The 144179-nt window shown below is 36.1% G+C and overlaps 5 protein-coding genes and 1 non-coding gene across 14 annotated transcripts in view; 5 read left to right on the top strand and 1 right to left on the bottom strand.

The window, feature by feature from the left end:
• LOC115432905 (flotillin-2a) overlaps positions 1–7128 on the top strand; it is a 32590-nt gene extending 25462 nt beyond the window's left edge. For both annotated transcript variants that reach the window (XM_030154000.1, XM_030153999.1), the window contains exons 8-11: positions 670–884; positions 1818–2001; positions 2410–2559; positions 3249–7128. In XM_030154000.1, the coding sequence (XP_030009860.1) occupies positions 670–884; positions 1818–2001; positions 2410–2559; positions 3249–3299 (600 nt within the window). In that variant the 3' untranslated portion in view covers positions 3300–7128. The remainder of the gene's footprint in view (positions 1–669; positions 885–1817; positions 2002–2409; positions 2560–3248) is intronic.
• A 9939-nt stretch (positions 7129–17067) lies between these two features.
• trnal-cag (transfer RNA leucine (anticodon CAG)) lies at positions 17068–17150 on the top strand. The gene has a single exon. It is a non-coding gene; the product is annotated as a tRNA-Leu (tRNA).
• A 14714-nt stretch (positions 17151–31864) lies between these two features.
• Positions 31865–53221, bottom strand: slc25a14 (solute carrier family 25 member 14). Of its 4 annotated transcripts, none has more exons than XM_030154752.1 (9): positions 52944–53221; positions 52376–52642; positions 49842–49980; positions 45519–45613; positions 38477–38562; positions 37312–37407; positions 35840–35964; positions 35526–35739; positions 31865–32581 (listed from the first exon to the last, which is right to left on the bottom strand). In XM_030154752.1, exons 2-9 carry the CDS (start codon positions 52560–52562, stop codon positions 32540–32542), a joined length of 984 nt encoding a protein of 327 aa, XP_030010612.1. In that variant the 5' UTR covers positions 52563–52642; positions 52944–53221; the 3' UTR covers positions 31865–32539. The 4 variants fall into 4 exon arrangements, with proteins under 4 accessions (XP_030010612.1, XP_030010613.1, XP_030010614.1 ...); XM_030154753.1 differs by having other exon boundaries at positions 53083–53221; XM_030154754.1 differs by having other exon boundaries at positions 52376–52483; positions 53083–53221.
• Positions 53222–70519: 17298 nt separating this feature from the next.
• On the top strand, positions 70520–72701 carry gpr119 (G protein-coupled receptor 119). The gene is made up of 2 exons (XM_030154684.1): positions 70520–71135; positions 71831–72701. The coding sequence occupies exons 1-2, from the start codon at positions 70586–70588 to the stop codon at positions 72523–72525; spliced, it is 1245 nt and encodes a 414-aa protein (XP_030010544.1). The 5' UTR covers positions 70520–70585; the 3' UTR covers positions 72526–72701.
• Positions 72702–78585: 5884 nt separating this feature from the next.
• LOC115433143 (vasodilator-stimulated phosphoprotein-like) lies at positions 78586–115891 on the top strand. Of its 2 annotated transcripts, none has more exons than XM_030154409.1 (13): positions 78586–78712; positions 94968–95139; positions 97683–97863; positions 99718–99766; positions 103740–104049; positions 104795–104904; positions 107454–107502; positions 107602–107638; positions 109785–109827; positions 109934–110002; positions 111580–111649; positions 113736–113793; positions 115327–115891. In XM_030154409.1, the coding sequence occupies exons 1-13, from the start codon at positions 78708–78710 to the stop codon at positions 115374–115376; spliced, it is 1203 nt and encodes a 400-aa protein (XP_030010269.1). In that variant the 5' UTR covers positions 78586–78707; the 3' UTR covers positions 115377–115891. The 2 variants fall into 2 exon arrangements, with proteins under 2 accessions (XP_030010269.1, XP_030010268.1); XM_030154408.1 differs by lacking the exon at positions 78586–78712 and adding an exon at positions 89312–89511.
• A 3222-nt stretch (positions 115892–119113) lies between these two features.
• Positions 119114–141642, top strand: LOC115433142 (RAC-beta serine/threonine-protein kinase-like). Of its 4 annotated transcripts, none has more exons than XM_030154405.1 (14): positions 119114–119214; positions 121577–121735; positions 121819–121947; positions 122066–122177; positions 123576–123726; positions 124823–124954; positions 125153–125218; positions 126807–126875; positions 126992–127114; positions 129659–129787; positions 134613–134827; positions 136447–136534; positions 139009–139111; positions 139205–141642. In XM_030154405.1, the coding sequence occupies exons 2-14, from the start codon at positions 121690–121692 to the stop codon at positions 139282–139284; spliced, it is 1443 nt and encodes a 480-aa protein (XP_030010265.1). In that variant the 5' UTR covers positions 119114–119214; positions 121577–121689; the 3' UTR covers positions 139285–141642. The 4 variants fall into 4 exon arrangements, with proteins under 4 accessions (XP_030010265.1, XP_030010264.1, XP_030010267.1 ...); XM_030154404.1 differs by having other exon boundaries at positions 121574–121735; XM_030154407.1 differs by lacking the exon at positions 119114–119214 and adding an exon at positions 119224–119369.
• Positions 141643–144179: the final 2537 nt, after the last annotated feature.

Below are 144179 nucleotides of genomic sequence, written 5' to 3'. Positions count from 1 at the left end.
CCAACCGGTGTGCTGTGGAAGATGATCCAATATCAGTTGATGGTTCTGGAAGAGCAGTGTCACATAGATACTATAGATACAACAGGACCAGTGACCCACTACAACAGTCTACTGTTAGCCTCTGAAAAATAAAAGTGAAAGTGAACCGGCCCCGATGATGATGAATGGTGTTGATGAACCCCTCCTCACTAGTCATATGTGGATTAGTGAGTTACCTGCAAACCCCGGGTATCAGGTTGGGGGGTGTGGGGGGGTGTCCCATACTATTATACAGTGGACCTAAATACAGGGGTCAGTCCGAGGGGTCACTGACACACCCCTCTCAGTTGTCTTGTTCCAAACACCCACAACAATGTCGCCAGTGCACCCCCGATGTGCTTGTGCACCCCCCCCCCCCCCCCCCAAAAAAAAAAAAAAAAAAAGAGAGGTTCAGCTGTTGAGGAAGATTCATGTGTGTCTTTCTTCAATTCATGCATGAATATCCTGTTTGTGTTTGACTAAACAGGCCCAGGGTTCACACAGTGAACTGACACTAGATCTGGATTAGATTTACAATAATGTACTTTAGTCACATATCTGTTCGGTGCTCTGCCTTTTTCTAATGTCAAATATGTACTGTGGCTCTAAAACGTTGCTAACACTGCGTTAAACACACCATGGTTCTTCCAGAAAGCAGAGGCCCAGCTGGCGTACGAGCTGCAGGCAGCCAAAGAGCAGCAGAAGATCCGTCTGGAGGAGATCGAGATCGAAGTGGTTCAGAGGAAGAAGCAGATCACCATCGAAGAGAAGGAAATCGACCGCACAGACAAAGAGCTCATCGCCACCGTGAAGAGGCCAGCCGAGGCTGAGGCCTACAAGATGCAACAGCTGGCAGAGGGACAGAAGTAAGTCTACATCAGGTCCAAGACCAGGTCCAGGGCCAGGTCACATATGCTGTGTTTTCACTACGTGCTATCGGCTCGACTCGACTCAACTCGGCTCGGCCTTTTTTGCGTTTCCATTATGAAAAAGGACCTGGAATCTGGTACCTAGTACTAGTTTTTTGGTATCACCTCCACTGAGGTTCCAGGACTTGGGACCAGATATTAAAACGTGACGTGTACACACTGCAGACCACTGATTGGTCAAAGTTGTCTCTGTGACCCGCCATTTTACAAAAAACAGATGCGGAAGTTTACAGTAAAAATAGCGGTAGGTTAATCCATATGATGACAGCCTGTAAAACTACACCGTGGTTTGTTGAGGAGGTTCAGATGTAAAAATTCAGCATGAGCCTGATGAGACAACAGGCAATGAGTGAGTTTATCAGCGACTCTCTAAGCAGACGACACGGAAGTAACGCGCCGCATCGCTATGACGACCAGGTACTGTAAAGTGGGTAGTATCCTGTAATGGAAATAGTCTCCAGGAATAGGACCTGGTACCCGAGTCGAGTCGAGCCAAGCCGAGTCAAGCCGGTTCCATGTAGGGGAAACATGGCAATAGACCTGGTCCAGACCATCACATGGACCAGGTACAGACAGATATGTAGAGACCAGCCAAGGCTTACAAGGTGCAACAGCTGGGACAGAGGGACAGAAGTAAGTCCACACCAGGTCCAGGACCAGGTCACATAGACCAGGTCCAGACCGTCATGTAGACCAGGTCAACAGGTCACATAGAGGCCACACGCATTGTCATTTTAATGAAACCCAGATTTGTGATCAATAATAATCTGATTCCTCCACAGATCAGATCCTGATCAGAGTATGAGTGTGGACGTGTTCTTAAAGTGGTCCTCTTCTAAATCACTGGTTTCTTGTGTCGCTTTCCTCCAGGATGAAGAAGGTTCTGACAGCTCAGGCCGAGGCCGAGAAGATCCGCTGTGTTGGAGAAGCCGAAGCCGCCTCCATTGAAGCAGTGGGAAAAGCTGAAGCTGAGAAGATGAGGCTTAAGGCTGAAGCCTATCAACAGTATGGAGAGGCCGCTAAGACCGCCCTGGTCCTGGAGGCCCTGCCCAAGGTCTGAGGCCCCGCCCACAGCACAGCATGCCACAGTCAGACCAACAAATATAATGGACAATATATAAGATCAAATAACAAAGATATGAATATAGAACAGCATAGAATAGAATAGAATAGAATAGAACAGAACAGAATAGAATAGAACAGGTCTTTAGTGTCACTGTCACAATAACAGTGTAAATCAGTTTATCTGTAGATTAAAGTGAAAAAAAAAAAATTAACAAATTGAAAAAAAAACCCAAACAAAATAATCCACAAAATCAACATGAAATCTGGTTGTATTGTCATCCGTTCGTCATCCGTCCATATGTGCAAAAACTTTGGCGTGGACTGAAGGTCAAGGGTTTTCAAGTGTGGACACGTTATGTTTGTGAAATAATGTTCTGTCTCTCTTGTGTTTTTTCAGATCGCTGGTAAAGTTGCCGCCCCTCTGGCAAAGACCAATGAGATCGTCATCCTGAGCGGCGATGGCAGCCGTGTGACTGGCGAGGTGAACCGTCTGTTAGCTGAGCTCCCGGTGTCGGTCAACGCTCTGACCGGGGTCGACCTGACCAAGGTAAGAGGGGGGGGTTTGGCTGTGGGCAGAGCTTGTGATGTAAGTTTATGTGCGAGTTTGAGCTTTGACGACACAGAGACTGAAGAACAGACGTTAAATTCAGATTAGTGCCATAATTATCAGAATCAACTGAATTAAACGTGTTTATTGTGGCTTAACACTAAACTCATTAGATGTTTTATTATGTTTCCTGTTTTCATAGTTACAGGTCAAATCTAAAATGTTTAAGTATTAAAGTATTAAATCTAAAATGTTAAAGTATTAAACCTAAAATGTTAAAGTATTAAATCTAAAATGTTAAAGTATTAAATGTAAAATGTTTAAGTATTCTTTTATGTGTTCATCGTCTTCTACATCAGGTCCACTTTGACATATGCAGTTACAGCCTCTGTCCACCAGGGGGCATGGCTATGCTTTATTTTTTAAACCAACTGTGATTAATCCTGTTGGTTCTGTTGTAAAACCAGACCCAGACCAGGTCCGGGGTTCGGTTCTGTTCTGGTTTTACTGTCTCTGCCCTGATATGGTCTCTAACAGTCTGTCCTGGTCTGTCTTTGTCCATCCTGGTCTGTTCCCGGTCCCCCCTGGTCTATTCCTGGTCCCTCCTGGTCTGTTCCTGGTCCCTCCTGGTCTATTCCGGACCCCTCCTGGTCTATTCCTGGTTCCTCCTGGTCCATCCTGGTCCTCAGATCCCGCTGCTCCAGAAGATGACGACCCCCCAGTGCCAAACCTTCATCTGATGACCCGCTGACGTCGTCCAACATGAACCTGCCTCAGCATGAACCTGACCTCTGACCCCTTATGCAACCACCTCCACCACAGAAACACCAAACAGGACCCAGTTTTTATATTTTGAAGAGGTTTTTAGTTTTGTACAGGATCAACACTTGGGCCTTTCCTCCTAAAGGACCAGAGCTTAGTCTGACCCACATGTATGCAGAACGCATTAGAACCCACTTTCAACCACACAAGAACCACAGTGACGTGTCCTGGGATACAACGCTCACCTGAGACAACAGAACCAGAATCATAAACCAGACCCAGACCCATAAACCAGAACCATAAACCAGATAGATTATTTTCTAGACTGGATCATAAATGTCTAACCCTCACATCCACAGATTTAGAACCAGAACCATACAGTGAAAACACAGAATCAATGCAACCGTTTATGATGGTTTTACCATCGTCAGATGAACTGGATCAGGGGTGTGACACGTGTGGCCCGCGGGCCAAATCCCCCCAAATGGTCCAACCCGGGTCACAAGATGAATCTGTGCAAAACAGTGACAGAGGTCATTAAACCTGAAGGTATTGGACTCATTGGAGTTCAAACCTGATGTGATCTACAGTCAAACAAGAACCTATAAACACACATGTTCTATGGTTTCATGTGGAAAAAGTCAAATTACATTATGAAAATATTTATGTTTTTCACAATCACGTGAATAACATGAACAAATATGAACAAACAGAAATTTCCAAAGAAAAATCCATGTGATTTCACCAACATAAAAACTGTTACTGTGGTTTTGTTTTTGTAGACTGGGTTCAGAATAAGACGAGATGTAATATTGTTGAAATTGCACTTAGTTTTCTGAAGAAATATGTTATATATTATAATATATAAATGTACATGTTAGTTTAGGTTATTCATGTTTGACTTGTTTTTGACTCTAAAACAGTTCTTATTAGTGGTTAATTGGCTCTTATTTGACTTTAGATCATATTGGTTTGAATGTTGAACTTAAATGAGTTGGACGTCCCTGAATTTGACGTTTGGAAAGAAACATTTTTAAAGAATCAGGGTTTGATTTTATCTGCACGTCAGTAAAAATTAAATGATAATACACAGATTCATTTAGACAAACAGGCTCATTTATATTAAAACATTGTATATATTTGAATACTTTAGAAATAACTCTTTTTATTTCTTCTGCTTTTTTAAATGTTTAAATCAGAATCATTTAGTGACTCCAATAGATGTTTAGATTTTATCTGAAGATGATGGCAAATGTATGTTCTCTGTTGCGATAACAGCTGGTTGGAAACCGACAGCACACACTGAGCTGGAAACAAACTTTCTTCTGATGTAGATACTTAGGTATTGGGAGGAATAACACAGACTAGCGCCCCCCATTTAGGCCTCAGCACCCCCATGCTCAGCTTTCTCCTTCCAAATGCCCCCCGATGTTGTCCCAACGCCCCCTGGGGGGCGTTTAGAAACACTAGTTTAGACAATTGAAAAATAAAAGTGTAAAAAATGTTGCATCAGATAAATGAACCCGTTCAGACATATTTAATTTACCTACGACAACAACAGCACTTGAACACAACACAAACCCAACAGCACCTGAAAGCAGCATTTATCTGAGTCTAATCTGGTGTCGTCGCAGGTGAGCGTTGTGTCCCAGAACCGTCCCACGTCCACACTTTAAGCTCCCTGTCTTCGTCCTGACGTCCTCCACCTCTGTGTGAACCTGCCGCCTGTTTCATGTCATGTACGTACTTTATCATCATCTCAGAGAAATCACTCATCCTCCCTTGCTGCGGCGCCACCTTCCGGTGCTCGACTGAGACCCATTTCCTTCCGTTTCTGTTGTCTGTTTCTCCTTCTGATGTGCAGTGCCTGGTCACCACTCAAGTGCCCAAACCTTGGGACGGCGGTTTGGTTTGACGTCAGGTCCGTTGATGCCGGTGCTCCGTTTTTCCGGTGCTCCAGTGTCTTGTTGTTGCGGACAGTGCCGTTCTCTTCTTATTCCACTAGTGTAAGACTCAGCCTTAACAGACATGTTTGTCTTTTACCTCAAACTGCGACGGTAGAAACCCAGGGTCGAAGCTTTAAGCCCCTCACTTGTCCTCTGCTTCAGTTTCCTCTTTGTACATATTTTTTTACCTGTAAAAACGTCACTCACACTAAAGGTTTTGCGTCTGGATGCACGCGGAGGTGGACAGGAAGGAAGCCACTGAAACGAGGCAGGTTTATTTGTATTTTAGGGTCAGTTCAGCTTCAACACCTCTAGACTGAAGCAGGTGAAACCCTGAAGCGCTGCCTCCATGGAACCAGGTCCAGAGCCATAGAGGGAGAGAGTTGCGACACGCTTTGATGCGGCCGCTACAGTGATCAAATGGTCTATGTAAGCCGCAATAGTTCCACACAAACAGTGTGTTGTCCTGTTCTTCTATGGGACAGACAGCAGTGAGTGGGTTAATGCAGGAAAATACACAAATAAAACACACACTAATCTGTTTACAACTGTTGTGTTTCTACTGTAAGTGTGTTAGTGTCAGTTGTGTTTTTGAGTCGTGGGGTTGAAACCTCTGAAAGGACTGAGTTTAGTTCTGCCATAGGTTTATATTTGACACAGACTGATCCATCTGACTTCATAACTACAGCAGTAGGTTTTAAGAAACAAAAAAAGGACAAATCAAACTAGTGACAGGCATCACATGAAACCCTTAGGAATTTGTAATAAATGACAAATGGAATCAAATCAGTGTCAAAGTGGACCCGTATTTGGACCACAGTAAATGACACTAATGATCACATGACCTCAGCTGACAAACTGAACCCAACACCAGCAGGTTCAATAGAACAACTCCAATCCAACTCACAGAATCACATTTGGACTAACGGTACCTTCCCTTAGAACCTCCATCATTCTAGTTCTAGTGGTTCCATGTGAACAGCTTGACCAGTCCAACTATCGAACTATAGGGCTACAGCTGAAAATCCAACAGAACAGTTGGATCAGATAGAAATAGATCTAAACACTAACACAGACTAAAGAAAACAGAATTTACAACAGAAATGTCACTAATACAGGAAATACACTGGATCAGTGGAAAGATGACCATATCTGATCAACTTAGAGCTGGAGTTGGTAGATCAGCACAAATACTAATGAATGTGTTCAGTCGGTACCATACTCAATGTTTGGAACTATTGGCCCCGCCTCCAGAACCAGGAAGTAGGTCCATATTTCATCTGTCATTTGTTACAATGGGAGTCTATGGAAGTGTCGTAACTCTGTTTTCTCTACCGCTCTGGTCCAGAGGCGTGTGCTGACCTTTGACCTCCAGTGTGTGTGTATGTGTGTTGTCCATTCGGTCCCCGTTTGTGTGTTAAACTAACCCGACTGTTACGATTCCCTCCACGGTCCAGCCGTAGATGTTGAAATGCTGTTACCAGCTGATGGAAAAGTTCTGACCCACCTCTGCACCGAGGCCAGTGTTCTCCCTGAGCTCCAGTTCGGAACCGTTCAGTTGAAGGTTTTCTTCGCTGTCGTCGGCAGGTTTCGGTTCTGACTAAATAAATGCACTAACTAATGTCCACACATTCAGCTGGTTTAGTTTAGGAGAAACGCTGCAGAGCCGTCGATGTTAAATGTTCACGCTTTGTATTAAATCAGGGGAGTCAAACATGCGGCCCGTGGACCAAAACCAGCCGCTAAAGGGTCCAATCCTTCCCACAGGATGAAAAATGATACTGAGCATATTAACAATCATTAGTCTCTTTTCCATCGATCCTTAAACTGTGTGAATTTAACTTGTTCATATAAATTTGACAGTTTCACTAAAACTATTTTTTTATTAATAGTTGTTGTTAGAGGTGGTGGAAATCCATAACCAGTTTCCATTTATTGTAGAATTTGTTGAAGTTTGTCCTTTTTAAATCTAATTTTCTGTCCTTTTAAATGGATGTCACCTCGTTAACCCATCGTGTGCTGTTTTCAATGAGTCCTGTCAAGGTTTTCATCAGGTTCCTGTCATTAGTCTCTTTAACATTTTCCCTCAAATTACGTAAATTTAACTTGCTCATATAAATTTGTCTAATGGAAAAACAACAGTTTCACCCAAACTCTAGTTTTGTTTTGTTTTTTTTAATAGTTGCTGTTCGAGGTGTTTTTTCGTAGGTAAATTGGTATATGACACAAAACTGTAATGGAAAGACCTTTGAGTCCAACTAGAGTCACATGACCAAAAACAAACAGATGTTGATGGATGTTAGAACAAGAGAAGAAGAAGAGTTGAACCCAAACGTGTGTGTGTATGTGTGGACACACCAGGAAACCACATCAGTTTAGAATTTAGTTGGAGATAGCGGGGGAACGAGCATTCTAGATTCAAACCAACACAGATTTCTGTTCCTCTTTATGTAATGACTTCTACTGACATCTACCAGAAGAAAGAAACTGAACAGCACATTTGGGATTGAATGGAAAAACCAACATTACACACTTGTGTTTGGAACACATTTATATAAATATGGGGACAGTTTAACACAGATGGACCATGGAAAAGAGACTAATGATGTTGAAATCAGTTTAGTTCAAGTTCCACATTCAGACCAATATGATCTAAAGTGGATCAGAACCAGGACAATAAGAACATAATAAACTATAAATAATGACAAATACAAATGTCTGTCTTTGTTTTAGTTTAAAAAGTCAAATTACATGAAAATCTTTACATTTATAAACGATCCTTTAACATAAATGTGAACCTGAACTGTCTTATATATAAACCAGTTTAATAGTTCTAATTTTCAGTCTGTTATTAAATGTGTATGTTCTAGATCCACTGTATCTGTACGATAATGAACATTTGACTTCAGACATTTCAGGTTCATGTTTTTTTAATGAAGTGAACATTTTCCTTCATGTTATTTGATGTTTTTTTTTTGTCTAAACCAGTTTGTCATTATTTCTAGTTTATTGTGTTCTTATTGTTCTGGTCTGACCCAGTTCAGATCATATTACCCCTTATGTGGATCCTGAACTGACTGGACTTTGACCCGTCTGTGGTTCTGATCCATGAGCCGGTGTGTGTTGGACAGACTCTAACAGCTGATGTAGTTTTGTACTGACCCGTTTATGAAGCAGCTGCTGATGTTTTTGTAGAAGTGCCTTTGTTCAACACAGGTTCTGTGGACACGCTCTGTTGAACCCGGAATGTAGACCAGACCGTGGTCTGTACTGGACCAGTTCGTGGTCTGTGGTCTGGACTGGACCGTTCTGTGGTCTGGACTGGCCCCTGGTCTGGACTGGACTGGTCCGAGGTCCTTGGTCTGTATTGGACCGTTCTGTGGTCTGGACTGAACCGGCCCCTGGTCTGAACTGGACCGGTTCTTGTACTGGACCGGTCCTTTCACCAGCCCAGTCCCTGGTCCTTGTACTGCCCCGGTCCCTGGTCCTTGTACTGGCCCGGTCCTTGTACTGGTCCAGTCCGTGTTGGTCCTCCTGAACAGAGTGGACTCCACAGTTGTAGTTTTTCCTACTAACAGCCTTATTGGAGCCTTTTACTCGCTTTTGGCCGTTTGTATTTCGTGCCAACGTGTCTGTGATCATAATAATCAGCCACCTGAGAGGGAGGGGGCGTGGCTTAACCGACCAAATGTTAGCGCCCTCGTCTGCCTTCTGCTCACCCACATGTGCGTATGTCTGTCCGTCTGTCCAGCATGTCCATGCATGTGCTCATGTTAACCTGTGGTGTTCTAATAAATGTGATTCCACCTTAAATCGGCCTCTGTTCGTCTGTTCACGGGTTCCCGACGACGTCAGCCTGAACATCAGAAGGTTCTGCAGAACATCAGCACAGAACCCAGGTGTCATCCAGAACCAGGTCCAGTCTGGAACCACCTGACCCAAGGCCAGGAGAACCACTTAAACCATGATCCACTGGCACAGAACCAGCCTTTGAGTCTATTTTATATTTATACAAATAATAATGATTATAATAATAATAGTAATTATAATAATTGTATCCAGTGTGAAATGTTTGTTCTTGTTAATTTCATTTCATTATTATTATTACTTACAAACTTATTTATATATTGTTTTGACTATTATTACTGTATTATAATTGTTCTGTTATTAGAAAATTTTCTGTTTATATGTATATATATATATATATATATATATATATATATATATATATATATATATATATATATATATATACACACTGTGCATATTATATTATTATAACAATAATAATTATTACGACTTTATTATTAAAGTTAAAAACGTATTAATCCCACTGTGGGGAAATTTACAGTTAACAGCAAATCTATAAATAAATTCAGGAAAACAGAAAATATACATGAAAATATTAAGAGAAAAAGCTATTTATAGAAATATTTACATAAATTTAGATTTAAATAATACATACACATTTACACTTATTTCCAACTGTATTTTATAATGTGTAATTGCCTGTTTTTTTCACTGCTGTTTTTATAGTTAGTATTTTCTTATATTTCTCATATATATATATATATATATATATATATATATATATGTGTGTGTGTGTGTGTACACACACTCTGTGTTTGTGCTGATATTGGAACCTTAGTTTCCTGACGGATCAATAAATTTCTGTCTAATTAATCTAATGACATCGGGGGTTTGTAATGAAACAGTGAAATTCATCAAACTGTGGATAATTAAAAAACTCAGAACCATGTGGAACCAGAACCATCTGAAACCAGAACCGTGTGGAACCACAACCATCCACTAATGATGAAGTGCCTTCTCCTCGGTCATCAATCTGTGAATCACAAGGGGGCACCAGAGTTGAACCTGAACGTCTGACCCTGAATCCCAGGTCCACCTGCAGGTCTGAGCCTTTATCCTCCAGGTTCAGGGTCAGTGAACGTCTCATCTCCTCAAAACCTTCACTGCTGAACTAAAAAAAAAAAACACGTGTTCTGTTTCTTCAACTCCTGCTCAGACTTTTATCTCCAAATGCAACTGGACGTGGACGCCGTAGATAAGGACAAACCACCCAGATAGTCACAGCTCGGCCTTTATCAGGCTCCCTAGGACAGGTCCTCACGCCCAGACCCAGAACCCACGCCCAGACCGAGGCCCACGTTACCACGGCAACCACCACATCCCACCAAGACGGACCCAGCGTCCCTGACTTCGAGGAGAAACAGAACTGACAAACAGGCTGATGAAGGGAACACAGGAAGAACCAGAATCAAGTCCGGTCTGGACCAGAACCAGGTCCAGTTTGGACCAAACAGACGCACAATCACCAGCGTCCGCCCACTCCAACAGAGACCAGTTTAAACAGAACAGATGATGGATGGAAATGGACTGAGAGGAGTCAGAGACATGAGTCTGTTTAACCCATAAAGACCCAAACATCCAGAACCATCTGATGGAACAGGTTAATACCTGCTGATCCACTAATCTGATCAATCCATGTCAATAATTGGTGTCAAATACAGTTTTACCTCAATTATTCAAAGGAGAAAATATACAGAAACTTGTAAAATGAGACTAAAATCAGTTCATCACTTGAAAAATAAAGAAAAAAATTACCAAAAAAAACCTTGAAATTTGGCATAAAAGTGAACAAATCCTTCTAAAGTGAAAAAAATGAGCAAAATACTTGAAAAATAAGCAGAGTTCATCATTTCATACCATCCAGAACCCTGTATTTTTTCTGTTAACCCTCAAAAACCAGAACCATCTACTGATCTAAACTGTTTAATACCTGTTGATCCAATAATTCTATCAATCCATGGAAATAATGGGTGTAAAATACAGTTCTACATCTTTTCATGGTCATCAGACATGACCATATTTGGACATTCAGAGGCTCTGTAGTTACCATGGAAACACTGTCATCTTCTCCAACATTGATTCACCAGTAAAACCCATAGAGTTGGATCAATGACAGTGGATGGACACACTGGGATTATATATGTTAAATAAAATGAACAAAAATTAAGAAAAACCCTAAAAAAAAATAATGAATACTCTGGAAAAACATGAACCAGAAACGCACTAAATAAAGTAAAAAAAATGGATAAAATATGCAACAAAATGAAAAAAACAGCCAAAATGATCAATAAAATGAACAAAAGTGAATAAGAAAATATACAAAATAATAATAATTAAAAAAAGGAAAAAATAGAAAATAAAGAACAAAATGAATAACAAATTAAAACCCATGGAGTTGGATCAGTGACAGTGGATGGACACACTGGGTTTATGTTCAGTTAATGACAGATTGGACTGAAAAAGACATTGTTTATTCAATTTGATCTGTTTCTGATATAATAACCTTTGAATTTAATCTGATCTTTAAAGAACATCTTCATGATTTGTGAATTAAATATAAGAAAATACAGGATTTACACTGAAAAAACACAAACTACAGAAGATAATAATAGAATAAATGGTAATAAATGAACATAGGTTAAATGGAGCAGAATGAACTTTGGGAAATGCCATAAAAGTATGTGTTTAAGGGTTTAACCAAACCCATGTACAGTCCACTGGCTCTGTGGTTTGACTTAGAATGACCATATCTTGACACTTCTCAACCACCTCAACTGGATAAACCATAAACAGGAAACATTCAAACAGTATTAAAATCTGAAATGACAGAAACAGTCTGAATATTCTACACACAGAGTTGTCAAAACCACAGAGCTCAGGGTCCACATCCAGATGCATGTGGTCTCAAGTGGACCAGACCAGGAAAAGAAAACAGAACTAGAAGAAGAAGAAGAAGAAGAAGAAGAAGAAGAAGAAGAAGAAGAAGAAGAAGAAGAAGAAGAAGAAGAAGAAGAAGAAGAAGAAGAAGAAGAAGAAGAAGAAGAAGAAGAAGAAGAAGAAGAAGAAGAAGAGGAAGAAGAACAAGAACAAGAAGAAAAACAGGACCAGTGGTCCTGTAGCTTACTGGCCAAATTAAAAGCTTTGGGAAATGTATCCAGATGCCATTTATTCTCACCCAGTTCTGTGTATTTATTCTGTTACAGAAACAGCCCAAGCTGAAAGCATGGACGTTCGGGATTTATTCTTTGATAGACCTGGCTTTGTTAAAACAAGTGTTTCACACATATTATTCTGGAAACAATGTCCATACAATAATGGCTTGACTGACTGACCATAGGTCAACTTTGGTCATAAATTGTTGTGAAAAGTGTTGGCAATATATATCTCAAAGTATGTAACCATCAAATAACAATGGAAGGACTTTAAGGATCTATATGCAGCAAAGGGTGCCTGAATGCCTTTGGAATGAAAATATGGTATTTCAAGACGGGTCATCTATCATGGTATTTGGGGGGGCCGTGTGGTCCAGAGGGTTAGGTGATGGACAGACATACCAGAGGCTGTTATTGCATCGATCCACTTCCTATCTCTTATAATGGGGACATTTTTCAAAGTCGCACCAAATCCAGAATCAGATCCGGATCCAAATAATTTCACTAACTTTTGTTGACATCATCCTAAAGAAGCTGTATACCAAGTTTGAAGTCAATTGGAATTTTGAGTTTTGGAGTTTGGAGTTTTGGAGAAGAAGACGATTGAAAGTTTTGTAACGGATGACAGACGACAACAGACGACAACAGACGACAACAGACGACAACAGACGACAACAGACGACAACGACGCCGGACACCGAATGATGACAATAGCTTTCAGCTTATCGGCCGGTAAGATAACGAAAAACTAGAGTTTGGGTGAAACTGTTGTTTTTCCATGAGAGAAATTTATATAAACAGGTCATATTGATGTAATTTGAGGGAAAATGTTAAACAGACTAATGACAGGAACCTGATGAAAACATTGACAGGATTCACTGAAAACAGTACATGATGGGTTAATGAGATGAGGTCTGTTTAAAAGGACGGAAAATTAGATTCAAAAAGGACAAACTTCAACAAATTCTACAATAAATGGAAACTGGTTATAGATTTCTTTGCAACAATGAAACCCTGCCCCCTTTCCTTTTACTACTACTACTACTATTATTATTATTATTATTATTATTATTATTATTATTATTATTATTATTATTATTATTATTATTATTATTATTATTATTTAAATGTACCATGTTTATTGTTTATTTACAATATTATACAATTATTAATTGTATGATTCAATAAACATTTACCATGTAAATGTTTATTGATTCTTTTGTTTATGGGACCAGTTTAATTATTTAACACAGGCTATGTTTAATATTCTTTTCATTGTGTTGCTTATCTGGTTTTTACCCCCTGAGGAGTAAAAACAGTCAGTCCGTGCGTCCGTCTGTCTGTCTATCTGAACAGGTGACCTTTGACCTCCTGTTTCCAGGTCACATGTCCTTGTTCCTTGTGCAGTTCTAATATCTACATAGAAATATGTCTGGAATAAGTCTGACACAAAGACAATCTAATGTAAATAATAAAACAGGAACTTCAACCCAATCTGACACTAGATTTAACTGAAGGAGGATTAAAGTCAACAGACGTTTATGTTTATGTTTGTTGTTAAAAATATCGAACTCTACTGATGTAAACAAACATGTTTAATGCTGATGGTTTATGGAAGTGTCATATGTTTCTGTTCTACACAGAACAGAACCAAAGACACTAAAACAGTCAATGGGACGTGTGTGTGATTGAGCTTTTACAAAAACACTGACAATAAAGAGGACCAAACCCAAGACCAGGTCCAACTGGACCGGGACTGAACCCAAGGCCAGGTCCAACTGGACCAGGACTCAACCCAAGACCAGGTCCAGCTGGTCAGAAATCACCCTCGGACAGTGAAGAGAGTCCGTTTAGAACCACAGCTTAAATAAAAGTTGACTTTATTTTAGAAAAATGATCATATTTCAGGTCAAACATGTGATTCATGGAACTGAAGTTTAATTCAACATGTAAAAGGGTCAAACATCAGATAGTGGGACGTCCTGTACTGTATTCTGGTCCTTGAACGCACCGTGGTGACTCCATCTGTCTGACGGTTGGATTCTTCTGTGGTTCTTCAGTTCATTCGATCACAGACAGATTCAACACCTGGTTTTTATTCAAGTGACTCCGATTATTTTCAAATAGGTTTTATTTCAAACTTTTATTCAAACTCTGAATAAAAACATCAGTCTGTTTGTGAAGGTTCACACTGTCTTTGGTCCAGGTTCAGGTTCTTCTGTTCTGATGTTCTGAGGATCTGGTTCTGGTTCTGGTGTCAAACCCACACGTCTCCTTTTTATTATATAAGGAGCTTCTTCTGGTCTTGGTTCTGGAGCGGGACCTGTATCTGTCCTGGGGGGTTGTCCACAGTCCAGTATCAGGACCCGCCTCCAGTCCAGGTCCTGGCGGTCCTCCTCAGCTGCAGGGTGTGGTCTGTATGCAGGTCAGACCTGATAAGACCCGGGTCCAGCCCAGATGTCGTCACAGTATGCAAATGAGCTGCAGGTCTTTAAGAGCTGGGACCCAGACCTGGACCCAGACCCAGACCTGGACCTGGGCTCAGACATGGACCTGAACCCGCATCAGCAGTAAAACCTGAACTGCCACAGCACATCCTGAAGTGGACTGGACCCTTGTGGACCCCTGTGGACCCCTGTGGACCCTTGTGGACCCCTATGGACCCCTGTGGACCCCTGTGGACCCTTGTATCCTGGACAGGATATCATCTTATACTGTAAGTTTATCATAGAGACACTACAGTATAGATGATGTACTATCCAGGACACATCCAACCCCCTAACCCCCTCAGACCGGGACACATCTACCCCCTCTAACCCCCCTCAGACCAGGACACATCCACCACCACCCCCCAGACTGGGGGAGGCCGTTAAACCGTTACCATTACTGAGTTTAGTAATGGTAAGGGTTCCATGGCCCCTACCCACTGTCATCTGGACCAGGACCAGGACCAGTGGGGCCTCTATCGTTCAGGTTTCATACTTTAGCTTCAGGTTCTAGTTTTTATTTCATTTCTTTCTTGTTGGAGTTTTTCTGCTTTTGTCGTGTGTTTATTCCGGAATCTAAAACCATTTTACTGAATTTATTCATTTAAGTGATGAGAAAAAAATGGTCTTAAAGGTATAATATTGATCATATTTGTAGAACAGTTGTGTGTATTTCTGACTCTTATATTTGTGATCATCAAACTGAATGAATATTTGACAGATTGGATTATTTCTACTCTATTTTCACTCTGCTGTTTTTTTCACTGATGATGCTGGGTTTTTTTTTAACGTGTGCTCGTTTTAATATTAATGAGGAAAATTAAACTCACTACATCTGATTCTTTGTTTTTCATTCGTTTCCATGGTTCTTCTTTTCTTTCTGTTTTTATGCTTCTTGTCTTCTTCATAGATGCTGTTTTTTCTTCTTTTTGTCCCATTTGTCGATCACTCTAATGTGAATAAAGTGCTTTTTCAGACGCTCATGTGTCCGTTGGTTCATATCTGTGTTTAGTGTTGGCTGTTGGTTTGTTTGTCTGTTTGTCTTTCTGTTGATCTGTGCAGTCCAACGGGTTCATTTAATCACCTCCAAACACATGCTCACCAGAGCCATATGAAGACGGTTACGACACACTTTGATGTGTCCGCTCTGGTTATCACATGGTTCATGTCAGTCTGAATAGTTCCAAACAAACTGAGCACTCCTGTTATATTCAATGGGACAAACAGCAATCAGTAAATGAATGAATGAATGAATGAATGAATAAGAGTCTGGTTTCGAACAACTCCATATGAGAAGTGTCATGAGAAAACTTTTGTTATGACTTGGCACTATATAAACAAAATTTGATTGATTTGATTGATAAATCAATTAATGAAAGAATGAATGAATAAATAGATCAATGAATGAATAAATGAATGAATAAATGAACAAATGAATAAATGAACAAATAAATGAATGAATCAATCAATCAATCAATCAATAAATGAATAAATAAATAAATAAATGAAAGAATCAATAAATGAATAAATGAATTAATGAACAAATAAATAAATAAATAAATAAATAAATAAATAAATAAGGAATGAATGAATGAATTTGATCAATATTGCAAATCAACACTCAGACTCCAGATTCCTTTTATATGTTTGTATGTTATATATATTTTCCGGCTCCACATAAACATTAAATACACATATTTCACCTAAAAACATCAGACGTGGTTCAGCTGAACTGGTTTTGTTCTTGTTTAATTTTTCATCCAAGATGCTTGATCAGTTCTATTTGTGTGAGGAGGAAAGCAGACGTATAAACCTGTAAACCAGTTTGTTCCATGTGTTCAGGGTCAAGTGTGTGGACTCACCTGAGAGCAGCTGTCGTTTCCTACAGTCTACAGGTCTTTGAACACAACACTCTGGACTCTGAATCCAGTGATCCCAGTTCAAATGTCAGTGGAACCTGAATTTAATTTCTTGCACTGGATTATAATGAGTGTATTTGGGGGGGAGGGGGGGGGGCTCGGTTGCTCTCAGGTGAGTCCAGGTGTGAAAGGTTGTCTGTATAGGGGGGGCTGTTTAAAATGGTGTTGTAGGTTTTTGATCAGTAGTGTCTCAGACACACTAGCCCCCCGCCCCCCCCCTCACCCACACCTCTGTTCAGAAAGGGGTCTTCCACTTTGTCCACTTTGACTCCTCTCTCACTTGTCTTCTGTGGACATTATTCTAATAATAGTGTTTTCAAAGGTTTCTGATTTTCTAATTTCATTATTTGGTCCCTGAATACAGTATTTAAGTGTCAGGATGGCCGAGCGGTCTAAGGCGCTGCGTTCAGGTCGCAGTCTCCCCTGGAGGCGTGGGTTCGAATCCCACTTCTGACAAGACTTTTTCACAGAACTCCAATCCGTTCTTCAGCTGCTGGTAGAATCTGGTTCCACCTCCGTCTCTCATCTACTTCACAGCTTATATATATATGTATATATATATATATATATATATAGTTAACAAATTATACAACAAACCTATTAACCCCCCCCCCCAAAAAAAAAAAACATTAAAAAAAACAAAACAAAAAAACAAAATAAATCATGTTATCATCTCCTCTTTTGAATACTCAGGGCTGATTCAGAGTTAATATAATGTAAACTAATAACACATTTCTCCGTCAAAAGGACATTGGAGACAGCAGGACACTCTTGTTGACAGTAGAGAAAAAAGGATTCCATTGCTGATAAAACAAATTAATTTGTCCATGAACAGAAAACTGAATCTTTTCCAACTTTACAAAGAAAAGTAAATCATGCATCCATTGCACAAAAGTGGGTGGCAGAGGTTCCTTCCACTTAAAGACAATCATAGACAGGCCAACAGTGGACACAAAGCTATGGAGTCACTTTGGGTTTTGGACAATCCCAGTGCAGGAGAGGAAACTCCACAAATAGCCAGTAGGGGGCATGGTTACACTGATTTACCCAGAGCAGCGCTAATCAAAGCAAACATATGATTCCAAAGAGTATTAAGTTTTGAGCAGGACCAAAACATGTGAACATGATTAGCAGGGGCAGCACCACACCGGTTACAGTTTGGATTGACATCAGAGAAAATCTGTGCCATCTTTTGGTTGGTCCAAAAACAGCGATGTCATTTTTTTTTTTTTTCTCCAAGAATGTATTTGTTATTCATCAATAAAACATAGAATATAACAAGAATATACAAACATCAGAGGTTCCAAGCCATTATAATCATAAACTAATAATAATAATAAAAAAAAAAACTACAAGAATAAATATAATTAAACATATATATACAAAATACAAATAATAAATAGACAATAAAATAGAAAACCCAACAATAAGTAAATATACAGTTAAAAAAGGAAAGAAAAATAATATTCCAGTATGAAGTGTCACACCAGTTTACTCAAGTTAATTGTAGTCAAACTGAAGCACTTATAAACATTTTTTATTCAATTTAATATGTTTTAGAGACTCCAAATAGATTTTAAATGCTATTAAAAATAATTGAAATGATGAGGATGCTTTGGATATGTTAGCTTTATGAATATGAACTGTACTCAGAAGAATGAAGAGGTGATGCTGCGTTCAGGTGCTGCTCGTACATGTCAATGCCTAATGAAGAGACAGTTGGATTAGGTTGATTTTACCAAACATCTGATCCCAAAAACTGGACTAAGATGTTCACGTCACCTCTGAAAGGAACACACTCATTGTAGTCATGAAGTATTAAACATCTGTAGGTTCACAGTAACGTGTGGATAAAATTAATTAGTGATTTATTACATATACAGTAGAAAAAGTTGTACAAATTATGAGATTTAATTTTTTTTTTTTTTTTTTTTTATCTCATAAAGTTTTACTTATTCAGCTCAATATCACAAATCATAAATAAGACTCAACATTCTGTCTCCTCTCTTTAACCACCTGTCTTCTGTGGACGATATCAATATTCTGACATTGTCTTCATAGAATTCTAAGCCCCCCCCCCCCCCCCTCATTTTTCTGGTTTTCTGCCCTAGTACTTTTTTGTTTTTTTGTTTGTTTTTTTTTTTTTTTGTGTGTGGGGGGGGGGGGGCAATAACCCATACTGATAAAAAATAATAAGACCATTTAAAAATAATTTAAATAATCTACAAAAATACACTGAGAAATACAATAAATAAATAAAATAAGAAATTAGTAAAAGAAAAAAAATAAGCAACACTTTCATTACAGCCTATATTAAATATTTCACAGACATTCTTTCTCTGGTCCTCGAATGCATCGTGTGGTATCGGCAGGTGGATGGGCCGTCGGTTGTGTCCTCCAGACTGACAGGGGGCGCTGTAACCCAGACTGAAGCTGCTGTTTGTTTTTTGTTTTTTTTTTAATTCTTTTTTCTATTGAACTTGTGAAAATTACAAACTCTCAATGAGGATAATAATACAGTAATACAAATGAACATACGGTATGTGCCAAGTAAACTGAAAAAAAAAAAAAAAAGATGTTTTATAGACATTTGGAATTTCACCTGTTAGGATTTTTCGTGTTCGTTGATTGGAAGCTCCAAAGACGAGTTCAGGATGCACTTGGTCTCAGTTTAAGAATTTATTCTGATCACATATGAAATATAAAAGCCAGCGCTGGTCTCTTTGGACAACAGCTCCTGCAGGAACTCCAGTCAAAGAGCCCCGAATACCAGGTGTGGTTGACAGTTATCTTCTTGGATGACTCCACCCTGAACAATGGGTTGGACTTTGCAACGTCATCTGACTCAGTCTTCTGATTGGGCCTCACCAGCTGACGTGACTTTCCAACCGTCAGTTCACGTCTTGTTGCTGGGATGTGCTACGCAAAGTGTCATGACTGTTGTTTTAGATGTGGATCTGTGCACGTCTAGTGCACAGGTGTCAAACATGCGGCCCGGGGGCCAAATCTGGCCCGCCAAAGGGTTCAGTCCGGTCAGTGGGATTAATCTGTGAAATGTAAAAATTGCGCTGAAGATGTTAATCATTTTAGTTCAGGTTCCACATACAGACCAATTCAATCTCAAGTGGGTCGAATCAGTAAAATACTATCATAATAACCTATAAATACAGCTCCAAATGTTTCTCTTCTAAATGTAAACATTTTTATGTAATTTTACTGTATTTACACTATAACAATCATTTCACAAAAAAACACAAATAACCTGAACAAATATGAAAAATTTGACATATCTGAAGTGTAAGTTTACCAATATTCTGCCCCTTTATTAAATATTTTGTGTATTTGTAGATCCACTGTGATCTGTATGTTGTAATTTACATGTGTAAATGATAAACTGAGACATAATATTGTTGAAATTGCACTTAGTTTTCTTAAGAATTTCAGTTTGTTCATGTTATTCACATTGTTTTAAAGGATAGTTGGTATATGCAAACATTGTCATTGCATAATTTTACTTTCTTCGCTCTAAAACAGAAAAAAACTTGGAGTTGACATTATTTATATATTATTATGTTATTATTACACTGGTTTGGCCCACTTCAGATCAAATTTGGCTTAATGTGGCCCCTGAAGTAAAATGAGTTTGACACCCCTCATCTATTGGAATGCAAGGTCCTAGCTTCTGTAGCCACATCTTCTTCAGTGAGCAGAACTGACCCTGAATCTGATCAGTACTGGTGTCCTTGAGTTTACTGGGAGACAAGCTTCAAAAGTAGAGAAATATGACATTTTAGAGCAGTTCAGAGCAAGACTGTAATTATTCTATAATTATTCTTCACACCCATTATAAGTAAATGGGAGAAAAAAAGATTTAAAAGAGTGATATTTTGCTTTTTTTTTAATGGAATTCTTCATTTTCCCACATTTCCCTGTGGTCTCCATTGAGCAAAATACTTGATAAATTAGGAAAATGTATCATTTCATACCATCCAGAACCCTGTATTTAGTTTAACCCTCAAAAATCAAAACCATCTACTGATCTAAACTGTTTAATACCTGTTGATCCATTAATTCTATCAATCCATGTCAATAATAATACTTTTTAAGGTATTAAATGCAGATTTGTAAATTCAAGACTTTTAAGACTTTTCAAGACCTTGCAGGAACCCTGACATACAAATAATTATGTCGTACTCGGAGAAATGTTGGTCTGAAGTCTGGACCTTATATGTGCAAATGTGGAGACGGAACTAGTTATAAAACGTAACAAATTAAGAAGGAATTCAAACAGGTTGTAGAAATCCACTCAATTTTTGCCCAAATGAATATAAAGATAGTTTTGCAGCAGCTGGAGGGTTCAAATTCAAACGGTATGAACTATTAGGGTCCAAATACACAAAGAAATGAACCGCAGACTAAGAAAAGTGGGTTTGGACAAATATGAGCCCTTTAAAAAACATTCATAAAAATTTGAACTTTGACCTATGAATTATATGAATTCAACCAACAGTTTTGCTGCTGCAGACATGTGAAATTTTGTCCATTATAAGTAAATGAGAAAAAAAAGATTTAAGAAATTCATTAAAAATTTGAACTTTGACCCACTTTTCCTAAAATGTAATGACATCTATTCAGGGTCACTGGCAATCTATAAACCTAATTTGGTATGACTTCAACAGATAGTTTTGCTGCTAGAGTGTTAACGAACCAAAAATACCCCTTGCCTCTCCTTCAGGGGGTGGGGTAAAAAAATAAAACATCTATTTCTATCCTCCTGAGACCCAGGAAAAAGAAAGTTTTAGTTTTGGGTTTTTTTTTTACATTAAACAATTGTCTAGACTGGAAACTGCATAATTCAACAGTTTTTTTCAGATACATTTTTAAAATTATTTGTATTTATTTATTTATTACTGGAATGTCCTTTGCAATGGACAGCATTTTTTTTAGTAAAACTGAAACTTTTGTCCCTTACAGAAGACAAAAATGCATTGCTAGGTCTTAGGAGGATATATATTTTTTTCTATAATGTTTAAAGAACCCAGAGGTAACTGTAACACTATGATTCTTTTTAAGTGAGAAATACCAAAACTGTAAACATACAGTTCATATGTTCGTTTTTTTTTTTTTTTTACCTTTGCATGTATAAAATATAAAACACAAAAAGGGCTCCAACAGGTATCATCTGTAAGAATGGGAATGATGGAGATATTTTGTCACCTTAAAAAAGAAAAAAAAAAACCATCATCACAAAGGAGAAACATGAACAGATACACAAACAGCACCAGGGTATATTTTATTCTGAGTGTACATTTAATTTATATAAAGCCAAACGTATTGAGAAATTAAAAAGTAGTAAAGGCCGACCCTTCACTTCACATATCTACAATAGAAATTTATCCAGTGAACGAGCAAAAAAAATAAAGACAGCAACAAATAAAAGAAGTGCAAAAATTCAGTTTGAGTGAAACGTGTCTGGAGAAAATTTACAAAAATATTCATAGATTTTCCTCTTATTTCAGACAAACAGCTGCAGGGGATTTTTGTCGCTAATGTGGGTTCGTATTTAGTGAAACCTGGGAGACACTGAAAGAATATTTAGACTCAGAAACGTCCTGTAAAACGTCAAGGATGTTGATTAAACGTCCAGTGTTTCTGTGTTTAACCTTTACATTAATCATCAAAATATTGCTCATAATTGCTCATAATTATAAGATGAGTTTAAAACATGTTCTCGTCAATACACACCGCATTTTTGTGCATAATAATCGATAATCAGATATTTTTCCAGCTGATGTGATAAATACGTTCATTAAGTTTAAATCAAATAATGGATAAAAATGGATAGTAAAATAAAAATCACACTAGTATCAGTTCGATTCAGTTTCAGATTCACTTACATGTATTTAGTTGATTCATTAAATATTGATTTATTGTCTTATTTTATTACTCTTCAGTTCAGTCTCAAGATCCACTATAGGTCAACCTATAATGTGAAAACACCATTTACTGTTAATTTTCTTTTTGCGATCATTTCAATCTCTATTTAGAATGATTTCAGTCAAGTTGAACAAATATTATGATTGATCTGATTAATTACCAGTGTTTATAGCTTTAGAGAAAACAATTAAATAGAAATTAACAGGCCTCAGTGACATTAATTTAATTTAATATGTCAAAACCTGTGGCCGCTGTTCACTTCTTCGCTTTTCATGTTGATAATAATATGATGTGTTTGTCTGAAAGATCCCCTTTTAACACAAAATGTTGGAAAACAAAATGCAGTTTTAGAGAAATATATGAAAACTCCAACTTGAAGCACCCGGTAATGTCAAATAACAAGAAAAAAAAAAAATCACAAGCTTATTAAAATAACTTAAAACAAGCCAGTAGATGCATTTAATGCTTTCAAAGTGTCCAAGCAGGAATGCACAGCAGGAACACAAACACAGGTGAGTCACTGTCGGGTCAAAGACTCCATCAGATAAATACAAAAACAGCTCCAACTCCGCAGAAACACAAATCAACAGTTCCCTAAAATCACTTCTCTTGTAATAAAACACAATCAGAGCTGAAGTCCAGCGCCAGCGGAGACGAGTGGAAACAAACTGTGGACGTTTTAAAGGCTGCTGACGTCAAAACCCTGTGACGCTGTGTGACACAAACAGGAGTGAATGTGGTTCAGATCAGACTCCAACTCCAGGAGCGACTGATGAGGTCACGGTCATTAACGTTCAGTGAAAATGGATACAAACCAATTAAACCACAGGGGTCAAACATACGGCCTGTGGGCCAAAAAAGGCCCAACGAAGGGTCCAACCCGGCCCGTGGGATGAATTTTTGACATGCAAAAATTACACTTAAGATATTAACAATCAGGGGTGTTAAAATCCTCATATTCCACATTCAGACTCTGGGGCGCTGTAAGGAGGGGGGTTAAACGTGACAAATTCATGGGACCCAGCATTCCAAGTGGACATAAGTTAGAAGCTGTGAAAATTCCATTTGATTTGAAAAGCTTAGATTTTCCCTCAATTGTTCTCCTTAGGGGTCCATGGGCGGGCGTTAGATTTCTAACCATACCTTCATAATTTTTTGTCCTTTTTCAAAACGGGGAAAAACTGGCTGAATCTGCGCATTCTAATGCACAGACTGCATTAGCATTACAGGTAAGGGTGAGAATGACCCCCACCTGAACTGGATGAGGAAACCAGGAGGACCGGGGGGGTGAGAAAACCGTAGAAAACACATATGTTAAGATATGCTTTTATGTCAAATATTTGAGTATAGTTTTAATTTATTACAATTTTAATTTTATATACTTAATATTTGGAACCAATATTCACTTTTAAACTCTTTGAAAAGGTTCATTAAGCATCTTTGTGTTATTTATGCAAAAAATTACATACATTTTTCAAATTGGATTTTATTTTTTTTTGTGTGTTTTTTGTCCTTTTGTGTTGATATAGTAGGTTAAAGTGGAAAAAATAGTAGACAGATGAGATAGATAAAGTTGTGCTGAAAAAAAGACACCAAACATGGGTATAGTAAACATTTCTTTATATAGTATATAAAAGCAAAATCTAAAGTACTGAAAAACGGCCAAAATAGGCTCAGACCACTAAGGGTTAAAGTCATTTGAAAAACTTGGAGACCTCTCTTTAATTATATTAAAACCTTGACATCTCTGCCTGGTTGTGATGACTGACTTTTTTCACTGTTATTATTTTACTGGTCTGGCCCACTTCAGATCATATTGGGCTGAATGTGGCCTCTGAACTAAACTGAGTTTGACACCCCAGAGTTAAACTCATGTTCTACTTTAGACCACGAGCACATCAGTCACTCCTTTTACAAACATATCTCTGGTTCATCTCTAGTGGCTCTGATCCAGGCTGGAAGGTTGAGCTGAGTTCAGTTCAGGTCTTTAAATATGTCTGTATTGATTTCTGCCTTCAGCGAAATAGAATTCTGTTTGACACGGTAAAAGCAGATCCTGAAGCAGACACATGAGAACACAAAACGCTGCTGTTACACACACAGACCGGCCAAAGAAAGAAAAACTATCTATTTCATTTAATTAAACAAGCACAAAATAACACAAGATAATTTTCACTTGTTCCAGTGGCAGATTTTTTTGCTTGAATTAGACCAAAAATAAATAAATAAATAAATAATCTTGAATTAAGCAAAAAAAAAAAAAAAAAATCTGCCAATGGAACAAGTGAAAATTATCTTGGTAAGATTTCTTGAAATAAGATTTTCAAGTTCTATTGTCTAAAAATCAGTTCTTATATCTCACTGAAAAGTTACTCTTTAAGTGATTATGTCTTATTATAAGTGTGATGAGATATTTGGACTAGAAATGAGAAAAATACACTTGGTAAGATTTGGATTTTTTCCAGTGTTCAGCCAATTACGTTTTTTTATTTCTACCTTAAAAGAATCAAGATAAGGCAAGAAAGTCAGAGAAGAAACAGCACTAACTACATCAAGATTTAGATTTTTTCCAGTGTAGTAACTACCCATCATACCTAGTGCCTACAGGACAAGCCTGTGGGGGCAGTGTTTTGATCTGAGGTGGCTTCAATTGGTCAGGTGATGGTTCATCAACGTTATGTGTCCAAAAATGATGAAAAAAAAGCTGTGACATTGCATAAGTTTATTGAACCAGTGAGCAAAAGGTGAATAAAGACTAAATGTTTTTTTTTTTTTGGCCAGTCTGTGTAAATTTTCCCAGTGTTGACACATTTTGGTTCAGACGTTTGAGATCCTGAACAAGAACCAACATTTCCTGCATGTTTTGACATATTTCATCAAATTAAAACCAGGAATTGGATAAATATCACGACTCTGAAAGTAGCAAAGCTGCTTCTAAAATGCAAGAATAAACTCCATGTAAACTTCGACCGCTTTAATTTTATCAATTCAACAACGTAAACCCTTTTATTTTCAACATTCTGCTGCAGATCCTTATTGTGATATAGTTTATATATTATACTGTAATAATTTTCCCTGGAAATTAGCAGGTATTTAACAAGTAGCTGTGGAATAATCAGAATAAAGTCAGTGGAGGTGATCATTACAATAAAGTAAACCTCTTCAGAGTCATCAGGATCCTGCATCAGAACTCGTGTACCTCCTCTTGGGAATTATACGCAACTGATATTTAAAAAAAATAAAAATAAAAATAAAAAATACAGAAACTCAAACCCCTGCATGTTTCAAAGCCACTGGAGCAGAGTGTGACACAATATTACAGTAGTCGATACAAACGTAGTATCATACATTCAAAACAATGTGCAAACGTCTGCACAAAATGAGACGCTGTTCAGCTTTAAAGGGAGCGTCCACAGCAGGTTTGTGTTTTAATTTGTGTCTGGAGTTGTGTTGACTTTGTGTACGTCACATTCCTTCAGGCGCTGCATCTTCAAGCTCAGACTGTGTTTTTCCAAATGAAATTCATATGAGAGGCAGTTTTCGTGAGAGTAGAATGTGTTAAATCACCGTTTAAAGCCAAAAATAAAGCAAAAGCAGCACCAAAATGCATCAAAAGCTGTGTCCAATAAAGTGTGAAACAACCTCGTACAAACCGCTCCTCTGAGGCCGATACCTGACATCTGACCTTTACATCTAAACCCCCTTAGATTATCTGTGCACCAACACTGAGCATGTGTTTACACCACCAAAAAAAAATCAAAAAATTTACATGTCTATCCCCTCTGTTATCATTAAAGGAAGGGAAATGTTTCTGAGGGTTTTGGGATTTGATGTTTGATGTTGTGCGTCGATGATCCAGGAGGCGATTCAATGGCTCAGAAAAGCACGACTTCTGAGTAGGACTGGGCACTGAACTCTGATACTTACAGCTCCGAACTGCTTAGACACCAGCAGTTCTGAAATTATCTGGCCATTTGATACGACATTACAACATCTGAGGACTAAATCTCATCTGTCGGTCCATAAAACAGCTTTCATACCCAATTATAATGTATTATAATCACCTTCCAGTCAAATCAGTTCATATTTTACTACTTTGAATGGAAAAGTGCCGGAGATGCAAAAACTAAACAGTCAAAATAGACAAGTGAAATGTTAAAAAGGGTTCAATTTCAGTGTTTTTAGCTGAAAAATAAAACTAAGAATTGTACCATGATGCGTAAAATAATTTTCTTTTTATTAAAATGGAAAACTGGTACAGAAAAAGTATAATTTAGGAAATGTACTGAAGTATCAGTTTGAGCATTTCTGAACAATACCCAGCCCTACTGCTGAGGTAATAGAACTGCACTGAAATGTAGAATCTGACCTCTAATATTGAAATATATTGACTGCAAAAAAACAAAAAACAAACATAGTGATGAGGCATCAGTGAACGCAGAGGATAACAGATCAAGTTTAAGGCTGCAGCGCTGCAATTCTCCCAGAGCTCAGAATTCAACAGCCTTTACAGTGAGAAACAGATACTGAATGTATGAATCACACTTCAACAGTGTTACCACACCAACGTATGTGGTGCATTTAGTGTGTACCTAAAACAGCAAAAAATTATACTATGTTCCTCCATCTTGTATGATAGGAACTTAGCGGTTGAGAATCCAAAATGCCATATATGTAATATAATGTGACAACCCCCTACAGCAGGGAAGTCAAACTCATTTTAGTTCAGGGTCCATATTCAGCCCAATTTGAACTCAATCGGGACAAACCAATAAAACAAAAACATAAAAACCTATTAATACCAATCCAAAATGTCACTTTTCTCTTTGTTTTAGTGAGAAAAAAGTAAAATTACATTATAAAAATGTGAATCACCTGTACAGCCATGTACAACATGAAATTTCTTTGTGAAATTTCAAGAATATTATGTCTCAGCTTATTTTTAACACAATTTACAGATCTGCAAATACGCAAAACATTTAGTAACAGGCAGAATATTGGTAAAATTACACTTATTTTTCTTAAGACATTTCAGGTTCATATTTGCTCAGGTTATTCGCATTTTATTGTTAAAGGATAGTTGGGTCAATATATAATTGAGGGACTTTTGAAGTCCACGGGATATATCTTGCATACATCTTTATTTAAAGTAAAAAAAAAAAAGAATGTATTTTATGTTCATTATGTTCATGTCTTTAAAAATTCCATCATTATTTAATTATGGAAACTTATCACTTATTAATAAATGATTAATAAATAATTAATAAATTAATAGATATACTAAAATATCTACTAAATAACTGTCTGAATTTCATAACAACCACCTTTTAATTAGCTAAACAATAATAAAATTAACTTATTCAAAAATTGTTTTGTTTGTGTTCTTTTTATTAAGTTGAGATAATCATGACAGATATTTCTTTTTTGGCAACATATCAAATTTTATATGGAAAATGACAAATTGTGTCTGTGTCCGAGAAATCCCTTTCATCTAAGTTACCCATTACAAAAACACCTCTGATGGAAGTGTGTTAATTCCAAATCACATGACCTGCTCCACATGATGTCATTTCCTCCTGAAGAAAACACTGGCAAGACTCCAACATATGTTCTTTCTCCTCTTTCTTAGTTATTTAATATAAAGTAGTGTGTGAGTCAAGTGTGCATTTATTGCACTTTTATGTAAACAATGTTACTACAATATCTTTATAAATAACTTTCAATTTTACTCAATTGTATATATGATATTTAGAAGAATCTTTCTCTAAAAATGCCATGTGGTGTTATGGTTATATTGATTTTAGGCCTGAAAACAACAAAAATATCAACTATACCCATCAACTGTTACCCTGTAAAGGAAACTCAAATTACATATTGATTCAGTTTGTAAATGAAAATATTTTCATCATGTAATTTTACTTTTTTCAAATCAAACCTAGGAGAAAATTTGGAGTTGTCATTATTTATAGGCTATTATTCTATTATTTTACTTCAGATCATATTGGTCTGTATGTGACCCCTGAACTAAAAAAAGTTCATCACTGTTCACTGTTAATATCTTCAGTGTAATTTTTAAACTTTGCAAATTCATCGCGGGCCAGATCCGACCCTTTGACGGGCTGGTTTTTGCCCGTAGGCCACATGTTTGACACCTCTGCTCTACAGTGTCTCATTAAAGGTACAAAGTGTGTCCATTTATCACATGGGTGTGAACGGTAGGCTGCAGCAAAGACTCTAAACACACTGATAATCCCTTTAACATGGGCTTGTTTTGAAGGTTTAATTTACCTGTGGATGAGGCGTTTACTTGTTAATTGTAAGAACAGTGTGTGCATGTGTTAAACACCAGAATGCAAACTATGGTACATGTTCTCACTGTAAAGCTGTTTTTTTTTTAACTTGGGTATAGAAAACAGCAGGAAAGAAAGATAAAAAAAAGGCAGATTGTGAGATTTATGGAGCTGTAGTGACAGACGTCATATGTTCTAAAGAAAAAGGAAAATAAAAGCACGAACCTGATTCACAAAACTAAAAAGTGTCCCTTATTTTAGGATTGTGCAAAACTATGACTGTGATATAACTCTGGTATCTAAATAAAACGAGCTTATACGTGTGACGCTAACAGCAGGTCTGTGCACAAAACACAACCAAGACCTGGTTGTCTTTGTGTCTTCAGAATTCTGGAAAAAAAAAAACCTTCCTTACAAAAACATAAAGCTGTAAAAAAGCTGCCACTGGATGAACATCTGACTAAAACATTTCAGTGATAAAACAGCACAAAAATAAAACCTCCACTGAGTAACAAAATCTCTAAAAACACTATGAAAAATAGAATATTTGGCTCATGCAGGTGCATTAAAAGCCTGGAATCTATCCTGTGCAAGTCAAAAAAGGGGACATTTCACATCTGCAAATAAAACCTATTTTTGTCAGTATCACAAACTTATGTTCAGAGATTCACAAAAACCAATTGGGATAAAAATCCTACAAATATATTTGGTCTGTTTAGGGCATTTATGTGGTTCAAGTTGAAATATGTTGCTGTTGATTCCATAAGTGTAGCCTGCACCGCGCTGACTTTCACATAAAAGCAAACTAAGGATCTTTAAGAAGTATTTGCACATAAATTAATAGAAACATATTTGGCACCACAGCCCCGTTACGTGCCCGCATTCACTCCATGACTTGACCTCGAACAAGGGACGCCACAATAAAAGTAAGTAATAACAAGGCATCGTATGTACACCTGGAGATGTTCAAGATAAAATACATCCACCTCGGAGTGTGAATGAGTCTGTACAGACATTTACATTATGTACCGGATCATTATCTTACAGGACGATAACGACATTCACTAAAAATCTCCAAATACCCCAGCTGATGGAAAAAACATAAATCAAAACTAATAAATAAAACAAACATCTTCATGAGGATTGACTGATCTGGAGTCAAGTCATCAAAAAAAAAAAAAAAATTAATCACTAAAAATCATTGTTTTGGCTGTAAAATTAAGTCTCTTTTTTACTCAGTAGTTGCTTTGGTTCAGATTACTTCAAGTAAAACTGACTTTTTGTTGTGTCTTGTTGCTTTCGATGATTTTTCAACGTTTAATTTCTGATGTCAGTGATTTGTTGGAGATTTTCTGTAAAGTTTCAGTCACTTCGACCTGTCGCTGGGTTTTATTTCTGATATAAAGCTGCTCCTTTGTAAAATCTCAGAACTTGGAGTGTGATTTCTGTTTTTAAGCTGTATTTTACAGCTCGGTAACAGTCGGTTCTGACACATGCAAATTCATATGCTTCGCCAACCTGCACGAAAAGAACAGAAGGCACCTGCAAACTGCTCTGAAATGGTCGACCGAGGCAGAAACATTGGGAAACACTTTATTTCAAGTGTTGTATGTGTGACTTAGACATCATGTTTAATGTTTATATTAAGTCGGCTGTCATTCAGGTGGTTAAATCCTTTTTATGCAAAGTTGAGGCTCTTTTTTTTTAATGAAAACTTGACAAAAATAAATGTATAATTATACTTAGTCATCACCCAATTCTACAACTGCAGTTGAACTGGAGGAGAGATGAACGCATTAATTAAATTTTTTTAAACAAATTCCTTTAATGTGGATTTTGTTGCAGTGTTTCAGTATTTACACATATAATATTTCTAACCACTACTTTTTCTTTTGGTATGATTTGTGTCATCAACATTCCATTTTACTTTACTGATAATTCACCCTTTTACTAAAAACACTTTGGTCTGTGTAAGATTTCATTGTTTTATTTCATTGCAGAGTCTATTATTTGTGTTTTTTCCAACTGCTTGTCAAGATCTTTGCATTGCACCGATTTAACTTACAGCAGAAATGACCATTGTGTATATATATATAAAAAATACTTTATATATATTTAGCTCAACAAAAATTTATTTGCTGTATAAATTAATTATGAATTCATTTATTCATTCATTCTGCATCCATACATGGTGCTTGACAGTATTTTTCATTTTTAAACCATAATGGACACCTATGTTGACACTGTTAAATTGATATTTCACTACTGTATTAGAATTACATTTCATCTTGAGTTCATGTAGACAGAAATCCATTGAAATTTTGCACTGTCGACATAAACACAGACAAAACTGAAGCTATAGAATAAAGTTTGATTGGTTTCATCAGATCATTATAATCTAATTAAAGTCAAAACCAAATCTGATTGTGTGAGGTGACGAAAAAAAAAAAAATAATGTGAATGGTTTGTATGGATGTTTTGTGTTACTGTAAAAATATACAGAGAAAAAAAAAGTGTTAAAGCAAAGGAAGTGGAATTAGTTGAATTATTAGTTTGTAAAAAGGGGGTGGGAGTCTATAAGTTATACTTCTTCCAACTCCTTTTCGAGCACTGAAAAATTTTGTTTGACCATGTTGTGCGGTTCTTTGTTATCTGATGATTCTATGAGCTCGAAATAAAACTAAAGTCACTAAAACCAAACAGAATAGTTAAATGTTAACAGATGAAGCTATATAGTTTCTTAAAGTTTGATTATTCAGCATCCTATTAGAGCCAAGTTGTCGTGACAAAACATCTCAACTCCAACTTTGCATAAAAAAATATCAGAAAAAGAAACATAAACATTGATTACAATCAACTTCATGTTTAAGTGTCATTTTCTGTGCTTTAAGTTTTACTGAAATAGAATAAACACCCTACATGGAGAAAAGGTTGCAGTGTGCAGGTATCTTCCATTCTTTTTGTGTTTTTTTTCCCCATTTGTTTTGTATCCTACTCCTCCTAGTTCAACTTTATAAAACAGTTGCTGTCCGTTCACAGGTCATGCAGTGTCGACAGTATGTGTGAAAACATACTGTTCATGATACACAGGACTCCAACACATTCCACTTAAAATGTCTAATTCCTTCTATCGTTAAAAGTGAGCAGCCATGCATGTCTAAACTGTACAACGGCATTCCTTTTGTTTTTACACACTGTGCAAAGCGCAGACTTCATATATTACTTTACAGATGAGTGCAGGAATCCTGAGCAAATAGTCAAAGGCTCAGAGTATTGAACTCACCCTAATCCACACAGGGGACTGTCTTTGTCCTCAGCTCCGTGAAATGAACCTGCACACTGTCTGTTCTGCTACAAACATTTAGCTGCCTGAGGAGTGTCTAAGGTGACTGAATATGAGTGACCGTTAAAGCAAAACTCTTCCAAACTGTGCAAAAACAGAAGCGGTTAAAACAAAGTAGAAACTGAGAACTGGATGAAATCAGCATAAGATCAGATGAGTGTGGGACCGATGCCGTGTGTTACTGTCGGTATGATTTTGTAAAGAAGTGTGAATATACAGGTGGTGCCGTGCTCACGTCGTCACACTTGGCGGTGCAGTCCCACGCCTTTCTCCTGTTAAACCGGGAGATTCTTCAGCTGCTCGAACGTGATGAAGAACTGAGCGGTGGGTTAAGGACAGTGTTCACTCTTCAGGTGACAGAGTTTAGAAAGGTAAAACTGTCAGGTGAAACAGTTCCACAACATTAGCAGGGTTCGGACACATGTTTCAAGGTCAAATTCAAGCACTTTTAAGGCTCATTTTAAAATTTTTCCAGCAAAGCACCTTATCACTGGTGTAAAATACATATCTACAGGAATACATATACCCATGATTATTTTTTTCACAATGATGTACATTATATTATAACACCAGCAAACTCATACTTCACACTGGGAAATTATATTAATAAGGATGATGAAAAAGCAATTCACTTTATGGAAACAAAATAAAATGTTCCTGACAGGGGACAGTGGGCCCTGTCCCTGCATAACAGAGTGGATTATGGGTAGGTGTTACATAGGGTTCCTACAGGTTTCTACAGGTAAATTTAAGGCTTTTTAAGACCTTTTTAAGATGACTTCTAACAGAATTTAAAACCCATTTCACAGCCTATTTAATGACTATACTGGCAAAAATTCATGACTCCTAGAATGTATGTATTGTAATGTATTTATTTACTCCAACTCCTTGATTCTCATTGTTCCCAGATGAACTAATGGCTGCAAGTGTGTTGGGCTGAATGTTCTGCGATCATTTCTGCAAAATTGTTAACACTTAGGGGTCCACAGTCACTGAATCACATGACATTTTCAACATGTCGGAGCGTTGGAAGTCAGTCACACAGACCACTGGGGAAAACTGCATTTAAAAGTGCAGACTTGAAACTCTCTCCCACTTTTAATTTGATGTTAATAGAGCAAATACAACATCAGATGTGACGTTTTGAAACCGGAGCAAACAAACACAGATAAAAGTATGAAAATGAGGTGGGGGTGGGGGGGGGCATTATATTTCCAACCATATCTTTGTCACTTTTTGTCCTTTTTCAAAATGAAAAAAAAATGGATAAATTGCATTAGCATTAACAGGTAAGGGTGAGAATGACCCCCACCTGAGCCAGATGCAGAACCCAGGAGGATGGGGGGGGGGGGGGGGGGGGGGGGGGGGGGGGGGGTGGGGTGTCTATGTAAAGATACGCTTTTATGTCAAATATTTGAGTCTAGTTTAAATTTATTACAATTTTGATTTTATATACCTAATAAGCATCTTTGTGTTATTTATGGAATAAATTCTATACATTTTTCAAATCAGATTTTATATTTTTGAGTGTTTTTTGTCCTTTTGTGTTGCTATAGTAGTTTAAAGTGAAAAAAATAATAGGCAGATGATAAAGATGAAGTTGTGCTGAAAAAAAGGTACCAAACATGGGTATAGTAAACATTTCTTCATATAGTATATAAAGGCAAAATCAAAAGTACTGAAAAATGGCCAAAATAGGCTCAGACCCCTAAGGGTTAATAACTGGTTCCTAATTTCAGTAGAAATTGTTGATTTGGAATAGGTGGAACGGAGTCGACTAACATTACTTTCTTTACAGCTTGGACATTTAACAGACACATTTAAACACCGCACAGCCAACAAGTTTATGACAACAGAAGTTAAGACCTACCATATCAAAAGTAATACCTTTTAAAGACTTTTTTAAGGTATTAAATGCAGATTTGTAGATTCAAGACTTTTAAGACTTTTTAAGACCCCGTGGGAACCCTGGTTACAACATGATACGACTATTAGTGTCTTCGAACATAAATCCACCTTCTAGTTTAGGTGATGTGATACCGCTACAGCTTATGGCAACGCTTATTAAACCTCAACCCTGCAGACAGCGGCTATAATCAGAACCTGACGCATTCAGTGGTGGTGCTGGTACTGAATGTCCGCCTGCCTGTAACTGTACACTTGGCAGCACACGGGTATTTTTTTGGTGTTGACTTTCATATGAAATCATTTTTTATTTCCCATAAACTTGTTCTGCAAATACAGCTTATGGCTGCATATAACTTTTTTCACAGTAATACTTTCCATCTCTGTAGAGGAAATATGTTTCTTTGTGTTGTCCTTATGTGGCATTGTCCTTCCCTGTTTTCTCTTCCTATAATTTCCTGTTAATTTGCAGAGATTTACTGGTTTGTTGTTTTGTACACAGCTCTGCTACAGTTGCACAGGTTTATTGGGGACATTTCCTTTCTCTATTTGCAAATAACCTGGAACATGCATCCAATTTTAGTTCAATAGTCACCAACTAATGTGAAATAAATAACTAAATAAAAATAATCTCATTAAAATGATTATCATGATTTAACCCATAAAGACCCAGAGCTACTTTTCAGTTCCCAAATGTTTTTTTTTTTTATCTATGTAACCTTTAAGTGATTTATCACCATTTATTATAATATTATCCCATGTATTTTGCATTTTTAAGAGTATATCAGGTATTTTCCTACATTTAATTCACCGATCATGTAGATGTTCATTTAACCTCAGATTAAAGTTGAAGGTTATTATATCAGAAACAGAAAAAAACAGAAGAAAAAGTTACTTTTTCCAGCAAAAATATTAATAACTGAATGTAAAAACAAGCATCTCCATCCACTGTCATTGATCCAACTCTATGGGTTTTACTGGTGAATCCATGTTGTAGAAGATGACGGCATTTCCATGGTAACTACAGAGCCTCAGAACACCCAAATGGGTGATATCTGATGACCATAAAAAGACGACAAACTGCATTTAACAAGGATTATTTCTACGTATTGATAGGATTAATTGAACAGCAGTTACGAAACATTTCAGATCAGTAGATGGTTTCGGTCACCAGTGTCTGTTTGGGTCTTTATGGGTTAAATATTACTACATGGCTTAAACTTCTTAAGATTTTTGAGATGTAAACATTCTGACATGCCTGCGTTAAACATCTTTTATGCTATTCTGAATGAACGCTCTGAACTTTGATTTATTTTATTTGACGTGTGGTGCAACTGTGAAGATGTCAAAGGATACGATAATGTTCCATGGACCGAGTCGCAGCCAGTTTGGCCAGAAGCCTTTATAGAGAGCGAAGAAGCCCTCGTTCTTCCACGTCTGCATGACTCCATCTAGCGTTCCTTTGTACATGGGGGTTCCCGACAGGACTCGCTGGTTCATCATACGAGTCCTCACCACATCGACGGGGTTAGAGGCCAGCGCTCCCGCCAGCCCACAGGTGAAACTGGATCTGCATATAAACATAGACACAGAACGGGGTTAAACAAACAAACAAACCAAAGCTGAAGGAGGATGATCTCTGGCTCAAAGTGGAAAGTAATTAAGCTTACATGAAATGTGTCAGAATGGTGTCTCCCATGACGCCAGAGCGAAGCAGGTGCTTCTTCGTTATGTCGTACACGGGAAGTTCAACGCCAACGACGATAGCTGCCCGCTGTGCTGTGGGTATGACGCCCTGAAGTGGAGGAAGCAAACAATCTGATTTTAAAACTAGAATTAACGTGTTTTAAAACTTTTTTTAAGTCCTTCTTTGACTGGCTGCTAGTCTTTACCCTATTAGGTACATAATGTCCCTACTAATGCAACAAAATTAAAAGTGACACTAGAGTTATATGATACGGATAAAACTAAAAAAAAAACACCAGGACTTATCAGGGCATATTGATAATCATCACAGTAAATGTCAAATCATTCTCTTTTTCCAGGTTACAGGGTGATGTTACAGTTGAAGTTGAAAAAACCATAGTTATTTGGGGTTTTCAACATTTTTTTTAGAAAGTTTGTTAAACAAGTATGCAGTAAAATGTTGCTGGGGGGGGGGGTCATGTAAGAAGGTGATGGTGTCCTCCCCTCCTCAGGCTCTGTGTGCTTGGCTCCACCCCCCAAAGCCATGTTAATTTAAATTAATATAAACGCTTATTGATATGAACTGATATAAATTATTAGAAACACTGAATTATTTAACCCATTTTTGCTGTTATTGTGGCTGCCAGTAACAAATAAGACTATTAGTATTAGTACTATATATTGTGTTGTTGTTATTATCATTATTATCACTATTATATTTATTTGCCCTCTAACTTTTTCTCCCCCCCCGCTACCTTTCTCACTTTCATTCACTCTGCCCCCTTCCCTTTAACCTATTGCCCCTAATTAATCCATATTATTTAGTTGCTCTTTAGCTTTATTTTCTTTTTCATTGTAACATGATGTTGTCGTTGCTGTTAGTCATTGTTTTTTGTTTGTCTGTTTGTTTACTTGCTTGATTTGTCTTTTGTTTATTTTTCTTTCCACTATGTCTCATTCACTGTATCACTATTTTAAAAAAAAGGACGCAGTAAAATTAAACTCCTAAAGATAATTTTTTGATAATCATAGTCACTAATCCCTGTTTGTGCTTGTTGATGCTGTTCTTGTTTCTATGCATTTTTGTTTTATCGTCTGTTAAAAAATGGGAAATCTGTCAAAAAGTATAAAAAAAAATAGATCATAGTCACTAAAAGTGATCACTACGTCGTAAAAAGTAAGCTTTTTTCCCCTCTTTTTTGTATTTTCTACACAAATCCTTTCATTTATTACCACTGATCAAATTTCAAAGACTAAACATTGAGCAAATTTTTGTGGTTATTAGCAGTTCTCAACAGTCATGCTATCATCACATCCAGAAAAAACAAATATAATACGTTCCACCATCTGTCTGACTCGGTAAGTGAGCTTCTATATTTGCCGGACATGACATTTTCTTTGCTCTGGGCGAGTGGACAAGCATTAATGTTGAGCCCTGCAGTTCTCCTTCACTCACCCTCCAGAGGCCTCTAGTCCCCTCTGTCTGGTAGATGTTGATGAAGTTGGACATCATGCTGCCTTGGAGCAGACTGCCCTGAGCCTGCATCCTGATCTGGAACCAAAGCCGGCACACGAACAGAAACTGTGATCAAACACTAGAAACCTCTGATTCAATGCAAGTGGTGGCATGTGACAAGAAAACCTGATGCCAAGAATAATTTTTCAGTTTTTTCTGTATTTGTAGATCATTCTTGACAATACATTTTTTAAAATTAATTTAAGAAAAAAAAAACCACAGGAAGACAAGGGAAAACTTTGGCTCAATAAGGAACATGTGGATACAGATTTAAGTGACCAACATGTATTATTTATTAACCCTTCGGGGTCCATGGTCACAGCCCCATGGCTGAATCACAGGATATATTCAACACGTCGTAGCATCGTAAGTCGGTAACGTAGACCACTGGGGATAATTGCATTTGAAAGTGCGGACTTGAAACACTCTCCCTCTTTTTATTTGATGTTGATAGAGCAAATACAACCAGAGATATGATGTTTTGAAATCGAAGCAAATAAACGTGAACAAAAGTATGAAAATGAGGTGGGGGGGCGTTATATTTCTGACCATATTGTTGTCATTTTTTGTCCTTTTTCAAAATGGAAAAAACTGGCCGGATCTGCGGATTCTAATCCACAGACTGCATTAGCATTACAGGTAAGGGTGAGGATGACCCCCACCTGAACCGGATGCCGAATTCAGGAGGACCGGGGGGATGGGGGTGAGAAAATGCCTATGTAAAGATCTGCTTTTATGTCAAATATTTGAGTATAGTTTTAATTTATTACAATTTTAATTTCGTATACCTAATATTTGGAACCAATATTCACTTTAAAAGTCTTTGAAAAGGTTCGTTAAGCATCTTTGTGTTATTTATGCAATAAATTCTATACATTTTTCGAATCAGATTTTATATTTTTGAGTGTTTTTTGTCCTTTTGTGTTGCTATAGTAGTTTAAAGTGAAAAAAATAATAGGCAGATGATAAAGATGAAGTTGTGCTGAAAAAAAGGTACCAAACATGGGTATAGTAAACATTTCTTTATATAGTAGACAAAGACAAAACCAAAAGTACTGAAAAAACGGCCAAAATAGGCTCAGACCCCTAAGGGTTAAGGAATCACCTTCAGGACATCCGTCGGATTGGCCAGAGAAGAGGACAGAACTCCAGACACGACACCACAGAAGACATTGAGCACCATGGTCTCATCTACAGAAAAGAATTACACATTGTTGATTAGTCGCCAAAAAGCACAAACAAAAGAAAACCCATTATGACTGGCCTGGTACACTCTACATAAATCTGTCTACAAGGAGGGAGTGTCTGTCCAATAAAATACTAAATGATTATGCATAGCCTTCACATTTAGACACTGTGTCATTTTCAGGACATTAGTAGATGTCAAACATTAACCTGTGTACATGAACAGATTCAAAAGGTCTCTGGATATTAAATAGAGCAAATACAATACTTTTTTTTTTTTTAAAATCAATAATCACTTTTTCTGCAAATCTGAATATGGCTGTGCTGAAAGTGACACATTTATAAATTGGGTTGTATAGACGAAAACTTCACTGGAAAAAATCAAAATCTTACAAAGTGTACTTTTCTCATTTCTAGTCAAAATATCTCATCACACTTAAAATAAGAAACAATCACCTAAAGAGTAACTTTTCAGTGAGATAAGAGCTTATTTTTATACAATAGATATGGAAAATCTTATTTCAAAAAATCTTACCAAGATAATTTTCACTTGGTCCATTGTCAGATTTTTTTTTTTGCCTAATTCAAGATTTTTTTTTTTTTTTGCTTAATTCAAGATTTTTTTTTTTCAAGCAAAAATCTGCCAATGGAACAAGTGAAAATTATCTTGGTAAGATTTCCTGAAATAAGATTTTCCAGATCTATTGTCTAATAATCAGTTCTTATATCTCACTGAAAAGTTACTCTTTAGGTAATTATGTCTTATTTTAAGTGTGATGAGATATTTTGACTAGAAATGAGAAAAATACACTTGGTAAGATTTGGATATTTTCCACTGTTCAGCCGATTATGTTTTTTTTATTTCTACCTTAAAAGAATCAAGATAAGGCAAGAAAGTCAGAGAAGAAACAGCACTAACTACATCAGACCTCATGTTATTTCTGTGGATGGAACTGCTCACTTTTGCTGTAACCTGCTCGGAGCTCCACGTGAATGGACTCAACCCAGAGACTGTAAATAAAGACCGCTGGATGAACAGCTCTGCAAAAGCGGAGCCAAAATATGTCCATTTCCCCCTGGCAGCTGGTTGGAGCATACAGTTACAGTACATACAGCAAGTTTTCAGAGCCTGTCCAGTTTTCCACATGTTGTTTGGTTTCGGACTCATCCTACAACAGATTCATTTGTTTCCTCCTCAATCTATATAAAATACTCCACAGTTTGTTAATTTATCGAAGACAAAAGACTGAAATATCCAATTCACCCATTTATTTGTACTTTAAACTTGTAGGTAAGTATTTTGAGAGTGTTTATTTTCACTTTTTAAGGGTCTGAATAGCTCTGCCACCTCTGAATCAGAGCTTGGATCTACTACAGCAAAATGTATCACATAAAAAAACTTAACAGCTCCACTAATGTGATAATTTAGTGTAACTTTACAGCTTGTGGACGTACCACCCACCTGATGCTCCGAGCAGATTTAGAGAATGATGTTTTGAAACTGTGGATAAAGACGACTAGTTCTGCGGTGACTTCAGAGAAACAGGAGCTACTGTTAGCGAGTTAGCCTGTTAGAAAGTATCGGTTCTCATTAGTAATAACCTGTGACGGTGTCTACGGTGGAACAAGGAGGAGGAGGAAGAGGAGGAGCAGGAGGAGGGAATACAATCATAACAGACTAAGTTCAGAACAATAGTTACAGTGATCGCTGATCAATCTGACCAACAGTTAGTCAGTCCGTCCTCGCGCCGAGAACGGGCGTTCGATCCGACCACAACCACAGGGCAAACCCAAGCCTGCATCAAAACAAGCGTTGAACAAACAAGGCACCATGGTGGCAGAGGTCATGCAGAGTAGAAAGGAAGGCATACAATCAGACAGAGACAGCACTGGACACGCTCACACGTCAAGAACCTGAAGCTGCCGGCTTATACTGAAAATGAGTCCACATCATCGCAAGACTCTCTGAGTTTAAATAAGGGTTCAGTGATGTTAAGCCTGAGATAATGAGGCTTGAGCAGCGTTTTTTTTAAAAGGTGCCCTGCCACACGTACTTCACTACTTTTGTGATCATGAAGTTCTACCATGGACTCTGTAACAAATGCCTTAGTTACAAAGTTTCTGTCCATTCTACCATGTTATAGAAAGTCTGCTGGAAGACTCAGCTCCATTTGTGCCAGTTCTCAAGAATATTCAACAATCTAATCTGCTTGACTCTGATTGGCTAACAGCTAGCCAATGACAGCCTGGCTTTTCAGCATCCTTTACCCTGCGCAACTAGTAGAGGAACTGGCGGAAACTGAAAGTGAAACTTGACATGCTTTGCTTGACATGACCCCGGGGGCTGTGGCGCCTTCTCTCACTGGGTCTGCTCCTTTCTGGTGGGTGGGGGTCCCAGTTGGCCCTCTCCCACTGGTTGGGATGTGGCGCTGTGTCGCTGGTGCCTGGTTGCTGGGGTCGGCGGCTGCCCCCTGGTGCGGATGGCTCCATAAGATAGTGCCTCCTCTTTTACTTTTACATTTTTGTTCTGGTCTACCCATGCTCAGTCAGTCTTTTTAAGTCTTTTTAAGTATGTGTGAGCTTGTGGGTTTGTATATGTGTGTGTGTGTGTGTGTGTGTGTGTGTGTGTGTGTGTGTGTGTGTGTGTGCGCGGGTGTGTGGGTGGGGGGCGGTACTGATTTTTAAACTGTTATGTAAAGCACTTTGTGCTACAGTCTTAATGTATGAAAAGTGCTATATAAATAAAGATTATTATTATATTATTATTATTATGCTTTGAATGTCCGACTCACAGCATCTATGCCTCTCTTTTACGGCAGACCTTACATGGAATTTTCACAAATTCTAACCTGTACCCCCCCCACGGCGCCCCAGCTTGCTGTATTTGAAAACTATCATGAGCTAGATGAATTCTGTGGGCGTGGTCTCACTCATGAATAGTAATGAGCTCAGGCAGTAATGCGTCACACTGACCAGCTTTTCTAATTGACCTGATTTCTCTGCTTATTTCTTTTCAGTGGTAATAGCAGACAGAAGAGGTAGAGGTTTATTCTCAAATTCACCTATGGACCTAACATATTTCAAAAAATACAAGTCAAAACGGTTTTGTGTGGCAGGGCACCTTTAAAGAAGATAATGTGTCAGCCTTAAAATGTTTCTGGTAAGACTTTTTCTTTTTTATCAAAGCTGTGTTTTCCTGTTGATCTGAAAAGGAAGAAAATCAGCAAAAATGTCCAACCATAAGACTGTAATTCCTGAAGAAATCCTCTTAATGAGTTTATTGGAAACAGATCATGTTTGGGATTTATTTCTCCTTTGGGACTGTTAAGTGTCCAAAATGAGGAGGAACCATTAATGCAATGAAACCTGTTACAGCGTTCAGACTGCTGGCAAATCAGATTTATTTGTCAAATTACATCTTTCAGACAGACCTTCAGAGATGTTGTAGGCCATCTGTGTATTCCAAATGAACATAATTGGATAAATAACATTACACACAGTTTTATGTGTGTGTCTTGTATTGACTGTAATGTAATTGAGTTTAATCTTAAATTTACATAACTCATCATTATGATTACAGTGATGATTATTATGCTGTTCTGGCACCCTACACAGTGCTTGTAGCGGTGGTGTAAACTTTATTGATGGTTATTGGTAAGTGAGCTAAACATTACAAAAAAGAAAACAAACCATGAACCCAACCTTTAGATTGAGGTCAGGGATTTGACACCGAGTTTGGGTCATATGATGCCTCTGCAGAATATGATGCTGCACCTCTAACTTAATATATTTCTCTATCGTATCATTATAAAAGCTATGTTATGTACACCACCTGTTTATTAAATATTAAAAAGATACAGAAGTATCGAGGGGGCGGGGATAGAAGAGGAGCGAAGAGCAAAAGTAAAAATGTGGAGATAAAAACAAGAAAAGACTGCCTCAGCGGGAAAAGGACAATGACACAGAAAAGGTGGATACAAAGAAAACAGAGGAAGAGATGGAGCGTGTGGTCTGAAACCATGTGGCACCGGCCGATCGCTGATAAACGTAGTGCAAATCCATCAGGCTGATAACTAAAGTGGTTCTATTTCTGCAGGGATGATGAGGAGATCATGTGATGACAGCACAGGAAGTCACTGTATAATTTTACTGAATAAATTGGAGTCACTCATTTCTATGGACTCTCCATGTGGGTGTACACGTACGACTTCCCTGCTGCAAAGTCAAATGCTGCGTCTCTTTTGCTCTGTGAATGTAACCTGCATTCTATCCCACTTTTCCCTCTGCATCTCTTCCTTCCTTCCTTCCTGGAAGCGGCGTCTCTCCTATTTAGTTTGCAAATTAATGCCAGCAGGTTAACTCACTCTCTTTGCCTGCAGGCAGATCAACACAGGCTGTCACGACTCATCCAGCATTTTTCTGCTGAGTGTTGTTTACCCATACATCCCCAAAGCCACAAAGACCTACTCCTTTACTGCAAAGCAAAGAAATGTATTCAAAAACAACTTGGTGGTAAAAAACCGTGTTATAGCACAAATATAATACTAAGACTGGGCCAGATTTTCTGTGCAGTCATTCTACATTATTTATCCCACCACTGGTAACAATGAGCCTGTTTACATTCACACTCATACTCCAATCATCATCTGATTTCTGGAGTTGTCAGATTATTCAAGTGATCATGTAAACAGGATAATCTGATATGCTTTATTAAATAACAGCAGTAAACTGATCATGAGAAATCGGATTAACGCACCTGGATTTCTCCCCAATACGCCGATGTCTTCCTGCATGTATACAGGCTAATCTGATTAATTTCATTCTTTTACGTCTGCGCATGTGTAAGCACAATTAAAATAGCAGAAAACACAAGTTATGTAGTAAAACGTGAGTGGAAGACAACAGGAAGTTTAAGTCTGCCATCACTACGTACGTACGTACTCTGAAAGAAATCTGATAATAGACTGGAGCGCCTAAACCGGGGTTAATCGATTGTTGCATTTCTTAAGTGCATGTAAATGTGTTAGATCTGATCATTACAATTATCCGATTGCTCCCAGTTATCAGACTTTTATTTTCATGCTAACAGGCTCAATGACAGCATGTCAAGTAGGATGCAATTAGTGCCACATTTACTGCATCAAACATTTAGAAGAAGGTATGCAATAGTTAACTTGTACTGAGTACTGTCACACAGAGTTGCTCAACATAGCAAAAAACTGACATTGGCATATTTTTTTTAAATATTGTAAAATGAATAAATACAGATCTTTGACAGATGATTTGAAAAATTATGTGAGAGAAACATTTGAGGATGACTACTGTTTTGTATATGAGTTCATCTGCATAAAGAGCATAAATAATTATTAAAAAGGCAGGAAAATAACTTTTTATGTGAGGGCTTTTTGGGAACGCACTATTGATTCTTGAAGGTTTTGGTTTGATTTGGCAAAATAATTCTATACCACTGATGTTGGTAGTCTTCTTGCGAAGTAAAGTTCCTAAGAGTTTCAGTCTCCTGTTCCTGGTTAATATTCAGGCTGTGATTGACGACTAGTATCCTGCTTCGGTTGATGTGATCTGATCAGAGCACGGTGCTTCACGCATGTAGAGTCTGCATCTCACTCACTGACAACACTGTTTAGACTAAATCATGTTCTATGAGACAAACATCTGTTGGTACATGAGAACTGTGCATTTTCCATTTGTACTGAACAACGAAAAAGCCAGAGCATGATATGATAGCGTATTGTGTGATGTGATTATTGTGCATGCGTACACTGCGAGGACAGTACTGAACTGCAGATATCATGCTGTTCTGCTGTCAACTCCTGTGATATTTAGTCTGATACTCCTAACGTGACAACCAAACCAACCTACATGCAAACGCAGCATCTCAGCATAAATAGAGAAAACAGTAAGGCTGTATTTTCCCATCCAACACTATGAGAAGGTGTTTTCAGTCCAAACAAATGGAGAAAATAAACTGATCTTGAGATATTACAAGAAGCTGAATGAAGTTTAAGAAGAGTCACAACAAATACAAGCTCACCTGTACGTCTATGTAGGAGACTTACCGCAAAAAATACAGTCTTCCTGACTAAAATGTTAAACTGTCAAACATATCATTGAAGTGCCTCATCATGAGGCTAAATGTGGTAAACATGAAGCCTACACATGTATGAAAATATGACTCATGTTGAGTCTCCACACGCATGTATAACATGTATGAAAATATTGGACTGCAGCATGCTCACTTGGACTGATATTACAGATAAGATCAAATGTGAAAGTGACATTCTCAAGCATATTGAATTATGAAGATTGCAGTATTCATGTGCTGACACTTCTTATCTCATGCACCACAAATGGGCCAAACAAAAAACATACAGTCCTCCTGTGATGTGTAATGTGATTTCAAAGGGAGAGCACTACACTTTGCTCTGAAAGCTTCATCAGTTCAAGGATGTGATGTAAATCTAAGTGATGGCTGACAGCCAGTCAAATGCAGCCAAATTCTCTACTAGGGCCAACACCATCTATTCAGAGCTCAGGTCAGAGCTGTTAACTAATGCACCCTTAACATAAAGTGAACCACACACAGTTTTGCTTATTGTGATTCTGGAAGAACAATCAGCTTTCCAGTTTGGGTTCAGGTTGTTTTAATGGAACATTCCTTTGCAGGAGACGGTACCAGCCTTTAGGTAGTCACGGTCATGATGCACAGGTAAATCTAGTTCACTGAAAACTTTGGCTGAGCTGGAGCCGACGTCTGCTGAAGTTACATGTTGGAGTTGAAACGCTTTCATGATTTTAGCTGCCTTCTGCGAGACAAACTGAGTGAAGGCAGTGAATTAAAAACCACAGATCCTCTCCTGGATGCAGGCTGTCAGCTTCCACACAACTGATAAAAGAGGTTAGAGAAAGACAGAGTTTTAGGAGAAGAAAAAGCTGATGCTCACCTTCTGGGCGACTGACAAACAGCCTCTTCAGAGAGTTGTAGGTTCCTATCTTGATTGTCCCATACGATGCTTGTCTCAACAGAGCTGGAGAAATCCTGAGAAAAGAGGCCAAACACATCTTTACCTTTAAACCTGATGCTAAAGTGAGGCAGGAACTCAATACAACAACTTTCAGTGTTTTAATGTGGCTTTCTAGTCAGTTGACCTTACACTTCGCAAAACCTTCTAAAACTTAAACAATCTTTAGTGCAATTCAGATATGGGTGTATAGTCAGTTAATTTCAATATCAAAATGTGACAATGCCACACAAGTAAAAGTTCTGTATTACCAAAACTCCTTTCAGTAAAAGGATGTAAATGTAGCTACTAGGTGAAAAATCAAAGTGTGATTAAATAGTATTATGGCCTTGGTGAGTGTTTCACTATAATATTCAATGTTTTTGAATCATTTTACTGTTCTGCTCATGTGTATGTTGCATTTTACGCTGCAGATCTTTAAAGATAAGGTCAATTTAACAGCTTTATAAACTGCTGGGTAATTTAATCTACAGCAATGCATCATACTCTATAAGACCACCATATGTTTGTAGTGCTGCTTGTTATGTGAGGACCACATATCGTCAAAGTCAGCATTTAATTAGCTCAGTAAAACAGCACGGCAGAGGGAACACTAGAAGACTTGTAGAGGATGTAGAGGATTTGAAATATAAAGCTACAAGAAAATGGAAAAAACACAATACAGTACAAGACCCTCAAATTTCTACTTCTATAATATCTTGTAAAATACAGGCTCACATGCTGAACACATTTACAGCGATTCCCACACGTAGACGTTACTTAGGCCAGCTGCGTAGGTATGCTAACAGCCGCCAAAGTATATTTAGAGAGTAATTTTAATGTGTTTATCTCAGCCAAGGTGGTACCTAAGCTATAGTCTAATTATAAACTGAAAATATTATGACCAGCAGTGACACACTTACAGAACAGAAATAGAGACACAACTTGCGTCTCTCTCCAGACAGCTTTTAATTCACTCTAATCAAACAGGTTCCATCTTCAGAGAGCCTCTGCACTCCCTCAGGTTAAAGTTAAATAACAAAGTCTGGCATAATAAACTGGAGGGTAAAGATGAGGGCTGCCACCTGCAACTCATGAGTAGGAGTGTGTATTGGCAAGAATCTGGCGATATGATACAAATCACAATACTAGGATCATGATAAAATATATCATGATACTGGTAAAAAGGCAATTTTTTGTTTGTTTCTTTTTTTAAACGATTATTTCCTTGAAGAATTGAATGACACTCAAAATATGCACAAATACTAAACACATTTTTATTTGATCACAACAGGATCTGATGCTATATCACAAAATGTTCCTATGTTAAAACTTAAATTATGTTTTACAGACATTACAGTTTAAGATCCTGTTCAAATGTTCATATTCTATTCGTTCAGAACTAACATCATAACATTATTTTTGTACAGTCCCAACAAAGGAACTAACATCTGCCTCTCTCAGACAGTAAAAAGTGCTTTTAGGATGCTTCAAATAACCGTTATTTAGTAAAATAGCGTTAATTAATAATAAATAAAATATACACAATAAAGAAAAACAAAAAACAAAAATGAACCTCCGCTATTTTTGCATTTGAATAAATACCTAAAAATATCGAAACAGTACTTTTTAATATCGATACAGTATCGTAAAATGAAATATCGCGAAATATTACAGAAATGACATTTTACTAACACCCCTACTCATGAGTCAATGATTCTATTCATTTGTTGGCTTTGATTTTCATTGACTTTGATGTCTTTTATTGATCAGTGAGTATTAAAATAAAAAAAATAAATAAATAAATAAATAGTAACAAAAAACAATCAAAAAATAGGGTAACACAAAGTAGTTAAAGAGGTATGGATAAAGGAATGAGAACATGCATCAGAGGGAAGCTGAAGCCTTTTCAGTAAAGGTCAACCACATACAACTTTTCAGTTACTGGTGAAGAAGTCAGGGTTGAACTGTAGACTTAATGAGCATCCACCAAAGACAGTGTCTTTTCCACTCAAATGCTTATCGACACCAAAGCACCACAATCCATGGATCTCAATGAACTGATAAGTAAAAGGCCAAGATGTGGCTGATGAGAAGAGCCTTTAGTATTTCATACCCAACCATTATTAATTTTTTAAATGATCAAATATATTGACTATGCTTATGGTAGAAATCTTCACTGAAAAACATGTCAGTGGATTTCCTGGGTGAGTGGGAAACTGAGGACTCTCAGGATCTGTACCCCAAACAAGGTTTGAATAGTTTGGGATTTTTTATTATAGTTTAGTTTTATTTAGTTTTGACTGTTTTTCCTCTAATTCAGTTAGTTTTAATTAGTTTTTTGAGCAGGTTTGCTAGTTTTTGTTAGTTTCCATATTTTTCTATATGCTTAGTTTTAGTTTTTTCATATCTTTTTATCGTTGTATTCAAAGACATCCCATACAGGACTCTGCTGCTTTCTCCCAACTTTTTTTTTTCCACTTAAGTTTTTATTGAAATTTTATAAATACATAATCAACAAAAACAACAAAAAGCGAACGAAAACAAACCTTGCTTGGGTACGCTACATGACCTTACATTCACATTATTCAGTCCTTCCACCATTCTGGGATCTGTAATCAGTCCATTTATCCCATTTTTTGTCCTTTTGTGCTTCTTGTAGTCACAAATTGTGTGTTATTTTTTCTATTGTATAAATTCCTTAAATAATTGTGATCCACTGGTCCTTTGTTGGTGGTTCTGTTTTCCCCAGTTCCTTGTAATAGTGTTTTTGCAAGCCATTAGCTTTCTCCCAACATTAGTCTCCAAGTTACAGGTAGAGTGGGGACGAGAAGCCGACTCTAAACGACAAGTGATGACAAGTGACGGACTGTGAAGTGCCGTATGGTGCTGCCAGGCAAAATTGCTTGAGCGGAATAAATCGATTTCATATCAATCCAACACTGAGAAAGTGTGAGTTTTCGTTAATGATAATACCCTTGACCCCAACCAGCCACAAATAAAATGTGATTCTGTGGGAAACACTGATTTGTTTTTAGCACTCTGTATATTGACGTATCTGCAAGTATGAACCTATTCTTAAAAACCTGTCATTTGATGAATAAGCTTGACACCAGGTGTCTGTTATTCATCTTCAGAAGGTACGGCTGAATCTTAATCAGAACTGCAGAGATAAAACATTCCAATCACACCCACAGCTATCAAAGTCGAAAAAAAGGCTGTTGCGTCTCGTATCAAAATAGAAAAAATTCCCTGTCCCACTGGGTTGCTTTTAAAAGTACGGTTGAATTAGAAGCACTGTGTGGTTCTCAGCACATGTTTCTATCAGCAGGGAGCAAGAAACGAGCAGGAAAAGACAATCAGAAACCCCTATGTGGGTGAAACACTGCTGTCACAGTGTACCGAGCTCCACTGAAAACCTCTCAGACCTTTCAAGATGTGAGCAAGAGATTCAAAAGTACATCCTATTGCTAGATGTCTTATGATGTTCTACAAGGTTTTTCCTTTAAATCCACATTAGAAGATCGTATTAAAATGAAAAAAAGAGAGCAGGACTTTAGTAGAAGGAAGGACTCTATGTCAGCAGATATACTCTTAACCATTAAAACACATCAAGCACTGTTCCACAAAAAAAGGATAATGTGTGTTGTACTGGTTCAATTACTTTACACTTATTTAAATGTAACATTACCTCAATGCAAACGTTTATTGTCAAAGATATTCTCACCTCCTATAAAATGTAGGTGAATTACAACCAAAGTGTAACATGGGTTCTACCCAAAGGACCAATAAAGTTCTATCTAATCTAATCTACTCTAATCGAATCTACTGTAATTGAATCTACTCCATTCAAATCTACTCTACTCGAATCTACTCTACTCGAATCTACTCAAATCAAATCTACTCTAAGTTTTTCTCTTGTTTTCTTTAGTTTCTGGAGGCCACTGCTGTATATAATGTTTTTTTGTTCTTGGTGGTGGTGGTGTTTGACTGCAAACTCTTTATTTTTGCATCATTCCAGACAGATGCCACTATCATACTTTGACAATATCTTGAAAAAGCCTGAACCAAGTCTCTCTTCTCTTTGATTAAACACTGGCTCACTTCTTCTTACTTATAAATACATCTGTGACAGCAGAAGTGCTTCCTGTTAATTACCTTTACTGGCAGTTTGCCGAGATCTACTCTGCCTCACCACTGGAAACATTTTTACACGTCTTCAGATAAAACAACTAACACTGTATTTAATCTCAGACAGTTACATACCCGGAGTACAGCGCTCGTATGCCCTCCTCCTTGCCGATCCTGAAGAGAGCGTGGAACATTCCTCTGTAGCGTACCTCTGTGTACTGAGACTGACCTTGGACCTGCAGCCTGGTTTTGGTCAGATCGATGGGAAACGTCCCTGAGGGTTACAAAAAAGAAATTAATAAAGAAAAGAAAATACTGATCAGTAAGTCAAGGAATCTTAGCTCTTTCAGGCAAAGAGTATTACTATTTCATTACAGTAGTAATTAATAATAACAATAATAATAATAATAATGATATTTATTTTACAATTAAACCATGACCACTTTCTGTAAAGGCTGTACATATTTTTTTACTTTCAAAACTGTTTACTCATCTATTATGTTTCTTAAGGAATTCATTTATGTTTTAGCTTACAAAAACATGTCAAATGTTTGTTTCAAAAACTTCAAATAATGAGCTGGTCATTATTGCAAACTACCACAACCATGATGTACATTATCTTGTCATATATAATTTGTATAATTTACATCTTAATGACAGTACTACCACCAGTGAAATTCTCCTATGATGAAAAAGACTCATGAAACCCTTCCTCCAGTTGTATAACAACAAAAAAACGGAATAAAATGGCCTTATCCTCATCTACGTCAGACAAGGTCATAGCCATGGAATCAACATTGGAAGTGACTAAAACCAACTTGAGTGTCTGATTGGCCTCTTGAAAATTCATTTCCTTCCATTCCACATTTAAAAATTCAATAAAACATGGGATATTTCTGTCTTAATTCTGAACGCATCTGAATTACTTGAGAGAACTTCAGTAAGTAGAGAGGTGACCCTGCCATGATGTTCAGAAATTAAGAAACAGAGACACATTGTTAGAAGAATGAGAGTTAGTATAAAACAGAAGTATAACTACTACAGGCATCAATCTTTGTACTGGAACTAATATTTTATTACTATAAACAGATTTTTTCTTCTTTACTGAAACTGCTTCCACTTTAAATATTCATAAGAACATTTTTGAATAGGGATCACTATTAAGATTCACTTAGATATGACTCTACATGTAAGTTTGGAAAATGAGGCTGACTTCTTCAAGGTGGTGGGAAATGACATCAGGGTCATCTATATTTTATTTAGTATATTGGTTTGGACCAAGAGGAGAGAGCTACAGAGGGAAGGTAGGTGTTTTCAGTTTCAGCTCATGAAGATTCTATAAAGTTAACAAAAATTCCCTTCTTACTTTACAAAGGACTTACTATGCCCCCAGAAAACCACAACCCAGTAGTAGGGACAATGTTAGACAATTTTATTATTATTTATTACTAGTACTTATGATGTAAATTTGCTGATGACAGTGGTGTGTGTGCAATCTGTTACTGCATGACCCTTTGTAGTGTTTTTTAATATTACAGCTTTAGAAATTATTATGAGATCTCTTGGGTTTTTATATATAAATTCCATACATCAGCCCTTCAACTTGACCTTTTCAGTTTCTGTTCATGGAATATAAATAACTCCCAGATTACTTTTCACCATCAGATGTTCTTAAAGCAGCATATGACTTTCAGCACAAATTTTTTTCAAATTTGTAAAATCCTAGTGATAGCCTAATTATCACTAAAGCATTAGTCTTTCTGTGCTTATGCACCTGAATCACTTCCGTCACAGTGAACAACTTCGTAGATGACTCCATCATAAACACAGTATGCTTGTTTACATAACAAACCCAAACATCACTCGGACCTTTTTGGAAATTTTGTCGCAAAGTGTACTGTGGGAAGTGACAGCAGTTTTTCACAGATTCGGCAAGAAAATGAGTCAGATCGCTGGACTGTGTTTGTGTAGGAGTCACCTTCGAAGTTGTTCACCGTGAGTGAAGTGATTCAGGTGGATAAGCTCGGAAAGACGAATGGATTAGTGATAATTAGAATATCATTTGGGTTTTACGCATTTGAAAAAAAAAAAATTGCGATGAAAGTGACACGCTGCTTTAAATTATATATTACTTGTTAAATATAATATATGTTTTACGTCGTGTTTAATTTAAATCTGTCTAATTTCTTTGCTAAATGTAAAAAGCAAACATTTCATGCGTCTATTGTACTTTTGACTCACATTTGCAGACAATGAAATTCCTGACAACTTTACAGGTCAGCTTCACAGGTTTATGAAAAATGTTCAACTTTCCAAAGCTGAATGTTATAATTATACTGCCTTGATATCAAATTACATCCAGATTTAAAAGCAGGTGTGAGTGTACAGTAACATTACTTAGATTAATTAAATCAGAGCTAAATTATCCTTGAGTGGCTAATGATTATTTAAGAATCGATTTTAGATTTGTCAAACCTCGATTTTGTTAGATAATCAAATCTAAACCATATTAAAAGGAGGTACATAAAAACGCTTTAATATAAATCCGGACTGGCTTATCTTAACACGTGAATTTAAATATTACTTGAAAGTAATCCGTTTTCCTATGGCATTACAGTGTTGTATCTTCACAGTAAACATGCATTTGCATGTTGCAATGCAGTACGTACCGAATTCTGCGACAATCGAGGCCATCCCTCCGTAGATGAACGGCTTCCAGTTCAGGCTGGCCATCTCCGAACCGGCGGCCGAGGCTGCCTCCACCTGCTGCAGCCCCGCTAAAAACAACAACAGCCCGCCCACACATAAGTCAACACAGTGCTGTAACTTCAGACAATACAACATTTCGACAAACATTGACACCAAAATGATGCTACAGATCAACGAGGCTCCTCAGCATCAGCATCCCAGCGTACTGCGCCGGAAAGAGACGCCCCCTGTGTCAAACACAGACGAGAGAGCCATCATTTTTGTTATGAGCTTATCATTGGTCGTGCGCTATGTCAATCATTTTGTAAGCCATGCAATTGGCTAATGTACCGCGGAGGAGGGCAAACCGTAATGACAGTTGGTTCACTAATATTAACAGAATTTTATGAAGTTATTTATTAACACTATGTATTTAACACACAGTTTCGTTAACATATTTAAGTAGTCGAACTTATTATCATGCACATTACTTAGCAACAAAATGAAAATAATTTCTCGTAAAGTAAAAACCTTAGATGACCGTCCCACCTGTTTCAGACGGTTAGCTCGTAGCAGATGTCTCCTGCTAAGGCTAACAGCAAGTCAGCTAACGCTGCTGAAAATAACTAGCATGCTGGTTACCGGTAAGCAACATGTTAAGGTCAGAAACAGTAGACGGGTCACTTACCTGGAGGTTCAATTAAAACCACGACCTAGTATTTAACTGAAGTTCCATAACTCAAAGCAAATAGACGGTGCGACTTCAGAAAACTTCTCCGCAGCTGTTAGCTTCTCAATTCAGCTAACGTCAATTCCCCGAGAAACGACAGGAACGGGATATCCGTTTGTCCTTTCAACATAAAACACCATTGTTTACAAACCTCCTGACCCTGGATCAGTTCCTTTGACCAGGACTGAACAGCATTTAAATGCTTTATCCCAGGTCCACGTACTGAGACAGTGATACTTTTGATTCTGAAGGAAATATGGACCATAAATACTTAAAGTTTCACATATTCACAAAAAATATACATTAAAATCAATAAATAAAATGAAAACAGAAAATCAGTTTTAAAAAAGGATGAAATGATTAACAAAATATACCAAACTGAGCCAAATCATCAATAAAATGGGCAGAAGATAACAAAAAATATGAACTATATATGTATAAATGAATACAATAATGAAAATTAGCATAACACTGAAAAAATTGATAAAAACTTAAAAAAAATTAATCAAATTTTAATGACACATCAATACAAAAGTTATCTCCTGACACTTTACATTTAGTGCTGGTAAATTATGATCAATGATAACAGAAAATGACCAAAAAAATTAGCAAAATTAAAAAAAAAAAAAAAAGAAAAGACCATTAAAAAATAAAAAAAAATGAGCAGAGCTGATCAAACGTAATCAGTTTAATGAACAAAAATGAACAAAGTAATCAACCAAACAATTTTTTTGTTTGGTACTGATGAAATTTCAAGGAAATCTTCAGAGTATTTAATCTTTGGGAAACAAATTCAAGCCTTGGGAATCTTTAATCCCAAGAGATTAAAAACAGCCTAGAAGTCTTAAAATAAATTTGAAATTGGGTGGAAGAACAGAACAACAGGGACATATTTTACGTTATATAACAAGACTACTTGTCAGTTGAAAAGGAAAAGGAAAAAATGTGTCTCAATGCTGTCAAAGTGATTTCACAATTTAATGCTGTCTGACATCCACTTTTAAATATGATGAACCTTTCACCTGTTTGTAAAAATAAGAATAAAAGTAGACATTTATTTGTTTGTTTGTTTGTTTTATCTTTTATTTATTTATTTATTTATTTACCACATTTGGACCACATTAGACCAGGATCAGATCTAAAAGTTGTACACTCAGACTGGGCAAATCTGGACTAAATCATCCCACAGTAGTTTAAGACTCTTTAAACATAGCCTAGAAAGACTCAGAGTAAAATTCACCGTAGTTATTATTAGTAATTGTTAACTCACATAAAGAGGCTTTTTATTTACTCTGAACCAGATTCTGAAACAAAGCAATAATTTTTGAACAGCAGTAAACATGAAATAAACCTTTTGTTTGAGAGATAGTAAGAAAAAAACATGACACGTCTGTTTTTTAAGAAAATTGATTTTATTTTACTGTCTGTTTACATTATGTTAGAGCAGCATCAGAAATAAATGAGAAGACCTGAAAAAAACAAGACTTTTAGTAAAATTCAATCACTTCACAGTCAATTACACTCAATCCAACACGAATCAACAGCCACAGGATTTTTATTTTTTTTACTTTTAATTAGCAGATGTAATGACTAAGATCCCATTTCCACATCAGAAGATTTCTTTTAGTGCTGCCATGGAACATTGTTGGCTGTTAACATTCACACAAAAGCATTCAGACACTCTGAGCTAAAAATATTCTCAGTGCAGCAGAAGCACAGATAACCTCGGTGTAAATAAGCCTTTCATTCACTTCACATTTCTCACTTTTACAAACATGACAGCAAATTCAAACCAGCTGCTTTGAAACCATGCATACAGTCTCTTCCTAAATCCTGGACAATTATTCAAAGAAACCCTGCACACCACTGGAAATACAGGTATTGTTGCACTGTTGGTGTCTACATCCTACTGGTTTTCAGAAAACTTTTATTATATACAGTGGTGGAAAAAATTATTAGACCATCAACAGTCAACAAAAACAATGGTTATGCAGTCAAGTACTAACTCCTGTGTGTATCATGTGACTAAAACAGGAAGAAAAGACAACATGGAATGCCTAAAAGCACTGTTTTTGTCAGTACAATGCTATTGCTATTGATGTAAGAACTGAAGTGATTTTGGTTATTATCAAGAAAACATGGAAAATGGCTAGATATCAGCTCTGAAATTGAACTACTATGAGCTATTTTTGTTGTTATCATTATATTTGCCCAAACAAACGTACCTTTAGTTGGACCAGGCATTAAAATGAACAAGAAACTGAAGAAAACAAAGGTGGTCTAATTATTCTTTCCCCGACTGTATATTGCATAGTATCGACTTATTACGGAGCCTCAAAATTTAAGTATAAGAGTAACTAAACCCCAAACCACTTTTCTCATCTGAAAACTGAAATATACGGGCATGTAGAAGGGCTGTCAATAGATTCAGATTGACATGCTGTACAGAATGCACAGTCACTGTCAAGAACAATGGCTTTTTCTCAAAATTGGTCAATAACCAACACACTTAGAACAATTTACATCTAAGGTAACATCAGGATAGTTATTTGGTACCTTACATTTATGTTAGTAATTTATAGTTTATCCATAATAGCATCCAGAATATTTAACAAATGCATATATTTGCCTACATATGACCATGTAGTTCATGTGGACCCATTAATGTTTAGTGCGTTAGTAATAGTTAGTCTTGTCAAACTAAGTTGTTCTGTTGTATAATTTTTTAATATTCAGACTTTCAGAATTTTTAAGCTGAACATTTTACATGATGATGCCTCTTTGTAATTTGTGAACAATTACAATTAATAATTGGGAGCTTGTCTAAAACCCTGTTAGGTCCATCTTTTGTAAGTTTAATGACTGACATTGTGACTGTTGTTGCCAGACAAGAGAAGCCATATTGATCTTGTTTGTAGAGGCTGAAAATTTTTCAGGATTTCACTGGACGGAGGTCAATTTTGCTACTTTTAATGTGATTGGGACAGGACTCAATAAAAGGAACTATTATAACATTACATTCTGTTCATATATGCCTAGATGAATATGCAATCGTATACAGAACAATATGATACACATATGGAAATTGCCTGTTTCTGTGTCATCAGGTGTCAGAGGTGCCAGAAAAACACTGCATTGCCTAAAAAAAATAAAAAAAAAATAAACACAACATGGGAACAAGACCAGACAGTAGTTATTCTTCAGGGATTTGGAGAGGACAGGAGGGTATTATTCTCTGCTTGATTAATAAAATCTGTTGACATTATTGAGGTTTAGTATTTAAATTATGTGACGTCTAACCAGCCAGTTTATCACCTGTTACTGATTCTCTGGGTGTGAAAAACTTCCACATGTCCCTGTTGGAGTCATGACAAAGCACAAAACATGTTGATTTGGACAAGTAGGGCTGCATGATATTGGAAAAAACTGACATTGCGATTTTTTTTTTAACCCTGCAATAAGTATTTTGATATGAAAAAATACTCAGCTGTGTGGTGCCGACGTAAATGGTCAAACAAATTAGTTGTGTTTCCTCTCGTTGTGGCGACATGTGGAAGACACTGTCGACACACCACACGTGTTTTATTATCATCCTTCTTGTGGGTGAAATAATTCCAGATAACTGACGTTGCTTTTCTTTTGCACCAAGTCTTTGTTTTCGGTGATTTTCTGTTGTTCATTACGCATTTTTCAATGTTGTTACCAGCAACTCACTCCATGTGTAGGGGGGCGTGGTCTGCTTCAGCAGACTGTTTAAGAACGATTATGATTGGTGGATCGCTGTGTGCGGTGTTTGTCAGGTACCCAGGTTGAAATTAGAGGAGAACATGTTGAGTTCATTTGCCTCCTACATTGCAGGACCTGCGATGTGACGATTGCGCACAGGTACATTGCAATGACGATTCTCAGACGATATATTGTGCAGTTCTATGGATAAGCTTACATTGCGTGTATTGAAAACAGGAGGTAATAGTAGTAACTCCAGTACCTTGAGTCACGAGTCACTTCTCCATTGACCTTCAAATTGCACAAATATAACTTGTGCATAAAAATTTGCCTAATGGCAAAACCACAATTTCGCCCAAAGTCTCATTTTTCGATTAAAAATTTTTGCACTGGCAAGAGGTGGTTTTTCAGGCGTAGCGTAAATGGTATATCACGCAAAACTGCAATGGAAAGACCTTTTTTTTGCAACTAGTCAGGTGAATTAAAAAAATGGATGTTGACGTACATTATAACAAGCGAAGAAGAAGAAGAAACGTGGCGGTATGTGTGGACACACCAGGAAACCCAATCATTTTTAAATTTAGTACAAGACAGAGGGGTAATATATAATAACAACGATAATGAATATATCTGTAAATCAACGCCATATTTACGTTCGTCGCCATGTTTATGGAAAGACTTCTCCTGTCATCTCGCAATAATAAATAAACAAATCACCAAATTTGTGATTTAATGGAAAAACCGACATTATGCACTTCTGTTTTTTCAACATTTAGTAAATATCAGTAAAGTTTTGCGCATTTGTCCAATGGAAAAGTGACTACTGACAGGCTTCACTACCTCAAAGATTAGATACACATGAGTTTGCCAAAATATTGGTAGAAGCAGCTCAGTTCTTCCAAAATATGCAAACTCACAACTTCTGCAACTGACATCTACTGTTTGAAACGTGGGTTTTGGAATTTAATTTTACTATCAGCTGATCTTGTTCTATACTCTGGCTCCTCCCACCATTCAAAGACATGCACCGATAGGTTAATGGGTTAATCTAAATCGCCCATAGGTGTGAATGTGAGAGTGATTGTTTGTCTCTATTCTTTGTCTCTCAAAAGTTTGGACTCACCTTCTCATTTAAATGACATGAGATGGACCACAGATGGCCAACAAGGGCTCAGCATCACTGGGAACTCCTACAAGACTGTAGGAAAACATGTCAGGTGACTACCTCATGAAGCTCATTGAGAGAATGATGAGAGTGTGCCAAGCAGTAATCAAAGCAAAATGTGGCTATTTTGAAGAATCTAAAATATAAAACATGCTTTGAGTTATGCCACACTTTTTTAACGACATAATTCCATATTTGTTCATTCATAGTTTTGATGCCATAAGTGAGAATCTACCGAGAAAATAGTCATGAAAATAAAGAAAAACCAGGTGAGTCCAAACTTTTGACTGGTAGTGTATATGTCAGCCCTGCGATGAACTGGAGACATGTCCAGGGGGAACTTCACCCATAAGTAGCTGGGATAGGTTCCAGTGACCCCCGTGACCCTAGTGATGATAAAGTGGGTTCAGAAAATGAATGAATGGTCTGGTTCTAATGATCTATCATCATCTCAACACTTTGCATCTTCATCCACAACGGATTTCTGACCAGTCTATGAGTTTTACCCAACACACCTCTGGTTATTGTGCCACTTCTCTAAGCATAAATCTTCTGTTTCTTGCAGACAGCCACCACACTCAGACCTCAAACAGCAAATATCCACAATTTAACCAGTAAAAAAATATACTTTTTAGTTCTTTATCTCATCTTAATAATAAAAAATTCAGTCCAAGAATCGAAGCATTGAAGGTAAAAGGGCAGCCAACCCTAATTCAGAGTCCATAGTACGGAAGTAAATCTGTCTCATCAGACTTTAAATTATAAAAGCCATTTAATTTCTGGCACTGAATTTTTTTGCACAGAAATTAAGTATCTGAATTTTTTGTGTCTCAGATTAACTATATTCATAAATTTAGAATAAAAAAAATTCAGATACAAAAAATTCACATGCAAAAATTCAGATGCAAAAAAGTCACAAGCAAAAAATTCAGATCACACGTCCAAGGACACCAAGGATTCCAATTGGACACCAATTGATTCTATCTCCAATCGAGTTACGTTAGGTTGGCCAAGTGACACTGATGCAGGAAGACGGTCAGCGTGGATGTGTGATCTGAATTTTTTGCATCTGAATTTTTTGAATCTGAATTTTTTGCCTCTGAATTTTTTGCATCTGAATTTTTGCATCTGAATTTTTTGCATCTGAATTTTTTTATTCTAAATTTAAGAACATAGTTGAATTTAGAGCCAAAAAAATTCAGATACTTGATTTCAGTGCAAAAAAATTCAGTGCTAGACATTCAATGGCTTTCATAATTCAAAATCTGACAAGAGAGATTTATTTCTATACAATAGTCCTAAAGTGGACTAAACATCCCTTCTCTTCCTCTGTTTCCTCTTTGTCTCCATGGTAACCTGTGAACTACAGATGCACTCCTGGACTGCACACCAGACAGCATCCACAGCATCCACAGTGGCAGCGTGGGCCGGAGCGGTTCCATCGGTGAAAACCCAGGCAGCACTGAGGATCACAGAGTGGTACGCAGCAGCCGAAAGACACGCTGGTAAAGCTGCTGGACGACCGAAACCAGATTCCTGAAGACGGAGAGGGAAGGAGTCAGAGAAACAAGGAAGAGAGAATGAGGGCTGAGAAAGTATAAAGAAAATGAGTGAGGAAATAGAAAATGAAGCACGCACAAATACAGAGGATGGTTTTTTAAACATTCTCTTATCCAACAGATTTTCAGTATCGTAGAAAATACGTATAACTCCAAAAACATTGTGGCTCTGTGTAAAACATAAATAAAAACGGAATGCAATATCAAAATTTGAAACTGAGAAAAGGTAAGTGGCCCAAATTAATTTTTTCTCTACATTTAACCATTTTAAAGTGATTTATTACCATTTATTGCAATATTACCTTCTTTATTTTGCATTTTTTCACTGAAAATCAGGTATTTTCTTGGATTTAATTTACTAATCATATAGATATTTATAAAAGCTTAGATTAAAGTTGAGGGTTATTACATCAGAAACAAAGAAAAATGAAGAAAAAGTGACTTTTTCAGCAAAGATATCACTAACTAAATGTAAAACCCAGTGTATCCATCCACTGTCATTAATCCAACTCCATGGGTTTTACTGGTGAATCAATGTTGTAGAAGATGACGGTGTTTCCACGGTAACTACGGAGCATCTGAACATCCAAATGGATCATATCTGATCATCATGAAAAGATCAAAAACTGTGTTTTACTCCAATTATTGACATGGATTGATAGGATTAGTGGATTAACAGGTATTAAACATGTTATATCAGTAGATTATTTTGACAAAAAAAAGAAGTATTTTTAATAAATGGCAGCAACACATCTTCAACAAGGTGGGACAGGGTCGCCTTTACCACTGAGAAACCTCTTCTCTTCTGTTATCAGCTGTCTGCATATGTCTGAGAATTGAAGAAACCACTCACAGGAGTTTTTGGAGAGGAACATTGTTTTCATTCTTTTCTGATACAGGATTCTAACTGTTCAACAGTCCTGAGTCTTATCATATTTTTGGTTTAATAATTTGCCAAATGTGAATTGTGTTCACACAGAATTTTTCTGAAAGTGTTCCTGAACATTTTCTTTTCATTTATTAAGATTGCCATTAGTAACTGAAACATCAGTTGCTATTCTTCCTGGGGTCTCCTCTACATTACATTACAATTTTAATTATTTGTATTAATCTTACACCATTCATGCTCACACACACACACACACACACACACACACACACACACACACACACACATACACACACACACAAATGGGACATATACTTCGGTGGCCCAGAGGTGCAACAGCCCAAAAAATTATCCACTAGCCCAAAAAATTATTCACTATAAGAAAAAAAGAACAGCCCAAAAAAATTATCCACTATAAGAAAAAATAGAGAACAGCCCAAAAAATGATCCACTATCCCAAAAAATTATCCACTATAAGAAAAAAGAGGACAGCCCAAAAAATTATTCACTAGCCCAAAAATATCCACTATATATTTTTAAAAAAAGTTTATTTTTAGCACACTGACCTCCACTATTGGTGGGTTACTTCATTAGCATTAGCCGCATTAGCTGAAGGCCTTAAAATTTTCAGCCTATGCTTTTATTTTTTGTGGTGGCCTTAATTTTAAAGCAAGAGACCTTTCAGGTAAACAGCGCCCCCTTAATTGAAAAGGTGGATGATGTCTTTTTTTTTTCTTATAGTGGATAATTTCTTGGGCTGTTCTCTTTTTTTCTTATAGTGGATAATTTTTTGTGCTGGTGGTTAATTTTTTGGGCTGTTCTCTTTTTTTTTCCTATAGTGGATAATTTTTTGGGGCTGTTGCACCTCTGGGCCACCGCAATATACAACAGCCCAATGCAATAAAAATAAATAAACAAACAAAATAAGTGCTAGACATTTATACTCATTCACCAAACAATAGTTGTCTGATACAAATCATAATACATCTTTCAAAGTTATCAATACTCTTTACATTCATGATCCATGTCTGGTTTTAATGCCGTGCTGCCTGAGGCCTGATGATCGTGCATTCAATACATTTTTGTCCTTGTCCCTTGTGAACAGAGATCTTTCCAGATTCTCAGTATATTTTGATTACATCATGCACTGCAGATGAGATAGTCAGCACCTTCACAACTTTACACTGAGCACCATTAATCTGAAGTTTAATTTGTAGTTTTGTAGTTTTTTGAGGCTTGGTGAACGTCTGTCAATCTTTAACTGAGAGATTCTGCTTCTATAAGATGCTCTCTTTACTACCAATCATGTTACTCATCTGCTGATAATTAACCACATTAGTTGCAAAATATTCTTCAAGGTGACTGTTTGTAGTACTACTTTCTTTTCCAGGATTTTGTTGCCTCTGTCCCAACATTTTGATGTATGTTACTGTCATCAAAATCAAAATCACCTGCCTTTTGGGTCAGTTTAAACATTTGATACAGTATATTTTATATGTCCCATTATGAACAAAGCGTGGTTTTACTAAAATGTTTGCAAATCAGTGTATCAATTTTATTTACATTTTACACAATGTCCCAACTGAATTGAAAAGTAAGTTATTAAATAAGGACAAAGGGATAGAGGAATAGCTCCAACCCCATTCTCAATGTGATTCCAGTTCCTCTCTGCTGTATCAGACCCTTTAAATATTAGATGTCAGTTATTCATAAGTACTGATTATCACTGCTTTATCAAATTTTCAGAAACCAATCACCTCATTTGTTTTATCTTTTGCTTGGTTTACATCAGTGGTTCCAACTTTTTTTGGCTCGTGACACCATTTTAACATCACACATTTCTAGCGACCCCAGACATTCAAAATGGAAAAATTTTTTTGCTAAAATTAATTTGTTTTTGATTATGTAATCATTTGCTATACTATGTTGCAAATAAACATTAATTTTAGATGACATTTAGTCTATATAATGTATATTATTATGGACGGAGGCAGAAAAGTCAGGTGTAGATTACTGCACAAAGGGAGAATTTGATTTTCCTTGGTCAGGATATGTACAGTCAGTCCAGCTTGGATTTACAAGGCTGACAATTAATACTGAACAAACAAGAACTCAAACTATGAATTATGAAAGAGCTGCAGCATCTGAAACCGACCACAATGAACATTTGACAGATAAACAGAACCACAGTGCTTCAGTTTCAGACTCACAGTTTGTCATGTCTTCTATGGATTGTGATTGTCACTCTCAACTCACCATATATTTTTTATTCGTAAGGTTTTTTTTAAATTTATTTTTATTAATTACTAGAAATTTCAGGCAACCCCAAGGTTGAAAAACACTGGTTTACATATTCCTTGGTCTAGTTGTATTTCAGTGAAAATCTGGCACTGCTAACAACAGACTCAAAACTGATAGGATTAAAAATACAACCTGAAGATTCAACTGAGAAATCAGATGAAGCTGTTACAGAAAAATATGACAGGCTGTAGAAATGTGTTGAAACATAGGCTACTCATGCCTGTAGACTCACCGAGTTCCAACAGAGAAGCAGTTGTTGCGGTTCGGGTGGAGGCAGAAGAGCGAAGCCACGCAGTAAGCACAACACAACAACATGGACAGCAGTCGTCTCTTTAAGGACATCTTCAGTCTAATAGAAACACAAGCAAAATATTTCATCTGCAACCAAACACACAGTAACTAACAAAAACCAAAACAAGGTGATTTCCTACCAGGCATTTTACTCATGTCTTCAATTTGTGCATAAAAATATGGGTGGAAACACTAAAAAATGTAAAGTTGGGTTGTAAAATGTGCATGTTTTGCAGAAGTGTTGAAGTGTGGACTAAAAAGGAGACTACGATGTTCACTGAGTCAATACAACAAAAATGAAGCCATATTAGATGGGAACAGCAATAAAACATTATGTATGAAAAGCTGCAGAGACAAACTGGAATATTAACAACATTTTGTGATCCAGATCAGTGTTTGCAGTTCAACAGTGGTTTCAAATTTTTAACAAAATCGTTTTTAAATAACAAACTCTAGCTTTTTCTGAAAATTTGGTTGAAATTGTAATATTCCAGTACACTTTGTTCCAAACCTGCCTACACTGTCCTTAATTTTTCTACAAAAACATAAATTCCAGACACAGAGATATTTCATTTTTCTGCTTTACTGTAAGGAAAGACTGTAAGATCCTGCAGTATATAGATTTAGGAGTTCATACTCTATACCGGGGGTGTCAATTCATTTTAGTTCAGGGGCCAGATTAAGCCAAATTTGATCTGAAGTGGGCTGGACCACTGAAATAATAACATAATAATATAGAAATAATGTCAACTCCAAACTTTCTTCTATGTTTTAGAGTGAAAAAAAGTAAAATTATGTGATGAAAATGTTTACATCTACCAACTATCCTCTAAAACAATGTGAATAACATGAACAAACTGAAATTTCTTAAGAAAACTAAGTGCAATTTTAACAATATTATGTCTCAGTTTACACATGTAAATTACAATTTACAGATCACAGTGGATCTACAAATACACAAAACATTTAATAACAGGCAGAATATTGGTAAAATTGCACTTCAGACATTTCAAAATGTTCATATTTGTTCAGGTTATTCACGTTTTTTGTGAAATTATATTTTTTTTTAGTGTAAATACAGTAAAATGACATGAAAATGTTTACAGTTACAAAGAGAAAAATTTGGAGTTGTGAGTATTTATAGGTTATTATGATAGTATTTTACTGATCCAACCCACTGGAGATTAAATTGGTCTGTATGTGGAACCTGAACTAAAATGATTCATATCTTTAGTGTAATTTTTGCGTTTTACAAATTCATCCCACGGGTCACATGTTTGAGACCTCTGCTCCATACGTTCATGATATGTTTGTAGTGCTTTTGTCCTTGTAAGAACCACATATTTCTAAAAGAATAAAAAAAAAAGAAGGCCAGTTTTAAGGCGCACAAAAAATCAGACTTGTGTTTAACTTTCCAACTATGAGCTTTTTTCATTTAAAAACACTGTCACTAATACGTAAAAATCTCAGTAGTTGAACAAAATATTTACTAACCAATTCAAGAGGGGTTTTTTCTGCAACTCTAAGAGGTTTTTTAAGAAGGTATATCTTAAGGAGGAAAGTTTTAAAGCAAACCCATGAAGGAACCGCTTCATTTTTCACTTAATCATAAACATCAACACTCTTGGTATTTGCTTAAAATAAGGCTAGAAGAGACTAAAGACGGACAAGATAAACACATCACATTAGCAAAACAATAATCAATACATCCACATCCACTGTGTAAAATCCATAGTCTTATGTTTATGTTTTCTGTATTTACTACATCATTGTCATCTGGGTTATATAAACATCTAGCTGGGTAAAACTGTCAAAACAACACAGACAGCAGAGAGATTCATAACGGCTTAGATAGTATGGTAAACAAACAATAAACAGCATTAAACCCACTTTAAAACAAATGCTAAAACCATAAAACATGATAAGAGAGCAGCTGACCGTCAACAGCACCTTCAAGAGTCTATAAAAACTGGTAGATTATCTTTGTTGCAAAAATCTAATGTGATGAAATTACCTGTTAGAAAACTGTTTATTGATTATCTCCTAATATAATATAGTGCATTGAGTTCATATATTTATGTGTCATTTTTTTACAGTGGCTTCAGTGTTTGCTCATGATACTTGTGTCTAACCATTGTCCCGCAGCATGTATTTTATTATTAATCTTTCACTTTTTCTGTTTTGTTTTTCAATTTAGATGTTACTATTTTTTTGTCATAGTTGGAATTTATTTACATCTAGTTGTCTTTCTTTCTGATCATTGTTTCATTTATGTTAACGTTCATGTCTGAGTTTTTGGATCAAATGCAAATGATTTCCTCTATTTGGGATTAATCAAGTTGTCTGAATGTGAATCTAGACTGGGGTGACATATCTTCACTAGATTACTAAGAAAATACTTTTAAAATATTTTAGTTTTTTATAGCTTGAACAACTGTCCAGTGTAGTGGACGCAACACAGCAGGTTAATGTTGAATATCCATGTATAATATTATATCAAAATGCACTTTTTTTTAAAAAACATTTTTATATTAATAACATGAATCTGCAGAATAACTAAACAATAATAATGTAGTGAAATTAAAAAAAAAAAAAAATACAACATTTCCCTCTTTGGTGTAAAGGTGCAGAAAATCAAAGTTCAATACATACTATACTAGTAAAATACAAATATCTCATATTTCAACTTAAATATGAGTGGAGTATTTTCTTCAGTAAAAGGATCTGAATACTTTATCCACCATTTTACTCAGTAGACATATGTAATTAGTGATATTATAAACATCTACAGGACTCTATGTATGAGCAGCTACTGTAAATATCTGATCCATTTGAACATAATTCTGAAATAAACACTCATACATCATCATCACCTTACAAATCTGCAGATGTATTCCTCCCAGACTGATCGATCTTGCAGAAATGGGAAACCTCCTCGATGTTGTTTCAGAACTCGGTGAACTCCTTCAAACCAGATTCCAGATGCGAGGTGGCGTTACAGGAAGCCGTGTCGGTGTTCGGAGGTCAGGGTTAGGTGTAAACAGGCTCCTGGTTTCCCCACTGCTGCTGGACTCTGGGCACAATTACTGCTGACCCACACTTTGTTTTGAAAGGCCCTGAAAGGTCTAGCAGGGGTGAATAACATTCCTACATTGTGTCTGTTGGAGCTATTTTGGTTTGTCCAAAGGTGGGGGTGGGAGGTGATAAAAGAGGATTTTTCCTCTCAGGTTGTTGTGGACCCCTGTTGAACTCACTGAAACTGTGCTGGCTGGGAATGTAAGGCCCAGGATGTGTTGGTCTGACTGAATGAAAGGCTTCAGCTTCACCCACTGGTTCCAGGGCTTACAACCAAAGGACAGCATGTGACATGTCAATACCTTTATAGGGCCAAAATAAAAACATGACTAGTGATCCAAGTGGAAACTGCCAGGGCTGAAAGATAAAGCCACTGAGTGTCTGTCAAAACCTGCAGTTCTTTGACCTGTTGAGAGGTTTAATAATAATAATAATAATAATAATAATAATAATAATAATAATAATAATAATAATAACAATGGGTTAGATTTATATAACGCTTTTCTATGAAGTAAGTCAGTAAGTACAGTGGTGTGCAAAAATATTAGAACACTTGTCAAATCTTAAGAAACTGGTGGTTTTGAAATTTTATTTTCATTTAGATAGTTGGATTCTTGGAGTCTTTGCCCCAAGTGGAGGAGTTTAAGTATCTTGGGGTCTTGTTCACGAGTGAGGGAAGGGTGGAGCATGAGATTGACAGACGGATCGGTGCAGCGGCTGCAGTGATGCAGTCACTGTATCGGTCAGCTGTGGTAAAGAAGGAGCTGAGCCGAGAGGCGAAGCTCTCAATTTACCGGTCAATCTACGTTTCGACCCTCACCTATGGTCATGAGCTTTGGGTCATGACCAAAAGGACAAGATCCCGGATACAAGCGGTTGAAATGAGTTTCCTCCGCAGGGTGGCTGGGTGCACCCTTAGGGATAGGGTGAGGAGCTAAGTCACCAGGGAGGAGCTCGTAGTAGAGCCGCTGCTCCTCCACATCGAGAGGGGCCAGCTGAGGTGGCTGGGGCATCTGTTTCGGATGCCTCCTGGACACCTCCCTGGGGAGGTGTTCCGGGCATGTCCCGCCGGGAGGAGGCCTCGGGAAAGACCTAGGTCACGTTGGAGAGACTATGTCTCTCGGCTGGCCTGGGAATGCCTCGGGGTCCCCCCGGAGGAGCTGGAGGAGGTGTCTGTGGAGAGGGAAGTCTGGGCATCCCTGTTAAGACTGTTGCCCCTGCAACCCGGCCCCAGATAAGCGGTGGATAATGGATGGATGGATGGATGGATTCTTAAGTTCAATCACATATTAGTCAGTATTAGTAAGGATTCCTTTGTGTCACTAGATTTCTTTGTGTCACTGGTTAGTAGTAAAGTTCTTAGGATAGGTCACATCTTGGTCAACATACTAAACTGACAGATTTATGATTACAGGACTTAGGTTTTTTACCTTAGACACACTTTTAAATACACATGTCCACATAGGATCATAAACTATAGGAGCTAAGAAGTAAACACCCTGTCAATATGGGGTTTTCCATAGAGTTGAGGTGTCACATCTGTTTGACTTTAGAGTCAGATGACACCAGTCCATTTTCTGTGATCCAGCCCACCTAGCACAAGGGGGTCAGCCCATAGTTTGAAGATCACTTTACAAGGATTATAAAAGTGATGTGCATTGGAATATCTGGATCCATTTCCCTGCTTGGGGTGTGGATTCTCAGCTGAGTTATATTTTGTTTGTAGTCAGATCAAGTCAATAATGAATTTCTAAAAATGAGACCTAAAAGAATCCGAACTTATTCTTGGAGCTTCCAAAAAAAGAACACGTTAACAGTTTATTTTGTTTTTCCCAGAGTCTGAATTTCACTTTTTTGCCATGGCAAAAGATAAAGGCAAAGGTACTGAGAATATTTCACCGACAAATTTATCAGTCCAGCCCTTTTTTTTTTTTTTACATTTTACTCTAATATTTAGTGTTGCCCCCCTTGGCAACAATCTAAGGAAACTCTGAGGAAACTCTCTGGAGTGAGCTTCTGAGAGCGTGGAATGACATTGGGGTTGAAACTCTCAGAAACTGCATGGACACAATGCCAGGAAGATGCGCTGCTTTTAGGCATTCCATGTTTTCTTTTCTGTCTGTTTTAGTCACATGATACACACAGGAGTTAGTACTTGATTGCATTGTTTTTGATGACTTTTGATGGTCTGATCATATTTTCCACGACTATATGTGAAGTTGACATTACTGTTCTCATGCACAAGAGTAGATGCTAACAGGTAGATTAAATTACTTGGTGGTGTTTAACATGATGGTGTTAGTCTGAGTTTTCAGTGAGATAGTTGTAGCTTTGTGGGTTTCATCTCTCATATGTCCCTTTTGTCCAAATGTGGTCACTTGTATTTCTAAAACAACAAGGAGATGAATGCCAAAATTGAAGCTTCAAAGCAGCAGCAAAACAATGAACAGTGTTACAGTACCTCTGTCTACCATTTATATACAATCTAAAGTATGATGTGTTGTACTGATTTCTGACTATATTTAAGCCTATATCATATATTCCAAAATAAGGTTTCTTTCATTTTGAATGTAAAACATGGAGGTAAAGAAACTGCAAGTTGTGTCGAAGTGAAATGTCATAAAAAAAAAAAAAACTTAAAAAAATCTTACATCACATATTTGGAGCTACTTGTTAGGGTCAGTGTTTGTTATGTCCTGAGGATAATAACTTTACTGTAGAAAAGTGCTTGATTTATTGAGTTTGCAGCCTCTACAGACCTAACTACAGACAAACTCTAAGGCAATAAAAACACAACTGAATTAATTTTCACTAGAGACTAATTAAGTCTAATTAAGTCTAGATTTCTGTACACAGTTCCATATATGTTGTTCAATCTTTGATTAAGTTGTATCAAAGTGTTCTTTAAGTGAGTATCCAATCCAACTTTATTTGTAAAGCACTTTAAAACAACTACAGTGGGCCAAAGTGCGATACATAAAAATAAATAAAAACCAAAATAACAGAGTAAAATACAAGAACAGATTAAAAGACATAGAACAACTATAAAATAAAATTTTAAAATTAAAAAAAAAAAAAAGTAAAATAAATAAGTAAATAAAAATACAGAAGAGTAGATACAACCTAAATAAAAGAATAAAATACAAGAATAGATTAAAACATAAAAAGCTGTACAATTAAAAACAACAACAAGTAAGAACAATAAACCAATACCAAATAAAAACAACTGAATAAAAAATATATAGTATATAGTGTAGTATATAAGCCCCATCTGGCTATGCTTATTCTGGGCAAACCAGATCATCCTCCAAAGGATGATCTGGTTTGTATATCCATTGTGGTTACCTGAGTGCAATTGCTGTGAAATTTAAGATATTGAAGGAGAATGGTCAATACGAGGATGAACGAACTTTGTTCCATGATCCGAGCCTTTTCATTTTTGGGACTTGTTTGCCTCATGGGCTGGTAAAGTGCATCTTCTGGACTCAAAATGAAAACTGGAATGACATTAGGCTCTTTTTTTTTTTTTTTTTTTTTTTTTTTTTAATCAATGTTGATCTGCTGGTGAATTTACCTGTTTATTCCAAATAAAGATACAATTTTATAAATTAATTAATTAATTTTATTAAACATTTTTCGATGCCCCCCATCCCCTCGAAATACCGCTAAATCATACAAGCTGGACATCTGACTTGTTTAATCTGAATCCAGTAAACTATCTCCATTTCCATACTGCATTTATTCCGTCAGTGTAGCTGGTGCAGGTTGCATGTCCACCAGTCTGAAAGGCCGGTTTGCTGCCAGATGATGTTTTGAGCGTGTGCAGCAAGAAAACCTCATTACCCAGATTTATTTGTGTGTGAATCCTAGTGGAAAATGGTCCCATCATGCCAGATGTCTCTCCTGAGGACAGTAGGAGAGGAACAGGACGGTGGCCAACAGGGTTAGAGTTTAACCCAGCTCTGCACAGCACACACCAGATCCAAATATCAAGATTTAAAATGATTCATATTGATTAAAGACGATAAATAGATTATAAAAACAAAGGTCTTCCTGTTTGGAGAAGAGGGCTGGGTGAAGGGTTGATCCCAGTGAAACAACCGCAAAAGATGGATTTGTGCAATTGTGTGTCTGTGGGTGTGTTGAGATGAGGGGGGAGGGAACAAAAAGGACCTGCTGATAACACTGTGGGTGTTTCTGTCCTTGTGCATTTGTTGTAGAGAGTTTAGAGACAACGAAGGAAGAAGTGACATCAAGTGGGTATTTCACGGATGGATTTGTTTGTGTTCTTCAGCTTTTTATTATGATTCCTGATAAATTCCCAATTCCAACAAATCAATATATTTCACAATTTGTCTTTTTTATTTTTAATGTGTCTACAAATGCTTTTGTTTTGATGCATTTTTGGTGCATTTTCTGAAGCTTGTGCTGATCTGCCAACTGTGATGTCCTCACATGCTTAATTTTTTCGTTGCCAAGATGTCGTTTTTGACCGAACAAACAGCCACCGAGTCTCCAACTGTTGTGAAGCAGCGGGTGATGGGTATGATCCTGACCATCGCCTCCTGCCTCATCATCTCAACAAACATCTTCGTGGCTGTTGCTCTGCTTAAACTTCTCCTCAGGAAGAGCAGTCAGAGCTGGTGCTTTGTCCTCAACTTGGCGGTGGCGGATACTTTGGTGGGCGTGGCCATCACTGGGCTGGCGACTGAGGATTTTAACGGCAGCGGCAACAACGTGACTCAATCCCGCCAAAGTAACATCCCAGCGGATCAGCTCACATCAAGCTCCTCTTCTATCCAGGGCCGGACCAGGTGTCTTATACGGATGGCCTTCGTCACATCCCCGTGCACTGCCTCCATCATGTCCATGTTCCTGATCTCGCTGGACCGCTATGCCGCCATCAAAATGCCCTTGAGGTACTCGCAGAGGTGTGGGAAGGGGACGGCAGTCGGGTGTCTGGTGGCTCTTTGGATTTGCGCCATCACTTTAGGATTCCTGCCAGGTGGGAGTAAAAAAAGATCAAATCTACTTGAGCAGTTGTGGCTCACAGTTATGCTATTTACCAAGAAGCAGAAAATTAGTCAGATTTACTTAAGTGACCACTCGAAATGATTGAACCGTGATATGTCTGTCAAACTCAACTGCTGTTTGTCCCTCCCCCCTCTGCGCAAACCCCTGTTCATGCATGAATCGTGCGTTCTCAGAGGCCTGGAGCACTTGTTCAGGAAATGAAGCCAGAGCCAGAGCTTGGCTATATTAGCTATATTAGGATAGAAAGTTCACCGGTTAACTGTTTTGTCACTAGCATAAATCAGTAGGAAATGTAACGTTAGTCAGATAGGTGTGACCTGGGGCTGTTCTGTAAGAGTGGGGGTGTTGGAAGAGACTGAATGAGGCATGCTAAGTGAACCAGGGCTTCCTGGAGCCACCCCAGTGGCCGTCAGTGGTATTACAACTTCAAGATTTGTCTGTCCTGTCTTCATTTTGTAGCTGAGGAGAAATTAAAGACTTTGGTAGCCAAAGGTCAAAGGTCACTGCCATCTCAAAACATGTTTTTTTAATTTAAATTCAGTTCCATGAGAGTGGATGTATCTGATTGATCTTTTTTCAGTATTACTAATCAGTAAATAGTGTTTATAAGTGATTTACTGTGTGTTTAAGTAATGATAGGACTAACCTGTGTCTTCTGTTTCTCAGTCATGGTGCGTTCGCTGCAGTACGAGCACTACAACGGTGTATGTGCCTTCTTCTCTGTCATTGACGATGTGGGCATCATCATCCTGTACAGCGTGTGCTTCTTCCCTGTGTTCTCTGTGTTCGTCTACATCTACCTGGACATCCTGAAGATCGCCTGCAGCCACCAGAAGCAGATCTGCCAAGTCAGACAGGCCGGGTCGAGGACAGCTGAGCACCAAAGCCATCCGCACCATCACCACCACCACCATCAGCAGCAGCAGCTGAAGAGCCGCTACTGGAGCCATGTGAAGGCCCTGAGGACGGTGGCGGTGCTCGTGGGCTGCTTCTTAATCCTCTGGTGCCCTTTCTTTGTGGTCTGCATCGTGGCACTCCTATGTGAAACCTGTGAACTCACTGAACTCTTGGAGAACCACCTATGGCTTTTAGGACTGTCTAACTCTCTGATCAACCCTCTGGTTTACGCTTTCTGGCAGAAGGAGGTGCGGATGCAGATAGCAGCCATGTTCTCCTGCTTCACTGGCAGGCCTTCAGCTACTGCAGCATCAGGTGTCACAGGAAGATGTGAGCCCCAGCCATCTATAGACAATCATACTGCTGTTTCTGGTGGAGATTATATGAGGCCGTCAATGGTGCAGTCTAATGCCTGCAGAGACGAGGCCTTCATTGTGCCACTGTCTGCCTCCACCGGACTGTGAAACATAAATTTACCTTTTAGTGCAATAGTTCGCAAACCCAAGCAGGATTAGAGGTACTTGTGTATGGAATTGAACTTATTTACTGCTGTAAGAAATTGTTTATTAAAAAAAAAGTACAGGCTCTTAAATGTAATAAAGGAAGAACTAGATGTCCATGTACCTCATGTCGTATTAATATAATCATATTTGTATTTGCATTTATTTATTTAGTTACCGGACAGTGTATATTGGCATTAGTTACGAAAAACAAGATGCGTGCACCAGATGTAGCAGAGAAGCTAATTTCCATCTGTTGTCCTGGACAAACAACCAACTTAACAAACATCACTTAGATTACAAAGTTATAATATACTGGAAGAAAACCGTTAAACATGACAGATACAGGAAAGTCTGCTCAGATTGAATGGCTTCAGCCAAATACAGAAAACAGAGCTTACATTCTAAAAATACACTAACTTTCCTGGAGCAAGAATAAAATATAAAAGATAGAAGGAGAAGGAGAAGGAGAGAAGAAGAAAAATTGAAAAAGAAAAAATAAAACTGCCTTACTTCTGGCTTGGATTCATTTTTGAGCTGGAATTTGGACAAAACCAAGAACATCCCAGTTTTGGCCAAGTTTCCCTCTGGTAGCAATGACAGATAACAGCATGACTGAAATAGTATATTACCACAGCTGTCACTAAAGCAGATACATGAAGCAGACATGGGGAACTTAATCTAATTTTCTGAATCAGAAATCCAACTGAATCCTTCTTTTTTTTCTGAATCAGAAATCCTACTAGGCGATATGGTGGTGCAGTGGCTAGTACTTGTACCTCATAGGGGGAAGGTCCTGGGTTCACTTTCTGTGTGGAGTTTGCATGTTCTCCTCATGTCTGCGTGGGTTCTCTCCAGGTACTCCGGCTCCTCCCACCATCCAAAGACATGCACTGATAGGTTATTTGGTTAATCTAAATGTGAAAGTGGTTGGTTTTTTGTCTCTATATGTTCAGCCCTGTGATGAACTGGAGACATGTCCAGAGTGTACCCCACCTTCACCCATAAGTAGCTGGGATAGGCTCCAGCGACTCCCATGACCCTAGTGAAGATAAAGCAGGTTCAGAAAACGAATGAATGAAGAAATCCTACTACACTGCATTTATTTGTAACACTGAACTTGGAAATTCCAACTTCCCACTTAAAATGGATTGCATATTTATTTGTCATTTTCAAAGTGGATCTCAGATTTTTTTCCTTTTATTCTTTTCCAGTGGTTTTTCTACAACTCATTATTGTTTTTCAACCATTAAAACATTCAGCCACAGTTCTTTACATGCTCATCACTCCTGGAAACTTGTCATATCACCTAATGTTCCACAGCAAATCTGAGCAGAAGTAATAGATTTATTCCAAACAGTGAGGGCTTGAATCAAAAAGTCTTTTCAGTGATGAATAAATGAAATTCGCTCATCCAATGGTGCTTAACCCATATAGACCCAGGGTTACTTTTGTGGCAGTTCCAACATATTTTTTTCTCTATATTTAACTTTTCTTAAGTGATTTATCACCATTTATTTTGCCATAATCCTCTGTATTTTGCATTTTTTCAGTGAAAATAAAGTATTGTCCTATATTTAACTCACTGATCATGCAGATGTTTACAAAACCTCAGATTAAAGTTGAGGGTTGTTATATCAAAAACAGAGAAAATTTAAGCAAAAGTGACTTTTTCTGCAAAATTTATGAATAGCTGAACATGAACCCAGTGTGTCCATCCACTGTCATTGATCCAACTCCATGGGTTTTACAGGTGAATCAATGTTGTAGAAGATGACAGTGTTTCCACGGTAACCACGGAGCCTCTGAACGTCCAAATGGGTCATATCTGATGACCATGAATAGATGACAAACTGTATTTTAAACCAATTATTGACATGTATTGATAGGATTAGTGGATCAGACGTTATTAAACAGTTTAGATCAGTAGATGGTTTTGGTCGTCGGTGGCTGTTTGGATCTTTATGGGTTAAACATAGCGACTATTTACAATTTACCAACACTATTAACTCACATTTTGTCAGCCAGGATTCTCCTTTGAAATGTCCCTTTTGCTTCTGCTTCCTCTGCTCCATGGAAAAAAATAAATCATGTCAGGACAGATTTCCGATAACATGCAGCAAAGGCCATGAGACAGACTGGAACCCCTGACATTTATGCTGCTTTATTGCATGTGTGGCTCTTAGATAACAGATGAAATGTCTGTTTATCTCAATGGCCGCAATTACGCATGTAATTTTATAGCTGGATGGATATTCAGTCATGGGAACATCCTCAGCTGCTTCAGTCTTGAAAAATATGCTCTTCTTTACGTGTCACCAGTCTGTATCAACAAATGTAGATCCTAGTGATGTCTAGATGAGGTTAAATTGCTAACATTTACTTAGCCATGACAGAGTGCAGTCCCCTTCATGAAGTCTAATCAGATGAGCTAGAAATGGGGCTAATTTACCTAAACCTGCTTCGTCATGGATCATCTCATGCTTTTGCATCACTCAGGGTCATTCTGGTTTTGCTGTGCGTCACTTTCATCCCTTATAAATATCATGAGTCGTGTATTTTAACTGCGTATTAGATTTACACCCATTCTGATTTCAGTCTCAACAAAAGCAAATAAAGTTAACCTGATGCACATTTGTCAAACGTAAAAGAACAAAAGTGAGAATGAAATTTATTTAACATCATATTGATAATGTGTCTCTTTCTTATTTTTTTAGATAGTAGAGATATACAGTACAATTATGGTCATTATATCAAGGTAAATCACCAGCATTGCACAACTAAGATATCGTGAGTTCTGTTGGAATATCAATATATTTTCCAATTTTCCACAAATACAGTAGATATCAAACTGGAAGAAAAACTCCAAGGTACTCTCTTTAAACATTAAAATGCCTTTATTACCTTGGCATGGTCATATCTAGACCTAAAAAAAAAAACACTTCTACGCATTTTGGCTTCAAGCCTTCATCAGGAAGTAAAAAAAAAACATGACTGATGAGGGTTTGAAGCTGAAACGCCTAGAAGTGTTTTCTGATTTTTTTCTTCATGAGCTTTGTTCTGTCAGTCAATTATTACACAACTACAGAAGGTTCTAAAATTTGTCTTTTTTTCTATTGTCTATTAGCTTTTTTTTTTTCTTCTTTTTTATTTTTAATTATTAAACCGTCAATATGAAGTGTGAATCCTCCATCACACGTCATCTTAGTCCAGGTAAGTTTTCAGTAATTAATTATAGATTGTACTACAGTGCATCCTGGCTCTAATGGATTTAAAGCTAATTACATTTACATAATCCTAAAGTATTAAAACAGTTCAGGTTTATTTGTCTTATTTCAAACTTTCTTATTTCATTCATTTTTCATGCAAGTACGTATCTTATGTGTATAAAATGATTATAAATCACAGCTAAAGATATTGGCCAAATGTGAAAGCACCCACTGATCACACCACACTCCACCATGATGCAGAGCTGCAGGTTATTCCACTAGTAAGAAACTTTTGAAGGATTTTAAGGACTTTGTTCATTTATCAATTTTCTTGAAGTATTATTTATTATGAAATCAAACAATAAAGAATAAATGAGGATTTTTTTCAATAGTGTATAATCTGAAATTGTAATATTCATGAAAGTGCGAGTGTCTATAAAATATCTTGTACTTTGTTTTATCTGAGTTATTGTAATTTGACATCATTAGCTTCCTGGGACCCAGGAAAGTACAAGTTTTGGCTTTAAAAAAAAAAAAAAAATCAAATAATTGTCTATATTGGAAACATCATGATACAACAGTTTTTTCAGATGCATTTTTTATTTTTATGTAATGTCCTTTGCGTTGGACAGTTTTTTTTTTGTTTTTTTGTTTTTGTTTTTTTTCTTTGTTTTGTTTTGTATAAAGCTGTGAAACAGAAAACCCATAGCTGGGTCTAAGGAGGTTAGAGTTTGCAGTTCAGAACAGAAAACAAAATGTATAGTGAATATCCTCAGCCAGCAGAGGGCGCTGTGAAGCTGCTCATTCTGACTGTTTACGGTTCTGTATCCTCATCTTTGAAATAATCAGAACTAAAATCATCACAACTTTTTCCAGATGAGGACCTCTACTGGTTGAATGGAAGCATTACGTGATTTTAAAATATAGTACTGTACAAAGTAATTTCATTGCATTTTTTCTGATGCAGTTGTTTACCTGCAGAATATGATGAAACTATTGCAACTACTACTTATCTATTGCAGAATAGAAGAAACAGTAGTTTGGAAATCCATAAAGTTAATAAATAATAAAGTTCATCTGTATGTGTAGACATGCTGGTCTTTATTTAACAGCAATAATTATTACTATCATTATTATGTGTATTAATGTACTATGATTTGTTGTGTTATGTTGTCGTGTTATTTAATAGCAATAATTATTATGATCATAATTATGTGTATTAACATATTATAATTTGTCATGCTATGTTTCCCCCCAAAACTAAATTCCAAAACCAAGAAAGGCCTTTTCAAGGGGTTCTAAAAGTTGACTGAGAATTACTTGTTCTTTTTTTTCCCCCTCTTAATAAAAAATAAAGTTCATTTGTATGTGTAATAAAGACATGCTGGTCTTTATTTAATTGAGTATTTTCAAAATGTAGCTTGCTCGAACCGTTTTTCTAAGATCTCATACCCCACCTTTAAAGACTACCTGACTAATTACAGCCCGGTGAAGAGAAACAGGGCAGGTGCACCCGATGATCACAAACATCCTCTGGCCAAGATCCTAAAGCACAAGAAAGACAACTGTGGGATATCTGTGTCTGCAACCATAGCACTTATTAAAAAACATCTGTTTTTTTACTCTTCCTAACTTGTATATTTTAATTCCAGCGGCCTGTAAGACATAATGAAACAGTCCGATGGAACTACACATACAGCCAACCAGATCTTGCAGTCCAGGCTGTAGCCATGAAAATTTCAGCCCGCAGCAGAGAATAAAGACGGTAAGATTTATAAGAATGTGTATTTAATCTTAATCTGTCACAAACACCACTCTGCTACTCTGTTAACCTCACAGTGCAGCACTGATGGTACTTCTGTCTTTACAGCAACTGGAGGCAAAAGAGGGGTGAACTGGCCAACAAGGAGGAGATTTTTGGAGGGGGGGGGGGTCAAAATTGATATGACATCTGATGAAGAAGATGGCACCGCTGATGGGACATCTGGGTTGATTGTAAGGCTTCCATCCTTCTAAAGTCTGGAGCTCTCTAACCAACAGACACTACAGCAGAACCCAACATATGTTCTACCCACCACAGAAGACTGGACTGGACCACCCTCAGAGAAGCTGGCACCAACACTTATCTGACTTTTACTTACTTTTTAAATTCTAAGTTTTAATTTGAGAATGTTGTACTTTTTACTTATTCTAAAAGTTTGTTTTAATTTGAAAGTGTTGGCACTGTTTTCTTAAATATGTAAGTGCGCTTTTTACATTCTGCATTTTATTAAAGCTTGTCTTTATTTTTTAACATGGTCTTGGCAGTTGTGTTCTTTCTCAGTCGATATTGGTGGTAATGTTTTCAGTATGTGAATTATAAGCCTGCAAAAATAAATAAATAAATAAATAAAAACCTGAATAATAAAAACAATTTTTTTTTTTAATGGGTGGGGCATATTATAATGCCGCACAGATGACCAATACTTTCCAATCACATGTGAGCTGTCCTCTGAAATGTCTGTGGTAACATCCAATGGACTGAAAAAAAAAAAAAAAAATCCAAGGGCCATTCACACCTCTGCTGTGAGGTGTTAACCCCCCACCCCACCCCTCCATATCCCCCACCTCTGATGCTCCATTTCCAGCATAGCTGAACTTCTCTATAAACTCACTGAAATTAGCGGGTGTTTCTGGGGCCAATAATCTGTTTTTTCATGCAGTGTTAACTGAATAACTGTAAATGCAGAGTGAAAGAAGCCACACCCTTACAAGTCTAGTCTCCTGCCCTTGAGAAACTGAGCGTCTGTCCTCAGTTCCACTCTGAGAAATTGAACACAGGATGTCAGATCTGATTGGCTAAGTGAGGATCATCTCATCATCAATGATTTGTCTTTTTTTTTCCAAAACACACTTGTACAGTTTTATCAGACAGAAGAGATTTTGGAACATCTAATAATGAGGTAAGAAAGTTTGGTTTGTGTTTGGTAATGAAAATGCAATTCTGTCTTTAAAAAAAAAAAAAAAAACATTCACTGGTTTAATTACTTATATATTTTTTTTTATTTTTTTTTTACTTTAAGGACATCACAAGTATGTGACAGGGGGAAGTATAACTATCACACGGTGAATGTATTTTAAGTTCCTTTTTCCAGAATGCACTGTTTTCATTTTACTGATAATATGAGGTCAGCTTCACTGATCATAAAGACTTTTTGCAAATATTTACTCTTATTTATCTTCTGCAAACACCATGAAACAGTAACATGATATCAAAGGTTTTGAAATGACAGCTCAGTTTCAGTTCCTCTTATGTGTTTTGAGGAAGAATGTTTTTTTCTGTGTTAGTGTTGCACCTATATGTACCTTCACTTCCATTTACGGTGATAGATTTCTGCGAGACAAAGGTTTACATGTGAGTGTAACGTCCAGCCTTCTGGTTGACTCATGCCCCCTCACCCTCTGGAGGGGAGTCAGATTCAGTCACCCTATTGATGATGGGATGACATCAGCAGCAGCAGGCTCATTTTTCCAAAGCATGCACAGATGCAGTTAATGATCATTTGTAGAAATTAGTACAGAGAATGAAACATAAACTGATTAACAGGGCAGGTGCTGACCACTGGTGATTATTTTTGTCTCTAATTTCTATTGTGTATAAGGATATAATTACAACTCCTCTGATTATATTACACTTTAGACTCATAGTAATGCTCCACTCTGTCATTTTTGAGCTGGATCAATATCAATTTAATCTCTGAACACTCTCATATATATCTTCTTACAGTTTCGACACATCTAAATGGTTATACACAGTACTTTAACCCATAAAGACCCACTTTTACTTTTGTGGCAGTTCCAAAATATTTTTCCCTCTATATTTAACTTTTCTTAAGTGATTTATCACAGTTCATTATAACATAACCCTCTGTATTTTTTCAGTGAAAATTATGTATTTTGCTTGATTTAATTCACTGATCATGTAAATGATCATAAAAGCTCAGATTAAAGTTGAACGTTATTATATCAAAAAAAGAGAAAAAGTGACTTTTTCAGTGAAATATAACACTAACTGATCATAAACCCAGTGTGTCCATCCACTGTCAATGATCCAACTCCATGGTTTTTACTGGTGAATCATTTGTCACCATTTATTGTAATATTATCCTCTTTATTGGAAGTTTTTCCAGTATAAATCATGTATTTTCCTGTATTTAATTCACTGATCATGTAGATGTTTATTAAAGCTCAGAGTAAATCCAAAGGTTATTATATCAAATCAGAAATTTTTGGGGGAAAAAGTTACTTTTTCAGCAAAAATATCATTGACTAAACATAAAAACAAGCATCTCCATCCACTGTCATTGATCCAACTCCATGGGTTTTACTGGTGAATCAATGCTGTACAAGATGACGGTGTTTCCACGGTAACTACGGAGCCACCGAACATCCAAATGGGTCATATCTGATGACCGTGAAAAGACTTTACACCAATTATTGACATGTATTTATAGGATTAGTGGATCAGAAGTTATTAAATCGTTTAAATCAGTAGATACTTATGGTCGTTGTGGCTGTTTGAGTCTTTATGGGTTAAAAATGCTGACGAGAGGTTTATCGCAACTTTAGAGGCAAAGCCATTTCTGTGTATGATGTATTCAGGCTTTTCTTTCTTTCTTTCTTTCTTTCTTTCTTTCTTTCTTTCTTTCTTTCTTTCTTTCTTTCTTTCTTTCTTTCTTTCTTTCTTTCTTTCTTTCATTTTTAATGTTTCACCTGCTGCCATGTGTTGTTACTGTAAACATGAAGTGAGTATAGGAGATTTAGAGGAAGAAACAACAAAAACATCCATCTGTAGTTGGCAGGGTTAGGGTTAGGCAGGTTAAAAAAAAAAAAAAGAAAAAAGAAAAAAAGACAACTTTTAATTTAATACTCACTTCGTTTCAAAAAACTTCTCATAACATAAATATAAAAATCTTTTACATTTTGAACTTTTTTTTCTGCACCGTTTTTTCTGCAGTTTTAATTTTACTTTACAAATGGATCTGAGAACTTATTTGCTATTTGTAAATGTATTAACCCATGAAGACCCAAACAACCACTGGCGACCAAAAGTATCTACTGATCTAAAGGGTTTAATACCTGTTGATCCACTAATTCTATCAATACATGTAAATAATTGGTGTAAAATAAGGTTTATCATCTTTTCATGGCCATAAGATATGACCCATTTGGATGTTCAGAGGCTCCATAGTTACCATGGAAACCCCGTCATCTTCTACAACATTGTTTCACCAGTAAAACCCATGGAGTTGGATCAATGACAGAGGATGGAGACATTGGGTTTATGTTCAGTTTTCTCTTCTTTGATATAACACCCTTTGAATTTACTGAGTTTTCATGAACAACTAAACTGAATATAAGAAGTTAAATATAGCAAAATACATGATTTACGGTGAAAAATGCTAAATTCAGAGGATAATATTATAATAAATTGTGATAAATCACTTAAGAAAGTTTAAATAGAGAGAAAAAAAAAATCATTTGAGAACTCACACAAAAGTAACACTGGGTCTTTAGGGGTTAAATTACACTACTACCCATGAAGTTGGAATAAAATATTTTTACCTCTTTTCATGAATTGATTGTGACAATGTGATTTATTCTTGATATATATATACATATATATATATATATATATATATATATATATATATATATATATATATATATATATATATATATATATATATATATATATATACTATATTGCCAAAAGTATTGGCTCACCCATCCATCCAATCAGAATCAGGTGTTCCAATCACTTCCATGGCCACAGGTGTATAAAATCAAGCACCTAGGCATGCAGACTGCTTTTAAACTTAGACTGCTGTGAAACAATGGGTCGCTCTCAGGAGCTCAGTGAATTCCAGCGTGGAACTGTGATAGGATGCCACCTGTGCAACAAATCCAGTCGTGAAATTTCCTCGCTCCTAAATATTCCACAGTCAACTGTCAGCTGGATTATAAGAAAGTGGAAGTGTTTGGGAACGACAGCAACTCAGCCACGAAGTGGTAGGCCACGTAAACTGACGGAGCGGGGTCAGTGGATGCTGAGGCGCATAGTGTGAAGAGATCGCCAACTTTCTGCAGTCAATCGCTACAGACCTCCAAACTTCATGAGGCCTTCAGATTAGCTCAAGAACGGTGCGCAGAGAGCTTCATGGAATGGGTTTCCATGAAGCTGCATCGAAGCCATACATCACCAAGTGCAATGCAAAGCGCCAGATGCAGTGGTGTAAAGCACGTCGCCACTGGACTCTAGAGCAGTGGAGGCGCCTTCTCTGGAGTGACCAATCACACTTCTCCATCTGGCAATCTGATGGACGGGTCTGGGTTTGGCGGTTGCCAGGAGAACGATACTTGTGGGACCGCATTGTGCCAAGTGTAAAGTTTGGTGGAGGGGGGATTATGGTGTGGGGTTGTTTTTCAGGAGCTGGGCTTGGCCCCTTAGTTCCAGTGAAAGGAACTGTGAATGCTTCAGCAGACCAAGACATTTTGGACAATTCCATGCTCCCAACTTTGTGGGAACAGTTTGGAGCTGGCCCCTTCCTCTTCCAACATGACTGTGCACCAGTGCACAAAGCAAGGTCCATAAAGACATGGATGACAGAGTCTGGTGTGGATGAACTGGACTGGCCTGCACACAGTCCTGACCTCAACCCCATAGAACACCTTTGGGATGAATTAGAGCGGAGACTGAGAGCCAGGCCTTCTGTCCAACATCAGTGTGTGACCTCACAAATGTGCTTCTGGAAGAATGGTCCAAAATTCCCATGAACACACTCCTAAACCTTGTGGACAGCCTTCCCAGAAGAGTTGAAGCTGTTATAGCTGCAAAGGGTGGACCCACGTCATATTGAACCCAATGGACTAGGAATGGGATGGCACTGAAATTCATATGCAAGTCAAGGCAGGTGAGCAAATACTTTTGGCAATATAGTGTGTGTGTGTGTGTGTGTGTGTATATATATATATATATATATATATATATATATATATATATATATATATATATATATATATATATATATATATATATATATATATATATATATATAGATATATATATATGTATAAGTGCAACTTGGACTCAGTATGTGATCATTGCACCTGGTCAGAGGTGATTATTATTATGTGTATAAATTAAAATAAAAAGAGGAAACTGTCTGAAAACAAAATTATTCCAACATTATGGGCAACAGTATATATTCTCAAAATAATCATTCTCTTTATTAGAAATCCTAAATAACTTCAACATTAGCTTCTTTCAGACACTCATTTGGAAGGATGAGTTAAGAGTAAAAAAGTATACAAATTTTAATTATTACCTTTAATTAAAAGTGGAGGTTATTATTGGTCACATAAACGCCAACCACTCACATATCTTTTGGACATGTATAAAAATGCAAATGTTTTGGAACTGTGTTGTTCAGACAGTGGAGGTCATTTTAAATTAAAAAATTCCAATGAATACCCAGACTGTCGCCCTGGGTCTAATATCTGATGATGGAATTAAAAGAGAAGACGCTTACGTATTTAAAATTTAAATTCTTGCCTGCAAAAAGGTAGTCATAAGGAACTGGTTAAAAAGTGACCCTCTACGACCACAGCAATGGCTGGACATTACAGAGGAAATATATACCATGGAAAAATTAACATTTCATCTGAGGATTAAGGTGGAAACTTTTAAGCGAAGATGGGAGAAATGGACCATATTCAAGGATACTAATTCTTGATATAAGATCTGATACGGAAAAGTAGTCGAGTGCATAAGGAACATCACCCCCCCTTGTTGTATAGTGTGTATCGTTTCTATTGTTACTGCACTGTAAGAGTGATTTAAAAAATTTTAATAAAACATTAAAAAAAATTTTTTTGAGGTTATTAAGGGCTGATTTTGTGTGAAGAAACAAACAAATAATAATGAATTAGTGCTAAAACATATAGACATGCATGACTTGATGTGACACTGATGCTGTTAGTTTCAACCTGAGACATGAGGACAAAGACACACTGTGAGATCTGAGAGGAAATAAACTATACTTAAAGGTCACAAGTCCTTTTTTTATCACAATACCATAGACGAGGTGTCAGCGTCACATACATAGACCCCTGAGGCTACAGGTTAAATGCACACACATAGTGGTTTGTGTTTAAAACCAACAGCAGTGAGTGCTTTTTTCCGGCGTCTCAACACCTTTTACATGCTGCAGATATATTTGTACACGGGTTTACGAGTAATTTTACATGTGAGGTTAGAGGTGTTATTTCACAGACATGAAGACGGCATTTGTTTTAACAAAGCGACACATCTGTGCAATGATTCTGCATGCATTAAGTGATCTGTCAAATCCATTAACACCAGGCTCTCTGTGGAAAACCAAACAGCTTCCATTGGTTGATAGTATTTGTTGTTCAATATTTTGAGCACAAGACTCTTCCTCAGACTCCTGATAAATTCATCATCACTGTCGTAAATACCCACAATGCAGTTTAAAACACAGTGTGACCGACAGTGCCTGTGAAAAATATTGAAACAGTTTTTGACAGATTTTAGGAGACACATGCATGTTTCAAACAAGGTAATTGAACAATAGGAAGATTTATTTTGAGCAGACAAATATATAAAGGTGCAGATTTTAGAACAAAAAGCTTATTTTCTGTCGATTTTGGATGAAATACAGTAAGTCCTGCCACATTACACTTCAACAAGACAATGACCTGAAACATACATCCAAGATCTGTGAGGGTTATATATGGAGAAAACAGACAGATGGAGGGTTACCTATCATGCAATAGCCTTATCTAAATAATACTAACACCTTTAACCCTACAACCTTTAAACTTTAACCTTTATATATATTTATATATATTATGTTTTTGTTTGTTCAAAAATAATAATGTTTGAGCACTGAGACCCGATGGATCAAATATGATACAAAATTGAAACTGAAATTGACATTTGAAGAAAAAAAAAAAAAAAAGGGTTGTTTGGAAGGACCAATAAATGATCCAGTTTCAAAGAACTGGAATTTTCTGTCAGTGATTTAATGGTTCAGGCTTTACAGGGTTAAGTAGTTTTACAAGAGGCTTAATGATATTTTTGGAGAAACTGGCTGTCCAGGTGCCAGTTAGTGAATGTAAAATGGTTACAGCTGCAAAGGAGGGAAGTTTTGTACCGAATATCTGTACATTTATATATTTATTTGGCCAAAATAGATGAACAAAACAGATGAACATACCATTGAAATATTTAGTGTTGTTTGTTTGCATATAAAAATGGAACATACAAGTGGCTCCTGGCATTCATTGTTGATAAACCTGATGTATACAATTAGATACGTGCAATAGACAGAAAATCCACCAGGGGGAGGAATTCATTCACCAGAGGCCTTTCCAGTGACACTACAAGACTGTCATTAATGAGGAAGGAGGAAGAACTGTGACCATTTAGAAAAGGAATTACCAATTTGTTAGACATGTTTGTGTTATATTATGTTTTTGTTTGTTCAAAAATAATAATATTTGAGCATTGAGACCCGATGGATCAAATATGATACAAAATTGAAACTCATACATAGAAATTGATATTTGAAAAAAAAATGTTTTGGTTGTTCAGAAGGACCAATAAAGGCTCCGTTTTCAAAGAACTGGAATTTTCTGTCAGTGATTTAATGGTTCAGGCTTTACAGGGTTAAACTATAAGGAAACCTGAAGTTAGCTCAGTCAATAACTCTGTTTTTCATGCTGTGACTTACAACAACTGAAATTCTAAACATTTGCATATGATACTAAAAACTGTTCCTCATTTACTGTCTTAGCAGCAGAGGAAATGATAGTCATAGTTCTTTTTTTTGTTTCTACCACTGCTCATGAGGTGACTTTTCCATTGTGGTGTCTGAGGAGAAGCTAGTTAGCAGTGCTTTGACACAATGAGGGACTTTTTTTTTTTTTTTTTTTTTTACAGCTGTAGCCCAAAAACATCAGCGTACATCAATGATTTTGCATTAGAGTTTACTGAAAAAAAAAAACAACAGTGTACCAGAGCCATCGAAGTTTCCTCTTTTAAGGATGACTCAGACCTTTTTGATGTGGTTCCAGCTACCCCTTCTCTGCTGCTGACCCAGATACTGCACATGTAACATCAGTCCAACACAGTTAACAGTTACTGCTAATGATGGAAAACCACTGTCAGAGTTTGATAGCAATATTCATCTTTACAATTTTAAACATAAGCAGCTTGTTTTGTATTTGCATTCATATTTATTTATTCAGTTACAGGACAGTTTGTAATGGCATTAGTTGCAAAGAACAAGATGCATGCACCAGATTTAGCAGAGAAGCTAATTTCCATCTGTTGTCCTGGATAAACGACCAACATAATAAAACATCACTTAGATTACAAAGTACTAATACACTGGAAGAAAACCGTTAAACATGACAGACATAGGAAAGTTTGCTCCGGCTGAAAGGTTACAGCCAGTAGTGGAGTGGACCCTGGAGAAGTGGGTGTACTCTCAAATTTAGCTTCTTTTTTTTTTTTTTTTTTTTTTTTTAAGTAGTCCAGAAAAACACCCAGTTTTAGAAACGGTGACATGTCAGACTACTCTATTTAGTTTACCCAAAAATCCATCAGTAGTAATTGCTCACTATTTTAAAATTATCATGACTTGATCAGGAGCAGTTTGTAGGTTTTACTGGACACACAAGCAGCTGCAGGAATGGAAATGGATTCAACATGATGCAAACACAGCATAACGTTAGCCTTTCATAACGTTAGCCTTTCATATTATTCGCCTTTCATACTGTTAGCCTTTCATAATGTTAGCCTTTCATATTATTCGCCTTTCATAATGTTAGCCTTTCATAATGTTAGCCTTTCATATTGTTCGCCTTTCATACTGTTAGCCTTTCATATTATTCGCCTTTCATAATGTTAGCCTTTCATATTGTTCACCTTTCATAATGTTAGCCTTTCATATTGTTAGCCTTTCATGACATTAGCCTTTGATAACATTAGCCTTTCATACCATTAGCCTTTCATAACATTAGCCTTTCACACCGTTAGCCTTTCATTATGTTAGCCTTTTATAACATTAGCCTTTCATAACGTTAGTCTACTCACACAGATGAACTATTGGCGACAACATCTCTTCTCCTCTAAATGTGCAGTCATGTGACCAGTAGTTTAAAACTGTGACTCATTCTGAGACCACCTTAAAACTTATCTCAGAATTATGTATTCCATTAAAGTAGGTTCTCTTGATACGCATCACTCACTTGAAATACATCTATTCTGCCTTTGTTGTTCGCATTTCCAACTAGAAAAGCATTTGGAGAGCACAGACCTCCACCAAGGCACATCAGTCTCAACAGTATCAACATTTACTGAAAATTTCATCAGAATCCGTCCATAACTTTTTGACTTATCTTACTAACAGACAGACAAGGCAAGGGAAGTTTATTTGTATAGCACATTTCAGCAACAAGGCAATTCAAGGTGCTTCACACGGGACATTGAAATAAGAGAAACAAAAAGAAACACATTTAAAACATTATAAAAGAAACATATAAAAGGTGATTAAAAACAGCAAGTAATAAAACACATAAAATCAAAAAAATAAAATAGAATAAAATAAAAAATAAAAACACACACATATTAAAGTAAGAGTTGCAGTGCAGAGTTTCAAAGAGAATATAAAGTTTAAAAAGACAAAAGCCTTTTAGTCAAAGGCAGCAGTGAACAGGTGAGTCTTTAACCTTGACTTAAAAGAACTCAGACTCTCAGCAGACCTGATATTTTCTGGTAGTTTGTTCCAGATATATGGAGCATAGAAACTGAACGCTGATTCTCCATGTTTAGTTCTGACTGTGGGAACACAGAGCAGACCTGCACCAGATGACCTGAGTGGTCTGGATGGTTCATACTGGACTAGAAGGTCTCTGATATATTTTGGGCCTAAACCATTCAGTGCTTTATATGCTAGTAAGAGAATTTTGAAGTCTATTCTCTGAGAGACAGGGAGCCAGTGTAGAGACAAATAAACAAAAAATCTGTCCCCCCAGTCCCCCGTCCCCAATCACCTTCAAAATGTATTTATTTGTTCCTTGTGCCACTATCAACACTTCCTGAAAATCTCATCAAAATCGGCCCATAACTTTTTGAGTTTTTAGCTTACCGGCCGAAAGCTATTGTCGTCATGCAGCATCCGGCGTCGTTGTCGTCGTCTGTCATCCGTTACAAAAATTTCAATCGTCTTCTTCTCTGAAACTACAATTCTGATTGACTTCAAACTTGGTATACAGCTTCTTTATGATGATGTCAACAAAAATTAGTGAAATTATTTGGATCTGGATCTGTTTCTGGATTTGGTGCCACTTTGAAAAATTTCCCCATTATAAGAGATAGGAAGTGAATCGATGCAATAACTCAGTAAATATAAATGATATCCAGTGTAAATTTCTACAGTCTAGCCCTGATGGGGAGATGACCAAAACATAATGTCCACATGCTGATCAGGATCTTCTTCTGGATCTGGGAACTTACGGAATATTTAACATGGGCTCTTATGGGGAAAATTTTTCAATCATCTTTTTCTCCCAAACTCCAGTTCTGATTGACTTCAAACTTGGTATACAGCTTCTGTATGATGATGTCAACACAAGGTATTGAAATCATTTCGATCCGAATCTGATTCTGGATTTGGTGCGACTTTGAAAAATTTTCCCATTATAAGAGATAGGAAGTGGATTGATCCAATAAATCAGTATCAATGATATCAAGTTGGAATTTGAATTTTTTACAGATCTGATTGGAATATGACAAAAGCATGGGCTATTTCTGTAATATAATAAATACACATAACAGGGTGATAGTAAATGGCATCTGGATACATTTTCTAAAGCTTTTAATTTGTCCAGTAAGCTACAGGGCCGTTGGTCCTATTTTTGAGTAAAAGAAGGAAGAAGAAGGAAAGAAGATGAGAGAGGAGAAAAAAAGTAAGAAGAATAAATAAATAAATAAATAAATAAATAAATAAATAAATAAATAGGCTAATTGTACAATAGCAAACCAGACATGGAAAGAAGTGCAACAGTAAGAACTATTGAGCTAAAAACTTCAAGAGCCAGTATGAGTATGAACAGTGTCAGTATGAGTATCAGTAGGTGTATGTATTTGGCTTTTCGGATCATTTTCTGCAAGTGTTGAAGCAGTGTTTCCATGTCCTTATCTGTAGAAGTCTAAATAATAATGCCAAGAGGACAGTTACAGATTACACACAGCCAAGCACTGGTCGTACTAAAAACTACTTTAGCTGCCCCCCCCCCGACAAACTGAAACCAGTTAGAGTATGAGAAAAACTGAGAATGAAATCAAAGCTGTGGCACATGGAGACCAGAAGAAGGAGAGGTGTGAAGAGAAAATTAAAAAGAGCGAGTGAAACAGACGAGAACAGGAAGAGTGAAGAAAAAAAAAAAAAAAACGTGTCTAGGAAATGAGAATACAAAGGCAGAAGTGCAAGTGGTTGGTGTTAAACAAATGTCATGACAGCGAGCGATGGAGGTGCACAGAGAGGACTGACAATGAAGCTGGTTTAAAAGGCATTACATGTACATGTGACGGAGACAAAAAGCTACTGAAATTGAGGGAAAAGAAGCAGATTTTTGAAAGGAAGTTAAAAAAGTGAAACCGGAATATGAGGTGAGTAATGTTCTGGCAACGACAACAGTCTAAACACTCATGCACCAGCCTTTTTCCTTTTAAAAAGCATGTTGATAGTGTATGAATAGCCTAAAATGCATTGGAGTGGTTGGTGTTTACTCTTAATTCTGCATTTTTATGTGCCAAGACATGCATTTCCTGACTTCTGTAGGCACCTGCAGGAGTTCGCAGCAGGTGTTGAGTTGTTACCGTTATCACACGTTAAACTGAAATGTGAATTCTGCATCATCAGTATGACTTCAAAGATAAGCGATAAAATTGAAACCTCCAATACATTATATGGACTTGTTTTGTGCAAGAATTTAGTAGATGTCATGAGCAGGTGAACTGAAGTAGTCCATATTTGGCAACCGTGTGCTGAGTTCAGGAAGTAGGCAAAAAAAAAAACACCTTATGGGCAGGAAGTAGAGATTTCCCACAGCCTCGAGTCAACTGCAATAACAAGAAGTCTTGAATTACTATAACAGTAGTTTAGATCAGCTTACAGAGTCACATTATGGCAGCAGGAATGGGCCAAATTACAAGTGTTCTCTGTGTTTTTCTGTTAATTTACACTAAACCTGTGTTTTTCAACCTTGGGGATGGAACTCTGCGTGGGGTCGCCTGGAATTCAAATGGGGTCGCCTGAAATTTCTAGTAATTGATAAAAAATTTTGAAAAACGTCCTATGGAGAGAAATTTGTTTCTTTATTCATCACTCAAAAAGAATAAATTTGCAATAAGCAAAATGACATTTTTTTCATTGCTACTTATTGTTTTTTGCTCTCAAATCTCTTTTTTGATTGCAATTTTTTTTGCAAATGTATTCTTTTTGATTGATGAATAAAGAAACAAATTTCTCTCCACAGACTGACTGTACATATCCTGACCAAGGAAAATAAAATTCTCCCTTTGTGCAGTAATCTACACCTGGCTTTTCTGCCTCCGTCCATAATAATATACATTATATAGACTAAATGTCCTCTAAAATTAACCTTTATTTGCAACATAGTATAGCAAACTATTACATGATTAAAAACAAATCAATTTTAGCATTTTTGGGCGGTCATTATTTATGATATTCTGTTCATGTTTTCTTTTCTTATATTCTTCCTTTAATAGGTCTTATTCATTTTATTTTATTTTATTGTAATTTTGTTTGTTTTTTCTTTCTCTTCTGCTCACTTTACTCAGTTCTTGTTCTAGTTGTTGTTACCATTATAATTATCATCATGGTTGTTATTGTTGTTATTGCAAACTATTACATGATCAAAAACAAATTAATTTTTAGCATTTTTGGGTGGTCGTTGTTTATGATATTCTGTTCATGCTTTCTTTTCTTAAATTTTTCATTGAATAGGTCATTATTTATTTTATTTATTTTTTATTATATTGTAATTTTGTTTTTTGTTTTTTTTTCTTTCTCTTCTGCCCAGTTTACTCAGTTCTTGTTCTGGTTATCGTTACCATTATAATTATCATCATGGTTGTTATTGTTACCTCTGCCAGGAGGTATTGTGATCACTTTGCTTTGTGTGTTTGTTTGTTTGTTAGCAACTTTACGGGAAAACTATTACAACCATCTTTACCAAATTGTACCCACAGATAGGCCTAGGCCCTGGGACGAACCCATTAAAATTTGGGCCAAGTAGGCCAAAGTTCAAGGTCACAGCAAGGTCACAAAATCTCAAATTTTCCTATCTCTCATCATTGAGCAATTTTCGAAAATTCATAAAAAATTCAAAAGAATTCCGATTAGCCTCCAATTTGATACACCCGTAGCTTATAGCAAAATCTTGTACCTGGCACAAAATTGTCCACATCCACTGTGGAATGTGGACTCTGTGGACATTTCAATTTAACATTGAAAATCCCATTTACAACACATTTTTCATTATAACTCAACAAATATTGATTGGAATTTAATATAATTTGACATACACATGACTGGTACCAAGCTTCAACTTTTTCTGCTGTATGGAACAACCTTGAAACTGTTTAATTTAAAAAGAAATAGTCAATCCACATGTGCACACCGTTCGGGGTGCTTGGCGGAGGTTCTCTGAACACTTGTTATTGTTATTGCAAACTATTACATGATCAAAAACAAATTAATTTTAGCAAAAAAAAATGTCTCTGTTCTGGGGTTGCCCAAAATTTGTGATGTTAAAATAGTGTCATGTGCCATAAAAGGTTCAAAACCACTGCACTAAACAGGCCAAGGAAACTTTTACAAGATCCACACTACGTACAAAATCTGTGTTATCCAAATGCAACCACAGATAAAGTGCCGTTTTTAACGTAGACTCATAGTTTTCAGGGTTTAATTGACGTTTGCGGAAGATTTAGGTGCACTGTAGTGAAGACAGGAGGTCCTTTCATTCACATTCTTCAAATAAATAGAACATTTAGCATCACTTTGACCTTTTAACTCTTTATTGGACAAGTGAGCATTTTTGGTAATTTCCACATACATTACAAGACAGTGAAAACAATCAACAATCTCAGGTCCAATGTGGTCTCCAGGGTCTGTAAGGTCCACCTCTGAGGTCCAATGTGGTCTCCAGGGTCTGTTAGGTCCACCTCTGCATGAACAGTGAGTGTACCTGCTTTGTTTGGTTCCATGAAGTAATGGTACTAATGTAAGGAATGATGTTCAAAGGGTTCATTTGGATGTGGACAGGGGTCTGGACCAGCATGCATGGGGGTCTAATGTTCTTAAAGTCATGTTCTAATGTTTTAAAATACATGTTCCTAGCACCTTACATGTGTTTTTCTTGTATTTTTTATATGTACTTCTTGGATTTTTTTTTTTTTTTTTGCCACTTGTGGGTAAGGAACCAAATATGGTAACTTCATTAACCTTGATTTTCTACATAACAATGACAAATTTTGAACAATTTTCACAAAAGTAATGAAGTCTTGTGATGTCCTCCATAGAATTTCCAAGTATTTCTATGAGTGAACTATAAAGGGTTAATTTTCATGTCTGTACAAAAATTTGGAAAAGCATCCAAAGAGCTGAGAAACAGAATATTCTGAAGAGTATATTGAGCTAACTGCAATCATTAATCTGAGAAAAGTCATTGTAGCTGTTTTTGTTTTTGCTCTCCACATTGATTTTACATGAGTTTTACTCAGGTGATGCACCAGTATTAATATTAGTTTTGATGTATGGTCACTTGTGAAAGCTTTTATGTTTTAATCCTGTAAAGCCTGAACCATTAAATCATTGGCAGAAAATTCCAGTTCTTTGAAACTGGAGCCTTTATTGGTCCTTCTGAACAACCAAAACATTTTTTTCAAATATCAACTTCTCTGTATGAGTTTCAATTTTGTATCATATTTGATCCACTGGGTCTCAATGGTCAAATATTATTATTTTTGAACAAACAAAAACATAATATAACACAAACATGTCTAACAAATTGTTAATTCCTTTTCAAAATGGTCACAGTTCTTCCTCCTTCCTCATTAATAACAGTCTTGTAGTGTCACTGGAAAGGCCTCTGGTGAAGGAATTCCTCCCCCTGGTGGATTATCTGTGTATTGCATGTATTTAATTGTATACATCAGGTTTTTCAAGACAGAAAAAAACATACAGATCATGTAGAGGGCTTCAAAACTCATGTATCAAATATGATACATTCAGAGTTATAGGGTTAAGAGCTGGTATGATCCAAATATGAATGGGTCAGTGATGGTTTTGCCAGTTCCTAAAATGTTTTCAGATTCAGTTCCAGTACAGGGTCACATACAGTAGGTCATCCCTGTACTTTATATTTTCATTTCCTCTGGGAACACACAAACATTTGGTTCAACAGCTTTACCTCATCCTCTGATGCTAAATCGAGCGCAGTCAGTTATAGAACTTACTGTAATGTTTTTACTTGTATTTCAGTGCTACTTCTTATTTCTCACTTCTCAGTTTTTCATCCTCTTCCTGTCCAGGGAAATGACCATTGGATTGAGTTTAAAACATTTTTACATTTTATGACAAACTAACTCTTTAATTATCAGTTGGATTAGATGCAAATGTATTGTAATAAATGCGTGGTTTTCACGAAACATAAAAATTATAATGCATTGTTGCAGATTAAAGTGCCACTTGTACTTAACCCATAAAGACCCAAACAACCAGTACCGACCAAAATCATCTACCAGTATAAAATGTTTAATAACTTCTGATCCATTAAACCTATCAGTACTTGTAAATAATTGGTGTAAAATGCAATTATTCATCTTTTCATGGTCATCAGACATGACTCATCCGCAGTTAACATGGAAACACTGTCATCTTCGACAACATTGATTCACCAGTAAAACCTATGGAGTTGAATCAATGACAGTGGATGGACACACTAGGTTTATGTTCAGTTAATGATACATTTTGGTGAAAAAGTCACTTTTTGCTATAATAACCCTAACTTTAATTTGAGCTTTTATGAACATCTACATGATCAGTAAATTAACCCTTTCATGCATAGTGGTCACTACAGTGGACAGCTGTTGTACAGCTGTTCTCTTATTGTATTTTCAAGGATTTTATTGTTTTAGTTCCATATCAGCCAACACAGTGGAAGCTAATGCATCATCTCATACACTGCAATTTATACCATTACTGTGACTTTGCTGTTCTTGATAAACTTGATGTACAGTAACATGTTTGAGTGTAAATCAGGCGGTTGTTATTGTTGTTAGACTGTCATTAACATTCATTTTTTTGGGGTTTCTTTTGCATATAATCTCCATAAAGTGAGTATGTTAAAATGTGACAAAACATCAGATTAACAACATTTAAGAAATTATTTCATAGTTTTCATACAGTGTATCTTTGCTTCAAAAATGAAACCCATGGTGTCCAGCTGAGTAGACATTTTTGCAACTCCATGAAAAATAGATTCTTAAAAAACAATTTCAATCGCATTATTTTTTTCATGCCTAAAGAACAATAAAAACACTCAGGAAAGAAAATTTCAATTAAGGTTCTCATGATTCATAGGTGGAAGGGTTAAATATTGGAAAATACCGGTTTTTTATTGAAGAAACGCAAACTACAGAGGATAATATTGCAATAAATGGTGATAAATCACTTAAGAAATGATTAAATAGAGTAAAATTCTTTTAGGAACTGCTACAAAAGTGTCTTTATGGGTTAAAGTAAGTAAAATAAGCTCAGCCTTTCACGTTTAACAGTAAAGTCCAACCTGTACATTAAAGCAGAAGTAGAACACATCATATATGATAGTAAAACATGGTCTGAGGCCATATTACTACTTTGTATTTGTATACTTTTTCCGCATTTTTATGATAATATTTACAAACCTATTGTTAAGCAAGATTTTAATCCAGAATTTTGATTTATGGGAGAATATTTTCCCATTCCACATCCATCCACAGTGTCTTTATCGTATATTGGTAAAGCATTAATCTTTTCCATCTTTGTCTTCCACCAGTGAGTCCAGTATCTGCCAGGTGAGGGCCAATGTCATGCTGTACGATGACACAAACAAGCGCTGGGTTCCTGCAGGTTCCGATGCTCCGGCCTTCAGTCGAGTGCAGATCTTCCACAACCCCACGGCAAACACCTTCCGAGTGGTGGGACGGAAGATGCAGGCCGACCAGCAGGTACACCCCCAAACAGGACACACACTGACAGACTAGAATTTACATTTATGGTTCTGTCTGTAAGATCCGACACTGGATGAAGATAGAAAACAGATGAAATGTGTTAATCCTGTTTTTAATACATTTCATGTAACTTTTACAGATGCCATTATGCCTGATCAGTTGAAAATTAGTTAACTGTTCACACTGGCACATTTACAAAAATATCTACACATGTGCAGGTTTAGAATCATATTTATGTAGATATATAAAAATCTTTATTATCTCACAAATATGCAAATATTTCCTTCTCGTACTGATTGTCAGTGTCATGTTAGACTGATTAGTAGTGACGCCCTTGCAAAGTGATTAAAGTTCTTATAGATAATCTAATTATAAAATCAGATGATCAGAACAGGTGAGGACTAAATGATCATTTATCTTCCTTTGGGAAGATAATTATACAATACAGTAGATATAAATGGTGTCATAATGGTGGTAAACTTAATCTATTTACATAGTTTTATCTTCTTGAGACCCAGGAAAGTAAAAGTTTCTGCTTTTTTGCATTAAATAATTGTCTTGGGTGAAAACAACATGCCACAACACATTTTTATATATTTATTTTTTATGAAATGTACTTTTAGTGTGGATTGATTTTATTTGTAGTTGTACTCTTTTTTTTTAATTCTTTTTTTTGTGTATTTAATTTAATTTAATTTAATTTTATTTCATTTGATCTTATTTTATTTTATTTGCAGTAGTAGTATTAGTTACGGAAGAGGATTAGGGCTACTGGGAAAACAAAAATTAAGGTCCAATATTTATTATTATTATTATTATTATTATTATTATTATTATTATTATTATTATTATTATGAGAAAAAAGTCAGAAATCTATGAAAGAGGATTAGGGCTGCTGGAAATAAGTAAGTAAGTAAGTAAGTAAGTAAGTAAGTAAGTAAGTAAGTAAGTAAATAAATAAATAAAGGTCCTATACACACACACACACACACACACACACACATATATATATATATACTATTATTCTGAGAAAAATGCCACAAATCTACAGAAGAGAATTGGGGCCACTGGGGGAAAAAATAAATAAATAAATAATTAATTAATTAATTAATTAAGGTCCAATATATATATTTATTATTATTATTCTGAGAAAAAAAACTCTGAATTCTAATGATAAAAAAATATATATATTCGATCTCAATTTTACATTTTTTCCCCCAGTGGCTCTAATCCTCTTCTGTAAGTAGTAGTAGTTTTGTTTTTTTTTTTAATCTTTTTAAATTTTTGTAGTTTCTTTTATTTTCATAAATGATTTTGTGAAATTCGTGTCCCTTACAGAGGACAAAATGCATGACTGGGTCTCAAGAGAATATAGCAAATCCCAGCAGTTATACTTTTTAAAGCTGACTTCAAACCCAGTTAAGGTTTGTCATCTACTGTAAAAATCCAAAAATAAAGAGCAGCAGACGTTAACATATGCCCAAATCTAAGACTGAAACTGTACAAATTCGGTTCAGTCGCTGCTTTCTGCCAGATGTGGCCTCTGATAGATACCAGCTCCTCTACAGATAAAAATGAATGGACTTTCAGTGCATGTAGACACTGATTCATGTCTGAACTCACTGAGCAGACTGTGAATGCTGGTTTGTAACGTAGACGCCCTGCTCCTCACGTCGACGCCTTACTTCCTTATTTCACTTGAACGTTGCATGAGCCTCAACACTCCCCTGTGGTTGTATAATGTTAAGAAGGTGATCGAAACACCTGCTATGAAAATAGAGGAATATCTCTGGAATGTTCTTTAGGCAGCAGGGAATAAAGCACTAACAAAAAAAAAATAGATGGTACAAGATGAGCCAGTTGTTCAGCAATGGGTTCAAGTAACATGGGACATTTACAAAAAGGAAAAAATAACCTTCACTGCTAATCTGAAATTAGAAATATTTGTCAAACATTGGAAAAAATGGGAAAATTATGTGAAACAATACATTATAAATGTTACCTTGGGGATATAAAAGGAGACTATTCGATTTAATATGTCCTTTTTTATTACTTTTTATTTTCATTCTGTTTTAATATCGGTCATAATCTTTCTTTTCTATTGAATATTATACAAAGATAGATATGTCCATACTGTTCTCTCTCTGGATGTTTGGGGAAAAAAAATCACTTCTAATCCCTAAGAAAGTGGGACAGAGACAACCAGAAATGTATTAGCATCACTGAACCTTGTTTTGATGGAGAATGGTTTTATATATATATATATATATATATATATATATATATATATATATATATATATATATATATATATATGTGTGTGTGTGTGTGTGTGTGTGTGTACACTGTGAGGAATATGTAACAGATTAATGTGACTGGAAAATGTTTTGTCTCTTATAAAAACAAGATTAAAAAACAGAAGAAGGTGATAGAAATGTGAGCAAACAACTCCAGCTCATTTTGAACAATTTAGTGCCTCTTTTTTTGTCAGTTTTGTCATGTTAGATCCTATCAGATTGTTTAGTTCCTTTTCTCTCTAGGTGGTGATTAACTGTCCCATCATAAAAGGAATGAAGTACAACCAAGCCACACCAAACTTCCACCAGTGGCGTGACCCCAAACAGGTGTGGGGGCTGAACTTTAGCAGTAAGGACGACGCTGCCCTTTTTGCCTCCTCAATGATGCACGCATTAGAGACCCTGAACGCACCGCCAGCTCCAGGTAAACACCAAGCAGCATCTCCCATCACTGTTAACTAGAACCCATAGTGTTTACACTTTCACCAACATGTATTCAATCAGTCAATTTTATTACAAAATGTTTACAAACAGTTAAAATTGACAATTCATTTACAACATTTACACATTGTAACAGGACGCCTCAGAAGTAGTCCTCAGCTAATAAATCGGGGTCCTTAAACATGTGATAAGAGACACAATTTACATTTTAATCTTAAATAAATTAAAATATTCTAAATAACTACAAACATAATTTAAAATATTTACCTATCTATCTAATGATGTTTCATTTCCTTTCCTGAGTCCCATTGTAGTCAACATATTCCAATATTCTCAGATAATTTAATAGTCAGACATGGAGCTTTATCCACATAAATAAAGAGTTTACATATATTTGTGTATCAGCCATGCAGGGTTTTGGGTCAGGTTTATTTTTGAAGTAGCTCTGTCTAGTTATGTTTCCTTTTTGTGTTTTGGTTCATTAGACCGTATAGGGTTACACTAAACATAGAGCAGCAACAGTTTTCGCTTAAAATGCTTTTTAAATATATTAAAAGAAAGATACGATGGTGTGCAAAAATATTAGAACACAGTTACAAAAATACAAATTTATCAGTCCAGTCTTTTTTTTTTTCTTTTTTTTTTTTTTTTTTTTTTTACATTTTACTCTAATATTTAGTGTGGACCCCCTTGGCAACAGTCTAAGGAAACTCTAAGGAAACTCTCTGGAATGAGCTTCTGAGAGCGTGGAATGACATTGGGGTTGAAACTCTCAGAAAATACATCGACACAAGGGGGTCCACACTAAATATTAGAGTAAAATGTTAAAAAAGGACTGGACTGATAAATTTGTAGGTGAAATATTCTCAGTACCTTTGCCTTTACCTTTTGCAATGCCAAAAAAGTGAAATTCAGGCTCTGGAAATAACAAAACAAAACACCAGTTTCATAAGATTTGACAAGTGTTCTAATATTTTTGCACACCACTATATTTCTTTATACCTTTTATATTATGTCAGAATAATGTGCAGTCGTTATTTTGCTGGTTTGTGACACCACCAAAACTTTGATGTCTTTAGTGTAGACCAGGGGTGCCAAACACATGGCTGGAGGGCCAACAGCGGTCCACCAAAGGGCCCAGTCTGGCCTGTGGGATGAATTTGCAAAAATTGCACCCACATATTAACAGTCAAAGGTGTTTAGTTCAGGGGCCACATACAGACCAATATGATCTCAAGTGGGTTGGACCAGGAAAATACTATGATTGTGTAATATGAACCAAAACTGCACATTTTTGTCTTTGTTTTAGTGTAAAAAAGTAAAATTACATGAAATTGTTTATATTTATATTTATATACTATCCTTTCACAAAAAATATGAACGACCTGAAAGGTCTTTTTAAAAAAAAAATGAAAATTTTAAGAATGTTCTGCCTGTTATTAAATGTTTTGCACATTTGTTGATCAACTGTGATCTGCAAGTTGTACTGTACATGTGTACATAATAAACTGAGATGTAATATTGTTAAAATTGCAGTAATTTTTCATAAGAAATGTCAGGTTATTCATGGTTGTTCATGTTATTCATTTGTTTTTAAAGGATAGAGTAGAGTCAGGTAGAGTTTGTAGGTGTAAGCATTTTCATTATGTAATTTTACTTTTTCCATTCTAAAACAAAGAGAAAGGTTTGAGTTGGCTTTATTTATAGGTTTTAAATTATGTTAGCACATTACTGGTGTGGTCCACTTCAGATCCAACTGACCCCTGAACTAAACTGGTGTAAAATGGTCTATTTTAACAGGAAAACTATTGAACATTAATTTTTGTCTTCTGTTCAGTTCCAGTTCAGAACGGACCCTCTGCACAAGAGCTGGAACACCAGAGACGGTACCTGTTTCAAATATAAGAATAATATTCTAAAAAAAAACTGACTTATTCTCAATGGACATAATTTTGTTTATTTATTTATTTATTTATTACCATGGTTAGGTTGTATTTTATACATTTTACAACAGATGAACTGTACATTGTGACTTGGGGAATGAGCCACATTGTAAAGATCTCGGATTTTAACTGTGATTTTCACCATTAACGTTAAGAAAAATACCGTATTCTCAACTTATATAGTAATACAATACAGACAAACCTGTGTGTGCTAGAATTTTATGAAACTGCGTATTCTGACCATGGATTTAGAGGCTTCATATAGAATCAGTCTTATCCAAATATTGTTAAAATAATTTCCTCAAAGCGGACTGCTTTCATTGGGGTCTTTTTGGGACAAAATGTATAAATAAAACTATTAATTCTTAGTTATTTGTAATAATCCATCTGACTATGAAGATTCCTGACACTAATAAAATGGTTAGGAAAAAAAAAAAAACTAAATTCTTGCCAATATGATGCAGCCATGAAACTTCCATCTGGCTACTTTGTGCATTTTACTCAAACCAATATAAATAGTTGTTTCCTTTAGTGATGAAGAGAAAGAGAATGAGGAGGATGAAGGGAAAGCATCTTCAAATAAAGCAGTTACTAAAATGCAATAACACTGTCCTGTAGATTACTGTAGCTTCGTGTATATAGATGTTATTTTCAGTGAGGGAGTCGGTTTAGTCTCAGCTCTGCAGAGACATGACACCCAAAGTTGCAAAATATCTAATGCAACATCAGTGACTAAAGAGGATGTTTGGCCTCAGTATGATTTGGCTGGAGTCCACAACTCTGAAACAAACTGACTCAAAATCATCTTCTGACTGTCTCTATTCAGCATCAAAATAGGCAGATATTACATTACATCCATGTTGGTAATCAATCCTTAATAGACTACATATGTAATGATAAATTGGTGTTGTTTTAAGACCTGAAGGTAGCTTACAGTAAATGTTTACTGATTACAGATAGTGTCAGAAGTCAGTGTTATCCTGTTAGTTTGGACTTGCTAACACATTCAGCTAACATCAGCTGGCATTATTTCCTCAGGACAATGTTTGCCAGGAGAACTTCATTTTTAAAATATGTGACTTCAGACTAGTCTGTTTATTAAAAATGAATTATCCTTTGGGTGGTGAAAAGGCTCTTTTTGTGGCATCATGACAAAGTAATAGTGTGTGTTGACATGGACAAACTTCTGTTATTGCGCTATGCACAATGCGCAGTAGGTGAAAAGAAAGATGGAACTATTGTTTTATGAGTCCATATGAAGACTACTGGATTCATAATGCACAAAAATTTCTGAAGTATTGGACATTTCTGTATCTGTTTTGGTTCATTAGGCCATATAGGGTTACACTAAACATAGAGCAGCAACAGATTTGCTTAAGATGTTTTTAAATATATTAAAAGAAAGATACTTCTTTATACCTTTTATATTATGTCAGAATAATTTGCAGTTATTGCTTTGCTGGTTTGTGACACCACCAAAACTTTGATGTCTTTAGTGTAGACCAGGGGTGCCAAACATATGGCTGGTGGGCCAAAACTGGTCCACCAAAGGGCCCAGTCTGGCCTGTGGTATGAATTAGCAAAAATTGCACCCACATATTAACAGTCAAAGGTGTTTAGTTCAGGGGCCACATACAGACCAATATGATCTCAAGTGGGTTGGACCAGGAAAATACTATCATTGTACAATATGAACCAAAACTACACGTCTTTGTTTTAGTGTAAAAAAAAAACAAAACAGTAACATTACATGGAATTGTTTACACTTACATACTATCCTTTCACAAAAATATGAACAACCTGAAAGGTCTTTTAAAAAAAAACAGCAAGATTTTAAAAATATTCTGCCTGTTATTAAATGTTTTGCACATTTGTAGATCAGCTGGCATTATTTCCTCAGGACGTTTGCCAGGAGAACTTCATTTTTAAAATATATGACTCCAAACTAGTTTGTTTATTAAAAATGAGTCATCCTTTTGGGTGATTAAAAGGCTCTTTTTGTGGCATCATGACAAATTAATAGTGTGTGTTGATACGCACAAACTTCCGTTATTGCACCATGAATAATGTGCAATAGGTGAAAAGAAAGATGCAACTATTGTTTTGTGAGTCCATGTGTAGCCTTATACTGGATTTATAATCCACAAAAATTTCTGAAGTATTGGACATTTCCATCCTATCAATATGCAAGTTTGCAACATTGAATAACAGCAAATGTTAAAGTTGAAGTTCCAGTGAACAAAAATTCCATAGTTTAGTAGTACGTTGCATTTAAAGTGCTTTGAGAAGAGTCAAAAATTCTACCTTTTTGTGCAGAAAATCTATCCCATGATGTGGTCTATGGCTGCTCTTGGGCCTTTGCAGACAGACAGGGGGTTAAATATGTAGTCACTGATCACTGTTGAGATGCAGCCAGACATGAGACTACTGCTCTACTCCATGGCTCGATGCAGAGTTCTAGAAAACAGTCATCACTTTCTTATTGTCGCTTGAACATCGTACATTTAGCTGTTATGCATAAAATATTTAGTCATTTTTAACCATTTGGACTTACAGGAGAAAGATGCAGATGGAGGGTGTTTATTGCAGCTTTAATCTGCATGAGAAGTAAAGAAAACATGAAGAAAACACCAGAATATTTGGTAACAGCAGTCATCTTCCTGTAGAGACTGAACGTGAACACTAGAGCAGTTTTAAACTAATGTATTTTAAGTCTTAAAAGGGCTCGTATTTGTCTAAACCCACTTTTATTTTTCTGTGGTTCATTTATTTGTGTATTTGGACCCTAATAGTTCATACAGTTTGAATTTGATCCCTCCAGCTGCTGCAAAACTATCTTTATATTCATTTGGGCAAAAATCTGCAAAATTTCTACAACCCGTTTTAATTCCGTCCTAATTTTTATAACTAGCTCCGTCCCCACATTTGCACATATCAGGTCCAGACTCCAGACCAACATTTCTCCAGTTCCACATAATTGTTTGTCAGCAGCAGCGGTTGGAGTCCATACTGAAAATATGTCCAAACGTGGAGCCCATTACCTAAAATGTTCAGTTTTTAGTTGAATGGGACTGAGCAGCATAGCCAATAACCTGGAGGGGGCGGGGCCTGAAGTGGCTCATGTGCATTTAAAGGGCCAGCGCTCCAAACCACCTTTCTGGTGTCATTACTCAGAAATAGGGTTGAAGATGGACCTGTGGAGTTGAATGAATGAAGAATTCAGACCCAAGGAGAGCATTTACAGTTTATGGAGACCACAGGGAAATGTGGGAAAATGAAGAATTCCATTTAAAAAAGCAAAATATCACTCCTTTAATTAACCCATAACAATCCAGTGTTTCTTTTGTGGCAGCTCCCAAATTAAATTTTCTCTCTATTTAACCTTTCTTAAGCAATTTGTCACTATTTATTATATATTATTCTTTGTATTTTGTGTTTTTTTAGTGAAAATCATGTATTTTCCTGTATTTAATTCAATGATCATGTAGATGTTTGTTAAAGCTCAGATTAAAGTTGAAGGTTATTATATCAAAGACAGACAAAACTGAAGAAAAAGTTACTTTTTCAGCAAAATACATCAATGACAAAATAATAAAAAGTGTGTCCATCCACTGTCATTGATCCAACTCCATGGGTTTTACTGGTGAATCCATGTTGTAGAAGATGACGGTGTTTCCACAGTAACTACAGAACCTCTGAACATCCAAATGGGTCATATCTGATGACCATGGAAAGATGAATAACTGTATTTACACCCATTATTTACATGTATTGATCAACAGGATCAACAGGTATTTATCATCTTAGATCAGTAGGTGGTTTTGGTTACTTGTGTCTGTTTGGGTCTTTATGAGTTCATCAGTAGGAAAACCCAACTTAACCTCAGTTAAATCATACATTTTCCATCTTCTTTCAGACTGGAGCAGCAGAGGCAGGAACAGGAGCGTCTGGAAAGAGAGAGGAGGGCCTCAGCCTCAGCCGCTGCCCCCACCCCCCCTCCAGCCCCTCCTCCTGCAGCTCCAGGAGCCCCACCTGCTCCCCCACCGCCTCCAGGCCCACCACCTCCACCTTCAGGACCACCAGCACCTCCGCCACCATCCTCTGGTGGTGGGATCCCCCCTCCACCTCCTCCTCCTCCCCCTCCTCCATCAGGGGGTGGAGGAGGAGGAGGTGGGAATGATCTCGCTGCAGCTCTGTCAGGGGCCAAACTGCGCAAAGTAGCCAAGGTAAGAAAGTATTCTGACTGTAAATTTCAACAACAGTGGAAGAAGCATTCAGATGTTGTTCTCCATTTTTACATATAAGAAACTACCTGATTTTCACTGAAAGTATGCAAAATACATGTATTATTGGTAATAATGTAATTAAAAATTATAGATATTTGTTTAAAATACTATTAGCAGCCTGTAAAAAAATTACGAAAAAATAGTGCAGATTCGAACCACCTACAACTAACGACCAGCTACAAACTGTGAATGGAATATTTTGGATGGAGATTTTGACCCATAGTTTGAGGATTCAAGAAGAGCAGTGTCATGAGAAATGGATGAAATGGACACTTTTCATTTCAACGTCACATTACTAAAACCAATTATTAGTCACAGAGGCTTTTTTTATGGTCAACATATCCCAAATATCCCTAATGTTTGTTTTGTATTGTACAGAAATCCAACAATAAAAATAATAATTAAATAAATAAATAAATAAATAAATAAATAATACAGACCATAATAGTATAAATCACTTAAGAAGAATTAAATACGGAGGAAAAAATTTTTGGAACAGCCACAAAAGTAGCACTGGGTCATTATGGGTTAAGAGGGAGAACCTTAAGAATCCTTCATTTTAATGTAGACGGGATACAAAGTGGAAATACTCAAGTAAAGTACAAGTACCTGAACAGGCTTCAGAGACTCTTTAGATGACCTCAGTCTTATGTAACTTGTGGAAACTGTGTGTTGGTATCTTCAGGATGAAGGAGCAGCAGCAGCTCCAGCACCAAAACAATCATCTGGAGGAGGGGGAGGAGGAGGAGGAGGAGGTGATCTGATGGGAGAAATGAGTGCCATCCTTGCTCGGAGGTAATTTCTCATAACAGATGCTGAGTATATATTACATAAACTGACACATTAAGGGTTTCTGCAAGTCCTAAAAAGTTTAAAATAGGCCTTAAAACAGCAAATACCTGGAATACTTTAGATTTCAACGACTAAAGGCTAATAGGATTCACACTGAAAATACAATGATAACATGCCTTATGTATGTATATATGTGTCTGTTATGATTAGACACCTCTGTGTAGATATTTATGTTGTATGTATATATTACATACAAGGATACTCAAAGCTAATGTGTGCAGGATAGAAAGCCACTGTGTCAATATAAAGACCCCTTCTGGTTAAGGGTGGGCAATTTACCAGTGCTCTAATGTTTGTATTTGATGTGTGATGATGTGATATGTTTGGAAAAAAGAAATTAAAAATGCAAGTCTGAAAAAAAAAGAACTTAAAATGTCCTAATAGATGATGATGATCATGATCATGATGATGATGATGAAATTCTTTATTCAGTCATCACATAATAAAATCACTGTCAACACTACAAATATTACCAACAGGTTAATGACTGAAAAGGCACAGGCAGAAGCATAATAATTATACAGGGGTTAGACAAAATAATGGAAACATCTTAAAAAATCAACAAAATATAATTTAATATGGTGTAGGTCCGCCTTTTGCGGCAATTACAGCCTCAATTCTCCGAGGTATTGATTCATACAACTTGTGAATTGTTTCCAAAGGAATTTTAAGCCATTCTTCAGTTAGAATACCCTCCAGCTCTTTTAGAGACGATGGCGGTGGAAATCGACGTCTTACTTGAATCTCTAAAACTGACCGTAAATGCTCAATAATGTTGAGATCTGGGGACTGTGCTGGCCATACGAGATGCTCAACTTCATTAGAATGTTCCTCATGCCATTCTTTAACAATTCTAGCTGTATGGATTGGGGCATTATCATCTTGAGGTGAAGGTGTTTCTATTATTTTGTCCAACCCCTGTATTAATGCCTATCCTACATGACAAATTACGCTACCCAGCATTCAGTATAGGAAAATGAAAAAATAAAAATGCAAACAACCAAACAAACAAGCAAAAAGATAAAGAAGTGAAACTAAACCAACAACAACAACAAAAAAAAAAAAATCCAGAAAACATAACCAACCAAATTAATGGTAATTTAATGTAGAGTAAATAAATGTAATGTAAATAAATTAGTTGCTTATTAATTATTATATCTTAACAATTGTAACCTTCAAACATTTCCCTAAATACCATATTTAAAAAAAAAACAAAAATGAGCTACACATTTGTAAATCCATGCTGGCCTCATTCCATAGTTTAACTCCAACAACAGATATACATCTTCTTTTAGTGTCTTTTCTAGCTTTTTGTACAACAAATTTACAGTTTTCTATGTCTAGTTTGCAATTGCACAATTAGCCTATCTATCTATCTATCTATCTATCTATCTATCTATCTATCTATCTATCTATCTATCTATCTATCTATCTATCTATCTATCTATCTATCTATCTATCTATCTATCTATCTATCTATCTATCTATCTATCTATCTATCTATCTATTCATTCTATCTTTCATTTATTCTTGCTCTCCTTTTTTCTATTTCTCTTCCTCTCTCTTTCTCTTATTCTTGCTCTAGGAAAGTTAGTGTATTTTTATAATGGAAGCCCTGTTTTATGTATTTGGCTGAAGCTGTTCAGTCTGAGCAGACTGTCCAGATCTGTCATGTTTAACGGTTTTCTTCCAGTATATTATGACTTTGTAATCTATGTGATGTTTTATTATGCTGGTCATTTGCCCAGGACAACAGATGGAAACTAGAAAAGCACCCCCCCGATCACCACCAAAATTTAATCATTTGTTCCTTGTGCCAGTATCAACATTTCCTGAAATTTTCATCCAAATCTGTCCCTAACTTTTTGAGTTATCTTGCACATGGACACACAGACAGACAAACCAACGCCGGCAAAAACATAACCTCCTTGGCGGAGGTAATTAGCTCCTCTGCTAAGTCTGGTGCATGCATCTTGTTCTTTGTAACTAATGCCAATACACACTGTCCTGTAACTAAATAAATAAATACAAATACAAACATCTTGCAAATCATACTTAGACTCATGTGTTGAAAAGAACCTTTGTACACAGGCAGTTAGTAACTTTAATTTTGCTTTATACATTATTTGCATTATTTTATAGTAAACCAAATCATTAAATTTCATAATATGGGATTTCATAAACAATTGATTAGTATGTTTTGTTTCAGTTTAGTGCTTGTTTAAAAATAGTGAATATGAAGGCTGCTGCACATTGTGTAAGAAAGAGTTCAAATGAGGTAAAAGTCCATTGAGAAAAAACACAATGCTGATGTAAAAACCGCCTGTTATTAAGCAATAATGTTCTGTCCAACCTCAGTATGACAGGTGGCGAAAAAGGTCTGAAACTTGTTGAAACCTGCAGAAACCCTGTGTGTTAACCAATGATATCAGGAGGTTGAAAAATTAAAATATATGCATAACCAATGTCTATGATACAATGATTTTTAATAGGAGGAAAGCTGCAAATAATCCACCTCCAAAAACAGATGAACCGCGCAGTGTAAGTCTAAAGTCAGTTTCTCCCAGTATTTTCAGAGTTGTTGATGGAGTTTAAGACATCATTTAACTAAATCTGTCATATTTCTGAATGTGAAAACAGGAGGGTTGTGCCTCACCAGCATCAAAATCCACAGAAGGTAAAATGACCACACTCATGACAAATAAATATATGAAAATCCAGTATATTATCATCTATACTCATTTACAGGAATAAATAGTTGCCATTGTGCATTTCTACATATACTCTCAATGTTTATGAACAAAAAATATATTTAATATCAGACGTTTATACCAACATCAGAGTTCATATGCAGCTCTTTATTTGTATTTTATTGTTATCTTTAGACACTGACAGCCCACAGTTAATGTGAAAGTTGACAAAATGAGTGATTCATAGTTCAGTTTTGTGTTTATTTTGTGTTTTTGTGCATCAAACTGAAAATGTCAAATGGTGTAATTACAAAAGAACGAGAAATGCCCTATATTTTAACCACCGTGAGTGTATCTACACTACTACAAAGTGTACAATTATTTTTATTTTAACCCATAAGGACCCAGGGTGACATGTGTGGGACTTTCCAAATGAATTTTTCTCTATATTTAACTGTCCTTAAGTGATTTATCACCATTTATTGTAATATTACCTTCTATATTTTGTGTTTTTTTCAATGAAAATCAAGTATTTTCCAACATTTAATTTACTAAGCATGTAGATTTTTATAAAAACTCAGATTACAGTGAATTGTTATAATCTCAGAAAGAGAAAAAAAATGAAGAAAACTTGTATTTTTCAGTTCAATCTATCATTAACTGAACATAAACTATCACCTTCAACTGTTATTGATCAAACTCCATGGGTTTTAGTGGTGAATCAATGTTATAGAAGATGACAGTGTTTCCATGGTAACTAAAGGGCCTCTGAACGTCCATATGGGTCATATCTGGTGACCATGAAAAGATGAAGAACTGTATTTTACACCAATTATTTGCATGTATTAGTGGATCAACAGGTATTAAACAGTTTATATCAGTAGATGGTTTTGGTCGATGGTGGATGTTTTGGTCTTTATAGGTTAAAATATCACATGAAAATCTATTTCATAAGTATTATTCCTAGGTTTATACATTTTATTTTTTTTCAGCATTTATAATATTGAATTCTGAAAACATTGACAACTTTAATATCTATGGTAATAACTTGACAACAATTGTAATTATTGTACAAATGTGTAGAGGAGGACCTTAATTGTTTAGCATATTATCAGAATTTCATGAAAAACACATTAAACATTAAATACCCAAACAGCCACTGGCAAAAAAAAAAAAAAAAAAAAAAAACATCTACTGATCTACATTGTTTGATAACTGTTGAACCGCTAAGCCTATAAATATATGTAAATAATTGGTGTAAAATACACTTATTCATCTTTTCATGGTCATTCAGTTTGGCCCATTTGGATGATGACAGGCTCCGTAGTTACCATGGAAACGCTGTCATCTTCTACAACAGTGATTCACCAGTAAAACCCATGGAGTTGGATCAATGACAGTGGATAGACATACTAGGTTTGTGTTCAGTTAAGGAGATATTGGACTGAAAAAGACACGTCTTCTTCATTTTTTTTCTGTTTCTGAGATTATAACAATCCACTTTAATCTGACCTTTAATGAACATTTAAATGATAAGTAAATTAAATATAAGAAAATACCTGATTTTCACTGAAAATATGCAATTTTTCATCAGTTTTCTCTGTTTTGATATTACATCCCTTAACCTTAAACTGAGCTTTTTGGAACATCTATATGACTGGTTAATTAAATATAGCAAAATTGCTGACTTTCACTGAAAAAAAGCGACATACAGAGGATAATATTATAATAAATGTTGATATATCGCTTAGGAAAGGTTAAATATGGAGAAAAATTAATTTGGAAAGAGCCACAAAACTACCACTAGCTCTATAAGGGTTAAAAACTACTTGAGATTGAATGCAAAGTCTTGGATTCCATGAATAAATAATCCATGAAGTAGTCCTGCTTTTAAGAAAAGACATCAAGTCAAACCTTTAAGTGACAAATTAAATTATAAATATGTATATCACAGAGTTGGAGTAATACACACTGGTTTAGCATCTTAATAAATAAATATGATAATCACAGAAACACAACACTGACCTAATTTTATGATCTGTTAATGAATAAGTCTAGTCTGATACTTTATGGTTGAAAAGACAAATTGAAACATGTTCATGCGATGTGTTCTAATAATGCAAATTTTTACAGAAATCCCTGAAAAGCCCAGGGAGAAAGCCGCCACCATGCCAAGGTAAGAAACAACACCAATCCACCAAAGGCTCATGTGTGTTGGTAGAAGATGGTCTCCACTGAACCATCCACACACATCTAAAAGCATGTGCATGTGTTTAAACCAGGCCCAAACCCCTAAGCAGCAGTCAAAGGGACTCCAGCCCCAGTCCCACCACCTCCTCCCCGGTTTCCAGGTACTCCTCCCTCTCCCACCTCCAGCCCCTCTCTGCCCCCGTCCGTCAGTCCTGCTGCTCCTTTGGTGCTCTCTGCTTTTTTTCAAACTGCAGTAAAGTCAACACTAGACTTATAATAATGAAGGAAACTAAAAGTAGCAGTGAAAAGACTATGTTCACTGTGAGTCTGACACACATGGGTTAAACCAAGATTCTGTTTGTTTGATCTGCATTTAAAGCTATCTTGGAATTAGATAGATAGATAGATAGATAGATAGATAGATAGATAGATAGATAGATAGATAGATAGATAGATAGATAGATAGATAGATAGATAGATAGATAGATAGATAGATAGATAGATAGATAGATAGATAGATAGATAGATAGATAGATAGATAGATAGATAGAGAAAGAGAGATCATAGATAGATAGATAGATAGATAGATAGATAGATAGATAGATAGATAGATAGATAGATAGATAGATAGATAGATAGATAGATAGATAGATAGATAGATAGATTTTTTTTTTAAATCTGCAAAACAGCCCTGAAGAACCCTTTAACTGAACAGATTCTTGTGTACAGTATACAATTGTGTCATCTGCATAAAGGTATATTTTACACCCGGTTACAGACCATTTACATAAAGTCTGGACAACACAGGCCCCAGTACTAATCCTTGCGGGACGCCTTTATTGATCTCAACCGGGACCAACTCAACTAGATTTTGACAGCATATCAAAACATGATTTCAAAAAAGCAAAAGGAAATATAAAAGGACATAAAATGAACTTTAAGGAAATAGAGCTGCAGGTAAAATCAGCATTGGTTTCATTTTGCATGAACAAAAAAACCGTGCACAATGCAGAACGTTGCTGTGTATCCTTTCATCTTTTTTCAGCTTCTATAACCAAGTTTTTTTTAGTTTTTTTTTTTTTTTTTAGTAAAGACCAAATGAAAATTAACTAAAACAACCCTAATTCTGAAAAATAAATATATATTTGTGCACTAACTGAACTGATGTCAAAAATCCAACTGAAAGCCTAAATAAAATTCAAAACTGATTACGTTTCATAATTACTCTGGTGTTGCCTGCTGTGGTGTCAATGCTGTTTCCATCACTGCTGTTGCATTCGACTCATTGCAAACTGAATTCTCACCACTTGTGGTTTCTGTCTGAGGTTGTAATTAGAGCACAAAAGCTGAGCAGAATTTGAGCAGAAGTTTTCATCTGAGCTTGTTTGGTGCACTTCGGTCTTCTGCAACTGCATTTATTACACTTTGCCAACCTCATTAACATAAACTGTGAATTTAAGCACATGTTATCAGAGTTCCTGAAATCTATATCAGTGTAAAAGCATCAGTCGGTTTAATATTTGCAGCAGAAATTTGCACAGACTAGACATGAGGAAGTGGTTACAGCTGAAATGTCAGAAGATAAAGTGGAACGTTTGTCTGTTTGTCTCTTTGTCTCTTTGTCTTTGCTTTCAGGAGTTTTCAAAACCTTATGATGTGCTTTACATTTTCCACTAGTTTGACTTCATTATGAGTATTTTTGACATATTTAAAAATTCACATGCATTTTCTATCTTAGGATGAAGGTGATGAAGAAGAACTCAGATGTGGCAGGAAGTGATGGGGTTGATATGGAGCGCATCAAACAGGTCAGTTCCTCAAATGCTGGGTAAACATGGGTTCAATTGAGGTAAAACCCAGTGTCATGGTGTGAACTTCTGCATTTGTTCTCGGAACCCCAGGTCTGCAAACACCAGCATCACATCTGTCTAAATCTAATCACAAATTAACATAAGTCTGTATTTTTTAATTTTTTTATCAATTTATTTTTTAACCCATAAAGACCCAGTGCTACTTTTATGTCAGTTCCCAAATCAATTTTCTCCCTATTTAACCTTTTTTAAGTAATTTATCATCATTTAATAGTATATTATCCTCTGTTTTTTGTTTTGTTTTTTTGGCATTGTTTCTGTGTAAATCATGTGTCTTCCTCTATTTAATTCAATGATCATGTAGATGTTCATTAAAGCTCAGATTAAATTTGAGGGTTATTTTATATATACATATATACATACATATATATATACATATATATATTTATTTATTTATTTATTTATTTATTTATTTATTTATTTATTTATTATATTAGAGTTGGACCAATAACAGTGGATGGAGATACTTGTTTTTATGTTTAGTCAATGATATTTTTGCTGAAAAAGTAACTTTCCCCCCCAAAAAATTCTGATTTGATATAACAACCTCTGAGCTTTTATGGACATCTACACGATCAGTGAATTAAATGTAAGAAAATACATGATTTACACTGGAAAAACTCCCAATAAAGGGGATAATATTACAATAAATGGTGATAAATCATTTAAGAATAGAATAGAATAGAATAGAATAGAATAGAATAGAATAGAATAGAATAGAATAGAATAGAATAGAATAGATCTTTATTGTCACTGTCACAGGAACAATGAAAATCAGTTTAACAGCTCTGTTCTGTTTAGCAGCAAAAACAAGTAGTACAAAAAAAGACTTAAAAAAATATCACACAAAATACTGAAAAATGTAGGCATGTGCAAAAAGCTACAGGATAAAATATTAAATATACAGATGATACTAGAGTACTACTAAAACAACTGAAATATACAAAAGCTAACTCTGTACTACAGATGAGAAATAGGTACAAAAAATAAGGATATATACAGACAATCTATGATATATGCAAGGTAAGAAACAAGGTGTATATATAAACCCTGCTTTATGTCTAACACTGTAAAAACAAATTTTAAAAAGCATCATTGTGTATCATAATTACTAAGGCGTATTAGGGTCACATAAGAAAAAAAAAAACACTTGTTACTACGAGAATAAAGTCGTTATATTTCAGGAATAAAGTCATTATATAATGAGAATAAAGTTGTAGTTTTAAAAACTCATTATTTAACAAGAATAAAGTTGGAATATTTTGAGAATAAAGTCATAATATAATGAGAATAAAGTCTAACACACGTAACATTTTGTGAAGTTCTACTTTCATTCGATGTTTACGCACAAAGGCCAAATACTGAGCCTATTAGCCCCGCCCACCATCAACACATTAGCATTAGTCTAAGGACTTTGAAGTGAGTTCACACACGTTTGGGTTTGTTTTATTGTAAGAACTGAACTGATTTGGAGTAAATTTCCTCTTTAGTGGAGGAGGAAGTGCTGCAGTGTTCGTCTGCAGGACTATCAGTGGTTCCACCAGAACTAGAGGGTTTGGTGTTTGTTTATAAAGAAACTGTGAGGATTCTTCTGTGAGTTTTGAAGTCCAACAGAAGGAAAAGTTACTGCTTCACTTGTTGCATTCACTGTAAAACCAGAAACTACGACTTTATTCTCATCACATTATGGCTTTATTCTCTAAATATTACGACTTTATTCTTTAGTGACAGTGTTTTTTTTCCCATGTGGCCCTAATACGTTGTCATGCATAATAAAGTGATGCACCACAAAATGATTAAAATATGTTTTAGAATTTGAATCCTGCATGTTCATCAAAACTTATTTTAGTTTCACAAAGTCTCCTGAATCTGTATTAATTCACTATATCACCGAGGCTTTTTTTTTAGTGTATACATCATACATCATCTGGTCACTTTAATTTATTTATCCTCCAAAACCAACATTTACCCAACCTTCAAATCAAACCAATAAACACTCCTATTTTTACCTTTTCATCTGCAGGAAATTCTTGAAGAAGTGAAGAAAGAACTGCACAAAGTAAAGGAGGAGATAATCACAGGTGAGTTTACATTTATATCACATTTAACATTTTAGATAACGACTGAAATATCAGACACGTAGAGACTTGAAATTAGTTCAAAACTATCATGTTGATCATTTCAGTATCACATGACCTCCATGCATTTATTAGTTTGCAATTTAATTTTTTTCTGTTTCTTCCACTATATTACCAAAAGCTTTGGGACACTTATCCAGATCATTGACTAAAGGTGGTCTGATCAGTGGTGTGGTTCTGGTCCAACATCACAGTCTGACCTCACAAATGTGCTTTTAGAGAAATGGCCCAAAATTCCCATTAACACACTCAGAAAACAAACAAACAAACAAACAAACAAACAAACAAAATAAAGTAATGACACATGTCTGACCTGCACTTACAGTTTAATTCTGCTGATCAGACAGTCTCTATCTGTTTTATCTAATTTTATCAAATTTTTACTATTTTTTTATACAGCTGATCTGACCTGTGTGATACCAAATGAAATTTCATTCTATCCTATGTACAATGATAAATTAAGCTTTTCTTTTCTTTTTCTTTTCTTTTCTTTTCTTCTCTTATTACCTCTGCCAGGAGGTATTGTGATCACTTTGCTTTGCGTGTTTGTTTGTTAGCATGATAACTCAAAAAGTTGTGGATGGATTTTCATGAAATTTTCAGGAAATGTTGATACTGGCACAAGGAAGAAATTATTAAATTTTGGTGGTGATGGGGGGGGGGGGTCTCTCTCTTGGCGGAGGTCTGCGCTTTCCAAGTGCTTTTCTTTTCTTGTTTTATCTTGTCTTGTCTTACCTTAAGTTATCCTATCTTATCTTAATTTATCTTATCTTAACTTCTCTTAGCTTATCCTAACATAACTTATCTTAATTTATCTTAACTTCTCTTAACTTCTCTTAATTTATCTTCTCTTAACTTCTCTCCCCTTAACTTCTCTTACCTTAACTTAACTTATCCTAACATAACTTCTCTTCTCTTACCTTACTTTGTCTTATCTTATCTTATCTTATACCTCATGGAATGCTTTCCTTGAAAACTTGAAGCTGTTATAGATGGAAAAAGGTGGAACAACTCCAACCTACGGATTAAGAATGAAATGTCATTAAAGTTTGTGTGTGTGTGTGTGTAAACGCAGACATCCAATATGGTGTATTTAGAATTAGTCAGATCTGACGATTGAATGAAATGTTAAGAATCACTTTTTGAAAATACTTCCTACTGACAGCTTATTATTATTGCTAAAGTTAAACATTAGATCAAACTGTTATGAAGTAAAAAGGTGATGAAGTTTTGTACCTCGTCCACTTTAACCTCAACTTATAGAATAATTTGGCTGAATTTGACACCATCGTATTAGGTCAAACTAGAAGGTAAAAAACTGTTGACTAATGTGAACAACAAGAAAAATGAAGTATAAGATCCAGGAAACTCAAAGTATGACGTGCACATAGGCTCTCAGCTGGGTTTTGCATGTATACAGAATCCAGTAGTTTTTAATTTTGTACTGAAACTGTTGCTTTGTGTATTTTCTTGCAGCACTGATTCAGCAGCTACAAAGTGCACAACTCCAGGGTGAAGAATGCTGAAAGACTGAAGACACAGAGAAGGAGGATGATGTGTTTATGTTCTATGATGCTTAGGCAATATTTTGAATGCAGAGAAAGTATGTTTTACAAAATACAGAATATGCACTTCATTTCTATTTATAGCTGTGTCTCCTTCATACAAAGATGTTAGATATTTGTTTTTATGATGGGATTGACTCATTTAAGCAGGAGGTATATATATTTTTTTGCGATCAAATTTTTATTTTCATTTTCATTTCACATATTAAATCAAACAGAGGTATTTAAGGTTATACAATATTACTGGAATGGATTCTCAGGGCAAGAATACCAACAGTGAGCCCAAGACATAAGAACGTGTCATGAGATACCAAAGCACACAGTGATAGTACGAAGATTATAAAAAGGAAAAGTAAGGTTAATTACACACACAAAAAATAAAAATGCATACATAACCTACAAGAATATACACAACATACACAAAACATACAGACTAGGGATGTAACGATATGAAAATTTCATATCATGGTTATTGTGACCAAAATTATCATGGTTATCATTTTTATCGCAGTATTGTTGAAATTGTGCTCAAAATGTTCAGAAAGTACTTATACACACACTGAAACAATTTAACCAAGTTGTGTTTAAAAAAAAAAAATAATAAAATAAAGTAATTGGCACAATGCACTGTCTGTTGGCAGAAACATTCAAATATTAACCCTTAGTGGTCTGAGCCTATTTTGGCCGTTTTTCAGTCCTTTTGATTTTGCCTTTATATACTATATAAACAAATGTTTACTATACCCATGTTTGGTGTCTGTGTTTTTTCAGCACAACTTCATCTATATCATCTGCCTATTACTTTTTCGCTTAAACTACTATAAAAACATAAAAGGACAAAAAACACACACAAAAAAATATAAAATCTGATTTGAAAAATGTATATAATTTATTGCATAAATAACGCAAAGATGCTTAACAAACCTTTTCAAAGACTTTAAAAGTGAATATTGGTTCCAAATATTAGGTAATATAAAATTATAATTGTAATACATTAAAACTATACTCAAATATTTGACATAAAAGCAAATCTTTACATACGTGTTTTCTCTGGAAAAGTGCGGTAATCACACACGGTTATCATGATAATTAGAATTTAAATGGTAATACTAACCGTCTGCAATTTTACGGCAGTTTATTGTTACACCGGTAATCGTTACATCCCTAATACAGACACACAGACATATATAGACAAGACAGAAGGGACTTGACATCTAGAAGTACGAAGGTAAGAGAGCCAGAGGCAAAATCTACTTACAGTATGTTTTTTAAAGAGTCAGCAGTGTTATGCCAGATGAGGAGGTATATTTCAATCACTTCACTTTGAATCATATGTAAATTAGGCCTTTTATTTCCCATCAAATCAAACAACTTCATCTGAAAACTTTTATTTTTAGGATTTATTTTACGGTTACAGTATACAGGCACAGTGTTATGACATAAAAAGGATCCAGACAAAATAATGTGGCTGCCAGGTTCAGTTCCATTATCTTGTCTTTTTATTTCTGGTAAGAATATTTAAAAATGTTCTCTTTTCATTTCTTGTCCTGCAACATTATTAAACCACAGACAAACCACAAGCGATGACCACTGTGTTCCTCTTTTTTGTCAGTTGGAGTGTCAGTTTTGTCTGCTTACTTAATCCAACTGTTACCATGACAACAGAGGTAGTATGTCCTGTTAAATATTGTGTAGAATAATGAATTTCTGACTGTTTTTCTTTTTTTTTGTGCCAGCAATAAATCAAAACTAAAACAAAGAAACAATAGTTTACTGATACCTTGTGAAGCATCCATTCTTTTATTCAAGATTCAAAGATTTTTTTAAATTGTCAGTTCACCAGATGCACAGGACATGCAGAGAACTGAGATACTGTTTCTCACTCAAATACAAAAATATAAAATACAAAAAGAATAAATAGTGTCAAATGTGAAGTGTATGATTAGTATAATATATAGTATAAGTGTGAATTCAAAATATATAAATCAAGCCAAATTATAATAACAGCGCTAGTGCGTTATTATAGTAATGAAAGGTGAGGAGGAATAAAACTGCAGCAGATATAACAATAGTGCAATGTGTAATAAACATTATACATAGATTAGATTACATTACATAGATTACATTATGGGAAATTAAGGTTCCAGTTACACAACACTGAATGTACACATATAGGAAGAATTAAAAGATAAAATGGAAAAGAAAATAATAACATAAGTGGTTCCAGACACAACAAACCCTGCCCCTTGCATGTATTATAACTTATTTTGGCATCGATCCAGCTGATGTCATCATGTCTATGCATGTGCTGATGTCAGCATATCAATTACTTCTATGTATATGTGCCAAGTTTGAAATAAATTGAAACAAAATTGATGTTTTTATAAACATTTGAAATTTCACCCATTATAAATAAATGGGAAAAAAATGTTTCATTAATTCATTTATGAATTATTAATTCATAAAAAATTGAAACTTTGACCTATGTTTCCCAAAATGTAATAGCATCTATTCTGGGTCACTGGCAATCTATAAACCAAATTTGATGTGAATTCAACCAATAGTCTTGCAGCTAGAGTGTTAACAAACAAACAAACAAACAAACAAACAAACAAACAAACAAACCCTAATGAAAATATAACCTAACTATGAGTCCTTGGAATCATCATTACGTTTCTACCCCGGTTGATGGTGGTTGTTGTTGTTGATACAATAAATCAACAAAATAAGCCACAAACTGAAAAAAATGTAGAAAATATAATGAAATAGGCAAGAAAATGTTGAAAAATAAATTAAATAATCAAAAAATATAACAAAAATGAAGGAAAATTATTTAAATAACCAATAAAATGAATCAGAACAACCAAAGTAATCAAGAAAATGAACAAAAACAATGAAAAAATAAAATAAAAAAACCCAATCAGCAACAAGAACCAAAAAGGCCACAAACTAAGTAAAAATAAAGTTAATTAATTAATTAATTAATTAATTTTTAAAAATAAATAAATAATAATAATAATAAGCAACAAAATGAACAAAAACAGCCAAAGTAATGAATAGAAGGAATAAAAATGAACAATAAATCAACAAAATAAGCCGCAAACTGAACAAAATTGAATAAAATATAATGAAACAGGCAAGAAAATGTTGAAAAATAAACTAAGTAATCAAAAAATGTAACAAAAATGAAGGAAAACTAATTAAATAACCAACACAATGAACCAGAACAGCCAATCCCCCCCATAACTTTTTTGAGTTTTCATGCTAACAGACAGACAAACAAACTAGAAGCACTCGGAGAGCGCAGACCTCCGCCAAGGCTGATCAGTGCCCCCCCATCACCACCAAAATTTAATCATTTCTTCCTTATCCCATTTCCAACAAACCCTGAAAATTTCATCCAAATCTGTCCATAACTTTTTGAGTTATGTTGCACACTAACGGACAGACAAACAAACAAACTAACTAACTAACAGACAAACAAACCCTGGCAAAAACATAACCTCCTTGGCGGAGGTAACTATGAGCCCTTGGAATCATCATCACTTCTCTTTTCCTAGTTGATGGTTGGCTGTTAGTGCAGAAAAGCGCAGTGATACTAACACTGTGCGAAGTCCGTGGTGTCATTGCGCCATCTGGCCGCCAGGTGTCGCTGTGCCTCCACTGAGCCGTGACCTCCGGTGTAATTCCAAGAAGAAGAGAGTCCATAGTGTTTTCCTGGGTGGATGGCCTGCTCTGGATCTAGCCTGTCAAAACTGCTTCAAAGCGAGAGCAACGTGGAGTAAAGACCAAGTGAAGTGTATGTTGAGACTTATTACATTTTATAACAAACCTCATCTGTCGTATATTTGGATTCGCTGAGCAGCCTGTGAGTGTAGCTAACCAGAGTAGCCCGTTTCTGCCATGAGTCGCTACTAGCGAGGCTACATCAGTTCAAGGCAGAAGATCGCTAAAGTAAGACAGTGTTTACTAATAATAAACAAACATTTCCAACATATAAGGTCAGGCACATGCTTGTAGCGCTTCCGTAGAGTAATTCACAAAGTTCAGAGTGAAGTATGGCAAGAGTACGTGGAATCTTTGGGGCAAACGAAAGAGTAATGTGCGAGATTGTTTGTTAAGAGATCTAACTAATAAGTAACTACTAGTGAGCTTTACGTAGCTGCTAGTTAACTTGAAACGTAAATAACATGTATTGGAAATGTCGGTGCTACATGTTAGTTTGGTTCTGTTCTTTTGCTCTGAAAATGTTGTTTTCTCTTCAAACTCATCCTGGTTTATTGTACAGGTACACATTTCTTAGCTTCTTTATCTCCCGTAAACCGTCAGTTGAAAGTTAACTTATCTCTGTTAGCTTATTGCTAACTGCTGTCAGCGTTTAACTGCTAGCTAACTAACGCTAAGCTAATAGACAACACCTACGAGATTAGCTGATAGTTTTGACTGTGATTTATTTATTTATTTTTTTTTTTTTTGAGGTCGTATTTAAATCATCTTTTTCCCATCTCTGAAATTCTCAGTCTGTTTCATTGCCAACTTTTGTGTTTGTGTCAATATCAACTAGTTTATACTTAGTTTTAAATGTACTAGTGTAGACCAGATCTCTTATGTTTGACGATCAGAGCTGAACAAATCTCCTTCACTGATTGTTTTCTTTTCCCGTATATAGACACAGATGGGGTTAAATACGAGACTTCTTTTGTACACTCTGTCTCTGTGGGAGTCCAAACAAAATGAAACCGTTATAACTTAATTCGGCTCAAACCAGATCTGTCCCTACACTGACTGACAGAGTTTATCCCTCAGGCCTTACTGTGGCTGTATGTGGATCATCTAGAATCACAGTCCGGCTTCTTAAAACCAGTTCTAGGTCATAGTCTCTGTCCTACATGTTTATAGTACAAAGGTAGAAAATGTATTCTTGAGCAAATGTATTAATACATCACTTTGGATGCGGAACCTTTACTTGCTGTTAACAGACTCAGACCTGCAGTCCATGTAGATTTCAAGTGAGTTAGACTACTAGAGTAATAGAATAATAACCTATAAATAGTGACAACTCAGTTTTTTTCCCTTTAGTTAAATGTGAACTAGTTAAAACTTTACATTTACAAACTGTCCTTTCACAATAAAATGTGAATAACCTGAACAACCATCTACAACCATCTGCAATGTCCTAATGTCTTAAAGTAAGTGTAATTTTAACAATATTCTGCCTGTTACTAAATGTTTTGTGCCTATGTAGATCCACTGTGATCTGCAAGTTGGAGGTCACATGTATAAATGATAAGCTGAGACATATTATTGTTGAAAATGCCCTTATTTTTCTTACTTACTTTCAGACTGTTTATAGTTGTTCAGGTTATTCACATTTTATTGTGAAAGCATAGTTTATAAATGTCAACATTTTCATCATGTAATTATGTTTTTCCATTAAAATTAGTGTGACACCTCTACTTTAAATCTTTTCAGTTCTGTAATGAAGATTTCACACATAGTCGGGATGAATTAAAAAAACAAAAACAAAATATACAAACATCCAACTTGTAATTTTAATGTTTCATAGTGGTACTTTGCTAATAACTATCCTTTCTGTTGTTTTCATCTTGTTGAAGACAAATTGATGTTGCACTCAATTTTTTTGTTTAAATTGAATGTTGTGAAACCTTGCACAAGCTTTCACCCCCAAAACTGAGCAAAATAAGACTTAAATCACAAAAGCACACACTGCAAGTGTGATGACAGGAAGTTTGTGTTGCTGCCATCTTTGTATGTCTCTTAAAACAGGTTCATCTTGGTCGGTCTTTATTGTTATGTTATGCCTTGTATGCCTTTTTACATCTTTTACACAATTTAAAATTAAAATTTTAAACCACAAAAACATGTTTTGTCTTCAACTTTAGCTAAAAAAAAAAAAAAAAAAATCACCCTTTACACTCAAAAAGGGTAACTTTTAACATTAACTATCATAATTATCAATGCTGAATGTTGTGAACATTTTATCACAAAGTAGTTTTTTGTGTGACTAAATCGTACAGGTTTTCAAGTCTTTGACTTGTTGTGTTGAGACCTTGAGCCATATTTTTTAAATATCTACTTCACCTCCACTCACTGCTGCCATGTGTTGAGTTTTCTTTTCCTGTTTTCGTCTCTCTCAGCAGGTGCTGCTCATATTTGACATCAGTGACTGAGAACTGAACAGGCCAAGAGAGAAACCCACTGTTCCCCTCCCCGACCTCCCAATCCTGACCCTCTCTGAAACACATCTCTCAAAATGAATGAAGTCAATATAGTCAGAGAGGGCTGGCTCCAAAAAAGAGGTAAGGAGTGTAAGGATCATAATTCACAGTGCATCACATCGCAACACCCCCTTCCCCAAATGACTCCTTAATGTCTTGGGCAGGTGAATACATCAAGACGTGGCGGCCCAGATATTTCATCTTAAAGAGCGACGGTTCTTTCATCGGCTACAAGGAGAAACCTGATCTGAATGACCAGAGTTCACCACCTCTCAACAACTTCTCAGTGGCACGTCAGTCCTTCAGAAAATACCCCATAGCACACAATTTTTGATCAGCATCACTTTCTGCTCAACATAGCGCAACAGCTTGCTTTAAAATCCCCACTGTGTGCTTTTCCTACATTTCCAGAATGCCAGTTAATGAAGACTGAAAGACCCAAACCAAATACCTTTGTCATCCGTTGCCTACAGTGGACCACATTCATCGAACGAACCTTTCACGTGGACACGAATGAGGAGAGGTAAGGACAGGGTAAAATTATGGTGAGGGCGAACAATATTCAAACCATCGAAATTTCTCTATTTAATGCAGTTATAATTCAGAAATTCACATGAAGATTTCACTGGAAACTGCTTAACGCGAATGCCTTTTATTTATAATGTTAACTATAAATATGACAGAACTCATTTCTTGGTGGAATTCAGTCGATGGTTCTAAACAGACACGGATCCCTCTGGAAGAAGATTATAATTATTTAAATTATATTAACATGACAGAAACTCCTCACTATCCTGATAATCAGTTTTTTGTTGATGCTGCTCATTGTCCTTAATTTTTTTTGTTTCACTGAACAATTTGGCTTGAGTTCATCTTCATTGGTGTGGCATGATGTTGGTTAAGCAAATGATTCTCATGATTTTTTTTTCATAGTGCAAAGCCAAAGAAAATCAACCCAGTTTGGACAAAAAAAAAGTTCTTTGTCAGACGATATCTATATGTATCACAGATATAAATCAAGTCAGTATTTTTGTCAAGTTCAAATTTTCTGTGTCTCATATGTTAGTTGTGAAGTCATCAGAAGGTTATTTTTGATGTAAATCTGTTTTATTTTCTGTCAGAGGTTGAACATGACATGAGCATGATGTGCTGAAGAACATTATACACCTGTTTCAGATAAATAAAACAGGTGCATATATTTAAAACTAAACTAAAACTCTGACCAGCAGGAAAAAGCTTTGAAGTTTTAAGAGAACACAAACAAAACAGACCATCTTCACCAAACACTGCCGGGGGTATACCTAACTTAACCTAACTTAATGTGGCTCTAGCGTGATTGGTTCAGTGCAGCACTACTTAATTACTTAATTCTGTCCTTGGGTGGGTTTCTATGTTTTTATGCTTTTATGTTTTTATGTGATAGGTAGAAAACACATCTTGTCTTTTAATTCTACTTCTTTTTAATCTAACTTATTCACAGCAAATATCTATCTATCTATCTATCTATCTATCTATCTATCTATCTGTCTGTCTGTCTGTCTGTCTGTCTGTCTGTCTGTCTATCTATCTATCTATCTATCTATCTATCTATCTATCTATCTATCTATCTATCTATCTATCTATCTATCTATCTATCTATCTATCTATCTATCTACCTACCTACCTACCTACCTACCTACCTACCTACCTACCTACCTACCTACCTACCTACCTACCTACCTACCTATCATTGTCTGTTCTTATATCTGTCCAAACGTGGACGAATGAATTCTATTGAAATTGTATCGAACATGTCTCATATTTCTATCAAAGAAAAGTTATTTTGCAATGTATATCTTTCTCACCCAGCCCTATTTTATGGCATTTGCTTTGTGTGAAAATACTGTCTACTTAATGTAGATCTGGGTGTTTTTCTTCTTAGAGAGGAGTGGATGCGGGCAATTCAGTCTGTGGCCAACAGTCTGAAGATGCGCGAGGAGGAAGACGAGGAGCCCATGGACGTGTTCGGTTCTCCCAGTGAATGCAGCCTGGAGGAGATGGAGGTGGCTATGTCGAAGAGTCGCACCAAAGTGGTAAGAGTTCTGGACATGTGACAGTGAACATCAGTTGGATTCTGGGGCTGTAAGAATGTACACACAATAATGTGGATTTACATTTAAAGCAGGGGTGTTAAATGCATTTTAGTTGAGCCCTGTTTGATCTCAAATGGGCTCAACTAGTGAAATGACAAGAAAATAACTTATAAATAATGGCAACTCCAAACTTGTCTGTATGTTTTGGAGTGAATGAAAGTAAAATCACATAATGAAAACATTTGCATCTAAAAACTGTCCTTTAAAGACATGAACACACACAGCCATGAGCAACCTGAAATTTCTAAAGAAAAATAAGTGCAGTTTCAATATTATTATGCCATAGCTTCTTATTTATACATGTGCATTACAACTTACAGACACCAGTGGAGCCACAAAGGCACAAAACATTTAGTAACGGACGTAATATTGTTAAAAATGTACTTAAGACACTTAAGGTTGTCCATATTTGTACAGGTTATTCACATTGACATATTCATAGTTTGTAATTGAAAACATTTTAAAGTAGTTTTACTTTTTTACACTAAAACAAAAGGGAAAAATTCATTCCACCGGGCCGTAAATTTAATATATTTTTTAAGGTTTAGACATAAGGGAAGGTATTGACTCACTGAAAACGAAGACTTGGTGCCAAAAAGAAAAGCAATGTCAGTTATCTGGAATTATTTCAGCTACAAGAAGGATGAAACTGAAACACGTGCTCTGAATGAGAGAAAACACTACTAATTTGTTTGGCTATTTACGTTGGCATTACACAGCTGTTATATCCTCTGGAGTAGTTTTTCATATTGCAATATATATCACAGGGTTAAAAAAAAAATCGCAATGTCCGTTTTTTCCAGTATCGTGTAGCCCTCACTCATAGTGGCCCATATTTCCCTAGTTATGCCTTATGCAAACTACTTATCTACCTTTTTTGTGTTCCTCATTTAAAAATGGGTGTTTTTATATTTGCCTGTCGGTAATGACTCAGGATTTCTCTCTCAGATGACATTTACTGGTGCTATATTCATTGTCCAAATTTCCTGTCATCCTATGAATGATCTATAAATAAATTCTCTTGTGTGCTTTTCAGACAATGAGTGACTTTGAGTATCTGAAGCTGCTTGGCAAGGGGACGTTTGGGAAGGTGATTCTAGTCAAAGAGAAGTCCACTGGAGTACATTATGCCATGAAAATACTGCGCAAGGAGGTCATCATAGCCAAGGTAAGTCCAAAGTGTCTGTGTGCATTCAGCTTCTTTCTGGCTTCACGTTAGCTGCATGTAACCCTGTTTTTGGAGAAATGGAGTGTGTCAATTCAGGCTATGATGATTCAACTGTGTAGATGCATGTGGCCTGTTCAAGTGGAGCAGTATATTTTATGTTGTGTAAGAATTGTTTTTGACTGCGGTGTGTGATTACAGGATGAAGTGGCCCACACAGTTACAGAAAGCAGAGTGTTACAAAACACACGACACCCTTTCCTCACTGTGAGTACCTTAGCAAAACTGTGCACTTTATACTTACAGCCCTGCAAGGGTACTATTGGTAAAGCTCAAAGTGCTGCTTTTCGATTTGTTGCATTCCGCAGTACTTGGTTTTTTGGTATATCTTGTAAAGGCCATGGCTTTAGTGCCTTCTGTATTAGAGAAGTCAAAATGAGCCACAAGAGCCAGTGCTGTCCTTCTGAATTCAGATATTGTTGGCTAAGATGTATTCTTATGTATTAGAATCATAGATTTATGGAAGAGGATTAGGGCCATTGGAAAAACAAAAAATTAAGGTCCAATAACTTTTTTTTAATTAATATTCTGAGATTAAAGTCAGAATTCTGAGATTAAAGTCAGTCTTCTGAGAAAAAAGTCAGACTTCTGAGATTAAAGTCAGAATTCTGAGGAAAAAAGTCAGAATTCTGAATGTGTTGAATGAAGATGAAACTCATCACATTAACTCATCTCTCACTCATCACACAAACAAACAAAAGACGAAATCAATCAGCATTTACATATGTCAGCACAATGAATAATAACAAAATATGTACTGTAATTTGGACCTTAATTTATTTTATTTTTTCTCCAGTGGCCTTAATCCTCTTCCGATTAGATTAGATTAGATAGAATTTTACTGATCCCTTGAGTAGAACCTTCAGGAAATTATATGTCAAGGGTTGCGTGTAAAATGTTAATTTAACAATAGAAAAACCACTTTTTTTTTAAATTTTCAATGCAGTTTTGCTACACATAGTCCAGTTTCATTTCTCCTGCTGCTGTCGTGGCCAGGACACTGTTACAAAAGAATCTCAAGGAGTTTTTTCCTGGTTAATTAAAGGTGAAATAGAAAAAAAAATGAAGTACAAAAATTTCACAATACTCAAGTGTTTTGATATTTTCTTATGGCCCTGATTTATAGTGTTGTGTCCTTCAGATCTGTGATATCTGTGATATCTGCATGAAATAACTGGAGCTTGAGTTGATGATGAGCACCAGATGCATATTCTTAATAAATGGAGGAATCAGTGGCTCTTATGTTAAGAATAGTTCTTTAGATACTCAGGTTCTCAGGAAAGACTTCATTCATGGGAACTAAAAATGTAAAATGAAGCCACATATGACATCATGTATGATACAAAATCAGTATTATTATTCTGCAAATGCTTTTTTTTTATCATTATACATCATGAACTTTTAACATGAAGAGAAAAGAAACAATTTTACCTAATTTTAAGTCCTTTTCAGTTGACTTTGTGATGCGTAGTCCATGTTTTTTATTAGATTTTAGCATTTTTAAAACTGTTTGTTTTTTTTGTTTTTTTTAGTCTTAGTACAAAGTATTTTTCACTCCCAATTATAGCTTTAGTCTTATTTTTTCTGATCTAGTGATTTTCCCACTGTACACTCACTACTGTCACAACCAGACTGTTCTGATATGCGTCTCCACGTGCTTTTGATTTACTTTTTGCACGAGATTAAGTTAAAAAGAAAGCAATTCGATTGTCATGTTGGTTCATGTAACATTCCATCAAAGATGTTTTCATTAGTTAATTGTGTTATGTGTCATTATCTATTTTTCTTTCCTCAGACACTGAAATATGCCTTTCAAACCCATGACCGGTTGTGTTTTGTAATGGAATACACCAACGGAGGCGAGGTGAGATCTCACATACACATTTGACAGTCACATGGTGATACACAAACGTCCCTTTATGTCAGCAGATCATCTCCAGCTGATAAGTGTTTGACTCCATCTGCTCTCGCCTCTTTCAGCTCTTTTTCCACCTGTCACGTGAGCGAGTGTTCACAGAAGATCGGGCACGCTTCTACGGCGCAGAGATTGTGTCTGCGCTGGAGTACCTCCACTCACGTGACGTTGTTTACCGCGATCTGAAGGTGATTGTGTTGTTATTATGCACCTGTTATTATGTATCATGTCTTTAGAGCGTGGATGTTGAAACCTGCTCATCTGAAATATTTTTTAGACCTCTAGTGTTTTTATTCTGCAGCCTAATGTAAAGGTTATTTTGTTGCCTCTATAGTACTGAAAAACAACAGAACCTATAATAACATTTAAAGGTTTTAAAGATTATCTAGATGAATACAAAATGTGTGTAGGTTTTTTTTAAAGATGAAAATAGTAAGCTGTGGAAATAGTAAGCCTCTCCAAGTGCATAAGATGGAAGACAACCAGTTATGCAACTGGTTTTGTTGAAAGAACAGAGGGTTGATGTGGTGGTTGAATATAGGGCACCGATAAAAACACACATAACACATAAAAACACACTTAATGCATAAAAAACACATATAACATAAAACACACATAACAAATAAAAACACACTTAATACATAAAAAACACACATAGAAACACACTTAATACATAAGAAACACACATAACACATTAAAACACACTTAATACATAAGAAACACACATAACACATAAAAACACTCGAGATGTCGCAATATTAAAATTTCATATCACGGTCATTATTATTGCGGTATTGTTGAAATGAGCTCAAAATGTTCAAAAAGTACTAATACTCACACTGAAATAATTTAACCAAATTTTATGTTGAAAAAAACAAATAAAATAACACGCACAATGTACTTTCTGTTGATAGGAACATTAAAATATTAACATGTAAACATTAAACATACAAATGTGCATATAAGATGGCACCTTATTCCCAGAAGCACATAAAAACACACACATAACACATGAAAACACTGTTCAAATTTGAAATGTAACAATATTAAAATTTCAAATCACGGTTATTATTATCATGATATTGTTGAAATGTGCTCAAAATGTTCGAAAAGTTCTAATACTCACACTAAAATAATTTAACCAAGTTTAACCAAGAAAAAACAAATAAAATAACAGGTACAATGTACTTTGACAAAAACATTAAAATATTAACATGTAAATATTAAGCATACAAATGTGCATTATAGATGGCACCTTATGGCCATAAGAGATATCTGCACTAGTGGTGGAAAATTATAGGATTTGATCAATGCCACTGTCGATTCTGCCTCACAATCCAAAGCCTTATCAATTCTCCTATTGATTCCTGAGTGGTTTTTTTGAGTGGAAGAAAAAGTAGTTGGACAGGTCATAGTGGAGCTTGTTTGTTTAGAGGCCAAACATTGCAAACTGCACATGTGCGCCTGGAGTGCCACTGCTTCTCCATGAAATGAGCAGTATCAGCGTGAGTTTTCAAAGTGCTGTAATCGAACATGATTTTAATGGTAACTAGAAAAGCACTCAGAGAGCGCAGACCTCCGCCAAGACAAATCAGCCCCCGTCACCACGAAAATTTGATCATTTGTTCCTTGAGCCAGTATCAACATTTCCTGAAAATTTCATCAAAATCCATCCTTAACTTTTTGAGTTATCTTGCTAACAGACAAGACTGACAAACCCCCATGAAAACATAACCTCTGCCGTTACACTTGGCGGAGGTAATTAGAATTTAAATGGTAATAGTAACTGTTGGGAATTTTACCGCGGTTTATCGTTATACTGGTGCTCGTTGCATCCCTAATTCAAATTTGACACACATTTTCTTTACCATTAGAAGAGATGCAGAGGTTGAATTTCAATTTCTTTTTTTTTTTTCTTTTTTTTTTTTTTTTTTTTACAGATTTTGGAAACTGGGAACTTACTGATTTTTCCTAGACTTTTCTCCTAGAAAACTATTCACCCAATTCTTTTCAAGTTTGACATACATTTTCTTTACCAGCTGGAGAGGCACAGTCTAATGGATAAATTTAAATTTTTTGAGATTTAAATTTTTTCAAGAGATTGAAAATTAAGACTTAGACAGAATTAATGTTTGTCTTGGTTTGATTGAACTACCCAAAAAGGACAGTAATTTAGTTTAATCTACTTTACAATTATCTTTAATGTAAAATTCAAACTGACCAGGCAGGATATCAGTGAGCAGGAGGGACAAAGTGTTGTGTGGCGGGGTATTGGTACACTCCACTTACTTTTTCACTTGTTTACAGACAGAACACAGATTTGCTTTTTCTTTGTGACAGAAAGTTAAAATCGGTTTCTTCAGGCTGCTTTTCCCCCAAATAAAAGTATCTGCAACTGATTAGAAAAGAGGGAACATTCTGAATCTTATGATAAAGGTAATTCATTTGAGTCGGAGACATTTATAGGTTACAGTTCGGAGTTTTAGACCTGCAGTAATGCTCCTGTTCCATGACTGGGACTTTGCTTTGTTTATCTTGGACACACTTGCATCTGCAGATGATGCAATACCGTCCTACTGATGGTCTGAAAAGTGTGGTGTATGCCAAAATGTGTCAGCAAAGGCATAGATGTAGAAAACTGTTGGGAATAAACCTATATGCTTCTGTGACTCCTTTAAAAATTGAATTACTGATCATCCAGAATGCATGACTGTATCCATTATATCTTTCAGCTGGAGAATCTGATGCTGGACAAGGATGGCCACATTAAAATCACAGATTTCGGCCTGTGTAAAGAGGGTATCACATCTGACGCCACCATGAAAACCTTCTGTGGAACTCCTGAGTACCTGGCACCTGAGGTAAGTCGCAGCTTTGGATTGTATTGTATTTGTATTTATTTACAATGGTGTGCAAAAATATTAGAACACTTGTCAAATCTTAAGAAACTGGTGGTTTATTTGTTCCCAGAGCCTGAATTTCACTTTTTTGCCATTGTAAAAGGTAAAGGCAAAGGTACTGAGAATATTTCACCCACAAATTTATCAGTCCAGTCCTTTTTTTTTTTTTTTACATTTTACTCTGATATTTAGTGTGGATCCCCTTGGCAACAAGCACATCTTTCTGGCATTGTGTCAATGTATTTTCTGAGAGTTTCAACCCCAATGTCATTCCACACTCTCAGAAGCTCATTCCAGAGAGTTTCCTTAGAGTTTCCTTAGATTGTTGCCAAGGGGGTCCACACTAAATATTAGAGTAAAATGTTTAAAAAAAAAAAAAAAAAAGGACTGGACTGATAAATTTGTAGGTGAAATATAACCAAGACAGTTTATACAATACATGTGTGCAGAGATTAGTCCAGTACTTAGTTTGTTTGACCAGACTGGAGTCTTTGACTTAGACACTAGAATGCATATTGGCATATGCATATGTATATTGTTATGCCCGTGTTGACCCATAACCTGCAGCTCAGCCAGGTTTGGGAAAGCTTAGTAGAAAATACCACAGGTTTTGGTGGGTTCAGCCAGAAAGTTAAATAGCAGAATTCTGACTAAGCTGTAAATATCGTAAATATACTGTGATTATTACTCCACCCTCCATCTCTCTCAAACACAAACCCTGGTGGGTGCAGGACCTTTTTCCCTGGGTGTCAATAATCTGCACTATTGAACTACCGTGCTTTCATGCTGTGTGCCTGCTGTCCAGTGATCCCACTCATCTCCATGAAGTCAGCCCTTGAATGTCAACATTCATGAAGAACAAAGTGTGCCTTGCAGGAAAATCTAAAGTCGTAGACAAATTTATGGAGTTCTTTCCAATGCCATGTCCAGTAATGGGTTTAACTCATATGGCACAAGGTTAAATAAATTGAAAAAATGAGGCAGTGGATGCAGACTCTGTCATCGCTCACAAGGAAAACATCTGCAACACAGCAAAAGCAGATAGGTCTGCTCTGTTATTGGGCTATAAACAAAGCATTGAAATATTGAATTGGCATCTCAGCTGATATGGACAAACGGCTTCAATGTGTGTTTGAATACGGGTTCAAGTTCGCGGTTTGTGAGTCAAGTTCAAGTGTTTAAGTATGTGCAGCCGCAATGTTAATATGTAAAAAATATTTAAATTTAAATCAAAATTTATGTAAATACTTATAGAAATAGCAGATTTTTTTCTTTCTTCTCTTAATGTTATTTTTCACAAGTGTACATTTCCTATTTTCTGTCTTCCCTGCACTTTATTTTTGTATCTGCTGCTGTCAACTGTGCTATCTTACCTTACCTTACCTTACTTTACTTTACCTTACCTTACTTTACCTTACGTTACCTTACTTTACCTTACCTTACTTTATTTTACCTTACCTTACCTTGTTTTACTTTATCTTATCTTACCTTACCTTACTTTACCTTACCTTATTTTACCTTACCTTTCTTTACCTTTTTCTACTTTACCTTATGTTATCTTACCTTACTTTACTTTACTGTACCTTACCTTATTTTACCTTACCTTACTTTACTTTATTTTACTTTACCTTACCTTGTTTTACTTTACCCTATCTTATCTTATCTTATCTTATCTTATCTTATCTTAACTTGACTTACTTTACCTTACCTTACCTTTCTTTACTTTATTTTACTTTACCTTACCTGATTGTACTTTATCTTATCTTATCTTATCTTATCTTATCTTATCTTATCTTATCTTATCTTATCTTATCTTATCTTATCTTATCTACTTTACTTTACCTTACTTTACTTTACCTTATCTTAATACTTTTCAATCGTCTTACCAGTCTGAGTTGATGTCAGTATTCCACACATTCATACATCACTACCACACACTGAGCTTCACTACACTGCTGCTCTTACGCTGAAGCAAATTTAATGAATAGATTTTTTCCATGCAAAGTGCAGCGTGCTTGGTATTTTTTGTTATATGAATGGACGTGTGTCATTGCACAGAGTAAAACCTCCTATTAGGAAACTCTCCAGATTGGACATTGCTTCTTTTCCATGGATCTGGCCTATCTGTATCCATATGATGTGACCTGTATTTCCCAAACATCTCAGAAGCACTGGGAATCGCACTGCAAGTGAAGCAACACCTAAAAATACTCCTCACGCACAGAAGGACTGTAGAGTTATTTATGAAACTTCTCCTGCACTTTGCAAGCCCACGTTTGAGAGCAAATGACGCCAAAGCTCTGTGACACATCCATAAAGTTAGATACATGATAATGCATTTCAGTTTTCCTCTGATTGAACACAGAGAGAAACCAGTAGATGTCTGATAAAGAAAAGCTGATTTCCAGAAAGCTGAGATAATGAACGGCAGCGAGTTGACTTTAGGTACAACCATGAAGCACACACACAGAATGTACGGCTGATAATGTGTTTATCACATGCCCACAGCATTACTTAGCCTTAACACAAGTAAAAATAGCATTAACTGCACCGAATAGCAACCACAGAATCAGGTTTGTTTCCCTCCCACTGAGGAAATGAGCCACATGTAACTAATCCTGGTCTGTGGGTGGAAAGTGGAAGGTCCATTCCACCATTCGGAGGCTGTCAGCGAAGACTAGGGGGTCCTGAACTCATTCACTTTCTGTGTTAATGTTGTTTTATGCTACAATGAACTTCACGCTTCAGTTAATGTCAGGCTCATCATCCACAGGAGAGTAGGTTCAATTATTTTTGCTCTTCTATAATTTCAGTCTTAGGACACCAGCTTCATCTGCTTGTTGATTATCAGCTGTTTATTTATTTATTTTTTTTAACATTGCTTGGAAAGTGTAGTAAGAAACTGGACACACAGCAAAGTCACTTATTGATTTTAATCGATCAACCTTTTGTAACAGGAGAAGCAAATGAGTTGGAGAACTTTTTTCTTACATATATAAATGTTTTATTGGATTTTCATACACACATGGTAATATCCAACATGTACAATATTTCCAAGTGTTGGAGTTGAAGGCAGTAGACAGTTGTTTCTGTAGAATGTATCCAGACAGTAACAATTTTAATCTAACCTAAATGACTTCTGTGAATGAACTATAATAAGCCATTATCCCTTCCCACCCACAAGTAAAACAAAACACAAACACAGAAGGAAAAGAAACAAAACAAAACCCCCCACGAATGTCAACTGCTGGATTTACAATAAAACAAATAAGATTAAAGTAGGTAATCAAAACCAACTAGGGAATTTGGGGGGGGGGGGGCATCTAGTCACTCTGGGTGAATTATAATTCTATCTAAATGCTCTAAGAAGCGCTGCCAGGTTTTGTTGAAGACCGTACTAGAACCTGCAATAGACGATCTAGTCTTCTCAAGTTTGATATGAGTTAAGACTTCTCTAAGCCAAGTTTTAGAACATTTTGAGGCAACTGAGATAATTTTTTTTTCAAACATATTTTTATTGAACTTTCTTTAGCAAAGCAGGTGTGACAAGGACAATGTAAAACAGACTAACAATAATACATAGCATACAGACAATTAAAAAAAAAAAAAAAAAAAAAAAGGACAAGAGTTCAGAGAGTTCAAAAAGAGACAGATATCATATCAAATTATGGCTGTGCATGTTTTTCCCAGGAGATGCAGGTTGTTTAAGGAAAAAAAACAATTAACTTTTAAAATAAATGTTCTGCATTTTTCAGGTTCAGACAGATTCTAAAATGAGCTCCAGGTCGTGGCATTGTCAAAGTTTTCTTATGTGTAACATTTTTGTCCTTGTTCAGAGTTCCTGCAAGGTCTTAAAAAATCTAAAATCTTGAATTTACAAATCCATATTTAATACCTTAAAAAGTCTTAAAAGGTATTAAATTTGATATGGTAGGTCTTAAGTTCTGTTGCCATAAACTTGTTGGCTGTGTTGTGTTTAAATGTGTTTTACGATGTCCAAGCTCTAAGGACAGTAACATTAGTCTACTCAGTTCCACCCGTTCCAATACGATGATTTATATTGAAATTAGGAACCAATTCTCACGAACTTTGCTGCCCAAAGTGAGAAATGATCACAGAACATTCAGCCCAACACACGTGCAGCCATTAATCACACGTGCGTCACCCGTGAAAGCTGAATTTGGGAACTTTAAGGGACAGCTGGTGAGTGAAAAGTAAGCATGAGGAAGTTCAAATGTACATATGTACATGTCCTTGCATATTTGCACAAGAGTAATATTTGCACTCAATGTCTTAGCACTGTGACAGTATTTTTTTTCTTTTCTTAATTAATAAATCACAGTTTATTATTACTGACTTTCTTCTTGTCAAAAAACGTTACTTTTCTTCATGGTATTTGTCCAGTATGATTAAGAGCGGCGCCCTCTGGTGGATTGATTGAGAAATGCTCATTCCAACACATTAAATGTCAGTAGCAGCACTTTGTTCCAGTCAGACTGATGACAACGACAATGAAGCACATTTTCAAAAGTAACTAAGAATTGTAATGGTAATTTTAAGTACTCATATCGGTACTCGGTATTGGCAAGTAATCAAATGTATGTACTTGTACGTGGTCTGGAAAAAAGTGGTATCGATGCATCCTTATCTATCATCTATAAAAAGAGAATTCACTGTAATTCACTGTCCAATAATCTTCTGCACCAGGAACAGCTCAAACCACATGTCATCAAACTATGTCTTCTGTTGAAAACTGTCCTGAAGACGCCACTCTGTCCTTCCTCAGGTCCTGGAGGATAATGACTACGGGCGTGCAGTGGACTGGTGGGGTCTGGGCGTCGTCATGTACGAGATGATGTGCGGCCGCCTTCCTTTCTACAACCGGGATCACGAGCGTTTATTCGAGCTCATCCTCATGGAGGAGATCCGTTTCCCCAGGAACCTGTCACCCGAGGCCAAGTCTCTGCTGGCCGGCCTGCTCAAGAAAGACCCCAAGCAGAGGTAGTTCGACCCGAGAACCCCTGTGTGTGTTTCTGTGTGTACTGGGTTCCCACAGTCATGAAGTAAATGTTTAATGATGCAGCTCCTGTCATCTCTGGGCTTCAGAAGGTTTTAATGAGACTTTGTGAAATACAAACATTAGAAAAGTGGGTTTTCCCTTAATTCACTTGTAGACCTTTTTTCTCAGGGGAGTATGTTTCTATAACCTTCTGAAGACTTGACTTCACACATATGTCATTGGGGTTTTTTTTGTTTTGTTTTGTTTTTTTTTTTACAATTTTTATTTATTTCTCATTTTTATCAGTATTATACAATCTAATCTCCTCAGGTTAAGGAGAAAGAAACACAAATGAAAAGAACAGTCTGTGTTTGTGTCAGAATATGTTAAGGTCCCTTCATAGACACTTTTTTCCCAGAATGTCAGCCATTTTCCACAGTTTTTTATAAAGACATTTCCTTTCAACTTCAGTTTATATGTAAGATGTTCCATGACAAGTATATCATCTCTGATTTACAGCCATTGTTTGTAAGATGGAGCATCAGTCTTAAGCCAGTCCTTTGTTATGGCCTTCTTCCTGGCCACCAGGAGGATCTTGACAAGGAAATGTCATTGTTTTCACTCCGGATACATTTACATCACTGAAACTGAAGCAGAACAAAACCTGTCACATTAACAGACTGATGGGAAATGTTAAAGGCAAAACAAACTCTAGGTTTGTGGAAATTCAGGTGCTTTTTATTGTTGTTTATTTGACTACACTGCAAAAATTTAAATCTGACCAAGTGTATTTTTCTCATTTCTAGTCCAAATATGTCATCACACTTAAAATTAGAAAAAAAGACATAATCACCTAAAGAGTGGCTTTTCAGTGAGATACAAGAACTGATTTTTAGACAATAGATCTGGAAAATCTTATTTCAAAAAATCTTACCAAGATAATTTTCACTTGTTCCATTGGCAGATTTTTTGCTTAATTCAAGATATTTTTTTTTGCTTCATTCAAGTTTTTTTTTGTTGCTTATTTCAAGATTTTTTGCTTAATTGTGTGTGTGTGTGTATATATATATATATATATATATATATATATATATATATATATATATATATATATATATATATATATATATATTTTTTTTTTTTTTTTTTTTTTTTTTTTTTTTTTTTGTTTTGTTTTGTTTTGTTTTGTTTTTTGGTTTTGGTTTTTTTTTTGCTCAATTCAAATCTGCCAATGGAACAAGTGAAAATTATCTTAGTAAGATTTCTTGAAATAAGATTTTCCAGATCTATTGTCTATAAATCAGTTGTTATATCTCACTGAAAAGTTACTCTTTAGGTAATTATGTCTTATGTTAAGTGTGATGAGATATTTGGACTAGAAATGACAAAAATACACTTGGTAAGGTTTTGATTTTTTCCAGTGTAAAAACTCTTTTGCCTAATTTTTGTCCTACATTTGTAAAATCCTTGGAAAAATATGATTTATTATTATTATTATTATTATTATTATTATAAGTAGTAGTAGTAGGTAGTATATCTGTAAAAATGTGTGTGGGATCTTGGTGTACATTCATGTTTAGCTGTGAAATTCATTGTCATTTGCATTTTTGTGGATTCACAGGTTAGGTGGAGGTCCCAATGACGCCAAAGACGTAATGAGTCACATATTTTTCATCACCATCAACTGGCAAGATCTGGAACAGAAGAAGGTAAGGCCAGAGTTCCCATTACTGTCACACAAATGGATGATTAACCGTCCCTCTGACAAGTGAAGGCACTCTGAAATGTGGTCAAATACAGCTTACAGAGGCAGACTAATTTAGTCTCCTCTTTAGTTCCATATATGCACACATTCTGCAATAGACTCTTCTCTGCCATCATAGATTACATACCCATCCTGCATATTGGCATAAAGCATTTATTGCAAATCAGCAGTGGTGCAGTGGTCCCCGGAAAAGTGGATTTACTCTCAATTATTATTATTTTTTTTTAAGTAATTCAGATAAATGCCCTGTTTTAGAAACAGTGACATATCAGACTACTCTATTTAATGTACCCAAAAATCCATCAGTAGTATTATAAAATTATCATGACTTGATCAGGAGCAGTTTGTAGTTTTACTAGACACACAAGCAGCTGCAGGAATGGAAAATGACTCATTCTGAAACCACCTTAAAACTTACTTCAGAATTATGTATTCCATGAAAGTCTTTTATCTCGATACATGTCACTCACTTGAAAGACGTTTATTCTGCCTTGCTCATTTGCATTTCTAATGATCGTGGATCTTTCAACAAGACTTGCAGTGACCTGTCAATCAACTGCGGTGGAACTGGCACCTGAGGTGTCCAGTCAGGTTCCAGAGGTGGTCAGTGCTAGTTAGCAATATTTTCCTCGGCATGACCCGCCCTACTCTGCCTCTGATTGGCTCATCAGTCCTCATGCCTAAAGTTAACCAATTTAATCACTGAAGGCAGTGAGTACTAGCCATTTAGAGGCAGAGTAGGGCGGGTCATGGCTTCACCATCCTAGGAGAAAAAATGGGCAATTTGGCTCAGATACGACTGAATGGTGCACATCAGGGGGATTTAGAAGAGGGTATGCGCAATGACTGAAAAATAAGTAGGTATACTCTAGGGCTGCACGATATTGGAAAAAAAAACTGACATTGCAATTTTTTTTAACCCTGCGATATATATTGCGTATGAAAAAATACTCGAGAGTACATAATTGCTGTGTGGTGCCAACGTAAATGGTCAAACTAGTTGTATTTCCTTACGTGGCAACAGTTGCAAGGCACTGTCAACACAGAGCACGTTTCAGTTTCATCCTTCTTGTAAGTGAAATGATTGCAGATAACTGACGTTGCTTTTCTTTTTGGCACCAAGTATTCATTTATTTATTATTTTCTCTTGTTCATTGCTCATTTTTCAATATTGTTACCAGTGACTCACTCCAAACTGATTAAGAATGATTATGATTGGTGGATCGCTGTGCGTAGTGTGTGTCAGGTACCCAGGTTGACATTAGATGAGAACATGTTGAGTTCATTTGCCTCCTACATCGCAGAACCTGCGATTTGACTGTTGCGCACACGTACATCACGATGATGATGCTCAAACAATATATTGTGCAGCTCTAATATACTCCAGGTGAGAGGCAGAGATAAATGTCACAGACACAGACTTAATCCAATCAGAAGTCTGGGTTCAACAAACATTCACTGAATCGACATTTTGTTTGAATGCCGAGCACAAAAATGTTTGATTCTTGTTATGGTAATATTTCTTGTTACTTTCAGCAAATTTGGTGGAACTTATAGAACACATCAGTAAACTACCCTGCAGAAATTTTGGCAGCAGGATTAGATCATTTATAGTTAATAATAGGTCTGCAAAACTTGCGATATGCAATATGGGTGTACAGCATTGCGATAATGATAATATTGCGATATTTCTCGTTCACCTAAAGAAATACCAATTTCATTTACTAAGAAAAATGTTCCTTAACAATGTTAAAATGAGCCAATTGTTTGTATGCTGACATAATTATTTATAATCTTAGACCAAATACTGTGCTACTACAATCAATTACACAATTCTGTCCAAGAACCTGGTGATGCTGTTACCATAGACCTTCACACAAACGTAGTCCAATATTCTGTAATTTTATTCACATATAACAAAGTGTAAATGGCTTGAATGTATTTCATAATAACAAAAGTACCACCATGTAAGAGCTTTTAAAAAACACTATTTCATTGCTTGCCTGGTTTGGTAAATACTGCATAACAAAAACTAAAATCTTTAAATAGAATTGTTCAGGCCTTGCCCAAAGTTGTGCTCTGAAAATATTCACATCTTTTCAACATTAATAACATTTAAACTTACATTCAACAAGCAGCAGTAGCATTACTTCAGGGTTTTTTTGCCAGAAAAACTAGTATTATAGTATTAGAGTGGTAGAGAAAACCACTCTGGTACCCCATAGTGAGTGAAACACACTTAATGAAAAGAAAAGAAATTATAACACGTCGTTGCGATCTGAATATTGCACACTCCGTTATCGCAATACCGATATTTTTTCAATATATTGTGCAGCCCTAGTTAATAATAATTCATTTACAGGGATGTGTTTTTTAAGCGGTCATTCAAAGGAAACGCCGTGTCTCTGTCCTCCTTAGATTACCCCAATTTTCAAACCCCAAGTCACATCGGAGACGGACACCCGGTACTTTGACGAGGAGTTCACAGCGCAGACCATCACACTCACACCTCCAGACAAGCGTGAGTACCATGTGACCCTGGACAGTGAGCAGCATTGTTATAGCAGCGGTACCGCTCAATCACTGACCCCTGCTTTCCTCCTGACCTTTACAGAACTCAACCTGGACTGTGAGGACCCCTCCCAGCAAGCACATTTCCCCCAGTTCTCCTATTCTGCAAGCATAAGAGAGTGATGCATCTCCACCATACACACACGCACACACACACACACACACACACACACACATATACACAAACACACAGGCATACAAACAGGAAGCGTGATGGCTGCCTTGGCTGTCAGCTGCTCCAAACTGACCAGAATCTCTTTTATGGGGTTTTGGTCCCAGCAGGATCTAAGTGCCTAGGCTGGCGGCCATTTTGTTTTATACAGACCCCGTTTGTCCACACTACGGACAGAGCCTGGCCACATTGGCTGTACTGTATCAAACTGGACTTCAGTAGCTCACCTATCCATCAGCACAACTCGACAACCCAATCAGGACTCTAGCACCTTCAGATGGCCTTCAGTAACACACGACTGCTGCTGCTTTTTCAGACTGTCGAACCACCGCTCACTGTTTTCTCTCTCTCTCTCCCGTTCACGGTCTTTTGAAAAGCCATACGGTTTTTTTAACGCTGTTTCCAAGTGCTCTTCTTCAGAACTAGCTGTTGCCACTTGTTATAGACTGGTTCTTTAATGAGGGAGGAAGAAGCGTGGCAGTTTGTTGGCTATTTTTTTCTGCTAGGTGTGTGTGTGTGTGTGTGTGTGTGTGTGTGTGTGTGTGTGCGTGTGCGTTATTTTTTTATAAAACGGGGGCATCGAATCCAAACTGAATGTCATCAGTTTTATCGGAGCGAGTGCGTGAGAGCATGAGGTTTTGTGTGGATGTATTTACACGCCTTTGCTCACGGTGTGTCAGGAACAACAGACGAAATAGTGATATGAAATAACCCGGGCGTCTGCGTGGTGGAAACCTTTTTACAGACATCTACGACTGTATGCAACGAAAAAGAATCGCTTGTATAAGAGTTTGCTCATCTCAGAATGTGATCTCTGTTCACAGATCTGTCAAATGTGACAGCTAATGATGGAAATTGGGAATGCCGAAATACACAAGGTGTATATGTTATTTTTTTTAAGCAAGGATTTTTAATTCTGACACATTTTTTGATCTTTTTTGATCACCAAAATACACACCAGCCATGTGATTTAAGAGAGTCAATAAGCACTTGGTGATTTAAAGCAGACCTCATTTTTTTTCTGTGATTGGACCATGTTCACAGTGTAGCTAAAAGCATCTGCAGTCGGTGTCAGTGCTGTGATTTCAGCATCTGTGCCCAAGGTCCAACAGCTGGCTGCATTCTTAAACATTGAAATCTTTGCTGACAGGTAGTACCTGATGTTGAAATCTCAATTTATTCTTGATTCTGACTGAAATGTTGCTTTAATGCAGAGAATCAAAGCTGACAGTAATGTGCTTTTTCTTCAACATATAGTGCATCTGGCCTGATTTAACACAGACTTCTTTTGTTTAATGAAAAGGATGTGGTCATGTAAAAAAGAAAAGTAACTGTTCATTGTTTGTACTAATACTAAAAGTATTTCATCAACTTTAGTATCAAAAACAACTGTAAAGCGGCACAAAAACACATAAATCACCTACGTTTTATTTCCTCTTAGGTGCTTTGTAACTTCACATTCACCAAATTCTCCCAATAATGTTCATCCTTAAAAGTATATCATGACTATTTTCGTTAAAAATCACTAAAAACTCAGGCACTGGAATGTTCTAGAACACAGTTTGTTCAATTTCTGAGACCGTGTATGATCCAGTCTGACATATTTTAATTTCTACAACAGGAACAGTTTTTATAATAGGAAAATACAGAAAATAACAAGTCTTACTCTTTCATGGCATCCAACCTGCTGCTGCTGCTGCTGTGAATGTGCCGCTAAACTGGACACGGAGCTGCCGTACGCTGTGAACATGGTCCATTGTTGTTAGATTTTGTGTTTGAGTGCAATTGTGACTTGTTGCGAGGATGTCTTTTTATTATATTCAAATTGTTCCCAACTATTATAAAATCACTGCGTAACGAATAGTAACAAGGAAGGGGCGCACCATTTCAGTTAGTGGGTGTTTTACTGTAAATGAAAACGTGCCCTCCTTCGTACTGGTGCTATGCTGTGGAGTCACTGGTGAGAAACGAAGGGCCGCTGCAGACGACCTGCTCAACTTCCCGTTGCTCACAGAGCCTTCTGCCACATATGCTGTTGAGAAATAATTTCCGTTATTTTTGTCTTTTTATTTTTGTTTGTATTTTTCTCCCCCTTCTGGATTTACTTTTCGACTTTGCTGTCCTCCCTGATCCTTTCTTCTCCCAGAACCTTCTTCAGAGATAGTCTGAAATTAAGGAAATTCACAACGGTTGAAAGAAAATTTGTTTTTCGGTTACATTATTCTGTTCAAGCAATTTATTTCTATTTGTCTATGAATGTAATTCTGAAAGACAATGATTGAATACACGTTTTTAACTGTCTTAATACATGATTGTGTGTGAATGTGTCTTTTTTTGTTTAATTGGTGATACAGTTAAAGGTAGGGTAGGAGATTCTGGAAAAATACACAATTCAAAAGTCCAAACCCCTTTCTTCAGACTTCCCCTGAAGCCACGCCTCCAGAGTACTCACAGAGGGGGGAGGGACAAATGGCAGTTGAGCTTGATAGACACATCACCGTTCAATCATTTCAATGGGCCGGTTAAAATGATTGGATGGTGTTTTTTCAGTCCTGTCTGTTCCTCAGGTGACTAAAATTTTTTATTTTTGTGTTAGAACATTTAATTAGTTGGTTGCACACAGGGTGTGAAGGGGATTTTAAGCAATACAGTAAAAAAAAAAAAAAAAAAAAAAAAAATGCTATAGGGGAAATATCTCCGACCCTACCTTTAACAAGACATAGTGGACAGAAAAACAACAACAACAAATAAAAAGAAGAATCAAGCAAATAAACAAACCAACAACAACAAAATAACGACAAACAACAACAATGACAACATCATATTACAATGAAAAAGATAAACGTAAAGAGCAACTAAACAATATAGATTGATTAGGGGCGATAAGGAAAAGGGGAAGGGGGGGATGGAGTGAGAGGTAAAATAATAATTAGTATGATTATATAACAATAACAACACAACAATATATTGTAATAACTCCAATAGTCTAATTTGCTAGTATTATTGTGGCAGTGGAGGCAGCAACAATGGAAAAATGGGTTAAATAATTAAATATTTATAACAATTTATATCAATTACTATCAGTTTGAAATAATACACTGACCAATACCAAGTGTATTTTTGTCATTTTTTAGCCAAAATATCTCATCACACTTAAAATAAGACATAATCACATGAAGAGTAACTTTTCAGTGAGATATAAGAACTGATTTATAGACAATAGATCTGGAAAATCTTATTTCAAGAAATCTTTCCAAGATAATTTTCACTTGTTCCATTGATAATTTTTTTTTGCTTGAATTAAGCAAAATTGAATTGAATTAAGCAAAAAAAAAAAAAAACAACAACCAATGGAACAAGTGAAAATTATCTTGCATGCCCCTGGTTTAGTGCTTTTTATTTTGTTCAACTGAGACTGTGCAACACTTCTTATTCTAAATGTGACATAATATAAAGTCACTTTTCTATCTTTAAATGCACTTTCCAGAGATCCACTCCATTTTTGCTGGAATGAATATAAAGATAGTTTTGCAGCACCTGGAGGGTTCAAATTCAAACTTTATGAACTATTAGGGTCAAAATACACAAATAAATGAACCAAAGACTAATAAAAGTGGGTTTAGATAAGTATGAGCCTTTTAAAGTAAATGCAAGGGGAGCTTAGGCGGCACCACAGGGGCCTAGAGCATATTATGGCATATAACGTTTTCATCATGTAATTTTACTTTTGTGCACAAACATGAAGAGAAACAAAACCTGATTTGACAATTGATATTATTTACATGTTTTTATTATTATTATTAGTATTATTATTATTATTATTATTATTATTATTATTATTTTACTGGTTCGGCCCACTTCAGATCATATTAGGCTGAATGTGTCCCCTGAACTAAAATGACTTTAACACCCCTGGTTTAGTGAATTTTTTTTTTTTTTTTTTTGTCCAACTGAGACTGCGCAACACTTCTTATCCTAAATGTGACATTATATGAAGTCACTTTTCTATCTCTAAATCTACTTTCCAGAGATCCACTCAATTTAGACAAAGATATAAAGATAGTTTTGCAGCACCTGGAGGGTTCAAGTTCAAACTGTATGAACTATTAGGGTCCAAATACACAAATAAATGAACCAAAGACTAATAAAAGCGGGTTTAGATAAATATGAGCCCTTTAAAGTATAAAAGTAAATGTAAGGGGAAAAAAATGCCATTAGGACAGACGCTTAGGCGGCACCACAGGGGCCTACAGCATATTATAGCATATAACATTTCGATCGTGTAATTTTACTTTTGTGCACTAAAATGAAGAGGAAAAAAAATTGGCTGAACAATTGACATTATTTACATGTTTTTTTTTATTATTATTATTGTTTTACTGGTCCGGCCCACTTCAGATCATATCCTCCTGACACTCAAGAAAGTACAAGTTTTGGCTTTTTTAAATTAAATAATTGCCTTTATTGGAAACAGCACGTTGCAACAGTTTTTTCAGATGCATTTTTAAATTTTTTATAGGATGTCTTTTGTAGTGGACAGTGGGTTTTTTTTGTTTTCAATAAAGCTGTAAATCTCTTGTCTTCTACAGAGGAAAAAAATGCATTGCTGGGTCTCAGGAGGATATTAGGCTGAATGTGTCCCCTGAACTAAAAGGACTCTAACCCTGAGGTATCCAGGTGCGCTTTTTAGGCACACTTTGCACTTCGTGTTAAAAAACTTAATATTATTTTTCACAATTCAAATAAGTTTAGGAAAAGTTGTTCATTTGTGCATGATCTTTAAAATTCTGCCCACCAACTAAAATGTGCACATTGTAAACAAAAGAAAATTACAAGACTAGCATCT

Source organism: Sphaeramia orbicularis, chromosome 14 (assembly GCF_902148855.1).
Source record: "Sphaeramia orbicularis chromosome 14, fSphaOr1.1, whole genome shotgun sequence".
Classification (NCBI taxonomy): domain Eukaryota; kingdom Metazoa; phylum Chordata; class Actinopteri; order Kurtiformes; family Apogonidae; genus Sphaeramia; species Sphaeramia orbicularis.
Note: the sequence above shows the minus strand (reverse complement) of the source record. Positions and strands in the feature narration are given on the sequence as shown.

Coding starts and splice junctions, on each gene's coding strand:
- slc25a14 (XM_030154751.1), bottom strand. CDS start 52,562: ATGTTTGTCGAAATGTTGTATTGTCTGAAGTTACAGCACTGTGTTGAC. Junction 45,614..49,841: donor ATACGAGCGCTGTACTCCGG/GTATGTAACTGT, acceptor CTCTTTTCTCAG/GATTTCTCCAGCTCTGTTGA. Junction 37,408..38,476: donor ATCCGACGGATGTCCTGAAG/GTGATTCCTTAA, acceptor CTTTGGTTCCAG/ATCAGGATGCAGGCTCAGGG.
- gpr119 (XM_030154684.1), top strand. CDS start 70,586: ATGCTTAATTTTTTCGTTGCCAAGATGTCGTTTTTGACCGAACAAACA. Junction 71,136..71,830: donor CACTTTAGGATTCCTGCCAG/GTGGGAGTAAAA, acceptor TCTGTTTCTCAG/TCATGGTGCGTTCGCTGCAG.
- LOC115433143 (XM_030154409.1), top strand. Junction 95,140..97,682: donor AGATGCAGGCCGACCAGCAG/GTACACCCCCAA, acceptor TTTTCTCTCTAG/GTGGTGATTAACTGTCCCAT. Junction 107,639..109,784: donor AGCATCAAAATCCACAGAAG/GTAAAATGACCA, acceptor AAATTTTTACAG/AAATCCCTGAAAAGCCCAGG.
- LOC115433142 (XM_030154405.1), top strand. CDS start 121,690: ATGAATGAAGTCAATATAGTCAGAGAGGGCTGGCTCCAAAAAAGAG. Junction 127,115..129,658: donor TTGTTTACCGCGATCTGAAG/GTGATTGTGTTG, acceptor TATATCTTTCAG/CTGGAGAATCTGATGCTGGA. Junction 139,112..139,204: donor ACTCACACCTCCAGACAAGC/GTGAGTACCATG, acceptor TGACCTTTACAG/AACTCAACCTGGACTGTGAG.